The sequence below is a fragment of the Mustela lutreola genome, chromosome 7, assembly GCF_030435805.1.
Source record: "Mustela lutreola isolate mMusLut2 chromosome 7, mMusLut2.pri, whole genome shotgun sequence".
In the NCBI taxonomy this organism is placed as follows: Eukaryota; Metazoa; Chordata; class Mammalia; order Carnivora; family Mustelidae; genus Mustela; species Mustela lutreola.
Window position 1 is genome coordinate 113,033,197 of NC_081296.1, and position 110,701 is coordinate 113,143,897.

Below are 110,701 nucleotides of genomic sequence, written 5' to 3' on the forward strand. Positions count from 1 at the left end.
CATGGAGGGGTGTGTGTTTGGGGGTGTGTGGGGGGATTAATTTCCCTAGTGTTGACTCCAGGAGAAGCGGTGAAGTATAGAAGGGATGAATATTACCACAAGGGTTTGACTCTGGTATGGATTAGAATTTAGAAAGATACAGGCAATGCCTACTTTTTAATGTAGATAAGTTAATATGACTTGTGAAATTTGGAGAACAAATAATAGTTCAATTTTCATTTTATTTATTTTAAAATATTTTATTTATTTATTAGAGAGAGAGAGTACACAAGCAGGAGGAGTGCGAGAAGGAGAATCAGACACCACCCCCCCCACCCCGAGCAGGGAGCTCCATGTGGGGGTTCAATCCTAGGACCCTGGGATCATGACCTGAGGCAAAGGCTGACACTTAACTGAGACATCCAGGTTCCCGTCTATTTTCATTTTAAAAGGAAAGTACAACAAATCTCACTGACATGTAGAAAATCTCTTGTGATATTAAGCTAGTGATAGTGTCATTTCTTTTTTAAGATAAGTGATTTCTTCACCATAGAATTTTATAGAGAATGAATGGAAAACATTAATTTTTATATAATAGGGAAATCAAGAACATTAACTATAAAATTATAAAGCTAAAAATCTTTCATTTTGATCTGGTAATTCAATCACACACTTAATAACTGGATGACAAAATCAGTTAATATTAATTACTTCAGTTTCCATATGCTCAGAAAAACAAATATTTCACAGGAATCTGCTGTCTATTGAGAGCAGCACGTATTGAATAACTTTTTAATACCTCATTTTTAGTGACTGAAAAATGATCAAGTTTTACTTTGTTTATTTATTTTCAAAGATTTCACTTATTTCTTTTAGGGAGTGAGAGCGCAAGAGAGAGCAGGGGGCAGTGAAGAGCAGAGCAGGAGAAAGAATCTCAAGCAGACTCCACACTGAGCCTGACTCAGGGCTCGATCTCATGACCCTGAGATCATAACCTGAGCCAAAACCAAAAGTCAGACACTTAACCAACTGAGCCACCCAGGCGCCCTGATCAAATATTATTCTTAACAGATTCACAGACAATTAACTAGCAAGAATTAATAGTTAACATTTCTTTCAGGCCTAAATCTATGGGGCATGTGTTTGGTTGTGTAGGAGACTCACCCTACTCTAGTAATTCATCAATTTCCCGTGTTTATAATGCAGAAACAATCCCTTTTATAAGGGCCATAAAGATGTAGCAGAAATCTGATTATTCATTGGTCTCCTCACATCAGCTAATGGCACCTCATTTACCTTGGAGGAGGAGCTGGGCTTTGCAGCACAGAGAACATCCTGGTAGGAGCCATAACATCTGTCCCCAGAAGCTGGCCCACCCCAGTCCTTCCCAGGCTGTGTAGGCTAAGAGTTTAGTACCTCACAGAAACCCATCTCCCTTACATCCTGCTCAAAGAGAGGACATTATCTTACTCAAAACCTGGAAGACTAAAATACTGAACTTGTAAGAGTCGTCGTGAGGGCTACAAATCAAGTTATAATTCAAAGAGCATCTACAACAAAATATTACAGTAAGTAGCATAGAATAACATTTTAAAAGTTAACAACACTGAGGTATTAATTTTACCTGGTATGTTAATAACTAGACAAATATTTGGAATTTTCAGCATTTTGTAGGTTAGACATAGGTGACATTTATACCAATTACATGTGCAAATATGAGGTATAATGATTATATTTAGTTACAGCATAACACTTCAGAAAGATTGGAAGTCATACAATTGGGTATCATTTTCCACATAATTCAGAGAAAGCCCTGAGGAGTACTGAAGTCACTTGAGAAGGAATCCGTTCTTCAGTGGGTCGTCATCTTCCACTATAAAACTTGCTGTACCTGTGTAATGGGCTTGTCCAGACACTTCCACTATAACAGCTTTAAAATCCCCACATTTTGCTTCCTGAGAAAAGAGGAAAGGAATATAATATCAAAAGACTGCACTTACATTGTGTCTGGCCTAGAGCCATATTCTTGGTTTTTGCCATTTTAAAGAAAACCCAAGGGTTAATCTTGTAGGTAATGGAAGGTTTTTAAGGAGAGTGACATGATCGAATTTGTGTTTTAGATAAGTTTAACTGCAAAATGAGGACAAATCAGAGAGGATAGCAATTAGAAACCTAGAAACTTCTTCAGAGGTAACCTTCATTCATTGATGGGCTCTCGAGTCACTAGGGCAGTTTTTAGGGAGGAGGGAGAAGAACAAAACAGAGATACTTTGCAGGTAGAATTGGCAGGCCTGGGGATGGACGCATGTGGGAGGTGAGGAGTAGGAATAAGTTCAGTGTGAGCATAGTTCCCAGCTGGGGAGTGAAACAGGGACTCCCATTAATCAAGATAGCAAATGAGATAGGAGGAGCACATTTAGGAAGGAAGGAAGAGCTTTTTGACAAGATGACATGTCTCTGAGACCGTTATTTCGAGGTGAGTTTGGTGGACAGCTGGGAATACGAGTGTTAGATTCAGGAAAGAAGCACCTAGTAGGCATGGGAGGGGGCACGGTTCAGGAGTCATCACCAGTGTGTGATTGGGAGCTGAAGTCTCAAAAGAGGGTAAAATTGCCCAGTGGCATCAAGATGCAGAAGAGATGAGAAGGAAACTAAGGATGGAATGCTGGGGACCCATAGGTGGAAGGACAGAGAGAGGAAGCTGGGGCAGAGAGAGAGACCAGGATGGCGCCATTGCCATGGGAGAGCTTGGAACCGTCAGGACAGAAAGGGAAGGCATATGGTGAGAGTGAAGATGTCCTGTCAAGTATGACTATTAGCTACAAAAGAAATAACTCCAAATCTTAACTACAGAGTATCCTTTTTATTTCTTAATTTTTTAAAGATGTATTGATTTGTTAGGGAGAGTGCGCTCACGCATGCAAGCATCAACAGGGGAAGGGGCAGAAGGAGAGGGAGAGAAGCAGACTCCCTGCTGAGCATGGGGGGGGGGGCTTGATCTCAGAACCCCAAGATTCTGACCTGAGCCAAAACCAAGAGTTGGACACTCAACCAACCAACCCACCCAACTGCCCCTTATTTCTTGATTTTTAAACATGAGAATAACTAAATCTTGTGATAAAATACCAATTATTAGATTAGGATACAGTAATTTCATTATCTTTTTATAAATCTGCTGTAATAAAAGCCTCATTGAAAACTTGCTTTGTCCAATAACAATATAGTAGTGTTAACAGTGTAGGGTCTACACAGAGGGGTCCACGTTCAGAGTTTGGGTCCTATATTCACTAACTGTTTGACCTCTGGCAAATTACCTAAACTCTCTAATTCTCCATTTTATCACCTGTTTAAAAAGGATAATAACAGTACTGACTTGCCAAGTTTCTTGTGAGAATTAAGATGGAATATATATATATATATATATATATATATATATATATATTTTTTTTTTTTTTTTTTTTACTTTATTTATTTTAGAGACACTCACAGAGGGAGAGTGAGAGAGAGAATCTTAAGCAGGTTCCATGCCCAACTCAGAGTCCAATGTGGGGCTCAATCTCACAACCCTGACTTCACAACCTGAGCTGAAATCAAGAATTGAACACTTAAGTGACTTAGCCACTCAGGTGCCTTGAAAAGGTATGCATAAAGTACTTAGCTTGGAACTTTACAGTGATGCACCCAATAAATGTTGTAGATTATTTTATCTTCAATCTCAGACTTGAAGACAATTCCAAATTTTTACATAAAATCACTATATTTAATAAGAATCCCTAACCTAAAAGAAAACTCAATATTCAGAAAAATCAAACTTCAAAAACACCAAATTAGGATATAAAAGTCTGTATTACAATATTTTGTTTTGTTAAAGGACTTTTTATGAATAGATTCATTTACTAAATGTATCTACTAAATTCTTTCCTAAATTTACTTAGTTTAGATTTCATTTACTACTATTTATTAGTGAACAGAATTTATTTGTTAGCACATTTGAAATTTGATTCTATTACAAAAGTTTTATTTTTCACAACTTTTCGGGATTTTCACAACCTATTATAAAAAATGAAACACTCCTATAGAATAAAAACAAAAAGGATAAAAAAAAATCCAAACCCTAAGTTAGTGGTTCTCAAACTTTTTGGTTCCAGGACTCCTTAATGCCTTAAGATTTGAGCATCTAAGGGCCCCTTGGTTGCTCAGTTGGTTAAGCATCTGCTTTCTGCTCAGGTCATGATCCCAGGGTCCTGGGATCAAGTTCTCCATCAGGCTCCTTTCTTAGCATGGAGACTGCTTCTCCCTCTGCCTGCGGCTCCTCTTACTTATGTGCGTGTACTGTCTCTCTCTCTCTCTCTGACAAATAAATAGAATAAAATAAGATTTTCTAAGAATTTTTGTTTACATAGATTATATCTATTTTTTAAAAGATTTTATTTATTTGACAGACAGAGATCACAAATAGGCAGAGAGGCAGGCAGAGGGAGAGAGAGGGAGAGGGAAGCAGGCTCCCTGCTGAGCAGAGAGCCCGATGCGGGGCTTGATCCCAGGACCCTGGAATCATGACCTGAGCCAAAGGCAGAGGCTTTAACCCACTGAGCCACCCAGGTGCTCCAGGTAGGTTATATCTATTAATATTAACTATATTGAGAGAATTAAAGGTATTTATTCATTAATTCATTAAAAATAATAAACCCATTGCATATTATTGCAAACAACATATTTTTGGGAAAATAACTGTATTTGCCAAAGCAAAAAAATTTTAGTGAGGAAAATGGCTTGTGTTGTTTTACATTTTTGCAAACCTCCTTAATGTATGGTTTTATAGTAGACTGCTAGATTCTTGTACCTGCTTCTGCATTCAGTCAGTTGGCTTGTCACCTGTGGTGTAGACTCTGCAGAGTCTACCATACACTCGTGAGACAATAAAAGTGAAAAGCAAATAATGTCTTAATGTTAATGCATACTAAGTTTTGACCTTGTGGGACCCATGGAAAGGAACTTGGTGACTGCCAGGGCTTCCAAGCCACATTTTGAGAACCAATATCCTAGCTGAACAGAAGTTCTTACAGGCCTGCTTTAAAATTCTCTTTTGAGAGCTGGGACCCAACACCCAGATCAGGCCTCTTCAGTGTCCAAAGTAGCACACTCGCACAGAAGCAGCTACAGGAGTCACTCACCCTCACAGCCTTGCCCGTGAATACTGAGCCGGTGGTACTGCTTTTAAAGGCTCTGCTCTGGTTCAGTTCTAGAAGCCCTTTGTGGTACTGTAAGGCAATTCGGGCCGTCACTCCTGAGCCAGTAGGACTTCGGTCAACCTGTTTCAGAATAAATGAAGGTGAGAGCATGCACAGTGTTCCAGTTCCATGCTGTCCAGCTTTTGAGCCAAACGTTACAGTTTTAATACCTGTTCATCTGCAAACACACAGATGTTGGTCGTTGGTTCCTCACTATAAGTGTCTTTTCCATCTGTCACTATGGTTCCATACAGAAAGGAAAGGTCTTCACTCTCAGGATGACTGATTTGAAACTGCAAATGACAAAGAAAATCATCATGTAATATAAATTGTCATGTAGATTACTACAAAATATATATTTTGATTCAAATTTATCCTTGTAAATGATATAGATGGGGTCCTCTGAGGCATAACTTTTCACTCTGTCATTTTTAAAATACTTTTGGGTCAAGGCAGGAAATGATGTCTTTGTCTAGATGAATAAACATAGTTTCACTGGATTAGTTAGGATTCCTGTCATACCTTGAGTCCTGTCTAAGGAATTTGTCCTGCATATAGCCTCTGCTAAAGGAACAGTCCTATTTTATATACACACAGACTCTCCAAACACTCCCACTCTTTGAAGCATTGAGCCCAGGATGGTTACTCCACAGACTGGCCACGGCTGCTCAAACAGGACAGGCTAAGACGGTCCTGTGCTTCCTCTCATGAGCTTGAAGGGGATAAGGCAGAAGAACCGGACGGTGAACATCTAGAGCTGAGGTGAATTCCATGGCAGAGACGAGGACTTGGAAGAGGCTGGGAGGAGACTGGGAGGGTGAGTGACACCCTTAGCTTTTTCTTTGTGTGTTACTTTAGAAACCGAAGAGGCCGGAATTGGGTGTTAGGTAAGCTTCTTCACTCAGCTCTCAGAAGAGAATTTTGAGCAAGCCGAAGTTATAAGAATGCAGAAGCTAGTAGGTAAGAGAATGGTTGGAAGGGGAAAAAAAATCTGTAAAGGATGAAGTCAGCTGGTGTTATAAAAAGCAACAGGTAAACTCAGAGAGAAGCACGCACTGGATGCTAAGTCCCTTCAGTGGTAAAGCAAGGTCAGGCCCAAGTGCACAGTGCTTCCTGCGCTTCTCGGGAGGTCTAGGTTAACTTTTCCTCAGCTTCTGTGACATCTGTTAGCTCTCAAACTATTATCTCACTCCACATGCATCCTTACAATTAGTACATTCTGCTACTACTTACCTGTCATCGGGAATAAGTAGATAGATTTGGGTTCTTAAAATCCATCCAAAGCCAAGTTTAAGAGGTCTCCCTGCTGATCTTTGTTCTCCATCCTCCTCAAGCCCCCATGCCCCACCTGCACCACAGAACCATTACCTCTCACTCTTCACGTCTGCTTCCACCACCAGACTGAGCTTCTGGACGGCAGGTTTGTTTTCTCCTGGAGTCTCTAGCATCTAACATAGCATCATGTGCGTCTCACTAAATTCTAGGTAAATGTTTGCTAAAAGAAGGACTACACCTGAAACTCACATTATACCATTTGTGAACAAACTGGAATTTAAATAAACACTTTTTTAAAAAGAATAAATGAATAAAGATGAATGTGTACTAACTTCAGTCCCTACCAAAATGGCCTTTCCCTAACTCTGCCTCAGTGGTGTGAATGGTCAGCAGTTCACAAAGTCGTTCTGCTGCCTGATTCAGCACCAATAGATAATATTATATATGTTCCTCTCATACAAGATTTTCTCCTGTTTTCTCAGAATGCCTCCTCCCTCAAAGTCTACCCCTTCCTACCTTGGTAAGAAGTTCACACTTTAATGACAAGTCCAAAATTGTTCCTTTTATTAAGAAAACTATGCCTTTTTCTCTTAATCTCATTAAAAATAAAGTGAAGTGGGGCGCCTGGGTGGCTCAGTGAGTTAAAGCCTTTGCCTTCAGCTCAGGTCATGATCCCAGGGTTCTGGGATGGAGCCCCGCATCGGGCCCTCTGCTCAGCAGGGAGCCTGCTTCCTCCTCTCTCTCTGCCTGCTTCTCTGCCTACTTGTGATCTCTGTCTGTCAAATGGATGGATAAAATCTTTAAAAAATAAATAAATAAAGTGAAGTTATTTCATACCAAATTTTAACTCAAACTATTAGCTGTCTGCTTAGTGAACAGAAAACTGATATAAATTCAGAACCTCAGAAATTGCTACAATAAACTAATTCTAGCTATTGGTAGTTACAGTCCTAGATAAATGACAATTTAGAACAGAAATAAAGTATATATTTTCATCTTTTTAAAAACATTTTATTTTTAATATTTTTTCAAGATTTTATTTATTTATTTGACAGAGATCACAAGTAGGCAGCGAGGCAGACAGAGAGGAGGAAGCAGGCTCCCTGCTGGGCAGAGAGCCTGATGCTCCATCCCAGGACTCTGGGATCATGACCTGAACTGAAGGCAGAGGCTTTAACCCACTGAGCCACCCAGGTGCCCCTATTTTCATCTTGTTTAAATTAAAAATTATGTTAAAGTTGCAAGTATGTTAAATAGCCCTATAATAATTATTAATACAAGTATATAGGCACTCTTTCACAAGTTATTTTTTACTTAGAATAGTGATGAAATTCTTATATGCTAAAACATACATAGTTTTATTTACATATCCCAACTTTAAGTGTAAAATGGCAGACTTGTGCTAGAAATGAAAGAATATTCTAGACATATTTATTATCTAAACTTATTTTATCAGAGTAGTTTTCCCAAACCAAAACTTGACTTAATTCGAGTGGTCATTTAGGTAACTTCTTAGCAATATTGGAAAAATTTACTAATTAGGAATTAATGTTCTTTGTGCAGTCAAATGCTCTACCCCTGAGCTATACCCCCTGTTCTTTGTGAAATAAGACAAGGTCTGAACAGATTTAATGAAATCTAGTTGGGAGCTATAATTGACATTCATTATCTGCAAGTCTTGGAGAATGACCACAAAGCATATGCATTTCAAATTAGTGAAATACTATTTGATGCATTTTCTGTATGTGTAAATAACCACAAATTATACTAGTATGTATATAATTAAAATTAACAAGTTACTTATTGAACATTTATTGTAGGTAGGCACTATTCTAAGTCCGTTGTACCTATTGTCTGACTTCATTCTTATAACACCCTATGAAGCAAGTATTTTGCAATTCCCATCTCACGACAGGAAGGTTTTGGAACTCATTCAAGGTTGTGAAAAACTTTAAAGTAGCAACACTGGGACTCCTAGATAGTCTTGCTATAGAGCCCAAGATCCTAACCAATGCCTTATTTTTAGTCCTATTAATAATTTAAATATGTAGATATTTAACTGCATAGATGTGTAATTTACATTCCCTCCATGCCACAGGGGCGGGCACCTTGTGATGAAAGCAGTGTTTGTACTGACCTGAGCTTTGACTGCTTCCATCACTGCACTTGCTGCATCCACAAGGTCCCTTGTCTTTGCAGAACAAATGTCAAGTCCCAACCTTTCAGCGCTAACAAATGCATAAAATGCCCCACCATATGCAATATCTACCGCCATCTTTCCATGACCAGGAACATCCACTAAGAGATCTAAAAAAGATGTGTTTGAAAATAAGTTTGTTATAGTATTTTGGCAGTACAATTCAGAGCATTTTTAATATGTGTATTTTGGTGGAGGGAGAGAGAGCGAGAACACAAGCACAGGGGCAGAAGGCAGAGGAAGAAGCAGGCTACCTGCTGAGCAAGGAGCCTGATGGAGGACTCGATTTCAGGGATCTGGATCATGACCTGAGCTAAAGCCAGATGCTCAACCTACTGAGCCACCCAGGTGTCCCTAATAGGAATAATTTAATATAGGATTTTGGATCCTATTCACAAATTGGCTTTCTTCAGCTATAATGTCAAAACAAAATGAAAAAAAGATTTTTCTATGTAAGTCATATATACTAATTCATCTATGTATTTTCATCTCATGAAGCAGGCAAATACTCAGAATAAAGCCATTATAGAATCACTGATGTTTACCGTATTTTTTGTGTTAGGGTTTGAGATTATTCTAAGTCCCCAGCTTTCCCAGAGTTTCACCAGAATGTCAGTTGTTTGAAGTCCTAAATTTTTATTTCTAAAAGAATGGGGCTGGATAATATTTTGGGATATTCAAACTGTTTTACCCCTTCTTGCATTTTCCTCTTCCTCCTCCCCAATTCCAGCTGTCTTGGTGATCACTACCTCTGGGAGAGTGTATGGTGGGGGAGAAAGAAGGTTTTATGGAAAGATCTTGGATTTCCATGAAACCCAAGTGTCCAAGTTTCCATAGAACTTCAGTGTCCTGAAGGGTCACCATATTTCTCTTGGTCAGTAGAGAAATTTCCTCTGGACCGAGGAAAGAAGTGGCGGGTCTGGAGTGCAGAGGACCTATGCTGACTTCTCCCAGCACTAGGGGAGGCTACAGGGTGTGACAGAGGTAGCAAAGAGGAGGGGAGGCAGGGACAGGAGCCACATGGCCAGGGGAAGATGATGCTTCACTGGTTGACCATGTAGGCTGGTGACCAAAAGGTTCTCTTCTTCAAGACCTTGACTCTTTTTTTTTAAAGATTTTATTTATTTATTTGACAGAGATCACAAGTAGGCAGAGAGGCAGGCAGAGAGAGGAGAAGGGAAGCAGGCTCCCTGCTGAGCAGAGAGCCCGATGCAGGGCTCAATCCCAAGAACCTAGGATCGTGACCTGAGCCAAAGGCAGAGGCTTTAACCCACTGAGCCACCCAGGCGCCCCAAGACCTTGGCTCTTTTAAGAAAGATTTGCTACACATGTATCAGGAAAGGGGACAGCATGTAGACCGACGAGACTAGGCAAATCAACAAGGTAGGATGGGGTCTCAAATTCAGAAACTCTGAAAAATAAAATACAGCTTGCATGCCTGAGTTTGCACACTGAGTCATACAAAGATACCAGTCAGTATGCTCTCAGTCCCAGGCTAGCCCCCAGAGCCCTTCTAACACATGATGTGTCAAAAACAGAGCAAGTTTATAGTGAAAAAAGTGAAATATGCCTGTGGAACTTAAGAGCAACTGTGATTGAAACATGTCTCTATCTTGATGCTAGTGTAACATAAAAATCAGCCTTAACGAAAGGAGAATGAGGAAGTAGCTGGAAAAAAGAGAGGCTGCTGGAAGCTGGAAAGCTAAGTGTGGCTTTGGTGTCCTCATGTATAAAGTGGAACTGCTAAAGGGATGAAGAGATAAAAAAAAAATGTGATATATACAATGGAATATTATCCAGCCATAAAAATGAAGACTGTTCTGTCCTGTGCTACAACATAGACAAACCTTTAGGCTATTATGCTAAGTAAATTAAAGCAGTCATAGAAATAACACTGCAAAATCTCCCATGAATTAGGTGTATAAATTTTTCAGCTCTTAGAAACAGCAGAATAATAGTTGCAAGGCACAAGGTTGGGAGGGGGAACAGGGTGTTACTGCCTGATAGATAGAGAGATTTAGTCATGCAGTTGGAAGAAGTTATAGAGACATGCTGTTCCACATTGTGCTTATAATTAGCGCTATACTGCATACCTAAAAATTTGTTAACAAGGTAGATCTCATGTTATATTTGTTTTTTTCAACTACAAAAAAATGAAAGAGCTAAACAAAAAAGAAAAAAAATGGAACTATTATTCCCGTCTGAAAGGACCGTTGTGTGAATTCCATGTGATAATGTGTGGGGAGTGCTTGGCACAAACGAGCAATACGTTAATGTTAATGGTAAGGCCAAAAATTTAATTTCCAAGGGGAATAGGGTTTCTTAAGAGGATATTTACACTTGTTAATCACCATATTCTTCTCCCAATTTCATTTACTTAGTTACCCATTCAACAAATATTGACTACCTACTGTTCTAGCACTCGAACACAGTAACACAACGAAGTTTTCATTTTAGCAGTGTGGAAGGGAAAACAACTCAGCAATCCTCTGAGGTGGGTACTGTTGTCATCTTCATTTTGCAGATGATGACCTTGAAGCGTGGAATCCCTTTTGCAAGGTCCTCAAGATGGAGAGAGGGTAGAGCAGTAACCTTGAACACTTGTCAGTCCACCCTTTTAGCATTATTCAAAGTAGAGAATTTAGGATCTTTTTTAATGACTCAAAGTGACCATTATGGCCTACCAATTATCGAACAGTCACACAGTGTTGCTCTCAGGAACTATGTGCTTACAGATTGGCTGCCCTGCCCCAGCCAGCCCTGAACTATGATGTCATTGGTGACCCTGCTGCCAGCTGTCATTTCCCTCGAACCTAGAGTGCTTCCAGTCTGCTGCTGGGGTTCCCTAAGGAGAAATTGGGTAGCAAAACTATTTAAACTGCTGAGATTTTTGAGATGCAGTCCTAACCAAACTCCTGTCTATATCAAGTGCCCTCCCTATCCAGATGTGACATCATTCTCTCCTAGAGGTCAAAGTTTCCCCAGGGGAATTCTTCATCAACCTGTGTGTTTCAGCTGTCTGAGGTTGCTCTAAGACTAGCAAATGCCTGGGCTATTACTGCCTCATTCATAATTAGGCTAATCTAGATCCAAATCCTCAAGAAAGATCAAGATCTAATAGCATGCCCCTGATGTTTATAGAAGCATTATCAACAATAGCCAAATTATGGAAAGAACCCAAATGTCCATTAACTGATGAATGTATGCAGATGTGGCATGTATATATGTATGTACCTACCTGTATTTAGTGGAATATTACTCAGCCATCGAAAGAATGAAACCTTGCTATTTGCAACAATGTGGATGGCTTAGCATAATACCCTAGTGTATTATGCTAAGCGAAATTAGAGGAAAATATCGTATGATTTCATTCATTTGGAATTTAAGAACGAAACAGATGAACCTAGGGAGAAGGAAAAAAAAAGAGGGGGGCAAACCATAAGAGGCTCTTAATGATTGAGAACAAACTGAGGGTTGCTGGAGGGGAGGTGGGGGCCTAGACTAAATGGGTGATGGGTATTGAGGCACTTGTTATGATGAGCACTGGGTGTTAAACTACAGTCCTTCTGTCTCTCGAAATGTATTTTTAAAAATTTTTAAGTACTTTGCATACTCTCAGTAAATCCTCACCAAAAACTCAATGAGATAACAAGTGAAAAAATACAGGCACAGAGAAGTTAGTAATTTGATTAAGGTTGCATAGCTTTAAGGGGTTATCAGGATTTGGACTCAGACAACAGCTATTTTTGTTCTTCAAGAATAAAATCAGCAACATCTATATCTTCCCGGTTTATAAACTGCTTAGTTCATTCATTCTTATTTAATTATTTCCCAAAGAAATGGGGAAGGCACTTTCACAGGTGAGGAAAACAAGACAGGGTTTAGTAACTTGTCAGGGGGTAATGTCTAGTAAGTGTCTTCTGAACCAGCCAGTGAACCCTGGCACTTTGGCTGTTCTTTGCTCTTGCCTTGACCCTATCTGACTTACCCAACTGTGCAATCTCTAGGAATGCCTGACCGTGAGGCACGAGGCGCTGAGTAAGGGAGACACGGAATTCTGTAATCCTCAAGCCCCTCTTAAGACCCAGACGAAATCATCTGCGGCATACACGGAACAAATCTGCAAGGCTAACATGCTGACACACATTTGCATTGAGTTATCTTTTTATTAACTGCAAAGGCTTGTGGGTGGGTTAATTGCACTGCGTGAGTTTCAGGCCAGAGAGACAGTGTAGTTAGTTGCGCCCCAGGGCTGGGAGGGTCTCGTCCTTTACCTGTGGCCAGCGCGAAGGCCGGGACGCTGTGGAAGCGCACCCGGCCACAGCTGCGGCCGCCCTCGCATTCCACGAAGGCGGCCACCAGCCCGCACGGGCAGTGGATGTTGACTCGGGCCTCGCGGACGCCGGCCGGGGGTGCGGGTACCAGCCCGAAGTCGAGGGCGAAGCGGCCCAGCGCCAGCACTGCGTGGCCGCACATGGAGCTGTAGCCTTCGTTGTGCAGGAACAGGACGCCCAGGTGCGCCTCCGGCAACTCGCTAGGCACCAGCACAGCTCCGTACATGTCCCGGTGACCCCGGGGCTCGAACATGAGCCGTCGTCGCAGATGGTCAAGGTGCTGCCGCATGTAGCGCCGCTTGGCCAGCAGAGTGGGGCCAGCCACTTCCGGACACCCCGCCAGCACGATGCGCAGGGGCTCGCCGCCCGTGTGCATGTCCACCACCGAGAGCGCCGGAGTCCCCGGGTCGTGCGGGGGCAGCCGCGGCACCGCCAGCGCCTTCTCCATCGCCGGAGTTCCGGGACGCGGCGACTTTCCCGCAGTGCGAACCTGGAGCCCACAGCCCAACTGCCTACTCCGCTGGAGAGCGTCCCTCCGGGGCGGGGCGTCGGAGCAGAGACCGGAAGGGCGAGGGGGCGGGGCTTCGGGGTGGTCGCCCGGGTTACCAGGAGGCGGAGCCGCCGAGGCTGCTGTGGGCCGGATGTCCGGGCGCTGCTACCGTGGCGGCTGATCCCGGAGCTCCTTCGGGGAGACCTGCGAGCGGCCAATGGGTGAGTGGTCCCGGAAGGGTCGGGAAGCGTTTGTCTTAGTCCCCGTCTCTTCCCCACGCCGGCGGCTTTGGGCTCTGCCCCGGCGGGCGGCCTGCGGATAGCGGCGCATCCTTGCCCCTTGCTCGCACAGCCTCGCCCGGTCTCTGGACTCGTCCTGGGGGTCCGGGTCGCCTCGGCCCCTCTCGGGCTGCGGAGGAGGCACGCTGTAGAGGGGAACGGGCTGTGTGTGCCAGGTCAAAAGGCCAGGCCTTGGTCGAGTGCGAGAGGTCGCTTCGGTCCCTTTTAGTCCCTTTGTTTAGCATTCGTGAGGGTCGACTTCAGAATTTAAAGCGCGGGCGTTAGTAAGGCCGACAGCCAGTGAGGGCAGAGGAAGCTCTTCGCTGCTGAAGTCGCCCGCTTGAGCATCAGGCGTTAAGTTATAGGGCGCTTCATAAAGGGACAAGACCGTTGGAAAAAAGAAAAAAAAAGTCATAATATTTTAGCCACCCTCCAGTGAAGGGAAGGGGAAGGGAATATCGAACGGACACCGGGAGCCGTAATTTTGGTTGGTCGATTATGAGCTGTTTTCAGTTTATCATGGTTGTTTTCGGGCCTTGGGTTTTGAGAATTTCAGATTATTCACATTCAGACGTATTTACTAAACACCTACTAGATGCAAAACACATGTGGAAGAAGCCACCAGTTCTTTAACTTCTGTCTTCTCAAAAACTCTGAAACCGTTCATTTTTGTCTTAGTAGTTTAGGGCAGAGTGATTACAATTGATTAAGAATTAAATGCCAAATATGGTAAAGAAGCCCAGGGATTTAAAAAAATCAGGAATTTGGCAAAAAGTAAAAATATTAAACTTGAAACATTTTAGTTTGTGCTCTTTCTATTGTTTCTCAGCAGTACAGGGAGAAAGAAATCAAAAGTCCACTTGAATTTGAAAGGAGAAAGGGCTTTGTGGACCAAGCAGTCTCTATTGTGAATTCATGAAGAATTTGGGAAATTATTCAATAGTGAAAGGAAGGAAAAAGTCTTCTCTACCTTCAGGATCTTCCAGCTGGACTAAAAATTAAGTTTACATGAGACAGATGAACAGAAAAAAAAAAGTTTTATGTGTTCATGGAGGCCTAGTTATGAAACTTGAGACCTAAAGAAATGACCAAGGCAGGCAGTTCTTTATACATTATCAACAAAGAGGCAATAAATTTGTGAGGAATTTACCGGAAAAGGAAAACAGGTGTTTGGGCTAAGGTAGTAGACTGGCAAAAAAGTAACAAGGTTTATTTCTGCAGCTTTTTTGACCTTAAAGTCATTATCAGTGTTAATAAGGATATCTTTATACTGCTTTCAGGGAGACAGAAGAAGTGTGAATGTCCTTCACATGTCCTGTTGTTTCTTAAGTAACTTTTATTTAAAATAATCAGTATTCCAGAATGGCTCATTTTGGGATCCTGCCCTTGGTCCCTACAGTAGTCATAAAATGCACAATTTTCCAGATTAATTCACATTTGACCATAGTTGTTTCAGATTTATTCTTCTCTAAGCTGTAGGTTCTTTGAGGGCAGGGACTCTTGTTATGTTGCTCAGTGGCTCTTTAAGAAGTTCATAGCCAGGGAGTCTGATACTTAATGCACGTTTATTGAATCAATGAATCAGTGAACGAAGGAAATCAGATGTCTCCGATGAAGAAAAAACAAAACATGCTTAATAGCTTTTTATTGGTGAGGCCAAAGACAATCTGTAGGCCCTGAGGTATTTTTTTGTGAAGAAAAGCTGCTTTTTATTTTGTCCAAGCCTTGAAAGCAGGGGGTTGATTCTTGATTCTAAGGTAGATATCAGTATCCCTGATACTGATCAGAGGCCCAGTGACAACCTTGATGAAATTTTCACCTGTCCTCAGCAAACATGACCAAAGTTAGGACAATGTTGTAAGCTTTTTCTTAAGGTGAATTTATTTACTTTAAAGGCCTGACCTTTATTTTGAAATTATGTCTTTTCTGCTTTTCTGGTATTAAAATGTGTTCTATTAAGAACGAAGGTGATATTGTGTGTGTCTTTGTGTATGTGTGTATGTGTGCATGTTCTGACTGGGCAAAAATAAGGGGTGGTGATCCTCTGTTAGCTTTTAATTAAAAAGTAGAACTGCAAAAGTCTAGTCCATCTAATCAAGGGGGACTAGCTGCTGGAGCCACTGGAGACATACCAGGTTAAGCTTTGAATTCTGGGGATAGATCCCACTCTGCTGGTTGATGGCTCTTAACCAGAAGCAATAGCATTAAGAACAAGGTTTCAGTATAACTTTCTGCAGTGACAAGGTGTAAAAGGGGAATTTTAGATTTTAAAAGTAAGTGCATCAAGACTTTTGTTAATCTGTATCATTTTTAACAACTGTGTTGAGATATTTCTGCCAGGTGCTTCAACTGTTATTACATTATTTTATAATCACAAAAGATGTTACTTTACTGGCATTTGTTTTTAAAAAGCTGTCGATATTCAACCAGCATGCCTTGGACTTTACTGTGGAAAGACCCTATTATTTAAAAATGGTTCAACTGAAATATATGGAGAATGTGGGGTAAGTCTTACTTAACATTTTGATGTTTTGTTGCTAAAATCTTTTTGTTTTTGAAATATTTTCACTTGTAGAATATCTTTTTTCTTCATTATACTCAATTTATAAAACTATGGCACATTAATAAAATTCTTATTTGTGTTGTCTTATTAATTGTAATACATCTTTCTTGCAGTCTCAATTAACTTTTTTTAAAACATTTTATAATTTTATAGTAATTTCTAATACATATTAATGCTATAGTACAGTGACTTGGGCAGTAAGTTAACATTAAAACTCCAGAATTTTTCTCTGTAATTATTTTTATGTAGCGTTATTAACTAAGATTGTCATTTAATGTTAGTCGACTGTTTTAGTAACTTAGTAAAAGGAATCTTTTAAAAGAGTGTTATACAGATATATCAAATACAATGTAGATATATTTTACATATGCACTTTCTTTTTTATTTCTAAAAGATGCACATGTATACATGTTTAAACTGAAATGGGATGTCTTTATAGAATGACTTTGGGATATTAAGATAAATCCCTAAAATAGTATCTGTACAAAAAATATTGTTCTTTTGTTATAGGTGTGTCCAAGAGGACAGAGAACAAATGCACAGAAATACTGTCAGCCATGCACAGAGTCTCCAGAACTTTATGATTGGCTGTATCTAGGATTTATGGCTATGCTTCCCCTTGTTTTACATTGGTTCTTCATCGAATGGTACTCAGGGAAAAAGAGGTTAGTACTTTCTATGAATGTATCTGGACGGACTGATGTTGGAATGATGATCATTTAGAAGACCTTATTAAATAATTGTGGTGAACCTGTTTTTGCTTTATATTCTGATGACGTTTGACTGTGGCAAGAAAACTTAAGGATAGGGCATGTCTTAGTAATTATAAAGGGAAATATCCTTTGTTTTACTCTAAATGATAAGGAAGGAATTTTTTTTTTCATTTCTCAATTACAATCTCTATGGGTTCTTTATAAAGAATTGGTTATGATTACAAAACTATTGTTGGAGAACAAATGCTTTGTGATTTAATTTAATACTAGTAATCTAGTATAATATTAAGATAATATAGCTGCAACCTAATTATGAATACTGATGCTAAAACGTTAAAATCAACAAGCATTTATTGAGCCCTATGTTTTACGGTTAGATGATTGGGGAGGAGGTACAGAAAAAACTGATGTGGTTTATAATAATAAACTTCTCTAATTTTGTAGAGAAGACAAATGCATATGCAACTAATTATAAATCAATTTTAAAAGTGTATAAACAAAAAAAAGTATAAACGTGTTATGAGGGATGCCTGGGTGGCCCAGTGGGTTAGATGTCCACCTCTTGGTTTTGGCTCAGGTCATGATCTCAGGTCATGGGATCCAGCCCTGTGTAGGCTCTGTGCTCGGGGTGGGGGGGGGGGTCTGCTTGAGATTCTCTCCCTTAGCACCCCCTCAGCTTGCATGCACTTAGCCTCCCTTTCTCTCTCTTCCGTAAATAGATACATCTTTAAAAAAAAAAAAAAAAGCGTTATGACCAAAATGCTCTGGAATCACAAAGAATGGAAGAGATGAATTGTGCCTGGTGTGATCTGAAAGACTTCAAAAAAAAACATTTTAGGCAGAGGAAATAGCACGGACAGTGGCATGGCGGTGTGAAATGTGTGCTGTGCTGCAGGTGGGACTGGAAGTAGTTGGGGTGGTCAGAGTGTGGATTGCACATCAAAGGTAATAACTAGGAGAGTGGGAAAAACAGGTTGAGGCCAGAATGTGAAGGTATGTTTGTCTGTCTGTGAGAAAGACTGTGTACTCGTGCAAGCAGGGGGAGGAGCAGAGGGACAGGGACAAGCGGACTCTGCACTGAGCATGGAGCTTTGTGTGGGGCTCTGTTCTAGGACCCTGAGCATGACCTGAGCTGACACTGAGTCAGTCGCCTAACCGACTGAGCCTCCCAGGCACCCCCAGAATGGGAAGGTTCTTTGGTGAGGATGTGAAGTTTATACTGGGAATGAGCAGCCAAATTAGTACGTTCAAGCCCTACCGGCCTTTAGTTCCTCCAGCTTCTCAGCATCTTTCCCTTTCGCCAGCTCTTCTCTGCCTCAGATGCTCTCTTGTCCCTCTTGACTGCAGCTTTTTACCTAGCTGCCTTTTCTTTCAGATTTCAGTATAAATTACTCCTAGTTGTAGAGACCCTCCCAGACCCAATTTAAAGTAGGTCTGCCCCCCTTATTTCTTTTTTTTTTAATAGTATTCTTCATTTTATTGTTTTTGTTTTGTATTTAGTAGTCAACACAATGTATAATTATGTTTGTTTCCTCCTGTCTCCCAACTGGAAGTCCATGAGGGCAGTGGCCATCTCTGTTCTCCATGGAATTTCCAGAGACCAGCACAGCTGCTGGCACGTAACAGATGCTCATTTAGTATCTGCTGCGTGGATGATTTATTGGTGAAGATTTTGGTTTACACATCACTGGCTGTATATTTTAGGAAGGTAACTTCTATAGAGAGTAGATGAGAGGCGAGGTATATTAGAAGGCTGTTTGCAAGCAGTAGGGATGACCAGACTCCAGTAGTGTGAATGGGAAGGATGGGCAGACAGAATTAGAATTAGTAGTTTTCTGGATCCCACCTAATAAATCCACACTGATTATTTATATTGGAAAAGTATTGGTTCTTTTTCAGATGGATCCGTAAAAAAGGTTTTTAAAAAAGTACCTCTCATCTTGCTTTTAATTTCTGTCTAGAATGATGAGAGACGAGGGCAAGAAAGGAGACGTGATGAACTGAAAGCTGAAGTGGAGTAATTGCTCAGCTAGTTGGTTGGAACGTCTCAGCCATAAGCAGGGAAGAGATGGGGTTAGAGAGATGCACCTCACCAAATGCATTTGAATTAAAACATCAGTTATGTTTTGAGGGAGAGTCTTGGAGCAGAGTGTGGGGTTGGGTTTGAGGGTAGAACAGAGGAGTGATTAGTTCTCAGGCAGGAAAGCAGGTATGTTTAAAAAGAAGGAGTTTGCATAACTTAGGTATGCTTTGCCTAGGAAATTGACAGCAAAGGACACCAGAGCCATCTCTTGCATTTTCCAGAGATGTTGCCCTTACGATCAAGGAAGTAGAAGCCTAGCTGTCTGAGACTAGCCCAGTGTTTCTCAACCTTTTATTCATTGTCACTTCCTTAAATAAGGAGCCTTTTCAGATACTTTTTTCCTAATTTCACCTACGCCTATGAAATTTTAATATCATCACTGTCTATGTCATGTATACACCTATGTGCTATATATAACAAATGTAAGATTATTTTATCCCCAAGAACCAATTTTTGCCCTCTTACGAGTGAAGTCATCCCTTGGGAATGCATTGGCCAGACTCTCATCAAAACTTTCCTTTCTGGTACTCTTGCTTTCCCCAGAGTGTAGTATTAAATTTGTTTTTCTTTAGGACCAGGGCAAAGATAAGCAGAATTACATATTTTTATGCAGTATGGTCAGAAGCTGTGCTGCTTATGTGACTTGTTTTTATATAATTTATAACTTTTAGAATGTATTGAGCGGTCACTAGGGATGTTTGCAGTGTGCCAAATGCTGTGCTGCATTGCAAGATTCAGAGAGGACTGAAATGTGGCTGCTCTCAGTCCGGTGGATGAGAAAGACAAGCCATCATAGTGTTTGTGAGGTTCTGTAATAGAGGTTTATGGAGAGTTTTAAGGCTGGCATGAAGAAGAAGTTAATTTTTCCTTCTCAGAGTAGGGCAGGGTCACAGAAAAAAACTGACTTTAAGCTGGACTTTGCAAAGTGAGTAGATTTTGATAGAAATTGAGGAAAAAGTCTATCAGTAAGAAGAAGATGTGCCAAAGTATGGAGGCAAAAAAGCACACAGTATAATGAAGAGGTGAGAACTGAGGTCCTATGAGAGATGGGGACTAAATGAGACCAGGGTAGAGAGTTAAGGCTACAGGAATCTTAGGAAGCATTCCTAAGACCTGGGGATAACTTCCAGAGCTGATCTTGAAGGATGCACAGCTTGCCAGATGGGTGAGTGAAGGATGCCCACGTGTGTGGACGTGTGAGGAGAAAAGGAAAGTAGCGTGGCTGGGAGGGGTGGCAAACAATGCTGGTAAGGGGTATTTTTCCTGAAAGACAGATGGAACTCAACGAGTAGCCTACTAAGGGGAGTTTTAGAATCCCAGTTTTGTTCTGTAAAGATCGTGTGGTTGACTGCAGACAGTTTGAAAGGGGCACAATGAGAGCAAGAAATGATGAGGTTGGGATGTTGCTTCTAAAAATATGAATTCTACAATGAAGCAAAATACTAGATTATATTATGTGAAATTATGTTTGTTTATGTATGCACTCTTTCCATCTGTGTAAAATCATGCAGGAGTTCTTCCTACGATATGGGCTCGTTAGGAGCTCCAAGCGACCCTCCTGTGGGAAATAACTGAAGTTTGGAAAAGACACACTGTTTAAGACCTTGCTGGTTTCACTGGAGGCAGGGGAGATCTCCAAGAATCCATTTTTAGAAAACACAAGCCAAGGACCCCTGGGTGGCTCAGTGGGTTAAGCCTCTGCCTCGGCTCGGGTCGTGATCCCAGGGTCCTAGGATCGAGCCCCACATTGGGCTCTCTGCTCTGCGGGGATCTTGCTTCCCCCCCTCTCCCTCTGCCTCTTCCCCCCTTCTCTCTTCTTCCTGCCTCTCTGCCTGCTTGTGATCTCTGTCTGTCAAAAAAGTAAATAAAATCGTAAAAAACAAAAAAAAAAGAAAAGAGAACACAAGCCAACTTTAAGCTGGGGCCAGAGTGACAAAGCACAGTAGGAATGGGAGCATTGCCTGTGGTTTATTGCTGACCACAGCAGGTCCTGAATCTGAGGCAGCCGTTGTGAAGCCTACACTCTCAAGAGGCTGGAGCCCAAGCTAGTGGTGGGCACGACTGCCAGCGAAAGCACAGATCCTCTTTGCTGGAAGGCTTCCCGTATCCTTAGTTTAGGCCCTAAGACTCTTATTCATTAATATCTGTGAATGACCTCATACTCCGTGATAACCAAATAAAATCAGCACTGTGACTGAGAGTGGGTAAACTTAACAGAGAGTATAGGTGTGCTTCTAAAGGACTGCAGATAATGGACTGTAGGCTACCTTGTAGTGCTTAAAGAAATAGACCCAAAGACCTCCAAGAGTCAACAAGAGGTTATTGGGAATGAACAAACAGGTTGGTTTAAAAAACAAAAGGAACTTCTAGAAATGAAATTTTAAAAATGGTAGGTCAATCAGCAGATTGAACAGTTGAAGATAGAATTAGTGAATTAGGAAATACATGTATCTGTGGACATTGGGAGATGGAGAGGAGAAGTGAGTTGGGGGAAATTGGAGAGGGGGATGAACCATGAGAGACTGTGGCCTGAGACAACTGAGGGTTTTGGTGGGGTGGGAGTTGGGTGAGCCTGGTGGTGGGTATTGTGGAGGATACATATTGCATGGAGCACTGGGTGTGGTGCACAAACAATGAATTTTGGAACACTGAAAAAAACCAAAATTTAAAAAATAATGCAATGCTGAGAGAAAAGGAGATAGAAAATTTGAAATATATTAAGGGAAATGGAGCATAGAATGAGAAGCTGTAGTGTGTGTCTATAATCCCTGTGGGAATCCACCTAGGTTCGGTTAAACATTCAGACTACCAGAGGTAGACAACCCTAGGTCATACCAAGAACCAGTCTTGCCCAGAACGAACATAGCTTGCCTACAGGGCAGCGTCAGCTTTTGAAGCAGTTGAGTTCAGCTGGAGGAAGATAAAGTCCACACTGAGTGGGTGTGGGAGTCCAGGTTTAAGGTCTTATGCCCTAAAGGAGCCATTCTTTCTGAAACCTCTCCATAAGTATAGCTTCCAGAGCCCTGCAGGGAACATGCCAATTTAGAAGAATTGCTGAACTCAAGAAGGCCAGACCATGGTGTCCCATCAGATATTTATTGCTTATTTATAGTTCTCCCCAGTCCCAGTACAGTCTACCAATCAAGGAGTTGTTCGTCTCCTAAACAGTGTTACCTGGCAATAAAGTTGACATGTTACCCTTATCAGGCTTCCAGAGGAACTGAGCTAGTTAACTGAAAGTCAGAGTCTCCTGTGCAGAGGAAAAGTTTTATTAACTCTTTGTACATAGTTTTTAATCAGAGTCTTCAGAAAAAAATAGAGAAAATGAAGGAGAGTCAATATTTAAAGACATGTTAGCTTTGGATTTTACAGACATAGTGAAAAACAGATTCACAAAATTGCTCCTGGGGAAGCAAAACACATTCTAAGCAGAAGAAATAAGAAACTCCTACCTGTTCACGTAATTACCCTGCAGACCACCAAAAACGAGACACCACATGGTGCTCTGGTCAGCAGCCCTTTTTGTGCTGACAGCTGGCATCTACTCCAGCCATACAACCTGTTTTGAACACTCCAGCCAAGTCAAGCCTCTAGATGAGTACATCCCAGATTGGTATCATGTGGAACAGATAGGACTGCCCAGGTGAGCCCAGTCAGATCACAGATTAGTGAGAAATAATGAATGGTGGTTGTCAAACCACTAAGTTTTGGTTTGCTATGCAGTGATAGATAAACATTGTTCAGATAGAAAACTCAAAAACATCTGTAGACTAGATAATAGAAATGGTAAGAAAGCTTAGTAAAGAGGCTGGCTGTAAGATAAATATACAGGATCTTTTATCTTCCTATATTTCATTTATAGTACCATGGTATTGTGAGAAAGCTAAGACCGAGGTAGCTAAGCTACATTGGATTCATATTATGGAACATGACAAGCTAACTCTAAAATCTATATGGAAGTCCAAAGGCCCAAGAATGGCCAAGACCACTGAAGAAGTAGAAGAATGTATGTAATATCAAGAATGATTGTCATATTCTTTTGTCTGAGGGATAAAATTGGACCCCAGGAACAAAATACAGAACCTAAAAACAGACCAGTAATCTCTGAAACTTGTATGGTAGAAGTGGCATGGTGGTTTGGGGGCATGGGGGGGTTAGGAGGGACAGTAAACTCCTCGGTAATGTGCTGCTGCTGGGACAGTTGGGATACCCAAGTGGGAAAATCTAGTCACACCCTACCTTAGATTATACACAGGAATCTATTCTATGTGAGTGAAAGACTTAAATGTGAAAAGCAAAACCTTTAAACCTAGAAGAAAATGTAGGTTAATATTTTTCTTGGAATAAGGATTTTTCAGAATATTAAAATGCTAACCAGAAATTTAAAAATTGATAAAATAAATTCTATTAAAATTGAGAACATCTGTTTATAAATATCACAAGAGAGTGAAAATTCAACTTATAAACAGAGGAAGGCATTGACAACATACTTAAAAAAGTAAATGTGGATAAATGATGGAATGGGCATGCAGTAGAATATTATTATAGCAGTGAAAATGAACTTTAGCTAAAGCAATGCCATGGATGAATCTTGGAAATGTAATTTCGAATGAAAAAAAAAATCTCAAGACAAATATCACTTTAATAGTGCTTAAAAATAGCCAAAACTTGGGGTGCCTGGGGAGCTCAGTTTGTTAAGCATCCAATTCTTGGTTTCGGCTCAGGCCATGATCTCAGGGTCATGAGGTTGAGCCCTGTGTCAGGCTCGACCTGTGTCCGTGCTTAGCAGGGAGTCTGCTTGAGATTCTTTTTGCCTCCCCCATCCTCTCTTTCAAATAAATTAATCTTTTAAAAAATAAGCAAAACTAGACAGATTATGAAACATAATCTAATTGGAATAAAAACTTCAGAAAAAGCGATAAAGACAATTTAGTATAATGGTTACCTCTTTGGGGAGAGCCAGGAGTGGAGAATGAGGAAAGAACAGAGGTAAATGTAGGTTAATGTTCTAGTTACTAGGTTAGATGATGAGCTTATAGTGTTTACTATATTACTACACTTTATAACTAATATATATTACATTTAATCTTTTATGTGCTTTTGATATTTAAGATCATTTAAAATGCATAGATACTAAGACATTCTTAACAGTTTGGCAGGGCACTAAAGATACTTTATGCTCTTCTGTACATTTAGATAGTATTGGCACCGTGTATCTGGGATGCGTATCCCTTTTTAATATAGACGGTTAAACTCTTCTCAAGTGGTTTTTATGTTTGGCGTTTCTTAACCTATTTAGAAGATATTTTAGCTTCAGGATTTATCAGTTAAAAGATCCTTTTAGAACCTGTATTTTGAAACATACAGGTTTTCTTAAAATCCATTGAAATCCTGAAAAATTTCTGGTAATTGTGCTGCTTTTGCTTTCCTAGTTCCAGCGCACTTTTCCAGCATGTCACTGCGCTATTCGAATGCACCATGGCAGCTCTTACCACCTTACTTGTGAGCGACCCGGTCGGTGTCCTTTACATCCGCTCCTGCCGAGTCTTGATGCTCTCCGATTGGTACACTATGCTCTACAACCCAAGTCCCGACTACATCACCACGGTGCACTGCACACATGAAGCCGTTTACCCACTGTAAGTATTTTCACAGACCGAAGATCACTTAGAAAATGACAACTATAGATTTTATTCATTTCAATAGGTTGAGTATTGAAGAATGGCTTCCAGGAACTGGGAGATATGCAGAGATGATTTTCTGCTCTTGAAGGATACACAGTCTAATCGATGGGAATAGAAATACATTTTGGTATAATGCATGTTTTTATGAACATGTTTTTATGTTGGTATTGAAGGGTATATAAGCATTTCTAAAATAAGCGGCATTTGTTTCTTTAAAAGGGGTTTATAAGGCAATATCTGACACAGAGGAAAGAGTATGAGTTTTAGGACTAAAAATAAGCTTGAGTTTGAATCCTGAGCTGCTGTGGTAACATAATTGTGTTAAGAGCCTCTCATAACCTCCATTTTTCCCATTGGTAAAAATGGGAATAATGGTACCTTATAACATGATTGTGAGTATTAAGTCTGCACATATCAGATACTATGTGCAGTGCTTACATACAGGAAGCACTTAATAAAGTAGTAGCTGGCATTGTAATTAGGGTGCTTAGGTTAGTGGTTTTTTTGGTTTTGTTTCTGTTTTTTTCCACAACTAATGTTTATAATTTCCATGAGAATGTTTTGTCTTAAAAATACCAAATTTGGGGCACCGGGTGGCTTTGTCAATCAAGCAGCTGCCTTCAGCTCAGAGTCCTGGGATCAAGCTCTGCATCGGGACTCCCTGCTCAGCAGGGGGTCTGCTTCTCCAAATCCCTCTGCCTGCCGCTCTGCCTACTTGTGCTATCTATCTGCCAAATAAATAAATCTTTAAAAAAAAATACCAAATTCATAAGATTCTGTATAATACTGTCCTAGACTACTTCGTTTTTAGAATTTCTCCTCGTGTTCATTTTGATGTTTTTCTTGTAATAAAGAGTCTGGTATTGACATTTTATATAGCAAGTTACCATTACATAATATGCTCAAGAAAATAGTCCTCTTTGTGCAGTTTCTTAAGCATACGAAGTGTGAAAAACACATTCACATATGTAAAAGGGTAATTTTAAAAAAAAGTTCCAGGGACGCCTGGGTGGCTCAGCTGGTTAAGCGGCTGCCTTCGGCTCAGGTCATGATCCCAGCGTCCTGGGATCTAGTCCCGCATCGGGCTCCTTGCTCAGCCAGGAGCCTGCTTCTCCCTCTGCCTACCACTCTGTCTGCTTGTGCTCACTCTCGCTCCTCTCTCTCTCTCTGACAAATAAATAAATAAAATCTTAAAAAAAAAAAAAAAGTTCCAGATACAGAGGTATGAACATCTTTCCACCTGCCTACCATTAAGCCCTGTAAATTATTTATTTCCTGTATATATGCCATCTGTCCCTGTATATACATATAATTTACATGTAAGACTATATATCAATGACTGATAATGTGTTCTTGGTTGGTGTCAGAGCTATAACTCTCAGCTTTGATTATTCTCTTCTCATATACTATCCAGGGGACTGCAGGACTTAACCTGGTCCTATTTAGAGAGCTTAAAAAGGGAATCAGATATCGTATATAACCATTTTATTTAAAAAAAAATCAGACTCACTTGCTGGTCACATATATAAATGTTTTTATACTATCTATAAAGCATATAGTAGGGAAGTCAACAAATACTTAGAACAGAGATGGCAAATAGGTGCTCTCCGTCCTCATTCTGCGACCACATCCTTACACAACTTCATTGATCAGGATATGTTTCACCATCTTTGAATTAAGTAGGTTTTTTTTTTCTCAGCAACTTTTCCAGTAGTCACAGTGCAGTGGCCTGTCTGCCTTTTTTTATTAATTATACACAACAGTGGTTTTTGAAAATTAAGAGAAGATTTTATGGTATCAACACTGGGTTTATTCATATTTACTTTACATATTGTTTACTGGGGCTAAACTTTTCAAAAAGCAGCAGAACTACCCAGGGTACCTGGCTGGCTCAGTCAGAAGAGCATGCAACTCTTGATTACAGGGTTGTGAGTTCAAGTCCCAGGTTGGGCATAGAGATTATTAAAAAAAAAAAAAAAACAAACTTAAAAAAAAAAGGCTATAGGACTACCAAAAGTTATAGAAATTTTTTTCTTTCGTGAGTCAACAAAAAGTGATGGCATAAAATTATCATTGGAACACTATTACATTGACTAATGGAGGTTATTTTCTCCATTGGCATATATATAGCCTAGTTCCTTACAAATTGAGAAATGCCAGGATACTTTACCCTAATTGTAGTTTTGAGGGGAACTTGATTAGATGAAACATGGAAAAGCATGTAAATTGCTATTATTAGAAACTTACTATAAAAATGTTTACAATACTGAAACCTTATGAATTAATAGGTTGACTTAATATACTTTTAAAATCTTTTTTAGCATCTTTGATTTTAAATTGATCAGTAGGTATTTTAAAACTTATTCTCCGTGTTATGATTCCTTGTTCTATTTTACAGATACACCATTGTATTTATCTATTATGCATTCTGCTTGGTATTGATGATGCTGCTCCGACCACTTCTGGTAAAGAAGATTGCCTGTGGGTTAGGAAAGTCTGATCGATTTAAAAGTATTTATGCTGCACTGTACTTCTTCCCAATTTTAACTGTGCTTCAGGCAGTTGGCGGAGGCCTTTTATGTAAGTTTGATGAAAGTCAATGAAATATATTTTATTTTTATGTGTGATAAACTATTTTCCCTAAGTATAATTTTGGATCTTTTTCTTGAAAATACATATTTTTGCTAAAACATAATCAGTCTTATAAAAAACGTAAAAAATGGGCTTCTTGGAATGGAATGTTCTCAGACTAATCAAAGCTGATTTCTATTTAAAGAATACTTTGAATCTGAAGCTTTGAACCTAAGTAGGAATATTTTTAAAACCTGAGTATAAATTAAAAAATAAGAACTTGTTTTTACATATAATATATAGAAACTACTATTTGATACTATATACTAACATATAAGTTATGTCTTCAGGTTTGTTGTTTGTTTTATGTCTTCAGTTTTTGAATTCCTTTATTAAAGCTTTTTAGGTACAATAAAAGAATCCTATTTTAATATAGCTATTCATTTATTCAGTAACTATGTAGGCTGAATTGTGACTCAAAAGAAGAATAAGAAAAAGTTGGTGTTAAAGGACTGACATACTAGTAGGAAAGCTATAAGTAGCGGAGAGAATGTAGTATAGTACTTACTTGAATATGTGACATTGAATATTGCAGGGCTGTTAGATGCCATCTTTTATATGAACCCTACCAGTTACAGAGGACAAGGCTTCTGGCCTAAAGGAACTAGGCAAGATTGGCATCATAATATAACATGGTAATGAATTTGGTTCTGGAGGAGGATGGCACTGTGAAGGTGAGGCCAAGGGAAGAGGAAACTGGAGACTAGTCAGAGGTCTATTATCCCTCATATTCTAGTTTACTGATACATTGTTTCAGTTGACCTACATAATATTTGAAAATGTATAGGTTCCTTCTAGCTCCTACCATTCCCTTTTTTCTTAGATTTGGCCCACTTCCCTTATTCACCTGCTTGGCTGGCCTCTGGAGGTGTTTGAGGTTGCTGTTCTTGCTCTTGGGAATAGAGACCTACTCTTTAAGGATTTTAGACAGCAGAGTGATATACGTAGGTTTGCATTTTGGATAGAGAACTTGGTAGCAGTGTGGAGTATGGATTGGCGGGGGAGGAGGACCTGGAGGATCAGGTAAGACGTTATTGCAACTAGCCAGGCCGGACTGGCCTAAAGTAGAGAAACACTGGAAATGGAGAGTATTTTGAAGATAGAGTTAACTAAACTAGGTAACTGATTAAATACACAGGTGAGGGAATAGGGGAATATGATAGAGTAGCTTTCTGACTTTTTCTGACTTAGTAACTGGTGAATAGAGCAATAGAAGCAGTTATTAGAAGAAGCAAATAAAATAGGTTGATGAGAAGTGAATCTGGTTTTAGCTGTTCATGGAATATTCACTAAAGTACAGGTAATTATTTATACCAGTCTGGCACTTAGGAGAGCTGTCTAGGGGGGAAGGATTTAGGAATTGTCAGCCTCCACCCTGGGTCCTAGACTACAACTGGTGCTGTTGTGCAGAACCTCTTGAGGGGAAAAGCTGTGGAAAGTGGGTCAGGATTTGGGAAGTTAACCCAGGAGACTGCCAGACCCCACTGCTTCATTTACTCTGGCTGCCGATATTGCAGAATGCTTTGTCCCACATAGAACGTCAGATCATTTTGTTAACAAGCCTCTGCTCAAAACACATTCATTGTGAGGATCAAGGAGTTAGTGTTCATTTGCACTAAATCTAAATGTATGCAGTCTGCTGAGAGTAGTCAGAGGATGTCATACCAACTTGTAATTTTATGATATTGGGAAAAAAAGTAGATAATTTTGGTTTGTTGGGGTATCTTAGTCACTTCAGACTGCTATAAAAGTACCATAGATGAGGTGGCTTGCAAAACAGAAATTTTTTTTTCACAGTCCTGCAGAATGAGAAGTCCAAGAGCAAGGCACCAGCAGATTTGGTGTCTGGATAAGAGCCCCCACAGTGTCCTCATGTGGCAGAAGTCGGGGGTGGAGGGCTCTCTTATGTAAACACACTATTTTCATTCACAAGGGCTCTGCCCTCATGTCCTGATCACTTCCCAAAGGCTCCACCTCCAAATCCCAACACATCGCAAGTTTAGGATTTCAGCAGGAGAATTTTGGGGCACACAAACATTCTGTTCATAACAAGGAAATAGAGATGTCTGAGCAAAGTAGAGCAGCAAGCAGCTTCTGGTAGCTTAAGATACCTGGGTCTAGGGAGAGGGACCCTGGAGGTATTAGGAAGAGGTCTGTGACAAATTTTACCTCCTTGGAATTATTATTGAAGCCAATTTTTAAGTGTGATCTGCATCAGAACCACAAGGGGAACTAAAATGCAGATTCTCAGGCCTTACCCTTGGGCCTAGTTGCTCAAAATCTCAAATTATTTTACACCCTAGAGTAAGAACCATGCCTGAGCCCAAGACCACCCTCCACTACCCGAAGTTTAGGCCTTGTTAGAAACTCCCTTTCCCTCTTTTTAAACATAGATGGCTTTTTACTACTCAGTCTTAAATTTGTAGCATTAGCAATATTGTTTATAAATTAAATGAGGTGTTTTTGAATGGTTGGTTGAGGACCTAATTGCTGTCTGTGAAATAAAAGATGGTAAATGTCAAATAAGGCATTCATTTATTTAGTAAGTTGGAATTGGGCCTGTATAGATAAGTCAGAATTTCTGGCTTCTGCTTTCTGAATTAACATTTGAAATTTTTCCAAATGGGTTCCACTGCGATGTAGAATGATTAGTGGTTTCATAAATTGAACTTGTTTTAAAATAATTATATGAAAAATAATTCATGATTTTATTCTCAATTTGTTCATTTGTTTTAGTGTGCTATAAATTGAAAACATTTTAAGAGAAAAATAGTGTTTTATAAGGAAAAGTTTTGCTTGAAGTAGAAATATCTAGAATTTTGACATAAAGAATACTGAATGATCCGTTTGTCCTTTGAGGTTTATTGACACTGAACTTTTCTAAAGAGTTATTAAAACTGTGTAGCTCTTCTCAACCAGTGTCCCCCATCTGGACCACAAAACAAAATTATTTGAGTAATTACTTTCTCAGTCCTCCCAAGTTCAGTACATACTAGTGTTCTAGAAGCACAGACAGAAGTTAATTCTTTACATTCAATGATGCCTCAAGGTAGGGTCTTCAAAGCTGGACCAAGGAGTTTTACATTTTTAAAATTACAATTTACAACTTAAAATACAATTTACAATTTTAAAATTAAAAGAAAAATAATTCTTAACGTGAAAATTATGTGAAATTTGGATTTTATTACCCCTAAAGTTTTATTGGAACATTGCCACACCCATTCATTTCTGGATTGTCTGGCTGTACCCACTGCAGCAGGGATTTGGGTGATAGAGACAGTCACTGTGTGGCCCACAAGGCCAAAAATATTTACATCTGGCCTTTTACAGAAAGATTGCTGACCCCTGCCTTAGGGCATTAGGACTTAAGTCTCTCATAGGACTGGTTGAGAAAGTTTTCACTATGAGGAGAATTATGCTGTTTGAATTTTTTTGATGGTTTATTCAGAAAATTTGTTTAATTTTCAATATAATACCAATGTTTGTTTTTTTCAGATTATGCCTTCCCATACATTATATTAGTATTATCTTTGGTTACTCTGGCTGTGTACATGTCAGCTTCTGAAATAGAGGTAGGAAATCTTTTTTTCCTTTGTTAAAGGTTTTTTTGATTGATTGTTTTTTAATTTAACAACTGAATAGAATAGTACATATGATATGGTACAGCTGATTGATTTAGGAATGGCTATTTGATGGCACTCAGTAGCTGTTAGCATTTTAAGTTTATGCGAGGTTGTATATTGGACTGTATTTGCTTGGGAAATTCATGCAGTGGTAGACTCAACTATCCAGCATATTGGAGAAAAAACAATCATATCACATAACTTACACACATAGAAAATGTTTAATTATTGAAATGTTGAAAGTTATTAATACTGTTTTGAAGGAAACATGAAATGCTTTATTGTGTGTAGAACTAATTTTACACTTTATTTTACATTGGCAACACTGACAGTCATCAGTAATTATATACATTTTGTACTCAACTTTCTTCCCAACTTTATTGATTATGGATGTTTTTTACTTTTGCACTCTAATATTTTGGTGATTTGGAAATAATGTCATAGTCACATTAGTTTTGACCCTGTTCCTGTTTTGTGATCTCCGTCTTCTGCCTCTTTTTAGTATTTCAGTGGAAGGCCACTGTTAGAACTCTTTGATTTATTCCTTTAACTTGAAAGGAATAAAAGTGTTGCTTGCTAATCTAGTGCCTTGGCACAATCTTCAGGTGCTGTACTACTGTTGGTAAGGTGTGTGATTTCTCAAAATTCTTTTGTAAATAAGTTCAACCCAGGGGAAGTAAGTTGTTATCTACTTTGGAGTCATTGCTGTTACTCTTTTTTCTTTTACATTAGTGAAAGAATGAGAGGGAATGACTTTCAGCCAGAATAATAGTAGACTAGACAGAATATTTTTATGGTGATTTACATCTTTTCTTTTGTATTCTGTCTCCAATTCTGCTTTGTAATCCTTAATCAACAACACAACATTTTTAAAGAAGATAAGCAGATTCATTTTTGAGGGAGACATGATTGGATATTTCAATAAAATGAAGTTTTTGAATTTTTGTTTATCTATAACTACTATGGATAGCTAAACTAGCTTGAAACTGATCTCTCTGCTCTAGGAATCTCCTATATAAAATGTTCATGTACTTCAAGTAGCACTTTGTAATGAATCAGAAATAGGGAAAAGAAAAGTCTAGTTCTAGGTGAGTTAATGAGTCATTTAATAAGAGAGAGTTGGTAACCTTCCGCAAATTACATTTTAGTGTGTTTATTAGCTCCTTTAGATATTACTTTTATAATCACTTATTCCCTCCAATTTCTACATATTAGGAAGCTGTTCAAAGATTAAAGGAAATCAGGCTGTTCACATGTCATTTGTGCTCCTTTTTAATTATCCAGGCAGCAGACTCCAAGAATACTAAGAGTAAGGAAGTTGGGTGTATATACCTCCTCCTTCCTGCCTATAAGACTCAGTTACAGTGGATCAGGGCAGGAAAAAGGCACATCATGTGGAGTTCCCTTCTGGTTCATATCTCTCAGAAGAAACTGTAGTGTTTCCAGGGTTAAATGGTGGTGTGGACTAGAATTGAGAGACATGGGCTCCTGTTTTGGTGCTGTCCCTGATTGTTTATTATGACTGTTGGAAGCCTCAGTTTCCTCATCTGTAAAGTGTAGTGATTAGACTGAATAATTTCTTGGGTCCTTTTTAGGTCAAACATTGTGTGATTCTGAGATTATTGTGTGGACACAGTACATTTTATTTTTATTGAAGTATTAACATCCGTGTTATGTTAGTTTCAAGTGTACAGTATAATCAGCAATTCTGTACATTACTCTATGCTCATGATTTGTGTACTCAACCCCCTTCTTTCACCTACCTCCCCTCTCGTAATCACCAGTTTGTTCTCTGTATTTGAGTCTTTCTTATTTAATTTTGTTTTTTTCCCCTTTTTATCCTTTGTTTCTTAAATTCTACATTATGAGTAAAATCATATGGTATTTGTCTTTCTCTGATTGAAAGACTTCACTTAGCAATATACCTTCTAGGTCTCTCCATATTGTTGCAAATGGCAAGATCTCATCCTTTCTTATGGCTAAGTAATATCCCATTGTTTATGTGTACCACACCTTTATCCATTCATCTGTCTATGGACACTTGGGTTGCTTCCATCATCTTGGCTATGTAAATAATGAAGTGCACATATCTTTTCAGATTAGTGTTTTCATTTTCTTTGGGTAAATACCCAGTAGTGGATTTGGGTAATCTATTTTTAATTTTTTGAGGACCCTCCATACTATTTTCCACAATGACTGCACCAATTGGCATTCCCGGTGCACAAGGGTCCTTTTTCTCCACATCTTGGCCAACATGTGTATCTTGTGTTCTTGATTTTAGCTACTCTGACAAGTCTAAGGTGATATCTCATTGTAGTTTTGATTTTGAATTTCCCTGGTGATTAGTGATGTTGACCATCTTTTCCTATGTCTTTGGCCATCTCTAAGTCTTTCTTGGGAAAACTGTCCAAGTCCTCTGCCCATTTTTTTAAATCAGATCAAATTAAGTTGAGTTGTAGAAGGTACAGGATATACAGATGTTGAGTGTTGGGTGTTGAGTTGTAGAAGTTATAGGATATACAGATATATGCATATCTGTATTAATTTATATATATATATATATATACACATACACACACACACATATATATATAAAATATACATCCATATTAACCCCTTATCAAATATATAACTTGCAAATACCTTCTCCCCTTCATTAGATTGCCTTTTTGTTTTGTTGATGGTTTCTTTCACTATGTAACAGCTTTTTATTTTGGTGTAGTCCCAATGCTTTGCTTTTGCTTCTTTTTCCCTTGCCTGAGGAGACCTAGGTAGCCATTGTCAAATTACTGCCTATTTTGTTCTAGGAATTTTGTGGTTTCAGTTCTCATATTTAGGCCTTTAATCTATTTTGAGTTTATTTTTGTGTATGGGTAAGAAAGTGGTCCGGCTTCATTCCTTTGCATGTAGGTACACAGTTTTCATAGCGCCATTTATTGAAGAGACTGTCTTTTTCCCTTTGTATACTCTTGCCTCCCTTGTCCTAGATTATTACTATATGCATGCGTTTATCTCAGGGCTTTCTATTCTGTTCCGTTGATCTGTGTGTCTCTTTCTGTGCCAGTACCTTCCTGCTTTGATTACTGCAGCTTTGTAGTGTGTCTTGAAATCTGGGATTGTCATAACTCCAGCTTTTTCTTTCTCAAGATTGCTTTGGCCATTTAGGATTTTTTTGTGGTTCCAAACAAATTTTACGATTATTCTACTTCTGTAGAAAATGTTGTTGCTATTTTGATAGGGATTGCATTATATCTGTAGATTTCTTTGGGTGGTATAAACATTTTAACATGGGTCTTCCAGTTCATGAGCATGGAGTTTCCATTTGTTTGTGTCACCTTCCGTTTCTCTCATCAGTGTTTTATAATTTTCAGAGTACAGGTCTTCCGTTTCCTTGGTGTATTTTTGTTTGTTTTGTTGTTGTTGTTTTTTAAAGATTTTATTCATTTATTTGACAGAGAGACAGTGAGAGGGAACTTAAGTAGGGGGAGTGAGAGAGGGAGAAGCAGGCTCCCTGCCGAGCAGAGAGCCCAATGCAGGGTTTGGTCCTGGTACCCTGGGATCATGACCTGAGCCAAGGGCAGACACTTAAAGACTGAACTACCCAGGTGCCTCTCGCTTCCTTGGTTTAGTTTATTCCTAGATGTTTTATTATTCTCATACAATGTAAATAAGATTGTTTAATTTCTCATTCTGCTACTTTGTTATTAGTGTATAGAAATTCAACAGATTTCTGTTCATTAATTTTGTATCCTGTGACTTCATTGAATTCATTTATCAGTTCTGGTAGTTTTTTGGTGGAGTCTTTAGAGTTTTCTATATATAGTATCATGTAATCTGCAAATTGTGGAAGTTTTACTTCTTCCTTACTAATTTGAATGTCTTTTGTTTTGTTGTTTTTTCTTGTTTCTGTGGCTAAAACTTCTAGTATTCTGTTGAAGTGGTGAGAGTGAACGTCCTTTCCTTGTTCCTGATCTTAGAGGAAGAGCCCTTGGTTTTTCACCATTTAGTAAGATATTAGCTGTGAGGTTTTTATATACAGCCTTTACTATGTTGAGGTTCCTTTCCTCTAGACCTACTTTGTTGAGAGGTTTTTAATCACAAACAGATGGTTGCGCTTTGTCAGAAGCTTTTTCTGCATCTGTTTAAATGATGCTATGATTTTTATCCTTTCTCTCATTAACGTGATTATCATATTGATTTTGCCAATACTGAACCACCCTTGCAACCTGGAATAAAACCCACTTGATTGTGGAGAATAATTTTTTTAGTGTATTGTTCCATTTGGTTTACCAATATTTTGTTTAGGCTTTTTGCATCTATGTTCATCAGAGGTACTGGCCTGTAGTTTCCCCCTTTTTTTGTGGTGTCCTTATCTGATTTTGTTACCAGGGTAATGCTGGCCTTGTAGAATAAATTTGGAAGCTTTCCTTCCTTTTCTATTTTTTGGAATAGATTGAGAAGAATGGGTATTAATTCTTTTTTAAATGTCTGATAAAATTCACCTGTCATGCCATCTGGTCTTGGACTTTATTTTCTTGGGAGCGTTTCGATTACTGATTCCATTCCATTAATAATAATTGGTCTGTTCAAGTTTTCTATTTCCTCCTGATTCACTTTTGAGAGATTATATGCTTCTAGGAATGTATCCATTTCTTTAAAGTTGTCCAATTTATTGGCATGTAATTTTTCATAATAATATTCCTTTAACATCCTTTTTATTTCTGTGGTGTCAGTCATTTCTTCTCCTTTTCTGGTTTTATTTGAGACCTTTTTTCTTGCTGAGTCTGGCTAAAGGTTTATCAATTTTGTTGATCATCAAAGAGCCAGCTCATGTTTCACTGATCTGTTCAATTTTCTCTTTCTTTCCTTTTCTTTTCCTTCCTTCCTTCCTTCCTTCCTTCCTTCCTTCCTTCCTTTTGCCTCTATTTCATTTACGTCTGCTCTAATCTTTATTATTTTCTTCCTTCTCGCTTTGGGATTTGTTCTTTCTCTAGGTCCTTTAGCGGTAAGGTTACTTTGTTTGAGATGTTTATTTCTTGAGGTAGGCCTCTGTTGCTATAATCTTTCCTCTTAGAACAGTTTTTTCTGCATCTGAAAGATACTGAACCATTGTAGTTTTCATTTGTCTCATGTACTTATTTATTTCCTCTTTGGTATCTTGGTTGACCCATTAATCGTTTAGTAACATGTTAGTTAGCCTCCATGTATTTGTGTTCTTTCTAGACTTTTTCTTATGATTCCTAGTTTCATCCCTTTGTGATTGGAAAAGATGCATGATATGATTTTGATCTTTTTAAGTTTGTTGAGACTTTTTTTGTGGCCTAACACGTGATTTATTTTGGAAAAGATCCCATGCACACTTGAAAAGAATGTGTAATCCACTGTTTTTGGATGGAATGTTTGAATATATCATTTAGGTCCATCTGGTCTCATGTCATTCATAGCCATTGTGTCCTTTTTGATTTGTCTGAATAATGTATCCATTGATGAAAGTGGAATATTGAAGTCCCCAACAATTATTCTATTACTGTTAGTTTCTTCCTATCTGTTAATAGTTGCTTTATGTATTAGGTGCTCCCTTTTTGGGTGCATAGATATTTATAATTGTTCTATCCTCTTGTAGAATCGTTCCCTTTATAATTATATAGTTATCTCTTGGTACACTCCTTGTTTTAAATTCTATTTTGTCCCATATAAGTATTGCTAACCCAACTATCTTCTAACTTCTGTTTGCGTGATGTGTTTTTCTGTCCCTTCACTTTCAATCTTACATGTGTGTTTAGGTCTGAAGAAAAGTCTGTTAAAGGCAGCACTTAGATGGATTTTGCTTTTGTTTTTTTATCCATTCTGTACCCTATGTCTTTGGATTGTAGCATTCAGTCCATTTATACTCAAAGTAATTATTGATAGGTATGTACTTATTGCCATTGTTACTTGTTTCACTGTTATTTTTGTAGTTCTCTGCTCCTCTTTTTTCTCTTTCCTGTGGTTTGATGCTTTCAGTGTCATGCTTGGATTCCTTTCTTTTTGTGTGCATTTTATAGGTTTTTGATTTATGGTTACCATTACATTCATTTATAACTTCTTACATGTATAGCAGTCTAAATTAAGTTGTGGGTCACTTTCGTTTGAACCCATTCTAAAAGCACTAAATTTTTACCCTCCATTCCTGCCATGTTTTACATATATGTCATCATACTCTACATCCTTTTGTCAGTCCCTTGACTGCTTTTTATAGATATAATTGATTTTACTGTTTTTACATTTTACTCTCCATAATGGTTTTATATGTGGTTAATCTTTTATTACATGTTTGCATTTACCAGTGACATTTTTTCCTTTTATAGCTTTCTTACTCCTTATTATGAGTTTTTTTGTTTGTTTGTTTGTTTGTTTGTTTTTTCACTCAGAATTCCCTTTAACATCTCCTGTAAGGCTGGTTTAGTGGTTGGGAAAACTCCTGTCTCCTTCAGCGCTGCAATAACAGTCTTGCTGAATAGAGTATTCTTGGTTACAGGTTTTTTTCTTTAACCATTTTGAAAATATTGTGCCATTCCCTTCAGGCCTGCAGAATTTTTGCTGAAAAATCACCTGATATGGTCTTAAGGAGTTTCCTTTATGTGTAATTGCTTTCTCTTCTCTTGCTGCTTATACAATCTCTATCACTACTTTTGCCATTTTAATTATTGTGTCTTGGGTTTTGTTAGGTGCTGTCTGTGCTCCCTGCATCTGGATGTCTGTTTTCTTCCCCAGATTAGGGAAGTTTCAGCTTTTATTTCTTCAAATAAATTTTCTGCACCTTTTCTTTCTTTTCCTTCTGGGATCCCTATTATGTGACTATTGTTATGCTTGATGGTGTCACTTAACCTGTTCTCCTTTTTTAGTACATTTTTTTTTGTTTGCTGTTCAGGTTGGCTGCTTTCCATTACACCAGTCTTCCAGATACTGATCTGTTCTTCTCCCTTCTCTATTGATTTCCTCGAGTGTAATTTTCATTTCAGTTATTAGTTCTTCATTTCCAACTGGTTGTGTTTTATATTTTGTATATCTTTATTGAAGGTCTCACTGAGATCCTCTGCTCAATTATGACCATTACTTTATCAGGCATGTTGCTTATCTTTCCTTTGGGGATTATTCCTTGGTCTCCTCATTTTGTCTAACTCTGTTTTTTTCCTTTGTATTAGAAAAGTCAGCTACATCTCCTGATCTGGAAAGTAGTGGCCTTATGAAGAAGGGGTCCTGTGGCACAGTGCTGCCATTCACCAGAACCAGGCACTGCAAGGGTACCTCCTCTGTGGGGTATATGGGCCTTGCTGTTGGGGCTGTGTCAGTCCAGTCAGCTGCAGTGGCTTCCTTCATCTGCTCAGGGCATACCAGGCAGGGTTTGGGGCCTGAGCTGTTAAAGTGTCAGTCTGGGGCCCCCGAGGCCTGTAGTTGGGCAGGATTGGCAGTCAGACCAGATGCCTGTCCCCCTTCTGTGTGTTGGGGCTGCAGCTAAATCACTCTCCAGGGTTAACCTCTCCCTTCCCTGTCCCCGAGAGATTTTCGTAGGTCGGTGGGCCTAGCAATCACACCAGATGCTTGTTCCCATTTGTCTCTTGCAGCTACCATGGCACTGATCAGCAGGGTACTTCCTCTGCACTTTTGGTTATAAGGGCAGGAGCCACTTTGGAATGCTGCCATCTCTCCTGGGGTTGCGTGCAGAGTGTGTGGGGGCAGGAGGGACACCTGCTGAGTGAATCTGCAAGAGAACATGGGCTGGGTGTGGTGGTAGCAAGCTAGGTGAAGAGTGTTCTGCTGGTTCCTGCAAGTGTCTGGGTATTGAGGTCGGGGAATGTGCTAGCTCTTTTGTTCTTGGATAAGTTTCCTAAAGATCCCTGCCCCTACATTCTGAAATTAGTAAATCTCCTTCTCATACACCCCTGGTGCTTTTCAAACTGCTGCTTCTAGCTGTATTTCTGTTAGGTTGTTATGCTGGCTCTTTTTTTTTTTTTTTTTTTTTTTTTTTAAATTCTAGTTAGTTAACCTCTAGTGTTTCAGGAGTAGAATTTAGTGATTCATCACTTACCTATTATGATGGCTCTTTAATGGCTGGGAGTACTCAGTTTCTCTGTTATTTTCTGGCTCTCCTGGAGCTAAAGGCCCCTGATTGTAAAACAACAAAAACAAAAACCTCTTAATAAGGCCCACTGGGGGACTCCTCGCAGTGCTGGACCCCCATGCCTAGGGCTGCTGGTGTAGGGTCTGATCCTTGGGCTTCTTGTGGTTAGTCTCTCTCAGCACATGGTTCCTAACCGTCACTCCACCCTTCTTACCCTTTTTGATGTGGCTTCCTCTCTACAACTAACTGTGAAAGGTCTTCTGCTGCCAGTCTTTGGGTCATTTTCAGAGTGAGTTGCATTGATGTGTGTTATCTCCTTGTATCCGTGGGATGAGGAGAGCTTAGAATCTTCCTATTCTGCCATCTTCCCAATAAGTAATACATGTTAAATTATAACGTAATAAATTATCTAGCTTATTCAGTCCAATAACTTGTATTTGTCTTTTCTTTTACAAAATTATATAGAACTGCTATGATCTTCTGGTGAGAAAGAAAAGACTTATTGTTCTCTTCAGCCACTGGTTACTTCACGCCTATGGAATAATATCCATTTCCAGAGTGGATAAACTCGAGCAGGATTTACCCCTTTTGGCTTTGGTACCCACACCAGCTCTTTTTTACTTGTTCACGGCAAAATTTACGGAGCCTTCACGGATACTCTCCGAAGGAGCCAATGGACACTGAATGTAAAATACCAAAAAACCTAAAAAGTGTTCTTAGTAAAAAAAAAATATATAAAATGCATTAATACTCTTCTGTTGTACCTGGAAGAAAGATTAGGGGTTTTTGGACTTTTTTTTTCTGTTTTTGACTTAACAGACTTTATGGTTAGAGTTGGAAAATACAAAATGCTGTAGTAGCCTGTTACATTAAATATATACTTTAGCATTCTATGACACTAGGAGCATGTTAGGAAGCCCTTGCCTCCTCAACAATTTATTCTTTAGAGCAAAATCATGTTTCTCTATATCTTGGTAAGTATAATCTGAAATCCTAAGCATTGGCCTAATTGTGCATGTCTGTTGTATTTCAATTTGTTTTTCAAATATAATGAATTATAAGGACAAACATACCTTGTGGTCTGATAGCAAATATGAAAATGATGTATGTTGTTTATTGTTATTTATTTTTACCAATACAGTATTTTGATTATAAAAATAGAGGATAATTTATATAACAAGTTTTCTTTTTATGGGTAGTTTGGTTGAAGACATCTTCTGATGATTGTTTCTGTTAAGAAAAACAATAAAATGCTTAACTACAAAAAATCTCAGATGTTGACATTTAATTGTATTTTGCCACACTACTTGTGGAAGTAATTCAGACTTAAGTAGTCCAAATGAATAAATACATGTATTCACATAGTCCCTTCCTCTTTGATCTCATTTTTGAAGGATATATAGACAATGCCATGTTGATCCTGAAACTTTTTTCACATTGTGACATCTCTGAATTAGGATGCATCTTAAAATTGATACCTTCTAAAACTAAATACAGAATATATACAAGATACAGTTTTTCTGTGGTTAGTTATTAATGGGTGTGCTGTGGATTTTATGCTCGGAACCCTTTAAGAGATCCATGTGGGAGCAAAATAAGGTTTTTTTGGCACTTAACCTAATAATCTGGCCATTTTCTCCATTTGTATTGTTTAGAAGGTTATTTACAGATTCTATTTAGTGGGGATTATGCAGGTTTGTTAAACTTAGGACATCCATTGACCATTGCAAAATATGAAAGAAAGTGCACTCACTTGTTTTATAGTTTTGTTTGTGCCTTTTAAATTCACAACAATTGTAGCCTTCAAGTTATTTTGTTAGCTTTTCTTTGTTAATGTTTTTCATAGTACATTCAACCACCGGGGGATGGACTTTTTTGATACGGATTTGTTTCTTCTTTTCTGTAAGAGTAAAAATAAAATGCAAAAATTCTGTGTATGTCACACAAGTTTGGGTGGCTATTAGTGTGCATTAAAATTCTAAATTTCCCAAAGAATCCTCAACTGGACAATTGTGTAATCTGGGACGTGGTGTGGCAGGGGAGGGAGGTGTAGGGAGCCATGTATCTGATTACCAGGACCATATCTGTCCCTCCACATGGAGGGACAATTGTTAAAATGGAGCCATTTTAACAATTATCTTTTCTGATTTCCTATTCTAGCAGAAAAATGTGTGTGCAAGAGGAAAAACCATGCAAGTAATTATAATTCTTCAAATGCAGAGATTCTCAGGAATACTTAAATAGGTATGTGCATTTTTCATTTGCTTTAAGAACAAGACCAGAACAAATCATAGCAACTGTGGTTGCTAATGTTACTAAATGATCTGTTAAAACGTGGTTATTAAACATATAAACAAATCACCTTTGTCCTGGCTCAGCTTTGTTCAGTTTTAACTTATGTCCTTATAGGGCATTACAACTCTCACTGCTATAGTGCATGGTAATTATTTTGCTAACCAGTGCTGGATAGGTAATTTAAAGGTCAAAATATTTTGATTTGGGTCAACTGATAAATTTAACAATTACATGGTTATTTATTTGTCTAAAACTGTTCGTTTGCAAGATTTGGCGACCCATTGGAGCCCACTGGAGAGAGGTCTAAAACATGCCTGGGTCCCACTCCGAGAGATTTAGAATTGGCCTAGGGTACAGGCTGAGCAGAAGGATTTTTTTAAACCTCTTACAGGTGATTCTAATGCTTGAGAGTATGGTAAACTCTTCTTAGAGTTTAGAGAAAACTCTTCTTCTAGAGAAAACTCTTCTTAGTTCAGATGCTTAATTTTTCCAAGAGACCTTTTGACAATTTTTCAGCAAACTTTTAAAATTACCTTACTGAAATTTTGATTCTGCCTTAATGTTTCTTTTCCAGAATTAAATGATCAAAATACAACTCTCAGGTCCTCATCACCATAGTAAAAAGGTGATGACAATGTAGACAAATTTGTTATTTCTTTTAAAATATCCCTTGACCTTAAAAAAAGTTTTCTGTACTGCACATATCAAGTGAAAATATTTGGTTAATACACAAGTTATTTATCTGTAACTTGTTATATAAGACTTGGGGACTTCTAGAATTTTAAAACAATTATTTTTAATACTTCTTAAAAAATAATCTATACTCAGTTACTATTTGATTTAGGAATACACACTGAGAGTTAGCTTGTTTACCTTTTATTTGCAAGAAGGAATGTTAAGGCAAAAAGTTAACGATCTTCATTTTCAAGATAAATCTGGCATTTTAAGTTCTGATAAGCCTGTCCTCCACATGTGTCAGTCGGAATCCCCAGCACATACCCACTCAGCCATGCTATCGCAGTCCTCGGCCAGAGCACATCTATTGCCCTCTCAGGAAGACATCCCTATGTATTCCCAACACCTAAAAAAAAGCTTGGAGGTTCCTCTCATTATCCTCTCACAGCCACTCACTAGAAGGAATCCCTTATATATGCTCTTTCCTTGTTTGTTCTCTCAGTGTATGCACATCGAGGTTCAGGGACCGGGTCTTATTCAGCTTAGTGACTGCAGCATTTACTCTCTTGCCAGGCTCAAAGGTGCTCCATCTGCTTCTGGAGCTTGGTGCAGCATTCCGGAAGGAGAGGGCCAGGATCTGCACAGCTGCAGTGACAGATGGTGTCCAGAAGAGGACAAGCAAGAGCTGTTGAGCTGGAAGAGATCAGGCCTTCTCTAGAAGTTCCATCCTTTAAAAGATTTTTATTTATTTATTTGACAAAGATCACAAGTAGGCAGAGAGGCAGGCAGAGGGAGAGGAGGAAGCAGGCTCTCCTCCTTGAGGAGCAGAGAGCCCGATGCAGGACTCGATCCCAGGACCCTGGGATCATGACCTGAGCCAAAGGCAGAGGCTTTAACCCACTGAGCCACTCAGGCGCCCCTAGAAGTTCCATCCTTGAGCACAGCCATTCAACAGGGAAAATCCAAAAGCACAGCCATTCAACAGGGAAAATCCAAAATCAGAGATGGTCAGGTAATCCAAGGAGCTGCGGTTGACTATCATCTCCCACAGGAGGGTGCTAGATTTCGAGAGATCTGATGAGTGCCTAATTTGGGTCTGATGCTCTATAACTTGCAGTTAACTATCCATATTTTACAACCAGGGAAACTGGGGAGTAGAGATAAGCAGAGCCAATATCTGAGCCTAGGCCCACCTACCTTCAAAGCCCCACAGTGCCAGTGCTCCAGGAACAGAAATAAAAGGAGTTAAGGAAGCCAGAAAACTTCCTTGTGCTTTCAGCTCAATTTCTGGTCCTTCAGAGCCCTCTCCCCATTCCTTAACTAGGGTCAAGTCTCTTCCCCAGTTAGGTTCTCTCATAGTTCTTTTGGACATTTCTCCAACACTGCTGCATTGCCACATTTGACCCCACAAATGAGAAATGTTTAGGTGAATGTGACATAAATGGGGGAAGGATTGTTAGGGATAATGACATTATTTGGTTAGATTTTTAAATGCCTTTTTGATAGTACTGGCTACAGTAAAATAACAAGAGGTTCTTTGTTACCCAAAGCTTTGAGAAGTTACTTACTATGGGGGTCTGTTTCTGATTCCTGTTCCATAAGATCACGCAACTCGTCAAGATTCCCTTCTAGCCAAATGCTGATATGTTCAATGTTTTCATCTCTTTCCTTCAGCTTCGTTGTTAGGTTTTTTATTTCTTGCAAAATCTCATCACCACTGCTTACCAGTTCCTTTAAAAAAATAATATTTTGGGATGTGTGAATATAAATTCCAACCAAATAAATAAAAACATTGAGTGAATCATACCTAAGACAAAAATATGTATGTAAAATTGGTATTACTCATGCAGAATAAATGTCCATATCGCATTTACAAAGTTCTGTAGAAGATCTCAGAAGAAAACAGATTAGCAAATGAGACAATTGAATGGAATGCTCACTACCTCTAACCTTGGCAGGGATGGGGGCTGAATAAGAAGCCCGCTCACCTTCAGAGCTGCATGGAACTTCAGGGCATAATCGGCATGGCTTACAGCTGAAGAGAAAAAACTTTGGAACCAGGCTAGATCTGAGCTTTAAATCCCCATAGGTTCATTAACTGTTTGGTCTTGGGCAAAGTTACTTAAACTGTGAACCTCAGTAGCCTCATCTGGAAAAGGTTAAAGTCTGAGCCAGAATCATATGTAAACTTTAAATACTCAAGAGAGTGGCAAAGCCAGGATTTAAACTTCACCTAGCAGCCTTTGGAGGGGGGAGAGCGGTGAGAGGAGCAGGGCAGGTAAAACATGGAGGACAGATGGACTTCAGACCTGACAAATCTGTCCTAAAATAGTGTGTGTGCGATTTGTGTTTGCAGGTGGAGGTGGGGTGGAGGAAGACAGTGTCCCAAAAGATTAAGATTTTAGTGACATTTGGCCCCGCTAAAAAGACAACAGCTCCAAATGGAGTCACCTAGGCAAAGCCTCACGTCACCAAACAGAATCGATTTAATTACAGTTTTGGCTCTCTCAGAAATGGAATCTTACACCAGTCTATCAGGAACCACCTCATCAACACCAGTTAGATCATCTGCCTAATAATCCCTGCCACCCCCTAAAGGAAACTAATCTTGCAATAATCAACCTGCTTTTTGTGCTTAGTATAACTACCAGGTTCCAGCTCCCTTCAGCCTCTTGTATAGCTCCTCAGAGCACCTTTTAATCTGCTAGCTGGGATGTTGCCTGATTCATGAATCATTGAACAGAGCCAATAAGATGTTTAAAATTTACTCAGGTGAATTTGTTTTTTTTTTTTTTTAAACAATACAGAGCACTCATGTTAAGATATGATGAGTGTACTAACACTGTCAATCCCCCCAATCCTGGCCCCCTACCTTATGGAGGCACACAGGTACACACATACACACAAACATTAGGTAGGTGATTATTATTAGGAATATTATATTTATGGAGGCAAAAAAAAAAGCTCACCTTAACTGTAGCATGAAAGTCATCCCACAAATCCAAATACTCCGCTAAAATAAAAGATTTTTGAAATACAAGGGTTACAGAAATGTGAAAATTTTTATGAAAGTAGTGCTATTTGTTTTTCAAAAATTGCTTATCTAAAAATTTCCACTCCCAAATTACAGAATAACTGAATTAGACTTGCCCACTCACTGTAAACAAGGAGGAAATATGTTAAATTTAGTAGGCTTCATGCCTGGTATGGGACTTGAACTCACATTCTTGAGATCAAGAGTCACATGCTCTATTGACTAAGCCAAAGAGGTACCCTGAATATATCTGTTTTAATATCCAGTTTTCAGGTACTGGAGAATGGGCAGCACAGAAATGGGACACTTGAAGGAGGGGTGACAAATGAGGCAAGCCTTAACGATCACCTGGCTTTCTGCTGGAGGGTACTTTCCAGACCTAAGTGCAAGCAAAACAAAGCAGGTTTGCACACAGACACAAAAATCTGTACAAAGATTAGCAAATTGGACCCAGCAATATATAAATACAATAATAGCTTTTCTTTCTTTCTTTCTTTCTTTTTTAATTTATTTGACAGAGATCACAAGTAGGCAGAGTGGCAGGCAGAGAGAGAGGAAGGAAAGCAGGCTCCCTGCTGAGCAGAGAGCCCGATGCAGGGGCTCCATCCCAGAAACCTGGGTTCAGGACCTGAGCTGAAAGCAGAGGCTTTAACCCACTGAGCCACTCAGGCGCCCCCACAATAATAGCTTTTGAACAAGCAGGTTTTATCTCAGGAGATTGGTTTAACATTCAAAAATGAGTTGGTGCAATTTACCATCCTAATAGCATAAAAGAAACACATGAACACCTTGAGTAGCTGAGTTTTCACAGGCACTGCACATCTTCATGACCAACGGCCTCTAATAAGTACCTTGGATGCCGAAGTCCAGGGGCCCCTTTGTGGCACCACTTTGCAGGTGCTGTCACGTACCATTACTGGGGAAATTAAATGCATCTGTGCAACTACACCAGGTGGCAATTTGCAATTTTGCATCTAGTTTCCTCCACACTTGCCTCATATGCCTTTTCCCTTTGCTAGTTTTACTCCATATCCTTCACTATAATGGACAAGAAGTGTAGCAACTTGAGCCTGGTCAATCCTAGCTGATCATTGAGCCTAAGGACGGTCTTGAGGACCACTAATATAACACCTAAAAGCTGTAAAATCTTGCTGTGAAAAATAAGTTCCAAATAAATGGAGATGTATACTATGTTCTTGGATTGGAAGATTTTATTTTGTTAAGATGTCAGTTCTCCTCAAATTGATTTATGGATTCAATAGAAACCCAATTAAGATCCCAGCAGGCGTGTACTTATAGACAAATAAGCTGTCCTTGAAAGCTTACAAGAAAATCAAAGGACCTATAATAGCCAAAATCATTGTAAAAGATTACCAGAAACATGGAGAACTTACACTACCTGACATCCAGATTGAGCATGAAAGTAATCAGGACAGTGTGGTATTGGTATAAAGTCAGAATAAGAAACAGACTTATAACATTGATTTTTGAAAACGTCATTGGAGTAGTACAATGCTAAGAAGATAAGCTTTTCAAAATGGTGCTAGAACAATTGGATATACATGAGAGAAAACATGAAATTCAACTCTTACCTCACACTGTATAAAAATTTGAACTTGAATTGGAGATCTAGACATAAGAGCTGAAACTAAAAACTTACAAAAGAAAACATAGGAGAAAATCTTGGAGAACCTGGCTTAGGTGAAAATATCTTAGAACACAAAACGTACTACCCTTAAAAGATGAAATAAATAAACTAGACTTTACTCACAGGAAGAACTTTTGCTCTTTCAGGACAATATAAAGAAAATGAGAAGCCTCATACTGAAAAAGGACTCATTTCTAGAATACACAAAGATTTTAACTCAACAACACAACACAAGGTAATGAGCAAAAGATACGGACAAAAATGGGGCAGACTTTTCCAGAGATGGCCCCCCAATATATTCCCTCCCACATGCTCTTCCCACAACATCACATTGACACCTCTCCCATTAGTGGTGGCATCTGTGTCCCCTCCCCTTGTACCTGGGATCTTATCTTTTGAAACGCAGCAGGCCAAGCCACTACATGGAAATTCTGGCTGTGAGTCAGCAGCAACATCAGTCACACTGAGTGAGTAGATGTATCTGAAGATGACTCCAGACCCAGCTGCTGAATTACACCCAGCCATCAAGTCGCCCCAGCTCATGTCATGTAGAGAAGACATGAGTGATTTCTACCACCAAATGACCAATTGAGGAGCAAAGTAAGTGATTTGTAATAATTTGTTATGCTGCAATAGATAATTGATTCAAGACATTTCATAAAGGATGATATACAAGTGGTCAAATAGCACATGAAAAAATACTCAATAGCATCGGTCATCAGAGAAATGCAAATAAAAATCACAACAAAATACCATTATATACCTACTAAAATGGCTTAAATGTTAAGTGTTTTGACAATTTTAAATGTTGGTGAAGAGTGGAGTATCCTGTTGCTAGTGGGATGAGACTCTAGCAATTCCACACCTCAGTATTTACCCAAGAGAAATGAAAACAAATATTCACAAAAATACATGTAACCAAGTAGTAACCAAGTACTGGAAACAATCCAAATGTCCTTCAAATGGTGAATGAATAAACAAAATATAGTACATCTACATAATGGAATACAACTACAGAGCTATAAAAAGGAGCAAGGCAATGATAGATGAATGGATCTAAAAAAAAAATGTTTGCTGAGACAAATAGATAAAGATGTGGTCCATATACACAGTGGAATATTACCCAGCCATCAGAAAGGATGAATACCCAACTTTTCTATCAACATGGACAGAACTGGAGGAGAATATGCTGAGTGAAATAAGTCAAGCAGAGAAAGTCAATTATCATGGTTTCATTTGTGGAACATAAGGACTAGCATGGAGGACATTAGGAGGATGAAGGGAAAAATGAAAGGGGGAAATTGGAGGGGGAGACAAACCATGAGAGACTGTGGACTCAAGAAACAAACTGAGGGTTTTAGAGGGGAGGGGCTTAGGGGGATAGGTTGGCTGGGTGATGGGTATTAAGGAGGGTACTTCTTGCATGAAGCACTGGGTTTTATATGTAAACAATAAATCTTAGAAGATGACATCAAAAACTAATGATATACTGTATGGTGACTAACAACATAATAAATTATTTTTAAAAATTATTTTTAAAAATTTGCTGAGTGCAAGAATCCAGGTACATAAGTGTATTTCATCATTCCATTTGTTTCTAATCCTTATTGACAAAAAGCAGATCAGGCACTGGGTGTGGTGAAAAAATAATGAATACTGTTTTTCTGAAAATAAATAAATTGAAAAAAAAAGAAAAAAAAAAAAGCAGATCGGGGCACCTGGGTAGATTAGATGGTTAAGCTTCAACTCTTGGTTTTGGCTAAGGTCATGATCTCAGGGTGTGAGATTGAGCCCCACATCAGGCTCCATTTTCAGCGTGGAGTCTGCTTGAGGTTCTTCCCCCCTTCCCCTCTGCTCCTCCCCCTATTCTCATGCTATCTTTCACTTTTTATCCCTCAAAATAAAAATAAAATAGGAAAGAAAGAAAGGGAAGAAGATGAAAGAAGGAAGGAAGGGAGGAAGGAAGGAGAGAGAAGGAAAGAGGAGAAAAGGGGACAGAAAGAATAAGGAGGAAGGAAAGGGAAGGGAAGGAAGAAGGAAAGAAAAAAATGAAGGAAAGAGAAAGAGGGAGGGAGGAAAGGAAGGAAGGGGAGAGAAAAGGAAAGGGAAGGGGAGAGGAAATGGGAGAGGGAAGGAATGAGGGAAGGGAAGATGGTTTCCAGGCACTGCAGAGTGGGAAACCAACAACAAAGGGATGTGAGAAGTTTTGCAGGGATAGTATGTTCTCCATCTTGCTTGAAGTAGCAGTGGTTACAGTGGCATGTACATTTATTAAAACTCATGAACTGTAGATGGACTTATTTATTGTATGCAAGTCAGTAAAATTTATTTAAATAAAACAAAAAACTTATTTTTTATATGTTCAGATCACCCATGATATATTACTTACTCTGATGAGCTGTCAATTGACAAGACAGTTCACTTGATGTGGACTTGAGATCATCTTCTCCTTTTCTGTACTGTTCTATCTTGTTCTTCATATATGCAATATACTGGAAATGAAAGACATATGATTGCTTTAAGCAGTTTAGTTACCGTAAATTATCCATGCAGTCATTTGGCACACATCTATTGATTCTTCATGCCATTGACTGCTCTCAGTACAAAGGTAACAGTGGCGAGAAGAGCCCTTGTCCAGGCTATATTCTGGTGAAGGAGAGAAAGGATCTGGCTTCTCAATAAGCATTTAAGCACCTGACAAAACATGGCATTCTGAACATAATTTGCCACAAAAAGATATTAAAAGGTATTCTGCCTAAATGCAATGTGCCCACAAACAAAAAAGTGTTCTGTGTTGTGAAATGTGTGTGCAGGAAAAGTACCAAGACAGCCATGCTTCTAGACTGGAGGGGTTCAGCATAAGACCTCAGAGAGAGGAGTTATCAAGTCTGGAGACCCCACAGAATTGCTCACTCCATTCGGATGTTTCACTGGGGTGAGTGATGGTGGTAGTAGTGGTTTGGGTATTAAATTCATCGTTTTCTGTTCTGACCACCCAGTGCTCAGGAATACTAAACGCTAAAGTCTCTGGGAACTTTGAAAGCATGGACTTTGGATATAAAAATGGCATTGATTCTGTTTCAAGAGGGAAATAGTCAAATACTATAAATTACTGATTAAAACAAAAATCTTAGAAATTGTACCTAGGGGGCGCCTGGGTGGCTCAGTGGGTTAAGCCTCTGCCTTCAGCTCAGGTCATGGTCCCAGGGTCCTGGGATTGAGCCCCTCATCGGGCTCTCTGCTCAGTGCGGAGCCTGGTTCCCCCTTTCTCTCTGCCTGCCTCTCTGCCTACTTGTGATATCTCTCCCTCCTTCTCTCTCTCTCTCTCTGTGTCAAATAAATAAATTCATTTTTTGAAATGCTGTAAAATGGGTTTTTTTTAAAAAAAGAAATTGCATCTACTACCACAGAAGACATAGAATTGTTTATAAGCATGTTATAGGGTCTACTTATGGGCCCTTGATCTTGTGTCAGTCTGTGTGACTTGTTGGCTAGTTTTGTAGTAAACCAGCATGAAAACCTCTGCAGGCCACATCAAAGATGACATTCTTGCCCCCTCTTTGAATGTGAATTACAGTTTGTAGACTTGTCTGGTTTCCCATAACTCTCAAATGTGTAAACATACTGAATTTTAATTTATCCATTTATTTGCTCATTTCCTTAGCTAGATGATGAGCTTCCTAAGGACTTGGGGTGGTGTCTTACCCATCTCTGTATTCACTGAGACTTCCCCAAGGCTAGGGACTCGGTGGGTGCTTAAAATATCTGCTGAGAGAAGGGATGTAACCAGTAGAACAGAGTGGGGAGTGAATAAGATAAACAGCATTATTCAGGACCTAGTAGATGGACAATAAACTAGAAAACAGAACTTATAGAATCAGTCTTTCACAAAGTCATCCATTTGCTTATCCATTACCAAAGTAGCAATAAAAATTCCAAGTATTTTAATAAATTATCTATGTCATCTTGACAGGAAGATAATCTTGTGGAATATTTCCATGGGTAGACAAAATGCCTTATAAGACTGCTGCAAGGGCTAGAAGAAAGAAGATGTATTATACATGTGCAGGTTAGTGATGCTGGTACCCAGACTCTGGAGCACATTTACTTTTTCAAAGTACATTAGTACCACTTATGCCATTTTAATTTTACCAGAAACACATGATATTGGTGTATAACTGTTGCAATTGACCTGATGAAAAAGAGTACCCATAGGTAAAAGGATTTTTCCCTTAGAGTCTTATTGCCAAGGGACTTCTTCTTTTTCTAGCTGTTAAAAGTTATTAAAAATGTAGAACCTTGATTTCCTCATCTATAAAAGTGACATAATATATATTATCCACATTAAAGGTTACTGTGAGGGTAACATGGGCCTGAGTCCCTTTTCCATGTGAGCCATTATGCAAAACACTTGGGATACACTGATACTTTGAGGTCACTGTGGTTTACTTAAAAAAAAAAAGAAAGAAAGAAAGAATGATACAATCAATGCAAAACCGACATACAACTTAAATTTTTAAATGGGCAAAACACTTGAACAGGTACTAAACAAAGATGTATACAAATGGCCACCAACACATGAATAGATGCTTCATTTGATCATCAGGAAAATGCAAACTAAAACCACAATGGGATACCACTACAAACTCTCCAGATGGTCAAGTAGGAAAAAAAAGTAAAAAACCAAAGTTTGGCAATAATGTGGAACCAGTGGTGTTCTCACATACCCTGCTAGGAGTGATCTGAAATTTCTCTGGGAGATGGCACTGTGCACAAGAGTGGATTGTTCACATTTCTATGGCTCTGTGATTCCACTTGAGGGGTATACCCCACAGAATTATGTACATATGTTCCTGAAAACACATGTACTAGAATGTTCATGACAACTCTATTCATAATAGCCCCAGCTAGAAATTCTGTAACCCCCCTCCAAGAGTATGTAAATTGTAGTATAGTTATACACTTGAATACTATGTATGGAACCAAGGCTGAACAAACTATAACTGCATTCAATATAATAAAGATGTACTTTGCAAACACAGTATTGAGCAAGAGTACATACTGTAATATTCCATACATATGATGTTCAGAAACAGACAAAACTAGTCTTTGGTGTTAGAAGCCAGTATACTGTTACTTTACTTTGTGGGGAGGTTAGTGGCAGGAAAGAACATAGATGATATCTGGATACTGTTAATGCTTTGTTTCTAGATCTGGGTGCTGGTTACCTGTGTGTATTCACTTAGTGTTTCACTTATGATTTGTGCACTATTTTATATGTACTTAGTCTTTATTTCAAATGTTTTAAGTCTCCCTTTCTCATGTAACTATATTATAGGTCTAGGCAACTAACCAAAACCATCATGCAAAGTGAAGTGTTCTTGAACTTACTTTTCTCAATTTTTCATTTTCCAGGAGCAAAGCATCTACTTTTAAGTCATGCACATAGATTTCATTTTCTAAGTTCTTTAGAGTTTCAAAATGATTTTTAATCTTATGGCTTTCTTGATCTCGTAAGTATTTGAGTTCTTGCTTCACTTTTTCCTGCTCAAACATAAAACCCACAATTATCTCAGAGTTAAATAAGCAGGGCACCGGTGTTTTAGATTGCCTGAACCACATTCAGAGAGGGGTTATAATTAATTCCTGAATCATCAGCAGAGGCTATGTATACCTTCCCTTAGAAAAACTTGATATTTAAAACTCCAGAGTTGATTCAGTTCTGGGAAGATGGTGGAGTAAGAGGGTCCTGAGCTCATCTCAACCATGGACACACTGAGATAACAGCTATATCTGTGCAACTATCTTTGAAAGTGATCCAAAGACTAGCAGAATGGACTTGCATAGAGAGAGGGCCACGTTGAAATGTGTAGGAGTGGCAGAGACAAGTTTAGGAACCCAAATCCCAGAAAACTAACTACAAAGAGGAAAGATACTACAGGAAGCCAGAAGATCAGGCCTCATGCCAGGTACCCCAGGCATGAGGGACCCACACTGGAAAGAGAAGTCTCTGTAATATTTTAACTTTGAAAACTAGTGGGACTTAAATTCACGAGTCTTTACAATCAGCAAGGCTTAACTCTGGTGCTTCAAAAATCAATAGGTTTTGCTCTGGGAAAGCTGGAGAACTGGAGGACAATAAGAAACTGAGTCTTCACCTTTAAGGAGCCAACAAAACAAATAATCCTGCTGAGACACAGCATAGAAGCAGCTGTTTGAAATTGCCTGGGGTAGTTAGGAAAATTTATTTACTAATCTCAGATTGTATGTTGGAGGGGCAATGATCTTAAGGAGATCATTATAGAACAAATGTGGTGATGGGTGCCATTTCTCTTCCTCCCTGCTTCCCATCAACCTTGCTGGCCAGACACTTGCAGGAAGCAGGATGAATGCTCTCCACCTATCTTGTTAACTAGTACCCTGCCCCTGCATTCCCCTGCAGAGATGCCCAATCCAACTGGCCATACTCCAAAGGCATCCCTCCAAAGTGACTCCTGCCCTGGAGAAAGAAGAAGACATCCACACATGCCAGTGTGCCCACAGTCCCAACAGCTGAACCTTATGGCTGGCAACACAGTGAGAGTGCCCTGCTGATCAGTGAGATGGCAGCCCCAGCAGACTGGGGGCAGGCATCTGATCTAAGTGCAAGCTCCACCAACCAACAAAGCCTCTCAGGGACAAAGAAAGGAGAATGCCCTATGGCTCTGTGCAACTACAGCCCCAGCAGATGGGCTGATGGAAGCTTCTGGTTTGAATGCTGACATCACCTAACTACAAGCCCTCAGCAGACTGTCCCTTTAACAGCACAGGGACCAAACACTGTCTGGTGCACATAACACAGGCAAAGGGGACCATTGCAATGGATCTGACTATAGGGAAACATGTTTCAGCCACAATAGTGGGGTTCACACAACCCAGAAAAGAGATGCCAATTGAAATGCTTGACTCTGATGAACAGGGAGCATTGCATAATTGGGTACTACCAGACCTCCTCTTCAAAAGGCCACTACTTACTTTCAAGATCAAGATATGTAACTAACTTCTATAATACATAGGGGGGAAAAGCAGAGTTAGACAAAATGAGGAGACAGAGGAGTAAGTGCCAAAGGAAAAAACATGATAAAACCACGGCAAAAGAGCTACATGAAATAGAAATAAGCAATATGCTTGTTAGGCAACTCAAATTTATGGTCATAAGGATACTTACTGGACTTGAAAAATGAGTGGAAGATCTCAGTTAGACATTCCATAGAGAGATACAGAACATAAAACCGAGGCAGAGATGAACTCAATAACTGCAATGAAAAATACATTAGAGGAAATCCATAGCAGATTAGAGGAGGCAGAAGAACAGATCAGTGATCTGGAAGACAGATGTAATGGAAAGCAACCAAGCTGAAAAGCAAAGAGAAAAAAATATAATAGAAAATGAGAATAGGGGGCGCCTGGGTGGCTCAGTGGTTTGGGCTGCTGCCTTCGGCTTCGGTCATGATCTCAGGGTCCTGGGATCGAGCCCCGCATCAGGCTCCCTGCTCCGCAGGAAGCCTGCTTCCCTTTCTCTCTCTCTCTCTCTCTCTCTCTCTGCCTGCCTCTCTGCCTACTTGTGTTCTCTTTCAAATAAATAAATAAAATCTTAAAAAAAAAAAGAAAATGAGAATAGGTTAAGGGTACTCAGTGATGTCACCAAGTGTAGTAACATAAGCATTATAAGGATCTCAGAAGAGACAGAGGAGGCAGAAAATTTATTTGAAAAAATAATAGCTGAAAACTGTCCTAATTTGAGAAAAGAAAGAGACGTTCCGGCCCAGGAAGCAGAGAGAGCACCCAACAAAATTTATGCAAGGCAGTCCACACATAATAATTAAAATGACAAAACGTAGTGATAATTTTAAAAACAACAAAAGAAAATAATATATACAAGGAAAACCCTATAAACCTATTAGCTGATTTTTCAGCAGAAACTTTATGGGCCAGAAGAAAGTGGCATAACATATTCAAAGTGCTGAAAGAAAAAAGAACCTACAACTGAGAATATTCTATTCAGCAAATCAGACTTAATAAGAAATGTTAATGGGCATCCTTTAAGTGGGGAAAAAGAAAACTGCCATAATCAGGAGTAAGAAAACTATAAAAGGAAAAAAATTTCACACATAAATGCAAACATTTAGTAAAAGTAGATTAATCACTTATAAAACCAATACAGAGGTAAAGCACAAAAGGAATAAAATCAATTATATCTATAAAAATAAGCCAAAGGATACATTTTTTAAAAAATGTAAAGTATGACATAATATACATAAATGTGGGGGGTTGGTAAAAACTTAGTGCTTTTAGGGGTGTCTGGGTGGCTCTGTCAATTAAACATCTGACTCTTGATTTCAGAGCTCAGGTTATGATCTCAGGGCTGCAGGATCAAGCCCGAAGTTGGGCTCCATGTTGGACATGGAGTCTGCTTGAGATTCTCTCTCTCCCTCTTCTTCTGTCCCTGCACCTCCCTTAAAAAATAAAAATAGTGCTTGGAAAACTTCACATCTACATGCAAAAGAATGAAACTGGACAATTTTATTACCCTATACACAGAGATAAACTCAAAATGGGCTAAAGACCTAAATGTGAGACTGGAAACCATAAAATTCTTAGATGAAAACATAGGCAGTAATTTCTTTGATACCAGCAATAAAAACATTTTCCTAGATATGTTTCCTTAAACAAAGAGGAAAAAAGCAAGAATAAACTATTGGGACTACATCAAAATAAATAGTTTTGCACAGTGGTGGAAATCATTAACAAAACAAAAGGCAACCTACTGAATGGGAGAATATATTTGCAAATGATATATTTGATAAGCACTTAATATCAAAAATATATATGAAGAACTTATACAACTCAACATCAAAAGCCCAAACAATCCAGTTAAAAAATGCACAGAGGACATGAAAAGACATTTTTCCAAAGACGACATACAGATGGCCAACACACATATGAAAAAATCCTCAACATCACTAATGATCAGGGAATGCAAATCAAAACCACAATGAGAGATGGCAGAATAGGAGACTCCTAAGCACACTTTGTCCCACAGAAATACACAGAAATCACCCACATCAGGGCAAATAGCCCAGTAAGCAATCTGAAAACTGGCAGAATGGACTCTCCACAGCTAACTGTTGAGAAGAGGCCACATTGAAAAGGATAGGAGGTGCAGAGACATGGCCAGGAGCCAAACTTATCCTTAGGAGAGAGAGACACCACAGGCACAGAGAGGGAAAGAAAAGACCCCTCATCAGCCATCCCAGGCAAGGGGGAGCCGCACTGGGAAGATGAATCCCCACAACACTGGCTTTGAAAACCAGATGGGCCTAACTTTGAGTTCTTGCAGTTAAATGGGGCTCAACACCTGGAATAGTGGTTTCGACTTTGCAATGGATGGAGAGCAACAGAAAATGTAGTTCCCACCCTTAAAGATAAATCACAATGAAGAGCCCCACCAATATACAGTATGGAAGCAGCAGTTTGAAAAATGGCTGGTGTACACAGGAAGGAGGTTTTATTTACCAATCTCAGAGCATGTACTGTAGGGGCAGGGATCTTTGGATGACTTCCAGGAGAAAACAGCTGGCAGGCACCATTTCTCTTCCCAGACCCCCAGACTAAATACATAGACACCTTCAGGAACCAGTGCAGCCTGGACACTCCTGCCTAGCTTACTAACAGCACACCCTGCCCTTACACTGTTCCTCAAACCTCCCCCCTCCATTCTGGTGAGGCAGTTTTCTAAAGTGGCTCCAGCTCCCCTCCCACAGCAGAGCAGCCATGACCTTGCTGGCACCTCGTGCCCCACCCCTGTATTCTTCCACAGACCTGCCCTTGGCAGTTCTCCAGGCCATAGGTCCCCTCTTGCAGCAGACCAGCACACAATTTTATAACAATGTTTACCCACCCACATTCTCTTGTAGACCCACCCTTAGCAGGAGTCCCTCCAATGCAGTGCCACTAGCCTCACACTGTGCAATCATCCCTGATCGAGGCCAGCACCATTCCAAAGTGACGCCTGTCCCAGGGAGAGGGGAAGATAACCATACACATTTGTCTGATTCAGACCCCTGCAGTGGGCTGGGGGCAGACATCTGGTCTGACTTCAGGTCCCACTCACCAATGAAAGCTTCTTAGAGGACAAACACAGTGAGAGCACCTTACAGTTCAGTGCTACCACAGCTCTGGCAAATGCCTAGCCTGACTCAGCTCAAGCCCAACATGACCCCAAACATAGCTAACAGCACAGGGATGAAGTCCTGAGATATTCAGAGAGAGCCACTGCAGACAGCTGGACTGAAGGCAAACATGGCTCTACCACAGAAATAGGGAGCACGCAATACACACACGAGATCCTCCTGAGGCACCAATTTCTGGTGCACAAGAGACACTGCACTGCAGAGCATTACAGGATCCCTTCTTCCTAAGTCCATTGCTTTCAAGAGCAGGAGACCCAACTGATATTCCTGCCACATGGGAACAGACACAGAGCTAGTCAAAATGAGGAGACAGAAGAATATGTCCCAAATGAAAGTACAGGACAAAATCACAGCAAGAGATCTAAATGAAATGGAAATCAGTAATAGGCTGGGCAATATTATTTATTTATTTATTTAAAAGATTTTTATTTATTTATTTGACAGACAGATCACAAGTAGGCAGAGAGGCAGGCAGAGAGAGAGGAGAAAGTAGGCTCCCCACTGAGCAGAGAGCCCGATGCAGGGCTTGATTCCAGGACCACGGGATCATGACCTGAGCAGAAGGCAGAGGCTTTAACCCACTGAGCCACTCAGGTGCCCCCGGTAATATAATTTAAAGTAATAATCATAAAGATACTCACTGGAGTTAAGAGTAGAGGACCTCAGTGAGACTCTCAACAAAGAGATAGAAACATAAAAGAGAATCAATCAGACATGAAGGAGTCAATAACTGAAATTAAAAATACACTAGAGGGAATAAATAGTAAACTGGAGGAAGCAGGAAAATGTATCAGTGACCCAGAGGATAAAGTAATAGAAAGCAATCAAGCTGAGTAGGAAAAATGACTAATAAAAATGAAAACAGATTAAGAGAACTCAATGATACCATCAAGTGTTATAACATTCACATTATAGGGATCCCAGGAGAAGGGAGAGATAAGGGGGAAGAAAATTTATTTGAAGATAAAATAGCTGAAAACATCCCTAATCTGGGGAAGCTGAAAACATCCCTAATCCAAGATGCACAGAGAACCCCCAACAAAACAACCCACAGAGATCCACACCAAGACATGTGGTAATTAAAATGGCAAAATGTAGCAAAAAAGAGAATGTTTAAAGCAGCAAGAGAAAAGAAATTTACATACTAGGAAAACCCCATTAGCCTATCAGCTGATTTTTTTCAGCAGAAATATCACAGAGAGACAGGAGTGGCATGATATATTCAAAGTCTAAAAGGAAAATTCCTGCATCCAACAATACTTTACTCAGCAAGTCTACAATTCAGAATAGAAGGAGAAAAAGAGTTTCCCAGACAACCAAAAATTAAAGGTATGACCATTCAGCCAGCCTTACAAGAGATGTTAAGGGGGATTCTTTGAGTGGACAGGAAAGACCATAATCAGGACTAAGAAAGTAGGAAGCACAAAAGTATATCTATAAAAATCATTCAATGGAGGGCGCCTGGGTGGCTCAGTGGGTTAAGCTGCTGCCTTCGGCTCAGGTCATGATCCCAGGGTCCTGGGATCAAGCCCCGCATCAGGCTCTCTGCTCAGTGGGGAGCCTGCTTCCTTCTCCCTCTCTCTGCCTACCTCTCTGATGACTTGTAATCTCTGTCAAATAATAAATAAAAATCTTTTTAAAAAATCATGCATGGGTTCACAAAATAAAAAGGTATGAAGTATAATATCACATACCTAAAATGTTGGGGGTGAGAGGAAGAATAAAATTTTAGTGCTTTTATCATAGGTTCAAACTTAAGTGACTATCAACCTAATATAATCTGCTGTGTATATAAGAAGTTAGGTAAATCTAATGGAAACTACAAATAAAAAAACATTAATAGATATGCAAAAAATAAAGAGAAACGAATCTGAGTATGTCACTAAAAATTCCAGCAAACTGTGAGAGAAGCAAGCAAGAGAAAAAAACAAAAAACAAAAAAAGAGAGAAGTACTACAAAAACAACCATAAAACAAGTTAAAAATGGCACGAAGTACATACACCTACTAATAATGGACTAAACACTCCAAACAAAAGACATGGTAATGGAATGGACAAGAAAACAAGACCCATCTTGCTACCTACAAGATACTCTTTTCAGTCAAAGGGATGGAAAAACATTTATCATGCAAAGGGAAGTGAAAAGAAAGGGTAGTATTATTTATATCAGACAAAATACACTTTAAAACAAACACTGTAACAAAAGACATAGAATCATAAAGGGAATCATAATCATAACAATCCACCATGAAGATATGTGTAAGTATTTATGCCCCCAACATGGAAGCACCCAAATACACAGCAAACAATGACAAAAACGAAAGTAAACAATAGTAATACAATAGTAGTAGGAGACTTTAACATGCCACTTACATCGATGGATAGATCATCCAAACATAAAATCAACAAGGAAACAGTGATTTTTGAAGGACACATTGGACCAACAGATTTAACAAATATATTCAGAATATTCCATCCTGAAACACTGGATACATATTCTTTTCAAGTGCACATGAACCTTCTCCAGAACATATCACATATTAGGCCACAAAACAAATTTCAGAAAATGCAAAACCCTGAAATTTTACCATGCATCCTTTCCAACCACAATGCTGTAAAACTAGAAATCAGCCACAAGGAAAATCTGGAAAGAGCACATTCATGGAACTTAAGTAATATACTACTAAACAATGAAGGGTCATATAAAAAAATCAAAGAGGAAATTAAAAAAATACACAGAGATAAATAAAAATGAAAACATAATAGTCTAAAATCTTTGGGGTACGGGACGCCTGGGTGGCTCAGTTGGTTGAGCAGCTGCCTTCGGCTCAGGTCATGATCCCAGCGTCCTGGGATCGAGTCCCGTATCGGGCTCCTTGCTCCGTGGGGAGCCTGCTTCTCCCTCTGACTCTGCCTTCCACTCTGTCTGCCTGTGCTCACTCTCGCTCGCTCTCTCTCTGACAAATAAATAAATAAATAAAAATCTTTGGGGTACAACAAAAGCTGTTCTGAAAGGGAAGTTTATAACAATACAGGCCTACCCCAAGAAGATAGAAAAATCTCAAACAAACAACCTAACTTTCTACCTAAAGGAGATAGAAAAAGAAGAACAAAGCCCAAAGTCAGTAGAATGAAGGAAATAATAAAGATTAGAGCAAAAATAAATGAAATAGAAACTAAAAACAAACAAAAAAACAATAGAACAGATGGATGAAGTTGGGAACTGTTCTTTGAAAAGTTTAACAAAACTGATCAACTGTTAGCCAGACTCATCATAAAAGAGAGAGAACTGAAAATCAGAAATGAAAGAGTAGAAATCACACCCAACACCACAGAAATATAAAGGATAGAGAATATCATGAAAAATTATATGCCAACAAATTAGACAACATAGAAGAAATGGAAATATTCTTAGAAACATAGAAGCCCCCAAAACTATATCAAGAAATAGAAAATTTAAACAGACTGATTACCAGCAAAAACTATATCAAGAAATAGAAAATTTAAACAGACTGATTACCAGCAAAGAAATTGAATAAGCAACCAAAAAAACTCCTAACAAACAAAAGTCCAGGTAAATTTACAGGTAAGTTCTACCAAACATTTAAAGAAGAGTTAATACCTATCCTTTTCAAACTATTCCAAAAAACAGAAGATGAAGGAAAGCTTCCCAATTCATTCTTTGAAGTCAGCATTACCCTGTAACCATGTAAAGACACTACAAAAAAAGGGAATTTAGGTCAATATCTCTGATGAACATAGATGCAAAAATTCTCACCAAAATATTAGCAATTCAACAATACATTAAAAAATTATTCACCAGGATTCAAGTGGAATTTATTCCTGGGATACAAGTGTGGTTAAATATTTGCAAATCAATCAGCATAATACATCATGTCAACAAAAGAATAGAGACAAACCATATGATTATTTCAATAGATGCAGAAAAACCATTTGACAAAATATGACATCAAAAAAAAGCCCTCAACAAAGTAGTTTTAGAGGAAACATACTTCAACATAATGAAAATTCCACAGCAAACATCATACTCAGTGTTGAAATCTGATAGCTTTCTCCCTAAGATCAGAAAAAAGACAAGGATCTCCACTCTCACAAGTTTTTTTGTTTGTTTGTTTTTGTTTTTTTTTTTTTGTCCAACATAGTACTGGAAGTTGGAGCCACTGCAATTAGACAAGCAAAAGAAATAAAAGGTATCCAAATTGGTAAGTCAAAATTTTACTGTTTGCAGATGACATGATACTCTATATAAAAAACCCTGGAGACTCTACCAGAAAACTACTAAAACTTATAAATGGAATCATTAGGTTAGCAGGAGAGAAAATCAATATACAGAAACCTGTCACATATCTATACACCAATAATGAGGTAGCAGAAAGAGAAATTAAGGAAATAGTCCCATTTACAATTACACCAAAAATAATAAAATACCTAGGAATAAACTTAATCAAGGAGGTGAAAGACTTGTACTATGACTATAAAACACTGATTAAAGAAATAGAATATGACACAAACAAATGGAAAGATAGCCCATACTCATAGAATGGGAGAATAATTATTGTTAAAATATTTGTACTACCCAAAGTAATCTATAGATTTAATGTGATCCTTATCAAAATACCAACAGTATTTCTCATAGAACTAGAAAAAATAATACTAAAATTTGTATGGAACATCAAAAGACCCTGAATAGCCAAAGCAAGCTTAAAAGGAACAAAACTGGAGGTATTAAACCCCCAGATTTCAAGATGTTCTACAAAGCAGTAGTAATGAAAGCAGTATGGTACTGGCACAAAAATAGACATATAGACCAATGGAACAGAATAGAGAGCCTAGAAAAAAAAACCCACAAATATATGGTCAATTAATCTTCAACAAGGGAGGCAAGAATATGCAGTAAAGACAGTCTCTTCAACAGACAGTGGTGGGGAAACCAGACATCTACATGCAAAGAATGAAACTAAACCATCTTCTTACAACATACACAGAAATAAATTCAAAATGGACTCAAGACCTAAATGGAAGACCTGATACTATAAAAATTCTAGAAGAGATCACAGACAATAATTTCTCCAACATCAGCCACAGCAAACGTTTTCTAGATACATCTCCTGAGACAAGGGAAACAAAAGCAAAGTAAACCATTTGGACTATGTCAAAACAAAAACTTCTGCACAGCAAAGGAAACAATCAACAAAACTAAAAGACAACCATAGGTGTCTTTTGGTGGGTAGAAGATCAAAGAAGATGATGGGTAGAAGATGAGTAGATCTTGGGTAGATGACGGGGAGAAGATATTTGCAAATTACATATCTGACATACACATATTAGTATCCAAAAATACAAAAAACGTACACAACTCAACACTAAAAAACGAACTAATCCAATTTAAGGATGGGCAAAATACATGAACAGACATTTATCTAAAGAAGACATTCAGATAGATGGCCCATAGACACATGAAAATATGCTCAGCATCACCCATCAGCAGGAAAATGCAAAGCAAAATCACAATGAGATATCACATCACACTGCCAGAATGGCTAAAATGAAAAACTAAAAAAACAACAGAATGTGGAGAAAAAGGAACCCCCGGGCTCTTTTGGTGAGAATGCAAATTGGTATAACCATTGCAGAAAACACTACAGAGCTTCCTCAAAAAATTAAAAATAGGAATATCCTACAATCCGGGAATCATACTACCTGGGTATTTACTCAAAGAATATGAAAAAGCTAATTTGAAAGGATATATCCTCCCTTTGGTTTATTGTAGCATTATTTACAATAGCCAAGATATGGAAGCAACCTAAGTGTCCATGGATAAATGAATAGAAAAAGTACATACGGTACATATATACAATGGAATATTCCTCTGCCATAAAAATAAAATGAGATTTTGCCATTTGGAATAACATGGGCGGACCTAGAATATATAATGCTGAGTAAAATAAGTCAGCCAAGGAAGGACAACAACCATACTGATTTCACTCTGACATGGCATTTAAGAAACAAAACAAACAGAAAAAAGGACACAACCAAACAGACAAAAAGACTCTTAAATACAGAGAACAAAGTTGTGGTTGCCAGAGGATAGGTGGGTGCCAGGATGGGTAATGAAGAGAATTAAAATACACACTTATCGTGATGAGCACTGAGTAATGTATAGTACTGTTGAATGATTCAACACCTGAAACTAATATAACACTACATATTAATTATACAATTAATATATATTGAATAAACAATAAATAAAACTCCAAAGCTGATTTGTGGAAATTTTTCATAAACTTTGAGAAGCAAGTTAAAACAAGTTGATGAAACAACTTCATAAAAATATGAATATACTTTGATATATAAACAATTATATGACAAAAATAGGGGAGAAGGAAGTAGAATTTATTGAGGCTTTTGTAGATTTTTTTTTTTTTTTTTTTTGTCAGAGAGAGAGCGAGCAAGAGCGAGCACAGGCAGACAGAGTGGAAGGCAGAGTCAGAGGGAGAAGCAGGCTCCCCACGGAGCAAGGAGCCCGATAGGGGACTCGATCCCAGGACGCTGGGATCATGACCTGAGCCGAAGGCAGCTGCTCAACCAACTGAGCCACCCAGGCGTCCTTATTGAGGCTTTTTAAGGGAGGATTTAATATTTCTTGAGAAAAGAATAATACTTTATGGATTTTTCAGAATTTTCTACTGAATTTTGTATTTGGTTCGTAGTCATTATACTGTTATAAATCACATAGTCTTTAGTCATTGTATGATCACCACTTAGCAGAATTGTACTAAGAAAATACAATTGCTTATATAATATACTTACTATAGTACTCTTCCCTTTTATCTTTTTCTATACCCACGTGATAAAAGTTACTTTTGATATCAGTGCATCCCAAAAAATAGAATGTTTCTATTTTAAATTGGCCAACTCTATACACACATTTATCACTGACAACTGATTATACATTTTAAGAAGGTAGTAAATGTCTCTTCACCTGCTCTCATTTTATCCACTCCCTCCCACCTCTGCAACCTCTGTGCACTAATCCTAATCTTCACAGGACATTAATAGAATAATATATCTGAAAAGAACATTAGAACGCATCTTCCAATTTCTACTTTAAATAAGAAAACGGGGGCCGCCCAGTGAGTTTCCTGTGATTACATATTAGTTGCATCAGAGTCTCTGTGTATACATATGTATACCCACACAAGTACAGTTTGTATATATCAGTATTCTAATAAAAGAAAGAATGAATGCATTGACTCTTTACCGTGTTGTTAAAATATCTTGAAAAATCTTTTGACATTTGAGAAATGTAATCATTTAGTAAATTCTGCTCCTGCTTTTGTGCTATAAGAGAAAAAATAAATACCCACATTTGGTTTTTAAAAACGAAAATAAGGCATGTGCTTAATTTTAAAAGTCATATACTATTATAAGGCTCATAACAAAAAACAAGTCAGTTCCTTTCCAACACAGTACCCACCCTTATGTTTAACTCCACAGAATTAACTATTTTTAAACTCATTTAGACTTTCTATTTTCTTAATAAATGCTTCTATGGCTATTTCTTGATTTGCTATTTTAAGACATTTTCTACTTTCTTCCCAACATAGAAATGCTTACTCCTGGGGCGCCTGGCTCAGTGGGTTAAGCCACTGCCTTCGGCTCAGGTCATGATCTCTGCACAGCAGGGAGCCTGCTTCCCTCTCTCTCTGGCTGCCTCTCTGTCTACTTGTGATTTCTCTCTGTCAAATTAATAAATAAAATCTTAAAAAAAAAAAAAAGAAATGCTTACTCCCAACCCCATGTCTCCCCCCACACTTACAACCTCTTTGTTTCCCCCCTTCCAACATCGCCATAAAGCCATATTTTTTTTTTTAATTATTTGACAGAGAAAGATCACAAGTAGGCAGAGAGGCAGGCAGAGAGAGAGAGGAGGAAGCAGGCTTTCTGCAGAGCAGAGAGCCCGATGTGGGACTCAATCCCAGGACCCTGAGATCATGACCCGAGCTGAAGGCAGTGGCTTAACCCACTGAGCCACCCAGGTGCCCCTAAAGCCATATTTTTAAAATGAATTTTAACTCTTTAGATTATGACGACGTAAATACTATTCACAGAGGAGTGTGGTAAAATTATACCTCCTCACCTGTATACTTTTTTGTTTTTCTAGGAGATAAAAATAGCCTCACTTTTTTTTACTTGCTTAGTTTTCCATGTATACATTAATTCATCAAAATCTAAAATAGAATTAAAATCTTCCAAATATTACTTCCCACCATGGTCAAACACCTTAGGTGATCTACCAGCTCCCTTCGTCTTCCCTCCCCCACTGCCTTCTGTTTCCGCTTTTCTTTAGGTCTCCTGGAGAGCTGAACACCTGGGACTTTTGCAGCCCCCTTGGGTTGGACTCCTGTTCCCTGCAGTTCACATCCTCCTCTTTTTCTTGATTTGTTCCTTCTTTGTTGAAGCAAGTTTCGTACTAACTTCCCGAGAGAGTAAATGAGATATTTTGACATCTTTCATATCTGAATGAATCTCTATTTTATATTTGTAGTTGACTAATAGTTTCAACGGGCAGCTAATGTTGGAAACTATTTTCTCTTAGATTTTTGAAGGCAATGTCTTCTAATGTTTAGTAGAATACTACAGTTAAGAAGTCTAAAACCATTTGGATTACTAATCTTTTGTGTAAGGTCTGCTTTTTCTCTCTAGAAGCCTTTGGGATATTTTTTTTCTCCTGCAATCCCAAAGTGATGTTACTTAGTATCTTTTCTTTCAGAAATTGCACTGGAGATTGATGGGCTTTTTCAAGTAGGAAACTCATATTCTCCAATTCTAAGAAATATTTTTGTATTATTTCTTGGATAACTTGATCTTTGCATTTTTCCCATTTTCTCTTCTCTGACCTTCTTGTTAATTAGATATCCAACCTCTCAGAATAGTCTTCTAATTTTCTTACTCAAATTTTATCCTGTTCCTCAGCTTTTTTTTTTTTTCCTTCTTCTTCTGTTTTTGGAGAGATTTCCTCAACTTTTCATAGAATCCTCCTACTGAATTTTAAAATTTTGGTTGTTATTTTTTTCATTTCTCAGAGCTCTTTCTTGTTTTCTATTTTTTCTTTAAGCATCTTTTTTCATAAATGCAGTATTTTTTGTACAAATATAAGTTAAAGATATATCTTCTGTAATATATAGAATGTATATTTTCTATAATATGTAGAGACTATGAATACACATTATGTATAATACAGAGAGACTATATATTCTCCAAGAATCTATCTTTAAAAGTATTCTTACATTCTTTGGGTCATCTATGTTTCCATCAACTTCTGTTATTCTGTCTGCTTTAGTTTCTACATTTCATTTTGGAATTTTTCCTGAGGTGTCTGGTGATCTTTGATTGTCCACTCCTATTTAAGCATGAGGCACTAAAATTTCAGTTTCCTGGGTGGGCTTCATTGTACAGTGATAAGGAAGGGACCAGCCATTTTGTTGGGGGATCCTGAAATGCTAGATTATGTCGGGCTTTTCTCTGAGATGGTTTGGTTTCCTTCAAGAAGAATCCAACCACCTCCTTCTTCAGAGTGGGGTGGGGGAGGGATTAGAGAATAGTTACACACAGCTGGCAGCCTTCATCAAGCCGACCCATGGCAGGGGGGGTCTCTCTACAGCATCTGTCTTCTACTCTCAGTCATATTTGATATCCTGCAGTTTAGAATCTGTTGGGGCAACAACTTCTCTGCTAGCATTCGGAGGAATATCACTCAGCTGCACAGAAGACAGCATCTGACCTGCCAGTCTCACTGCTTTTTATAAAGATATTCAACCAATCTTCAGCTCCATGACTCATCTCAGCTTCACGGTATCAGGGTCCTCCAATGCCCAAGACTTGCTGGGTCTTGTGGATAAAACGTCTTGCTTTCATGGTGTGCTTTTTTGCAGGCACTTGCTTTTCATATTCCCCTTCCTGTTAATACCTCTATCCAATCACACCTTCCAAAAATGTGTTGATGTTTATTACCTGTGGATATCTTCTCCGCCAGTCTCTATGAGTTTATAACATTTTTCCCTAAAAAAAAATCTTTTACACATATTTGTTATGAAGTTTCATTAGGGAGCAAAGATAGATGCATGTTTTACCCATCAGATTTAGCCAAAAGTCATTACATTGTTTTCTATATGTACTGAGCCTATTCTATCCTCTGTAAGTCTTACCGCTTACAGGTAAAGCATATTTTTCTACTCTCTGGAACACATTGCTCTTATGTTCCCTTTTCTACATGTCTCTTGCCTTCCTATATTTCCTCTACTTTCTTTAGTAGTTCTCTCTTTTCTTTGCCTCAAGAGAATCAGAACTTGTATTACATGATAATACATTGCTTATTTTCATACTCATCCTGTTTCTTACATCCTCCATCTTAGCACAAGAAGGGATGGGAGGAAAGGTTGGGAGAACAGAAAATTGGGGATGGAGTACATGTGTATCATGACTCTTGGTAGAAGTAGCAAAATCCCCCCAAAACCTACCTGAGTTAACTAAATGAAAATCTGGCAAGAAGTGGAAAATCAATGGAGGAATGGCAACCAGACCAATTATCCAAAGTACTTATTCTTATAATCTTACATTCTTTTTAATAAAATTTTATTTAAATTCAATTTAATTAACATATACCATATCATTCATTTCAGAGATAGAATTTAGTGATTCATCAGTTGCAGACCACAGCCAGTGCTCATTACTTCAAGTGCCCTCCTTAATGCCCATCACCCAGTTACCCCTTCCACCTCCTCTCCTGTAACTCTGTTTGTTTCCTATAATTAAGAATCTCTTACGGCTTGTCTCCCTCACTGCTTTGTCTTATTTTATTTTTCCTTCCCTTGTCCTATGTTCAACTGTTTTATTTCTTAAATTCCAAATATGAGTGAAAACATACGGTATATGTCTTTCTCTGACTTACTTTCACTTAGCACAATAACCTCTAGTTCCATCCACATCACTGCAAATGGCAAGATTTCATCTCTTTTGATGACTGAATATTCCATTGTGTGTCTGACACACACACACACACACACACACACATCATATCACATCTTCTTTATTCATTCATCTATTGATGGACATCTATGCTCTTTCCATAATTTGACTATTGTGAATATTGCTGTTATAAATATTGGGGTGCAGGTGCCCCTTCAGATCACTAAGTTTGTATTCTTTGGATAGATAATAGTGCAATTGCTAGGTCATAGGGTAGTTCTATTTTTAACTTTTTGAGGAACCTCCATACTGTTTTCTAGAGAGGCTTTCCCACCAACAGTGTAAGAGTTCCTCTTCTTCTGCATCCTCACCACCATCCATTGTTTCCTTAGTTGTTAATTTTAGCCATTCTGACTGGTGTGAGGTGGTCTCTCATTGTGGTTTTAATTCCCTGATGCTGAGTGATAGTGAACATTTTTTCATGAGTCTCTTGGCGATCTGTATGTCTTCTTTGGAGAAATGTCTGTTCATGTCTTCTGCCCATTTCCTGACTGGATTTTTTGTTTTTTTGGACTGTTGAGTTTGATACATTATAGATTTTGGATACTAGCCCTTTATCTGATAAGACATTCGCAAATATCTTGTCCCATTACATAAGTTGCCTTTTAGTTTTTTTGACTGTTTCCTTTGCTGTGCAGAATCTTTTTATCTTGATAAAGTCCCAATAGTTCATTTTTGCTTTTGTTTCTTGCCTTTGAAGACAAATCTAGCAAGAAGGTGCTGTGGCTGAGGTCACAGAGTTTGCCACCTGTGTTGTTCTCTAGGATTTTGAAGGATTCCTGTCTCACATTTAGGTCTTTAATGCATTCTAAGTCTGTTTTTTTATATGGTGTAAGAAAGTGGTCCACTTTTATTCTCCTGCTTGTGGCTGTCCACTTTTCCTAATACCATTTGTTGAAGAGACTGTCTTTTTCCATTGGATATTCTTTCCTGCTTTGACCCTAGTTAATTGACCCTAGAGTTGTGGGTACATTTCTGGGTTTTCTATTCTGTTCCATTGATCTATGTGTCTGTTTTTGTGCCAATACCATTATGTTGTGGTGATTATAGATTTGTAATACAGCTTGATGTCCAGAATTGTGATGCCTCCAACCTTGGTTTTCTTTTTCAACATTACTTTGGCGATTTGGGGCTTATCATTTTACATTCTTAAAATTCACTTTGCTTGGCAATTACCACTATTCACTTCAAAATATTTGTTTTACATTTCAACATACTGTGTTTCCATATGATTGTATCTTTTTGACATAGACTGTTTTGATTTCTATCTCCACATTCAGCGGGTAGTCTATTTAAGATTCTCTCTCTCTCCCTATGCCCTTCTCCCTCCTTGTGTTCTTTCTAAAATAAATAAATCTTAAAAAAAATAAAAACCCACTCCATATGGTAAAGGTTAAAGGAGTTCTTTCTACCTTTACAAAGTACAGAGAGAAACCACATAATACAGTTGCTACTAATTCTTAATTTTAAAGTCTTTAAAAGAGAAAAGGAAAATTTTAACAAGAGCAACAATAAGACTGTGATGTAAAGGAGAAGAAATTAGTAGATGAGGCAAAAATTAGAGAAGAGGAAATTAAAGGTGATAGCAAAAGTTTAGACAATTTCACCACTGGCTTGTGACTGATGACCCTCCCTTGTGTTAGAAGAGAACAGTGAAATCCTTACCTGGGCTTAAGGTCAATTACTAAGAGCTTCATACCTACCTGTAATAATATTACTGAGCTCTTCAAATTTTCCACTTTTGCTTTTGTACTCTTCTTCTGCCACTTGAAGTTGTGGAAGACACTCGACTAGTTCCTCTGCCTTTTCTTTATTACTTTGTGTTGCCTTAACATATTTTTTCTTTAAAGAAAATAAAGCTAATTGTGAGCCTAATTTACACAATTTACACTCCAAAGCAGAATGTAAGTTCTTCAAGAGGGAGAGTTTTCTCTTAGTGTCCTCTTATCCTGAGATACACAGAAAGGCATTTGGCACATACTAGGTATTTAAACAATATATTTTGGCTGATTGACTCACTCTCTGACAATCTACAAAGTAAAGAGATTAGGTTCAATGGGCTTTCTAAAGATCCATTGGTTTCTCTGGCTCTACTGCTAAGATCCTATTAATGTTACCCTAAACATCTATTTAAGAAAATCTCCCTTAGTTGATCATATTTTGTGTGTGTGGGAGAATAGGGAATAAAACAGAATACACAAAAGTCCTAAGAAGTGTGGGTATAAGTAAGAAATGGGGAAAAGGCAGAAATAATTATATATATTTCTACACTACATGGGCAAAAAGTGTCCCAAACAAAATATGAAAATGCCTGCTTAATTGTTCAGGTCTTATTTAGTTTCAAAGGAAATAACAGTTGGACCTTAGAAAGGTCCAGATGGGACCTTGGAAAGTCAGAGTGGGTTTGTCATGGGGACTAGAGTGGAGACAGCCAGCTGACATTTACTAACCAATCTGTCCTTCAATATCAGGACTTCTGCGTTCTAGCTCAGTGCACGGCTGCCAACTACAATGATTTCTCAGCTTTCCTTGCAAGTAGGTGTGATTAATGAGTCTGTGAGCAGAAGTGATATGTGCCACTTCTGGGTCCCCACACCCCCCTCCACAGAGAGCAGCATATACCCCCTTGGTCCTTCCCTCCTTCACCTGGCTGGAAAAGAATGAGAAGGGAAACTGCCACTTGGATCTGCCTATGTCAGCCTCATGCTGAGGGTGGCAGAGCTGCCCTACCAAGCTTGGACCCCTTCCCTTTGGCCTGTTATGGGAAAGAGACATAAACATTCCTCTTCTGGAATGATCACATCAGGGGATCTTCTCAACTAGATACTCAGATCCTTAAGATTTGAATAGGCCATACTTGACCCAGTTTATTTTTTTTTTTCTTTTACTTTTTATTTTTATCCAAGTTGCACACACACATAATCCAAGGGAACCCCTGGGTGCCACAGGGCAATGCTTGGCATGCTTCCCCAAGGAGGTACCCTCACAACACAGCTGACCAGAGGCTAGTAGTGTCCTTTGACCCCACCAAAGTGATAACTCAGATGGAAGAGGAAGACACCACATGAGCGGATGTGATAGCCCCTCTGGTTTTGAAGTCTCATGCTCCAATAGGAGTCAGCATAGTTTGGGTATAACTTCTAGGTCCCAGAAAGGGACACATCCACTCAGAAGAGGCACCAAAAGCCCAAGGAAATCCAATGTTCTAGTTTCTCACCAGTCCAGTTACTCTTCCCATCTAGATGCAGCATACCAATCACGGGTCATTCCATACAAGCAATGTTGCCTGATAATACAACTTTGGTTGTCTAACTTTACCAGGCTCTACAGGAATGACCCAGAAAGTTAAGCCAAGATCAATTTCCCAATAAAGGAGAGAGGGTTGCTAACACTTAACTACACATGTCTTATTTATGTTCACTGTATTTGGCAACTCTTTGATAAAGCAGCTTATCTGTGCCCTAATTAATACAGTGACATGCCAGCCTTACGTCCCCTCCTGAACTGCCATTAGATCCTTAGGAATAAATATAGAAAGACAAAAACATAGATAAAAACACTGTAATTTGGGCGCCTGGTGGCTCAGTGGGTTAAGGCCTCTGCTTTTGGCTCAGGTCATGGTCCCAGAGTCCTGGGATCAAGCCCTGCGTCGGGCTCTCTGCTCAGCAGGGATCCTGCTTCCTCCTCTCTTTCTGCCTACCCCTCTGCCTACTTATGATTTCTGTCAAATAAATTTAAAAAAAAAAAAAAAAAGCACTGTAATTTAATGGGCTCCCTGGGTGGCTCAATCAGTTAGGGGGCTGACTTGGTTTCGGCTCAGGTCATGATCTCAGGGTTGTGGGACTGAGCCCCTTGCAGGCTCCACACAGTGTGGCATCTGCTTGTCCCTCTCTTTCCCCCTTCTGTCCTTCTTCCTGCTTGCATGCTCTCTCTCTCTCTAAAATAAATGAGTAAGATCTTTAAACAAAACACCACCTTAGGGGCGCCTGGATGGTTCAGTTGGTTAAGTGTCTGCCTTCAGCTCAGGTCATGATCCCAGGCTTCTGGGCTCGAGCCCTGCATCAGGCTCTCTGCTCGGCAGGAAGCCTGTTTCTCCCTCACTATTTGCCTGCCTCTCTGCCTATGTGAGATTTCTCTGTGTCAAATAAATAAAATCTTTACAAAAAAGCACACCACCACAATTTAAATCTATTACAATGAAGAATCAGGAGTGCATTTTTCCCCACTGCAGTGTTATGAAACTCGATTGTGTCTTATCTAGACTATGTTCTCTAAGGAGAGCTTGGGGGTCTCAGGAGGTATGTGAATGCATGACTTCCTCCCCATTATCTATACCGACTTAGCTGCCAGCACTTCCCTGACAAGAAACCACACTCTTGTTTCATGCTCTCGGGGAGGGTTTTGGTACCACATGCTGCTGCCTCTCAGGCAAGCTAGCATTTGTCTCCTGACTCAGTCAGACCTGCAGCTTCTTCAGTTCCTTCAAGGTTCCCTGATTCCTGAGCCACGTGCACGGTTACTTCAGTGATGGTGGGCTCTGGACTTTGCAGCAACCCCTTGGAATTGGAGCCTTGGAAAGAGAGAGACTGATGCGGGTCCCAGTCCCTGCTCATCGGGATGCGTTCCAGCTTGTCCTGTGACTTCCTGTCCACCTTCCCTTGCCACCTGCCTGCCCTGCAGCCTTCAGGCCCCCGCTCCAGACGGGATGCTGACAGCCTCACTGGACTGTGTAAGCAGCTCCCACCACCGCAGAAGGACACATCCTCTAACAGACCCTTGTCCTGGGGACTCTGCTTTTCTGACCGAACCCTGCCAGACACAAGGCTGTAGGATCCAGCGATCCCACTCATGATCAATGTGTCAGCACTAGATCAGAATAGTGTAGAAACCTGTGGCTCCTCACGTCCCGAACCAAAGGCAGAAATAAGACTCCAATTTCCAGTTTGCTCTGGGTTACTAACGAGGATTATCTATCAAGGTTGTTGCTTTTTTTAAGATTTTATTTATTTATTTGACAGAGAGAGATCACAAGTAGGCAGAGAGGCAGGCAGAGAGAGAGAGGGGAGGAAGCAGGCTCCCTGCTGAGCAGAGAGCCCGATGCCAGGACTCGATCCCAGGACCCCGAGATCATGACCTGAGCCGAAGGCAGTGGCCCAACCCCCTGAGCCACCCAGGCGCCCCAAGGTTGTTGCTTTTTAATAGTGGCATGTGAGCTGCCTTTGTGTGAATTAGACACAGGTGGACACAGCCCTGCGGCGGGCGCACAGCCCGGCAAGTGAGATGGACGCTGGAAGACGGCCTACTGACCTCATCTAATCGCACTGTTTAAGCCTCAATGCCATGTTACCTAGTGTCCTTACCTCACTGCTGGCTTGATGGGGACTGCCTCCGCTGGTTCACCATTAAGCATGATGGTAAACTCTGCCAGCTCTGTCTCAGGAAATACCCGACATGCTGACTGCCTGCTTTTAATCACTTCCTTAGTCACCATTCTGGTTCGAGCTACTTGAACCACTTGGAATATTGTTCTGGCTTCCTCACTGGTCTTCCTGCTTCCACCACTACCTTCCTAAATTTTACCCAACATAGCAGCTAGAGAGCTCCTATTTAAATGAAAATCAGATTGTTTCAGCCCTTCCCTCGGAACCCTCTACTGGCTTTCCAGCCCACGCAGAGAAAAGACAAAGTCCTCACAATGGCCTATAAAGTGGCAGACCTGGGAATGACCCTCCCTCTTGGATTGCCCCTCAAGGAAGGACTCACTGCCTTGTGGCAAGGGGTGTGGTCGACTGCTAGCCTCCAGTGGTCGGCTCCTTCAGAGTCTCCATGGTCATCTAGTGAAGATCATGCTCTTTTTTTTTTTTTTTTTTTTTAAAGATTTTATTTATTTATTTGACAGAGAGAAATCACAAGTAGTCGGAGAGGCAGGCAGAGAGAGAGAGACGGAAGCAGGCTCCCTGCTGAGCAGAGAGCCCGATGCGGGACTCGATCCCAGGACCCTGAGATCATGACCTGAGCCGAAGGCAGCGGCTTAACCCACTGAGCCACCCAGGCGCCCGAAGATCATGCTCTTTGAGGGGTGGCCCCCAATCGACCAACTGAGCAAGGAGGTGGTGCATGGGTGGGGTCATTCCTGCCCCAGGCAGGGCTCTGCTAACGGACAAGGTGCTCCTTGCTCAGGAGCACCCCACAGAGAGTTTGCGGGTTCCATAATGTCCGATGGCTTCCCCTGCCCAGTCCTTTCACAGGTGTTCCTCCCTAATAAACCTCTGCACTCCTCGTTCCAGCTCAACATCTCCTTCTGGAAGATGGCTCCCTCTCCTTCCTATCTGCTCCAGCCACACCACCTTCATGCTATTCCCCAGAGCGGACAGTCCTGCCTCAATCTTTTGTGTTGGGCATGCCCTCTGCCTGGAGCCCGCTTCTGCACGTAGCTACACAGCCCACGTCCTCACGGCCTCCAGGACTTCCCCTTCCTTCTCTGATGGTCCTTCTTCCCTCCGCACATGGGCTGCATCACACACTCACCCTACCCCCGCTCCCTGCTTTATTTTCCTCTATAGCATTTCTCACCACTGAATATACTAAATGTTCCACTTGTTTATCTTGTTTATTTTCAATCTCCCTCCACTGGGATGTGAGCACCATAAGTGTAGAGTTTTGTGCATCGAGAATACTAGGCACCCAGACAGATGGCAACTGATGGAGAAATACTTCCCACCCTGATTCCCTTCCATTTTTTCTAATTTATCTGAATGCGTGCAATGCTTTCTCTCCTTTCTTTGTTCCCTAAGTTGTGCCAGTTTCCATCTCACTCGTCTTATTTCCAACCATCCCCTTCAGATCCCTCTTCCCTGAGTTCCTAGGTTTCTACGTTGCTGACTTTCCTTGGCACTTCTATGAAATTACAGTGTTTTTTTTTTTTTTTTTAATTTATGTAGGAGCATTTGATCACAGATGTTATGCATTCCAACCCCATCTTTCTGAGTGTTCTTCTCCTGTTGGAAACTATTGTTCCCTCTTTCACTTGTTTTTCTCCTATTTTTGTGTGGAGGACATAGCTGCTCCTTCTCTGTCATTCCTGTTAGAAGGAGCTGGCTTTTCTTGCGCTGGTTATCTGCAGACAATTTCTGCAGGATTTGGTGGGGGTTGTGCAGGGAGGTGTAGCCTTGGCAAGAACTATACTTTGAAATGTCAGGACCCCCTGCTCCCCCGCTCTGGCAAGGGACAGTGGTCTTCAAAGAAAGCCCTTCTTTCATGCAGCCAGACCTCTGTTCCTCTTCAAAACGAATCAAGTTCAGAAGGGTTTCTCCCACCATCTCTTCTCTCCTCCTTCCAGTGTACCAAGGTAGGTCTCTCAGAAACACCTCCTCACTTTTCAAGGTAACCCTATCACCTTGAAAAGCTGTGTCTTCCATGGTCTTTCCAGAGATCTGCCATCTCTGGGCCCCCTGGGTACACTCCGTGCCTTTTTTCTCTACCTTGCTCAGCATCCATGCTCACCCCAGACTGGCTCCTCGCAGCCCCAACTCAGTGGGATGCCCTCTCTTTAATGAGGATTTCTGCCTTTGGCCTGACTGGCCTCCCCAGCCCTTTGCTGCTTTCCCTAGCCAACCCCGGGCCGGATCACCGTGGCTTCTTGGTGTCCTCCACCTGTCCCCATGGACTTTGCCAGCACTTCTACCCAACCTGAAGTGTCTAATTTTCTGTTCTAACTGAAAAAAAAAAAAAAGAAAAAAAAATGCTTTTTTGCTCTTTTTTTCTGGAAAAAAAAAAAAAAAGGATCATACTGAAATTGTAGCCTTGCTCACACTGGAAGATTTTATGTCGACCTCATTAGAATAGCATGAAATATACACCTCCCACCAGAGCCATCTAAAATCATTCTTAGATGTAAAACAAAACTTACCTCATACTTGCTCAACTCTTGAATTAACTTTTTTTCTTTGACAATAAATTTCTTCTCTGCTTGTTTTAATTCTAATGTAACTTTTTCCATCTCTGCCAAAAATTCAGTGATCTCTTTTTCGCGTACAGTGGTCTAACAAGGGGGAAAAAAAAAATAACCTAAACCTTAAGATTTGCCATTTGCCTGTGTAGCCCTCAGCCTCACATTTTCAAACAGCCAAGAGTGAATATCTCTTTGCATGAGACGTGGCTCCAGTGTTAGCTTATATTATTTCACAGTTACCACTGAGAGGAACACTTCATTTTCCCTACAGAGGTTAATTTATTCACCAGACAATATCTATAAGCTACAGGAGGAAATACGGAGTGGGGACGGCGGTCAGAGGGCCAATACTAGAGCTAAAGTTATGTTTAGTATCTTTTTTTTTTTTTTTTTTTTTAGAGAGAGCTTCCCTAAAAGTTAACATCAAATAAGTTTCTGGTGGCCTGTTTCAAAAGCATCTTCTAGAGAGAAGTGCTGCTTTGTTTGCTAAATTCCTACACTTAATACACCACAAATAGATGCACTCCTTAAGAAAGTTAAACAATGCACTCTAAACATTGCCAGAAAGGAAAACATCTTTTAACAAGTTAAGGTTGAATCAGGTGATGAAGGAGAATCACTGATAACGAGGTAGTAATTCTAAGGCTGTACTAACTCGGAGTAATCCTATTAAGTTCTTAGACTTCCTTTACCTCTTGCAATAATTCAGCGCGTCTGAGCTCCAAACTCTGAGTTTTATCTAAAATTTCTCCTATTTCAATTTTTATCTGCTTTCTCCAACGGGCGTGTTTTTTCCTCAAACAAGCTACTCTCCACTGAGTTATAACACTAGAAATTCGAATACAAAGAATCAATGTTAAATTGACATAATGGTGTACTGAAAAGATGAAAGAATTCAATGCTTAGAATGAAAGAATTGGATAAAAGAATTCAATCTTAATATGATTATACATCCAATAGGACAGTGGACAGACCACATGTGGCAGCTCCCTTCTTTTAGGTAAAGGATAGAAATGGGAAAGGTTCAGGAGCAGATGGCTAAGAGAAGAGACCCAGGCAGGAATAGTAGTGAAATTCCCTAAATTACCCAGAGTGCTAATAAGGGATTTCATCTTCTGGGTTCTCCAAACTTTTCCCTCCATGGCCGCATAAAAAAGCTACACTGGAGGAGCGTAAAACTCTGCAATTGAAGTCTTGTACATGATATGAATAGCAATGACAACAACAATAAAATACAGTTAATTTTTTGCAAATACTTCCTAGGTGCCAGGGAGTCATCTCAATATTTGATACAGATCATCTACCATTCATGGTGACCTCACAGGGTGAGTGCTACCATCATTGGCCACTTTGTAGGAACGGGAGACGAGAGATTGCTAAATAATGTGGCCTTGGGCACAGAGCTGGTAGGAGACAGAGCAGCAAAGCAGCCCATCTTCAGAGCCCGTACATTTATCAGCGGTCCTCTACTGGTCCACACCAAAGCCTGGTAAGCAAGAGGTACTGCACCAGTGTCGGCAATTTCACTCTTTGGTGAGTTCACTTGATTGAAATGGGAAACTCTGGTTCTGTTCAATGTCCCAACATCAAAATAACAAACACATCTAGACCTGAGAGAACCCAAAATTTAATTTAGGAAACTAATTTCCTTGGACTCCAGGCAGCAACAAGTACTCTGACTTCCTCCCTAAGCTGGGGCACTATTCATTAAGATAAACATATACTACTCATAACACAAATGAATTTTTTTTTTTTTACCATCTCTGACTTTCTCTTTCCAGGTTATCACTCAGGATTTCTATTTGTTTCCGATAAACTGACTTTGTTGCTCTAAAAACAAGAAAACATACGTTGGGTTTTGCATTTGTGGAAGCCAGCAGAATTTATAAAAGACTTGACATATCATTCTTGTGCACAAGAAGATTACCATCTAATTGGGAGACAAACCAAACATAGTGAAACAACTAAAGGTAGTGGTAGACTCAGAGAAAATTGTGATTTCATACAAGTGCAAGTATTGTGGTGGACACCCAAGGGAGGGAAGAAAGAGTCTAGGGAGACAATCGAGGAAAGCTTATTGGAGTTTAATATTTAACAGAGGGAGGAAGACAGATTCGCAGAATGGAGGTGAAATCTCATGATGGAAAGGACATCATCTTTTGCAAAGACACGGAAAAGGAGAAGCAAGTCAGGACTCTTCTGACCAACATGGACTTGCTGCAGACAGAGGACATTGAGGGAAGTAATAATGGTGACATGGGACAGGTGAAGGTCAACAAACTGGTGAGGAACTTTGGATTCTAGACTGAGTCCTAATTTTTTTTTTTAATTTTTTATTTTTTATAAACATATATTTTTTATAAACATATATTTTTATCCCCAGGTCTGTGAATCACCAGGTTTACACACTTCACAGCACTCACCAAATCACATACCCTCCCCAATGTCCATAATCCCACCCCCTTCTCCCCAACCCCCTCCCCCCGGCAACCCTCAGTTTGTTTTGTGAGATTAAGAGTCACTTATGGTTTGTCTCCCTCCCAATCCCATCTTGTTTCATTTATTCTTCTACCCATTTAAGCCTCCATGTTGCATCACCACTTCCTCATATCAGGGAGATCATATGATAGTTGTCTTTCTCTGCTTGACTTATTTCGCTAAGCATGATACGCTCTAGTTCCATCCACGTTGTTGCAAATGGCAAGATTTCATTTCTTTTGATGGCTGCATAGTATTCCATTGTGTATATATACCACATCTTCTTGATCCATTCATCTGTTGATGGACATCTAGGTTCTTTCCATATGACCCAGCAATTGCACTATTGGGTATTTACCCTAAAGATACAAATGTAGTGATCCAAAGGGACACATGCACCCGAATGTTTATAGCAGCAATGTCCACAATAGACTGAGTCCTAATTTGATGCAACATATAATTGAGAAAGCCTATATTGATTTTTGTACTAGGGGTAAGTAGCAATTGAGGATGGAAGATTTTCTTGTGAATCTGAGATGATAGAAGATGAATGAAGAGTCTAACACAAGTTTTAGAAGACTCGATTATTTTTATTCCCTTTTTTCCTATTGAGTGCTTCAGACATAGAAAAATAAAATATGACTTTGTCTTTTGAAAAATAGAAATATTCATAACTGAAACAGAATAGGTAATGCTGTGAAACTAGAAACAACTGTGTTCCGTCCTTTTTCTCCATTTGAATCATAGTCTGGGCTCTTGATTTCCTACCTCAATAAATTTATTATCCTCCCTGGAACTGCAAGTTTCTTCACAATGTGCCCCAACCTCAGTGATTTTATTTACTTATATATTTGGTTTAATTCACTGAGAAGTTGAACTAGTTTAAAATAACACAATAGTAATACACAAAGTCCTAAGTGGAAGAAGTTATTGGGTCACAAATTTGGCTCTGAGCTTCTTGGTGCCCAGAGCAATGATGGCACAACAACCAGTTATGGAATCTCTATTAATCATGTGGAAAATAGGAGCCCTACTCTATCTAATTCTGTTTTCCTGCTCTTTCACAGTGAAGAGTTCATAGTTTCCCGTCTGAAACCAACACATGAAACAGATGTTTAAGTATGTTGTTTAACAGCATAAGGACAAGCAATCCACACATCCTGCATGTTCTAGATTTCTGTTGGTACAGGTCAAATTCAATCACCGCTATCTTAGTACTATAAGCTAGTTGCTCCACTGCCCTGTATTCAAATAACAAAATGTATTCAAATTATAAAAATGAAAAAATATATAACCCCTTTGATCCAGTAATTCAACTTTAAAGGACTTTATTATAAAGAAATAGTTGTACAGGTGGGAAGAGATATACATGTTAAAGTATATCTTTATGTGATATGAACTTTGAATAGTGCTTGTAATATAGAAAACACACACACACACACATATACACAAAGAAAACACAAAAACAAAGTCCATCAGGAGGGGACTGGTTAAATAACACAACATAATCTGTAAAAGAATGATTATATAGTTGAAGAAAGAATGAGGAATGAGGTCACACATAGAGAATTTTGTATTCTTCTGAAATAGTTTTAAAATCAGAAAAGTGTAAAAACTAATACAAACATTCCCCTATACCCTTTACCAAGTTCTCCAAATGTTATCATTTACCATATTTATCGTTTCTCCCAGATAAATTTTTTCCAGATTTTTATTGGGCTACAACTGAAGCATAACATTGTGTAAGTTACCCAAATGTAAGTGGAAAAATTCTAGTTTCAGAAAAGGACAATCCCATTTCTAGATGTACAAACATACTCCTATATGGAAAGCATATATAGCAAACTGTTAACAGTGAGATCTTGGGGGAAGGGTAGGGAGATTAGGGTAACTTTTACTCCTCTAAGCTAAACATTTCTATATTTGAATTTTAAAATCAGGTGCAAGCATTATTTTTTCAACCAGAAAAATTAAAGGGATTTAGAGTGGCAGAAATGAATACCATAGGGGGGCCAGTGTTGTGACAATGTTCAGGCACATTCTTGTTACTGGAGTGTTAATGGGTCCATTTCTCATGTCCTTGTATGGACATGTAGCTTTTATGGAACTTAGGACCTGCCTAACCTTTCAATGATAGGTTCGATGATAATGACACTTCTAGAGTGTAAAACAGAGACAGTGAATTATAAGTCTCCTTTTCTATAAGATATCAGAGGTTGTCAGCTCTGTTGTTATCGTATGTTAAAAAATAAATGCAGAGAAGACGAAGACGAAAAGTTTCAAAGGCCTACCGATGAAGATCATGGAGCGTGACAAGTCCTTCTTCCATATTTTTGATGTCTACTTTTCTTTGTGATAGGAAGTTTTCTTTCTGAGAAATGAATACCAGTTGTTTCTGATTCCTACCATGAAAAAAAAACCCAGAGTTATCCTATGTGGAAGGGTGAAATCATCATCTTCACTCCTCAGCAAGGGAGGATACAGAGTCACAAATAAGAATGTAAGAAAATAAGCTGGGAAGTTCAGCTCATAAACTATTAACTGAACAAATGAGTAAAAATAGAAACAGAATCTTTTTGCTAGTCGTGGCTAAATCTAAACTTCTAAAAATCCCCAAGCCATGGGAAGAGCGTTAATTAATTATTAATTAATAAACCACAAGAAGGATACTATAGACTCCATCCCTCTGAGTGGGGATGTCCTTTGTAATGCATTTATCAATTCTACCATGTTCTTTTGTGAAGAGTGAAGGAACCAGTCATAACAACTTTAAATTTTGGGTTTACCTTTTTCTAGCAGTGTGACCTCAGGAAGAAACTCTGCCTGTGGATGAGCCTCAGTTTCCCCCTTCATAAAATAGGGCCTACAAATGCTCACCATGTGTCAGGATTAAATGCGATGAAAAGGGTGCAAGCCAGTGTGTAGCATGGCACCCACGAGGCATTCTATACAGAGTGGTTATATTTTGTCTCCCATTTGCAGAGAGAATAATGGGAAGCATACAGTTTTGTTCAATGTCAGTTTTTTCCAGACATTGATAGGGGCATTTCTGTAACAGAAATTGTTCTGTTTCTGTGTCTCATCTTCAAAACTGCTATGGATGCAACTATGTCCCCCACAGATTCATATGGTGAAGCCCTAACACCCAGGGTGATGGTATTTGAAGATGGGGCTTTTGCGAAGAGATCAGGTCACCTGATTAGATGAGGTCATGATGGGGCGGAGGCCCTCATAGGAAGAGACGCCAGAGAGCTTGTCCTCATCCTCTCTCTACTGTGTAAAAACGCAGTGAGAAGGCAGCCATGTGCAAGCCAGGAAAAAGGGCTCTTATCAGAACCTGACCATGCAGGCACCCTGATCTTGGACACCCAGCCTCTGGAATGGAGAAATCGATTTCTGTTGTTGAAACCGCCCAGAGTGTGGGGTTCAGTTAGGGCAGCCCCAGTTGAAGACAAAAACCAGGAATGACAGTAAATGTTTAAGTGTTACAATTGTTTCTCACCAGCACAATTTATGAATAAAACTGATAACAGTATTGCTCTGGGGGAAATTTTTGCCTAAAGAACTCCTAACAACAGATTCTCAGTACCCGTTCAAATTGGAGCAGATATAATGATCGCAAAACTGCCTGCAGCTCCAATACCCCACGGTTTTCACGTCAGTGCTCCCGGACACTGTAATTACGCGCCCCAGTAATCTCACATCACCTGTGGTGATGGATTATTGCTTAAAGAATTCATGCTTGCAAGATGTTGTTCTGTATTCATTAAGAAACTATTGGTGAATGCCCACTATCTACTGAGCCATGTTTAAGGGGATATAGGTTTCAGAAGGATCATTCTGGTGGAAGGGAGGACAACGAGAGAAGGGGGAAAAGCTGCAAGTAGGGAGAGCTTTGGAGGGACAAACTAGAGAATGGACTTGGAGAAGAAAATGGGGTATATCTGAGACACTTCGGGGACGTGGCATTGACTAACCTTGGTGCTTGAATGGAGTCCAACAGGTAGTAAAAGATAGGAATTTCCTTGAATAATTTCCCAGTCTCAGTGACCAAAGCTTTCTCTGAGATAGGGAATAGAGGTACAGAGCCAGTTTCTGATGAAGGTGGATCTCACAGTTTCTCTAGACAGTCTCATAGGATCAGCAGGATTTTTTTTGGGGGGGGGGCTGATTTAGAAGTAAATATAATGCACACGGTACTTATGGATCTGATCTGACCCAAAGGAGGAAAGCATTACACAGTGCATAGAGAGGCAGATTAGGAGTGTGCTTATGTGTTTGAAAACTAGGAGAAGCTGAAGTGGAGAGTCACCATTCTGTGGCCAGGGAGGGCACCCCATAACTATGGCATGCTGATTCATTTACGGATCATGGATAGAAACATACTCTTCGTAAATTTTCTGTTTCTGCATATAAAGTTTATCCTCCTCGCTTAAGACAATCTTATATTGTCTGATAAGAGTCTGAAATTTCTCCCGTAGATCCTTGTTCTGTAAACGATTTTTGTGTAGTTGCTCAGCGATCTAGGAAAAAAAAACAACAACAACAAAGCAATTGAAGTAGAGGACGTGCTTCACATTTCCTTGGAGGGGCATCAGTCATGCAGGCAACTCCACAGCACTAGGCAAATTACCTTGCACACAGTAAGTATGCCATAAATTTACTGAGTGATGTAATTCCATAACCAATATGCAATTACACACCTTGGGGCCTCTCCTATAAATTATGACAAAAATGTAGAAAGGTAGTAAACACGATGGAAAAACCATGGAATAATAATTCATATTGAAATAAGAACCAGGATTAATAAACTGAGATCATCTGGCAGGATCTGTACATCCTACACTTGGGAAAAGAAAATATAACATCAACACTAGCTCTGCCTCAAAACCTCTTGGATGAGAAACTATGGCTGCCTCTTGTTAAATACTTCTATTCAAGGACAAAAATAGTGCTCATTAGTGAACTTTGTACTTAACTTTGTACTTAAGATGTTTCTATTGAATTACTTCAAATGAGGTAAGAAAGTCAGGTTTAGTAAGAGTCCTGGGCTGAGTAGTTCAAAATAACCTTCTGGCTGAGGACTACTAAAATAGCTGCATGAAAAAAAATATATATATTAGAAGTGCTGGAGAACAAACAAGATAATGAGGAATTCTACAAGAAACTGAGAATCCAGAGTAGTCAATCTAGCACTGAAAACTCCTTTCACTCTGAGGACATTTACTGACATGGAAGAAGACACTTGGGGGAATTTCACTTTCTTACTTGACAAGAGGGGCAAAAATCAACACGTACAGCTCCCCCAGGTGTTGAGTCTGAGAAACCTTCTACCACTTCAGTCTGGGATCCCAAAAAGCTTCACATCCTGAAGAAGGGGAAGTTGGAAGCTAGTAAGACATGGTCCAGCCTGATTTTGTTCACCAGGACATGTCAAGTTGCATTAAAGTGGCTGGAGATGAGTCATGCCCCAGCCATCTGATGGGAATAAATGGAAGTCTGTTTCTGAGGAAGATACGATCATCCTAAACTTCAGATTGTTTCTACATTTCTTTTATTCGAATACAATGTTTGGTGTACAGTTTTCCACCAGGAACAGAAGGAAGTAAGATGGCATGAACAAAGATTGGCAGAAACAACAGACTGCAGAAAACAAATCTACAAAAACATCCGCTACTGAATGGAATTAGACACTGAACTATATAAGTACTGTGCTTACTATAATCAAAGAAATATTAGAAATACTTGAAAGTTACAGCAAGGAATTAGACATGGTGAAGAATGACAAAGCAGATTTGAAAATTACCAATGAAAAAATGCAATAGCCAAAAATAAGAGCCAAAATAAGGCCATTCTGCCCAGAATACAGCAGGGGGAGACAAAAGGCAGAAAATACAGGAAAGGGTAAAATACAGAGAGAAAAACGTGTATTAGTAGAAATAACTGTACACACACAATGTACATACCTACATATGATCAGAGTCTCAGAAGAAGTGGAAAAAGAATGAAATATGTGAACAGATAATGACTAAGAATTTTGCAGAACTTATAAAATACAGTAATTCATGACTTTAAGAAGCCCAATGAATCCCACACAGGAGAAATAAAAAAAGAATACGTGGACATCTCATAGTGAAACCAAATATGTCAAAGGAAACAAAGAAGACCTCAGGTAAATGAGGCACACCAAGTTCATGGGTCAGAAGACTCGATATTGTAAAAATGTAACGTTATGTCACATTACATTAATATTGGTTTAAAATATTAACAAACATGGGATGCTTGGGTGGCTCAGTTGGTTAAATGGCTGCCTTCAGCTCGGGTCATGATCCCAGCATCCTGGGATCGAGTCCCACATGGGGATCCTTGCTTGGCGGGGAGCCTGCTTCTCCCTCTGCCTCTGCCTGCCACTCTGTCTGCCTGTGCTCGCTCTCGCTTCTCTCTCTATGACAAATAAGTAAAATCTTAAAAAAATATATTAACAAATATGACCCAACCTGATCTATAGATATAATGCAACTCCAGTCAAAATGTAAACAGGTTCTTTGGCAGAACTTGACAGACTGATAGAAATTCAAAGGGCCAAGAATAGATGCAATCTTGAAAAACAAAGTTGGATTTATACTAGTAACTATAAAGGCTTATGTTAAAGCTGCTAATTAAGAAAGTCTGGTTTTAATGTGAGGAGAGACAAATCCAAAGGAACATAATAGAGAGTCTACAGATCTACATACATATTTACGATCTACATATAATTTATGACAAACATGCCATTACAATATAGTAACAGGCAAAGACTTATTTTCATTAAATGGTGCTAATTAACTGGACAACCTTATGGAAAAACATAAATCTTGACCATCCTCTCACAGTGTACACATGCACACACACAGACTCCAGATGCCTTGTAGTCAGTCCTAAATGTGAAAAGTCAAACAAGAAAGCTTCTAGAAGATCATGGGAGAAGAATTTCTTCATGACATAGGACTTAAAAAACAAAAAGGAGTAGGTTGATAAACTGGACTTCATTATAACTAATAAATTACATCCATCAAAAGATAGATCTGTACATAAAGTCTGTACATTTACAGTATATATACTTTTCGGTATCTGTGTGAAATTTTATAATAAGAAAATTAAAAATAAAGTTAGCATAGAATTTCAGGTCTTCACTGAGCTTGCTTATTACACCTCATGAGAATTAAGACTGTCTGCCACCAAGAGTCCAGTGGAAATAATGAATGGGTCAGAGCCCCGATTCCTTTGAAGCAGTCACTAACTTGTACTCACGGAGTTTGGCTGAAGGCTATGGATTAAGGGGAAACCCTTCTGCATTTGCCCCTACGAGCAAGTAAGCCATGCCGGTACAGGGATCCCAGGTTTCCAGACAGCTGGGGGGCTACAAACTATGGAGCTATTATCTGAACCTGCCTTGTAGCTCCTCCAATAGGAAATAAATAGAAAGGAAAAAGAAATCCTTTGCCCAGAGAATGAAAGACAACTTTAAAAACCAACCAACCAACCAACCAACCAACCTTGTCTAGTTTCTGTCTTTCAGCATCTTCACAACTAAAAGAATCAGAGTAGGTCTAACCTGGAGAAAAGCCATCCCTAATGCTACTAACTCATAACCAAAAGTGGAAAGAATTTAATTAGCTCAAATCATTCTGGAAGAGATCTGCCTACAATGTTTTATGTTCTATTTGTCATGTAGTAACATATTATGAGATATTACTTAATTAGCCAAGACCCTTTTGTTGGACTTTAACTGTATCTTCCCCCTAATTTTTCAACTATCACAATGAATGCTCTACTAAGAACCTTGTGGATAAAATTTGGTTTACACCCATGATTATGTACTTAGGATATTTCTTTTAACCTAAGATTTAAAGTGTCCAGAGATTTCTCTCAGGGCCTAATCTGACTCAAACACTTCATGACATTATTAAGTGTAGTATAGGTTGCTAGACTTTATAGGTACCACACAACAGTAAGGAGGTTCCTTTTTTTTTTTTTTTTTTAAATAATTCACATGAAAATATCCATTGGTCTGGATATTTCTAATGTAAAATAACCACAACCACATGACAAGTTACCAAATGATTCATTTTCGCACAGATAGCATTTGCTCTTTCATATATTTAAAATACTTTGGGATAAAGTAGTTTTGGGAGGGGATAGAAATATTTAAATCAATTACTGTCAATGACCAGGACTATTATTAATTCATGAAAAATCTACTTTGAGAAAATTACACATTTTTCAAATATGTTTAAAATATTAAACAAAAATGAATTACAACCTAAAAGTCCTAATTTCCATCTTCCTATCTGGAACATTCATGGAACATTCTCCAGAACTCAATCACAAGAGGAAAGTTGGAAAGAACTCAAATATATGGAGACTAAATACATGGAGATTAAAGAGCATTCTTCTAAAGAATGAATGGGTCAACCAGGAAATTAAAGAAGAATTGAAAAAAATCCATGGAAACAATTGATAATGAAAACACAGTGGTTCAAAATCTGTAGGACAGAGCAAAGGCAGTCCTGAGAGGAAAATATATAAGTGATACAAGCCTTTCTCAAGAAACAAGAAAGGTCTCAAATACACAACCTAGCTCTACACCTAAAGGAGCTGGAGAAAGAACAACAAAAAAAGCCTAAACCCAGCAGGAGAAGAGAAATAATAAAGATCAGAGCAGAAATCAATGAAATAGAAACCAAAAAAACAAATAGAACAAATCAATGAAACTAGGAGCTGGTTCTTTGAAAGAACCAATTAATAAGATTGGTTAATTAATAAGGTTGATTACCCCCTGGCCAAACTTATCAAAAAGAAAAGAGAAAGGACCCAAATAAATAAAATCATGAATGAAAGAGGAGAGATCACAACCAACACCAAAGAAATGCAAACAATTATAAGAACATTAAGAACTATACGCCAGAAAATTTGACAATCTGGAAAAAATGGATGCATTCCTAGAGACATATAAACTACCACAACTGAACCAGGAAGAAATAGAAAACCTGAACAGACCCATAACCAGTAAGGAGATTGAAGCAGTCATCAAAAATCTCCCAAGAAACAAGAGCCCAGGGCCAGACAGCTTCCCAGGGGAATTCTACCAAACAATTAAAGAAGAATTAATTCCTATTCTCCTGAAACTGTTCCAAAAAATAGAAATGGAAGGAAAACTTCCAAACTCATTTTATGAGGCCAGCATTACCTTGATCCCAAAACCAGACAAGGATCCCATCAAAAAAGAGAATTATAGACCAATATCCTTGATGAACACAGATGTGAAAATTATCACCAAAATACTAGCCAATAGGATCCAACAGTACATTAAAAGGATTATTCACCACGACCAAGTGGGATTTATTCCAGGGCTGCAAGGTTGGTTCAACATCCACAAATCAATGTGATACAATACATCAATAAAAGAACAAGAACCATATTATACTCTCAATAGATGCTGGAAAAGCATTTGACAAAGTATAGCATCCCTTCCTGATCAAAATTCTTCACAGTGTAGGGATAGAGGGTACATACCTCAATATCATTTAAAAAAAAAAAAAAGAATTACAACCTAAAAGTCCTAATTTCCATCTTCCTACCTGTTTTATCTTCTGCAAGAATTCCTCTTTTTCAATACCAGATGAACCTTCCAGTGTTTCTTTTGTATTCACAAAAAATTGTCTATGATCAAAGGAAGCCAAACAGATTCATATTAGGGCATTTTTTCCAGCAAAGCCACAATTATTTATGATACCAGAAACTTACAGCCCCCATCTTCCTATACAACACATTTATTGATATGTTCATTAAAATAAGCAAAATATTTTACTTTTGATGAAGTAATATGTTCTGTCTTTATTAAGAAACAATTATCAGACACTTGTACTCTGCAGGTGTTATAAGTATTATAGTTCAAAGTTGTTACCCTCATGGAAATTACACTCTAGTGAAGTATTGAGAATATAAGCAACTTATCAAAGCAATAATAATAATAAATTTCAGATAGTGTTAAGTGCTTTAAAGAATACAAAGTAGAGTGAAGGACAGAGAAATCCTGAGAATCAGAATGCTTTCAGACAGGTGGTAAGGGAGGGCCTCTTGAGATGACTTGTGAAGGACCTGAATGATGAGAAGGGGCCAGATAGGTGAAATCTGAAGAGAGTTTTTCACGTAGAAGGTACAGCCAGAGATAATATTCTGAGGCAGGAGCAAGTTTTGCATATTTGACGAGGAGAGGATTATGAGAAGGATAGAGAGGTAGACAGAGACTAGATCACGTAGGGGCTTGAGGACAAAGTACAAGTTCAGAGAAAACCGGGGGAGGATTATTTTCTTTTTAAGCAGAGGAGAGACTTGAACTGATTTCCATCTTGTAAAGATGACTATGGCTACTTTAGTGGAGAAAGACAACAGTACAGGAAGACAGACAATGCAGAAGGCTATAACAATGGTCCACAAGGGAGAATCGTAGCTCAGACTAACATTGTAGTGGTGGAGGCAGTAAGAAACTGTTGGATTCAGGATATATTCTGAAGATAAAGGCAACAACACACCTTGGGATTTGGCTGGCATCTGAGTTGGGTTAGGTTAGCTGGTTAGTTGGGTTAGGGTTAGGTAGTGAGGAAAACAGGAATGGTGGATGATTCCTAGGTTTTCCCTGGAGTAACTAGGTAAATGGATGGAAGGCTGAAGGAAGAGCTGTTTCAGTGAGGTGGGAAATTAAGAGTTCTGCTTAGGGCATGTTATGTTTGTGATATCTAACAAATATCCTCCTACTGGAGAGGTCAATTAAGCTGTAGAGTCTATGCATTTGCTCCTCAGTGCTGGATATATAAATTTGGGAGTTACTGGGATACAGAGGGTATATAAAGCCATAAGACTGGATGTATGGAGGGTGAGAGTAGAAAAGGGCCAAGAACTCCAAAATTCAGAGCCAGAAAGAAGAATTAGAACCGTTAAGGATCCTGAGAAGGAGCAGTGTAGTGAGTGACATAAAGGACTATAATGTTTGGGAGGCCACAAGAAGGAAATATTTCAAGAAGGTGTTAGTGTGGGGGGTGTGGGGGGCTCAGTCAGTTAAGCCTCTGCCTTCGGCTCAGGTTATGGTCCTGGGGTCCTGGGATCGAGCCCCAAATTGGGCTCCCTGCTCAGCAGGAAATCTGCTTCTCCCTCTCTCGCTGTACTCGCTTGCTGTCTCTCAAGTAAATAAATAACACCTTAAAAAAGAAGAAGAAGAAGAAGAAGAAGGTAGAAGTGTGTCAAATTCCATTAAGAATTCAAGAGCTTTAAGGAAGAGTCTAGATCATTACAGTTTGGCAGGATGGAAGTCACTGGCAATCACGACATCTGAAATAATTCCAACACTTTAAAGAGAGTATCTCTATTTTTCACAGCCTCTTGCACTGCAAAGGCAAGTATGTACTCTGGGTCACAGATGACGTGTCACTTATAGACAAGATTTAGCTTCCAATCCCCCACTTCCTAAGTGCTGAAAACCAGCTGAATGGCAAAGAAAGACCATACCCATTTAGAAAGGTAGGCACTGGATTTGCCTTTATGCTGCCAACACATCATGTTGGACATCAATAATAATGAACAACATTTAGACTATCGATGTCTCCTGTGGACTTGTGGTTAACTTGGGTTACTCTTAACTGTCCCCATACAGACGGCTGAGTGACTTTTGTTTTTCCTTCAATATTTGGACCTCAGAATATGTAACAAGCTTGCAAATTAAAGATTTCATGGAGGAAAAATTAAAGCTTGTAGATTAATAGGAAGACGAATTTGTGCAAATTATTTTAGTTTCTTGTATAATTTTCTCTTAAAAGAATATTATAGACTATTACAAAACAATACTGGTTTGACTCTTCGAATCTACCAAGCAAGATTTATGTGCCTTTTCCCACCTCCATAGACAGAGAAAATGAACTAAAGGAGAAAAACAAAATGAATGCAAGAATTTTCTTTTAATTTGCTTGGTAGTAAAGAGGGAAAAGTAGTTTTATTAATAACCTAAAACTTCAGTCACCAAATTAATCAAGTGTACTTTTCTTTAGGGAGATTCCATATGAATGAAAACTCTTGGAATTGAAAAAAAATATATGATGTGCCATTAAAAATAGATCAGTGAGGGGCAGCTGGGTGGCTCAGTCAGTTGAGTGTCTGCCTTTGGCTCAGGACATGACCAGGTCATGAGTCCTGGGATCAAGCCACATCAGGCACCCTGCTCAGCAGGAAGTCTGCTTCTCCTTCTCCCGCTGCTGCTCCCCTGCCTATGCTTTCTCTCTCAAATAAATAAAATCTTAAAAAACATGGATCAACGAATCCTCATTTCTTTATTAAATATATTTAAAACAAATTAGCTAACATGAAGACTGCTTATAAATAAAACTTCATCAGTGTAACAAGGTTTTTAATCATAACTCTTAGAAGTAAGAGCTAGTCTGTATCTTCCTCCATGATTATTTGCTAGTTTTTCTTTAAAATACGTATGAACTAAAACGATTGAATCACTTTCAGAGAAAGAGATTTTTTTTATTCTGAGTTTAATTGTAGTATTACTTGAGCTTTTATACTTATTAATCTGGTACTGAGTATAAGGATTATTGCTTATTTTATGGCTAGATGTTGGTAAAACAGCATTTTTTGTGCCATTGCTGTTTTAGAAGATATAATTTTAATTACAATACATGTGATCCTAGTGGGAATAAGCCATACTATAATCAGATTCCACATGGGATCCATGTACTTGCCTTCTGGGGAATCTACCCAAGTCCAAAATCTGTCTTTTAAACCATCAGGAGAACCCAGGGGTAGGCCTGGAAGGCACATTTATACTATAAGACCCCACCTTCCTCATCAGAGCTGGGCCAAACACCTTCTGAGGAGAAATCTGAGCATTCTCCTGGGAGAAGTCTGCAGGTCCATCTCCAAAGACAGGTGGACCTGTGACAGGTAAACTCAGAGGGTTTCGAATGGCCATGCTGAGCCGTAGGCTCACCAATGACAGGACACTGCATGTAGGTAAAGACAGAATAAAACACGGAAGCAGGGACTATGCACATTGGGGTGAACAGATTTCCTCAAGTTCATGGTCCCAGTAGCATGGGTCAAAGTTTTTGCCCTGAAACTTCCTTGTATTTTCTCAGTAAGCTCTGTAAGTCCCCCCTGACTAAGAACAACTGTCATAGCCAGGGTAGGTGAGTCTTACAGGAGGTCCCGCCAATGCCTTCCCCTGGGAGCATATTTGTATGTAGGGAGTCAGGAACTGAAGTGAGAATAATTCATTCCAAAGAGTCCCTGCCTTTTCCCTAATGACTGCCTCATCCCCCAACTTTTTTTTTCCTCTTGTTCATCTGAAAGACTGGTTAATTTCCAAATGAAGAGGTGGTTTTATAAAGTGATCACAAAATTCAGTAAATTAAGAGAATATAGTTTTCATCTAATACAAAAGAATTTTTTTTAAAAAAATGAAAGAAATGCTTCGTTAAAAAATAAAGTATCAAACTTACATTTTAGCCTCCAGTATCTTACAGGATTTCTTCATTTCTTCGACCTCGTGTTCCCAATGTCTTATTGATTCTTGTAGTCGTGCTATCTCTAAATTGTGATCACTAAGAACCTATTGAAAATTCAATAAAATGATGGCACTCAATTTTTACCAAATGATTCAGGACAGTGTTTGATTCACTAAATACTCATGTAACACCCATTCAACTTTTACACTGGGGGTATCCTTTAGCTAAAATAAAAAACAATTATTAAAATAGTTTCTTCATAAAACAAACCTGGGCAGAAATAATCCTGAAATCATCAGGAAAAAACCAACATTTTGGAGAGAGCCCAACCAATACAGCAGTGAGAATGTGAAAATTATAAAAACAACTTTCAAAATAATGAATTCATTTTGACTACCTTTAAAAAAATCCAAACAAATCTCCATTTTCATAACCATCGTCAAAATATTCTATGATATTAGAATGAGGATTACAAAAAAAGTAAAAACAAATTACTTTGAGAAATATGCTTATACTGAAGAGAATTTTTCCTAATATTTAATCAGTATTTCAGAAATGCTACAGTTGGGTACTGTGATAAAATGTCAGCATGATTTAAAAGGATGAAGTTTGAACAGAGAAAATTCATAATGAAACATTTTTACAATGCAGTTTTGGAATAAAGAAAAGGGAAGGCAGGGGCACATGCGTAGCTCAGTCAGTTAAGCATCTAACTCTTAATTTCATCTCAAGCATTGATCTCAGGGTGAGGAGTTCAAGCCCTATGTTGGGCTCCAAGGCCAGTGTGGAGCCTACTCAAAAAAAAAAAAAAAAAAAAAGGAAAATGAAAAAGGGGAGGCAAACATCTATAGAGCCTTGGTCTGCATTTCAGCTGTAGAGGAGAATGGAGGGGAGAGAGAGCTGATCAGACAAGTTCCCCTCCTCCCCAGTGTGCAGTGTCCACAGGCCAATTGGGTAATGCCATCTCACCCTGACCATCAGTGTGGACTCAGAAACACCTGTGGGGGAGCACAGAGGGGCTCCCATTCTTAGCAGGTGAGACAGGTGGCCGAAAGCTCCCCACCAGCTGTTTCTGATGAGGGAGCAGGAGGCTGGCTGAGGACAAAGCAAGAGCTGGCGCCTTGCACCCCCCCTCATCCGCTCCCCTCCATATGTGTAGCATTCCTCAGGCACCCCTGACTGCCATAAAATGATAAATAGTTAACTTGCTGAGATCGCAATCCTGCAAGACAGGAGTCTCCCTTGGTTTGCAAATGTCCTTGAGATTACAACAAAGAAGTTACCTTATCAATAGCCCAATTTCCAAAGACACAGAACTCAGTTCCTCAAGCCTAATGTCACCCTCCCCTCCATAAAAAAAACTGAAGGAGGTGGAAGTAGAAGGAAAAGTAAATAAAGTTAAATTTCTTCTAAACCTAAATCTCATTAACAAGGATGCTTGATAGCAGGAATGTAACCTTCCACCAGACTTCCAATTGTCTTTACTTGATAGCAACTAAGCCTTCAATATCCTGATAGTATTCTTTGCCCCAATAGCCCTTCTGGACACCCCTTTGTCCTCACCTACCCAACTCCTGTGTATATAACCAACCACTCCTCACAACCCGGGGCAGCAGCTCTTCCTGCCCACGGGCTCTGTCCCCGTGCTTTAATAAATCGCCATTTTGCACCAACGACGTCTTAAGAATTCTTTCTTTAGTCGTCGGCTCCGAACCTCCTCACCCCACCGAACCTGACTTAGGTTCTGGGACTTCATCATTTCTTCCTCTAACGTATCCACATGCCTCCACTACTGGGTCATAACTAGTTTCAGAGTCGACAAGGGTCTGTCATCCTATAACCGCTCTCAACATGAGCACAATGTTTAAAGGATCAGGGGCTGTATGCTGAGGACCCGTGAAGTCCCACATCAGGCCCACCTTGCCCTCTGTCCTCCCTGCCCTGGACGTGGGAGCCATCTTGAGAATCACACACGATTGGCCTTTTCTGGCAACATCACCTCAGCGTGACTGAGCTACAGAGTTGTTGAAACCACGGGCAGCCCATGAAGGTTAACCTGAGAGTCCTTGCTGTCTCAATCCAGAGCCAAAATGGGTTTTCTGATCTCAGTGGGTAACAACCCGAACACCCACCCTGACCAAATATAAAACACTCAGCTAACAGCCTTATTGGCAGGACCTCATTTGAGCTCCAGCCCTTTGAAGTAGGCAATGTTATTACCCCATTTTACATGTGAGGAAACTTCAGGTTGGTAAAATTACAGATTTAAACCCCAGGTCTCTGTGATAGTCAAGTTTGTGTTTGAAATGCTGTTCTCCATTGGTAAGGTCGGTCGGGGTGGGCAGGTTAGCTTGGGGGAGGTGGAGAGGACACTGGAGCTGAGTTCATCCTTGTCACCTTCCAGCCTTACAGAATGGTCCTAGAGATCTTTGGAGTACAGGTTAAGGAATATATACTGTGTCTTCCCAAGCTGGGTGGGTGGAGTTCCTTAAGATTTATGAAGCCCAAACCAGAGACAGGAGCTTGGGCCTGCAGATGAAGTCTATGTGGTGTAACCTCTGCGTTCTTTGAGCCTCGCCTCGCTCATGCTTCTCTATCTACTATTAAAAAACAAATAAAAATATTTTCAAAGGCAGATATTGGGGAGAAATTTTTATTCTATTTATGTTCTATAAATTGGATATCATAATAGACACACTGTAACTATGACAATCAGAACCACCCTATAAAAAGTATAATGGAATTAATTGAGTATTCTGATAAGAAGTATGGTGTTTCTGGTAAGAAATGTGATGGCTGTGGCCCCATATAGTTTTACCAGTAGCTCTCAGTACAGACAGAATACGCCAAAGACTCATTAATTCAACTCATTGTGATAGAGGATTGGTAGGCGGTTCTGTTTTAATTAACACAGAAGGGATATTATCACTTACTTCCCCCATTAAATCACCTTCATAAGCTTCCATTTTCTTTAAAATAATGATAATGGCCATGAAATATTTAGGAGTGCTGGCTTTCAATGACTGCTATCAATTTGAAAAAATAGAAGAGCAAAACACCAAAGAATGTTCTAACTCAGACAAATAGTCTCCTTTTCATATCAATGCTTCTGTGGCCAATGTATATGAAGAGACTAAACTGTTTTATTATCGTACATGCAGAAGTGAGGAATTTGCCTGTGGTTATTCATTTGGGGATGTACAATAAAGCAATTTCACAGAGATGTGACATATGGTTCTGTATGTATTTGGTCAGTTCTGAGTGCATTTTAAAAAATTCATTTTTAGGATGCCTGGGTGGCTCAGTCAGTTAAGTGTCTGCCCTCAGCTCAGGTCATGATCCCAGGGTCCTGGGATTGAGTCCCACATCAGGCTTCCTGCTCAGTGGGGAGTCTACTTCTGCCTCTGTCTTTGTCCCTCACCCCCACTTGTCCTCTCTCTCTCCTCTCTCTCAAATAAATAAATAAAATCTTTTTAAAAATTCATTTTTAAAATATTTTGGTCTGTCAAATGCAATTTGAACCTAAGGCATTCCAAACTTCCTTCCTCGGACCATAATCCCGAAGAAGAAAGCACAGTTGCATTACAACACTTTAAAGAAAATGTCAGAAAATGTTAACATGTCAAAAACATCCTCTTGGAATGGCGTGAAGATGACTTAAAATTAACTCCCTTTAAAAAAGTACCTGCTATTGGTTATATTTAACACAGTGTATATCTAGGTGCCCTGGACAGGCTTGAAAAAAACATAGCTTATTATTTCTTACCACTGTGCTGGTCGTAACTCTTTCTTTCATTTTTGACTCTTGAAGTTTTAATGTATCCAATTCTTTCCTCTTTTTATAAGTCTCCACTCTCTTAAATTCACAGGATTTTCTGCATCTCTCGATCTGTAGTGATAAAAATGATAAACCATTCAAAACACTTGAGAACAAAGTTTAGGGAATGTTTTCATTTTGTTAATCTAATTCAGACTCAGTCTAAGTATACCATTGCTCATCCGTCAACAACAACAGAAACACACCCCATCTCCCCAAAAAGGGTTTGTTTTGCAACATCACAGGAAAAATAGTGAACTATAAGGAATAAACTATAATTATAAATGTTGAAATAGTAAATTCATAAGAGCAATAAAACAATGATCTTTAATAGCAAATTCTAAAAGCAAACGGCCATGGTAGCAATCTACTAGTAAAACATCATAGCAATGGCCACCAGATTTACAGTGTGCTAATAAGATCAGGAAAATCAAAGAAAAAAAATGATAAATGATCTGGAAATCTAAATCCCCCCCCCCCTTATTTAATGGGAAAGAAAAGCAGACTAAAAACAGAGTAAAAATCACTGAAGACTGGGCAGCTCACAGTCTTGGACAACTTCTTACCATTCTACCAAGATCGAACATATTATGATTACTTGTCAGACCCAAATCAAACACATCAATGCATTTGTCTGGTAAAATGATCAAGAACAACGTAACTAAATGAGTAATAAAGCCTGAGAAAGCATATTCAGCTCTGTACCCAAGAATTATGAAAGCATACATTTGGGTGGCTTGCTGTCAAAGCTGTTGCACCCAAAGTGTCTTAAGAATGAACATGATCATGGCCAATTAGCTCAGCACCAGGGCACTGTTGCATAGGAATGGAATTTGGGGATTAATACATTTTGTTGAAAATCAGAATTCTGTGTTCATTCTTCAGCCAAAGACTTCTCCCAAGGTCTTGCGGTCATAGACATCGTATTGGCAAATTATTTTGTATTAGGGGAGAGCTTACAAATTTGAAGACTCAGATAGCTGTAATAGATTTTTCCTTTCTCATAGGAAGTAAAGGAAATTAACAGGCTGTTACCCTAGCCTATCACGTGCTTTCAGGGAACATTGGTGGGCGCTACCCAGGTTGTGAGCCCTAGCCAATTTTCCTGCATGATGGTCATGCCCATCTCAGAGTGGACAGCAGCAGGGACCCAGCTGCAGTTCTCATCATGAGCTAGACTGCCACACATGGGGAAGAAGGAAGTCGGCTGGGAACACCTCCCATGCAGACAGCCCTGCCTCTCCTGGGGTAACAGAAGCACAGCAAAGAGGAACCATCACAAGCCACTCTGACGGTGAATTTTGATTAACATATCCTAGCAGACACCAAGATGTGGTAGTCATTCTCATCCACTTTCCCCAAATTGCTAGTCTCGAAATAGTCTTTTATGTTGCAGCCCTTGGCTCTGCCTATGCCTTCTGCAGGTTGCTCTGTTCCAGTGCATTTAGTTGGAGCTGAAGGCTTGGCAGGGCAGAACTCCCTGGTCTTGTCCATAGAGACATGGTCTCAGAATAGTCAGAGGCAACGAGATACCACAAACACAAGGTCCTTGTCACTGTAAGGCTGCCTATGAGCAAAGGGCTACCCCAATATTACAAATCCCATCACTCATATTCTTTCCCATGACCTGAGATGCTAAGACATGACCAGTGTGTACTCTAAGAGGCTCCAGGGTGCTTGTGTCTCTGACCTATTCCCATCCCACTGGTCATAGGAAGTACTGCATTGAACGCTTGTTAGCCTTGAGAATTTCCTGCCTGAGATTCTATACAATTCTGTTTTGTTTTTTTTTTTTTAATGAATCATGCCACTTACCTCTTCATTCAATTTTTGTTTTCTTTTCAAAAATTCCTCCTTCTCTTTTTCCAATTGTTCCTCTATTTGTTTGAGATGTTGTTTTTGCAATTCAATTTCTTTTCTCTTCAAGTGTATTTGGGTGTAGGTCTCATTGATGTAAACAGTCGTAGAGGCTTTTTCTTCCATCGTGTGGTTGAGCGTCATCACTAGCTCTTCATGCTTCTTCGCCAGCAACACTTGCTCTTTACTAGGAGAAAAGGATGGCTCATGGAATGTAAAGTTTGGTTTTTAGGAAAGGAATTTAAAGTCTGTTTGTGGAGATGAACACCATAAAGAGGGAAACTGTAAGAAATACTTACTTCAGAGGTTTCTGTGATCTCTTAAACTCGGTTGAGAAGGAAACACAAGATGAATGTCACTCTTGCAACTGTTCATTGCTACAAAAGTTTTATGTGGTCCTGCCTTACCCCACCCAGCCCATTCTTGATAGTAACTATGGGATGTATTGGTCTAAAGTATGCAAGGATTCAAAAACAGTTTCAAGAAGTTGAGTGGAATGTGACCAAACAAATGGACTGATAGGTTGCATTGATCTAACTACCTTATCCTGAAACATGCAATCGATCCATCCCTGCCAGTGCTCTAGCCCTCCTCTGGTGGACAGGAGTCAAGGGAGGAGTGTGTAGAATCTGTCTTCACTGTTCAGAAGATGCTTGAAACCTAACCTGAACTCTCTTATCCTCTCCCAGCTGCAGCCAAATCTGAGTTCAAGACAAGACATTAACTTCACCTCTCTGTTGCTAGCCACATCCATCTAAGGAAGACCTTACGATGGAGAGAAACATCTACCCAGGGCTAACAATGCAAGATGGGAAGGACAGACAACTGGCACCATTTCTAGATTTTTCCTTTTTTAAAAACTTCTACAACATTAAGACCTTTTTTCCTTTCTCTAAAGACTTCAGTTGTTCAGGGGGATTGTGTGTGAAGCCTCAGGAAAATGGAAACAGGTTGTTGTTTAAGTTTATTTTCTAGAAGTCAGCTGTACCATGGAAATGCAGTTAAAAGCCCAGTCTAGGGGTGCCTGGGTGGCTCAGTGGGTTAAGCCGCTGCCTTCGGCTCAGGTCATGATCCCAGGGTCCTGGGATCGAGTCCCGCATAGGGCTCTCTGCTGAGCAGAGAGCCTGCTTTCCTCTCTCTCTCTCTCTCTCTCTCTCTCTCTCTGCCTGCCTCTCTGCCTACTTGTGATCTCTCTCTGTCAAATAAATAAATAAAATATTAAAAAAAAAAAAGTCGAGGCTGGGTAATGGGTGCCTTGTGGGTCTAGTAGAGGAAGCCTTCAAAGAATGAGTCAACCTAAGGATTGAGCAGCCTCAGTGCAACTAAGCAAAACTAGTTTAAAAAAAAAAAAAACCCACAAAACAAAAAAACCTGACTAGGTGTATTGAGATGGGTTGAGAAGAGAGAACTCAGACATTGAACACAGGACCTAAGGAAAACCTATGCAAAGAACTTGCCTTTTCGGGGGGACTGTCCAGGAGAGGACAACCTGTCAGAGAGTGTTTGCATCTTGGCGGAAAGTTTTCTTTGAAAAATGGATGCAATGACATTGTAGCTGGGTGACAGTAGCTCATCAAACAGCCCACCTTATGCCTGGCATTCACCTTTCCATAAAGATTTCTCTAGAACAGGGACTCTCCAAGTGTGGTCAGGACAAGCGGTGTTAGTATCACCTGGCCACTCATCAGAAATGCACATTCTTACTCCCAAATCCTACACCTACTCAATTGGAAATTTGGGGTGCCAGGGAAAGTTCTAGTAGTTTGGGTTTTAAGAAGCACTCCAAGTGATTCTGATGTATCCTCAAGTTTGAGAACCGCTGGTCTGTACAGGGGTGCTGGTGCTGGCCAGCCTGGATATTATCTTCCTTTTATCAGTTTAGGAATCAAAAGCTAGTTCACCCAGCTGTCTCTGACAATTGTGGCTAGTGAATCCACATTGTGAATCCCTATGAGGGGTTAGAGTTCTCAAGCTTAGGTGATCAAGAACTTTCTTTTTTAAGGAGCATCCCCCAGAACGGGGATTCTGAGGCCCTAACTGGGGAAAGGTATCCCTGGGCCTCAAGGTCTCCACCTAATACCTGACCCGTTGATTGCACGGGCACCCAGCAACCTCCTGATCACTTCAGCTTCCCAAGAAGATTTCTTTCTTTCATGGGGGCTCTTTCAACATTTCTTCCTCTGACAAACTGACATTCTGATATCTATGTGTTAGCCTTACAGATTTGCACACAATGCAAGTCCTTCTTCAGGTTTTGTTGGTTTTCCTTTCAGAATATGTCTCTTCCTCCGGGAGCTGCATAAATTCAAGCTTGCAATCCTCATTTTACAGATGGAGGAAAGGAGGCGCATGGGGTAAAGTCCTGGTGACACAGCTCAGGAATAAAGGAAAGAAACTAACAGGTCTCAGAATCTGAGCTACAAGCGGTTATATATCATCTCGTTCAATTACGGATCAAGTCTGTAATTAATTCTCTGCTGGGAACCAAACCCATCCTCAGATCTCCAGCAGTTTATGGCTAAATATCTTTAAGAAACTAAACTAGCTACAATGTGTCTGGTTTGATACTGTATTTACTACACCCAGCCAGATCTCTTGCTTTAGTGGCAGAGGTTTGTAAACTTAACTTTAGTAAAGTGGAAACCGAAACCACTGTGTGCCTCTCCCTTTGGAGGGGGCATGTGATTCACACACAGTAGGAGCTGCTGAGAAGCTGGTTGGCCTCTGAAACTTTACAGGTCTTCGGACTGCAGGGCTTGAAGAGTTTATGCTCTCCTCCCAGCTCTGTGTGGCCATCACGCCCCCCTCATCAGCCAGAGTCATCTGCTCTAGGTGATATCTACCTCCTACTTGGCTCAGACCAGAGGACAGGCCCCTTAAGACAATGTTCAGACTCCAGCCACAGATCCCAACTCCCGCCAGTACTGAATTAAAAAAACAAAGCAAAACAAACAAACAAAAAAACATACCCTAAAGCATCATTAATTCTTTTCAGATCAAGTATTCTCATCTTCAGAGACTGTATGTCATCACCCATCCTGTTAATGTCCGTCTTTATTTGATTTATCTCAAAAAGATTTAATCTGCGTGCGTCTCTGACACATTCTTAAAAGGAAGCAGAGAATTACTTGAGAAATGGCACACTTGATACTGAATTTCCAAATCATGAAAAAAGACAGGTCTTTCTTTGAAATACTCTTTTAACTATGTCCTTGCAGCAGGGGCCTCTTACCCCTTTGGACCGCTTCAATCTCACTGATCAGTTCTTTCTCCTACTCCCGCTGCTGCTGTGGGGACCAGGTTTTGATGGGCTCTCAATGACATCACATTGGTGTGGCCTGGCAGCACGTCATTCCTGCTTATTCTTCGCACTTCTCACCTGCTGTCCAGGACCTCCTTGTCCCCTCTGCCATGGGACTTCTTTAAACACACACACCGGTATACGTGTAACCCAAAGTGTGGGAGGTGGGCAAACAGTGGGCCCATGAGGGACAGGAGAAGACGGAACAGTGTGTCTTGGAGCGTGTTCCCGTGCTTAGGGACTTGCTTTCAGCGTCATTCAGTACCTGGTTACACCCCATATCCGCTCTCCCTCCTCCTGCTTTGGTCTCCTTATGCTGCCCGCCTCCCCCTTGGGTTCTGCTCCCAAATAACAGTGCAAAAGTCCCCCGCTCTGTTTTCTGGGGAACTTGGCATGTTAAAGAACTAACTATTCGTCAACAAATAACACATCAGTGTAATCACGTAAGCCTGCAAAGGTCTACCACAGTGCGCGATAGATGGAGAAATGTATTTTTTCACACCAATGTTTAGAGGGTACTGACTACCCATTTCTACACCAAAAATTCTCTAGAAACAAGCTGGTAGTGCCACCTGACAGAGCTAAGTGATTTCTCCAAGGCTACTTGTTAAGTTCACTTGTTGTAGCTGTACTTTCCAAACTTTGATGTCTCAAATATGCATAAATATCACCTGGGGATATTACTGAAATACAGATCCTTTTCAATAATTCATTTATCTATTTTAGAGAGAGCGTACAAGAGTGTGCATGAGCAAGGGGAGAAGCGGAGGGGTAGGGAGCAGCAGACTCCACATGGAGCCCGACATGGGGCTCGAACCCATGACCCCAAGATCATGACCTGAACTGAAACCAAGAGTTAGATGCTTAACTGACTGAGCCACCCAGGTGCCCCAAAATACAAAATACAAATTCTGATATAGTAGTTCTGATATAGTAGAATCTAGAGATTCTGCATTTTATAAAAAGCCTTTAGGTGCTGCTAAGGCTTCTGACCCAAGAATCACACTTTGAGTAGCAAAGTTTTTTAATGCAAGACCAGTTTAATTTATGTGGTTAGGTATTCAGTAGGTATCAAGAACCGCTTTAGCTAGTATGCTAGTATGCGCTTTTCCTTCTAAATATTTTTCCTGATGATAAAACTAAGACAAAGAGTTTTAATTCTGCCTTCAGCACAGATTCTTCTAAGTCTTTTTTTTTTTTTTCCTGTATATAGAGTTTATGTATTTTCCCTGGCACACCACACTAACACCATGCATCTTGTTTTATAACTGACTATCATTCCATGTCTAATTGGGAGATAGAAATCTTATAAATTGAACAGGAAAATTTTAATATAGAGAATTAGTAAGCCTAAGAGACGACTAGAGTAATGAGGGATTGGACAGTAAGAGAGAAAAGAGAACTCTAAGGGATTCAGGGCTGAGAAGAGTTTGAGGAAACAGCCCCTCCAGCCCTGAGATCCAGGCCTCATTGGAGAGGGCTGTGGCTCACAGGATGGCAAATAAATTCATGAGATGCTGAGCTAGCAGAACTTATGGAAATCTGCCTTCCAGGGGAATCAAGGGGTCCTGTCCACAGGGAGTTGCCACACTTCAGATCTCACTGCAAGGCCATCTGAAGAGTGCTAGGAAAGCTGCTTACAGTGGTGCCTCACTGGTAGCAATCCACCATGAAGCTGCCACAGGGGGCCTGGAGGAAGTTGCAGGTTAAGGTGTGGGGGGAGGTGGGAAGTCCTGGAGGAAGCTGCCCTGGGGTGGGGAATGGCGGAACCTGCTTTGGTGGGGGTTGGGGGATGGAGGAAAGCTGCCAGGCTTTATGGGAGCCTGACAATTAGCGCAAGCACTGGCCAAGCTGAGCACTCTGGGGCCAGAAGGAGACCTCCTTTTCCCTCCAGTACCCTGCCAGTGCCCTCTCTTGACAAAGCTCAACATGGTGCTGGCTGGTAAAGGGGGTAAGGACAGGCCCAGCTTTCCTAACAGTAAAGGAAGGTAGATTTGGAGCTGCAAGGCAATAAATGGACAAGTGAAACATTGACTTAAAAGGTGATTTGTTGTTGTTGCTTTTGTTTGTTTTTAATTTAGACCCCTGGGTGAGGGAGGAGGAGGTTAAATGGCAGTAAGCTTTGGAGCTGTGTGGACACTTGGGAGTTGTTCTCCATTGAGCAAGGGAGGCAACCCTTTCTATTCTTCACCGTGACTGTTCCCTGAACGTGGGATGCACCTGAGGAGACAAGGGACCAAGGGCAGTGTCAAGCTTTTGTAGGCTTTCCTGTAGAGGACCTGAGCTGTGAGCCTCAGCCAACACTCCGGACAGCAGGGGAAATGAAACTGAACTCTTACCCTACACCAAATACCAAATGTAATCAGAAAGAAATCAAAAACCTAAATGCCAGAGCTAAAACTATAAAACTCTTAGAAGAAAACATAGGAGGAAATCTTAAAGACACTGGATTTAGCAATGATTTCTTGGAGAGGACACCAAAAGCACAGGCAATAAAAGAAAATATAGATAAAATGGACTACATCAATTTAAATTTAAAACTTAAAGACTTCATAAATTTAAAACTTTTGGGAGTGCAGGGGTGGCTCAATGGATTGAGTGTCTGCTTTCAGCTCAGGTCATGTTCTCGGGGTCCTGGGATTGAGCCTCACTTTGGGCTCTCTGTTCAGCAGGGAGGTCTGTTTCTCCCTCTCCCTCTTAAATGAATAAACAACATATTTTTAAAAATTTAAAACTTTTGTACATTGATAGTCAATATCAGGTGAAAAGGCAAACCATGGAATGGGTCAAAATATTTGCAAATCATCTGATACAGGATTAACATTAGAGTCCATGAGGAAGAATCCCCACAACTCAATAACAACCAAATAACCTACTTAAAAGATGAACAAAGGACCTGAATAGGTATTTCTCCAAAGAAGATAAGCCGATTTCAAAATAAGCACATGAAAAAATGCTTAATATCACTAGTCATTAGGGAAATGCAAATCAAAACCATGATACCAATTCATACCCATTGGAATGGCTGTATCTAAAAAAAACAAAAGGAACAGAAAAGAACAAAGGTTGACAAGAATGTGAAGAAACTGGGATCCCTGGGCACTGCAGTGGGAATGTAAATTACTGCAGCCACCAGGGAAAGCAGTATGGCAGTTTCTCAACACTTAAAGTAAAAGTACGATATGACCATATGATCCAGCAATTTCCTTCTGTATATATGCCCAAAAGGATGGGGAGCTGGGGCTCAAGCATATATTTGCATCACCATGTTTATAACAGCTTTGTTCACAATAGTTGAAAGGTGAAAACAACCCAGGGGTCTGTCAGTGGATGAAGAGATACACCAAAACCCATATACACATACAATGGAATATGGTTCAGCCTTAAAATGAAGGAAAATTCTGACACATGCTATAACATGGATGAATCTTGAAGACCTGCCAAGTGGAATTAGCCAGTCACAAAAGGATAAGTATCATATGACACCTCACTTATATGAGGCACTTATAGTTCTGAAATTTATAAAGAGAAAGTAGAATAATGGTTTAGGTGAGTCAAGCTGCCTAATTTAATTGAATAAATACCAATTTGGAATGGGCTGATCTATATATTGTTAGTCTATCTAGATACTAAATTACATAAATTCAAGTATTATATATATCATTTCCATTTAAAATGTAAGGGGAAATTAATATGGATCTCTGTGTTGTGCATGCACTCTTTCTAGCTATATTTTGACATGACCTAACTATTAAATGTGTCTTCCTACAAATAGTAGGCTCTATTTTCTTGTAAGATAAACTAAATTTCTATGGTTGATAACCTTAAAAGTACCTTCCAATTCTCGGCCAATGCTAGTAGGAAGAGTTTCCAGTAGAAAGTATAGTCTGCTGAGTTCCATGCTTTCAATTTCCAGGAGATCGATTGTGGCTTTTCTCATTTCTTCCTGAAAATTTGAATTATATATTTAAAAAGTTAAGGCAGTAAACTAATAAAATTGATTTCCTAAGCAATGCCTTATTATAAATATTTTTAGAGATCAAGCTTTGATTTCTGTTCAACACTTTCTGCTCGTATTTTTATTTGGAATAGAAAGTGTGAAAAATCACTCTTCTATAATCAATTGTTAAAATAAGACATCTTTTAATCTCTGCTGATTTCCTCTAAGAAATTATCTTTTCTTCTGTTTCTTGTATGCAATTTCAACTTAAAAGGAGAGACTCCAAAAACAAGGGTAATGCTGAGGAAAAAAGATGATTAATTAAAAGATGGAAAATGCCTATAAAAATGTTTAGGTATAAAAAGAACAATATTTTTTTATACATACCCATAAATCCAAACTAATAGTCTGGTGGGGATTTTTATGCTTTGATTTTTGGTGAGGCTTATTTTAAAAAAGGAAATCCATCCAAAAAATCTGTTAGTGAAAAAAAAATAGGTACATGGGGCACCTGGGTGGCTCAGTGGGTTAAAGCCTCTGCCTTCAGCTCGGGTCATGATCCTAGGGTCCTGGGATCGAGCCCCCGCAGCAGGCTTTCTGCTCAGTGGGGAGCCTTCTTCCCCGCTCCCCACCCCCCTGCCCCCTGCCTGCCTCTCTACCTACTTGTAATCTCTGCCTATCAAATAAATAAATAAATAAATCTTAAAAAAAAAAAAAAGGTAATCTTCTCTTAAATAATTGGTTGTGATGGCTATAGTTCTTTTTTGACCTGCGAAAATGCCATTATATTTTATGAGTCATAAAAAGCAGATTACTTCATTGTATACATAACATGATCACTTTTCTATTAAAAAGATTTCAATACAGGGCGCCTGGGTGGCTCAGTGGGTTAAGCCGCTGCCTTCGGCTCAGGTCATGATCTCAGGGTCCTGGGATCAAGTCCCGCATCGGGCTCTCTGCTCGGCGGGGAGCCTGCTTCCTCCTCTTTCTCTCTGCCTGCCTCTCTGCCTACTTGTAATCTCTCTCTGTCAAGTAAATAAATAAATCTTTAAAAAAAAAAAAAAGATTTCAATACAGGCATTGCCTATTTCCTGGAAGTAGAAAAGACATTCATTAAAGAGTTAATTATGATTATTTTAGGGTGCTGAGAGTATGGTGGTTTTTACTTTCCACCTTTGACTTGTCTATTTAAAAAACTTTTTTCCCCCAGGGTAAATATGTTGTGCTTTCAGAATGGTGAAAATTAATTGCTTTATAAGATGGAGGGATTTATCGCTAAGAGATTTCACAGCTCATATATTACATGGAGACATACTAGATACTTCAGTAAGCCACACTAAATATCTTGACCCCTTCAAACCCAGGAGGAAAATAAAACTCAAAGAACAAAGCAGAGGCAGGTTTCCACGGGGCCACAGTGGCATCACACACAGCAGCTCCCAGGCTTTACCTGGACTATAGAGCGTAACGCTGTAGTCTGCATACTCATGTACATATAATCACAGGAAAAATATCAAGGAGATGAACTTTTCTCAGCAGCCTTTAGACTCAAACTCCTTTAGAGGCACGTGTCTACATTTTTAGATACTTGATATGCAGTTGATTCTTCAATATTTTTAAATCAGATGAAGAGACGTCACCCTCCTGACCCCGCTGGGGAAGCATTGTAAATATCACCCAGGACCATATAGACACACCTGATGCTTCAAAAAGAAATTCTTTAACTATTTCTTTGATGGGGCCCAGTGAGCATAACAAAGAGTTGGTTTGTTTTCACTGACCAGTACTGTACCTCAGTGGAACAGGTACCAAGTCATCTCTCAGCAGTTATGTAAGAAATTGCTTATGGAGAACTGAGTGAATAGGGACCATACATGGCTTCTATATTGGGGTCAAGCATTTGCCCATGTGGCCCGCCCCTTCATGGAGCAATGCCATCACCAGTATTGCTCTCCTAAGCAGGTTGCAATGCAAACACCTCCCCGCCCATCCACAGCACAGGTCCTTAACTCGGGGTTCTTCATGGAAAATCAGGCAGCACTCCCCAGCTGATCAACACCTGTGCAAATGCTTATGAATTGAGATAAACATTTTCTTCACTTGGGATATTTTCCCTATTCAGCTACTCAAGTATCTTGAATAGACTTGGTGCTAAATTAAAAGTTGATGAAGAAATAAGTGAAAGATTGAAAAAAAAATAGTTCTTATAGATAATACCATACCAATTTCTTAACGGCGATAGCAATGTCCTTAAGAAAGGTCCTAGCTTCTTCGTTGCATTTAAAATAGTCACTTTGCAATGATTGTTCTAAAAAAGAAAAAAGATTAGAAAATGAAGATCTCTTATTTTTTGGTCCAGCCTGCACAAATGCCCGCACAGCTAAAAATGATACCTGAATTCCTATAGTACTTATATGAATCTCTTCTGAATGTATTTCCTAATTGATAGTATTCTCACTTAGGTATACATTTATTGCTTCTTGAGGACAAACTCCTCTTGATATTCCATCTTTGCCTCTCTCATGAGAGAAAGAAGGAATTTATATAGAACAGGACAAAAAATTCAATAAATTTTTATGAAAGGAATAAATATAACAGGCCTATAATGTAGGTTTGAGAATGTTTTCATAGAACATACACTTGTACATATATAAATATTTTGCAAAAAATCCACTCATTTAATTAACGGTTTCAAAGTCCTTTATGTCATTTTTACTTCTGTGCCAATATTTAAATCCTGGGATGAGAGTAAAGATTTGTAAAACTGGTAGGCGTGAGGTAGACAGACATACGAAAGGTGTCTCTCTTCCTTCACACACTCTAGGTAGGAAGCACATAAGAAGAGAGGTTTATGAAATGTTAGTAATGGTAATGAAGACCAGATATGTACCAAATGGAAAGGAGGAAGGGGAAAAATGAATATAAGGCAGAGAACAGAGGGAGCTATACTTACCTTGGCTCTAGTGCCAGGAAGTTACCCAGACTTTGTCCAATGACTTCCAGGCCTGCATCTTTATGTGTGGGATAAGTTTGATGAGATTAATGCTTTACATTCATTATCTAAGTTGATTACTGTAATCTTATGATGACTTCCATTTCACAGTGGAGAAATCTGACTTTTGAGAGTGTATCATATGTTCAATGTCACAGAGCCCATCACTGAGAGTCTAGATGCAAACTCAAGTTTGACTCCAAAGCCCTTAGCCTTAATGGCCATACTCTCCCCTCAGAAGAGTAAAGGAAAAAAAATTTTTTTTAAAGATTTTATTTATTTATTTGACAGAGAAAGAGGGATCTCAAGTAGGCAAAGAGGCAGGCAGAGAGAGAGGAAGAAGCAGGCTCCCCGCCAGCAGAGAGCTGATGTGGAGCTTGATCCCAGGACCCTGAGATCATGGCCAGAGCCACCCAGGCGCCCCTAAAGAACAACTTCTGGCCTCAGTTCCAGGAAACTCAGATCCTCTTAATGAACTAAGCTCTCAAACCAGGAGAAAGTCAGTTACTGAGTTTGCAAGCAAGCAGGTGTTAGGAAGAGACAGGTCTCGTCTGTTTTCGCCTTCCCCTACTTCTAATGGAATGAATGAGCACAAATTGTTCCCACTTGCAAACTGGCTGGAGAGCTGCATATCCTCTAATCCCCACCAGAGGCTTAATGAAGTTTCTTCCTACAAAAAACTTTCTGAGAGTTCAGAAATTTTAGCAGAAAAATATTTGCACAGAAGTACTGGGATGAAATGCACCTGCTGATCAAGTACGAAGAAGAGTTCAAGACCCTAGCTCTTGTTGTTGGGCCGAAATGGTTTATGAGCTCAACAAGAAATGCCCTTTCTTGGACCCTGTCTTACCTTAAACTTAGGTGCCTTGATTACAGGTTCGGCTTTCTAACTAAAGAAGCATTTTAACCTGTCCCCAGGCAGAGTTACTATGTTTGCATCTCCCAAACATCCTTGTTTAATTTTCCTTGTCTAATACAACAGGAGCTTCTTAAACACTCCCTTTCTTGTTTGCCTATTAAACTCTCCACTTTATCATGACAAACTCTTGGAGGAAGTTAACTTACCAAGAAAAGAAGGGAGAAGCGGAAATTAAGATGTATAATCTAAATGCAGGTGGGCATCCCAGTCGCAAGCAAACGGCAGTGGCCGCCACGACCAGGCTTTGCCTGGAGTTTGCCACCAGTTGCTAGAGTGAACTGAGCCAAGTCGCTCCCGTGGCGTTAAAACAAGAGAGCTGAGCCCTGGGTCCCACCGCGCTGCTTCTCTCTCTCCCCCAAGGAGTCTGAGAGGGCTCTGCCTTAGCCTGGGACACCCCGAGTTCCCGCGGGGAGGTCCCCGCTGAGGACACCACCCCCCCACTCCCCCCAGGTGCCGGCTAGGGGCCACCTCCGAGGTGCCCGCTGGCTTCTCACCCACGACAAAGAGCTGCTCCAGCGCCGCGGTCGCGACCGAGGAGCCCAGGGTGGAGGGGAAGGTGCATAACTCCAGAGAGGGGCCGGTGGAGACGGCCGCCGCCCGCAGCGTCTTCTCGCTGAACCCCAGCTCTGGGGACCAGGAGCTCAGGGCCATCTTGCTGCTTTGCGCCGAGCCTCTCAGGCCTGAAGCCAGGACGGCCGGTTGCCACGGGCGACAGGGACGCCGAGGCCCTGCGCGACTCCCGGGGTGGGGGCCTCCCAGGTTCTTTTAACTTCAGCCGCAGTAATTAACCGATGCCGGAGGGCGGGGCCGCTCTCCAGCCGTCCTTACCTCCTTGCGTTTGCAGATCTTGGTTCGGGTCCTGGACGTTTGTCTGGAGCCCTGGAATCATAATAAGGATCACTTGGGAACGCATCTCTGTGCCAGGTCCTCCAGGAGGAGCTGTGATTTCACAGCGGCTTTGTGAGGCCGGTTCTGCCAGCTCCGCTTTCCCAGACTGGGAAACTGGGAGGGATGATTAAGTGATCGGCCCACGGTCCCAGGGCATAATTTTGGATTTAAAGTGGAGTCCGTATCGATCTTTCCACTCTGCTGCCAAACCCATCTCAGTACTCTTCTAGAACTTTCCTTGTATCTAGTCTATCATTTGCACGTTTTACCTGGAATCAGTGGTTTTCCTCCTTCTTAACCAACCGTGAGCTCTTGGAGGCAGGGATATTCTTTATTTTTCTCTGCATCTCCAAAATTCGGCCCAGTGCCAGGCTCAGACTGAGGCCAACGATCAGTTCCTCTTTCCTCTGGCAGGCAAGAAATCAGCAAAGATGACTTAACCCTCTTCTTTTAAGTTTGCAGATGGCAAAGCTAAAATCAGATCGTGACAGCGACACTAGCTATCATTTCTTGAATGCTTACTACACTGCAGGCACCTTTTTAGTCCTTACAACAACCCTTTTAACTTTTACAAAATCTTCTGAGGTAGTTACATTTTCTGCTTTCCAGGGAGGACCCTGAGCCTCTGCCCCGAATCACTCCGCTGGACTGCCTGGGAGAAGACCTAGCACGTCGGTAACAAAACTAGTTCTAGAATCCGGGAAGAGCCATATCCCGGCCGGGGACACTCTCCTGGGTCCCCGCTTTTGCGAGACTGGGTCTATGGCGTTCAGATCTCTCCCTGCTTTTCTGGGCGCTCCCGGGTGTGGCAGAGGCAGGAAGCCTGGAAAAGAGATGTCGCAAATAACTCTTGCCAGATGGTTTCCTAGTTCCGCCAACCCGGAACACGGGCGGGACATGAG

At 39.7% G+C, this 110,701-nt stretch overlaps 3 protein-coding genes across 4 annotated transcripts; 1 reads left to right on the forward strand and 2 right to left on the reverse strand.

Moving 5' to 3' along the window:
* Nucleotides 1-212: 212 nt before the first annotated feature.
* On the reverse strand, nucleotides 213-13,577 carry L3HYPDH (trans-L-3-hydroxyproline dehydratase). Its single transcript, XM_059182229.1, has 5 exons — nucleotides 12,957-13,577; nucleotides 8,623-8,792; nucleotides 5,381-5,503; nucleotides 5,154-5,291; nucleotides 213-1,934 (listed from the first exon to the last, which is right to left on the reverse strand). Exons 1-5 carry the CDS (start codon nucleotides 13,462-13,464, stop codon nucleotides 1,809-1,811), a joined length of 1,065 nt encoding a protein of 354 aa, XP_059038212.1. The 5' UTR covers nucleotides 13,465-13,577; the 3' UTR covers nucleotides 213-1,808.
* A 33-nt stretch (nucleotides 13,578-13,610) lies between these two features.
* Nucleotides 13,611-40,546, forward strand: JKAMP (JNK1/MAPK8 associated membrane protein). Of its 2 annotated transcripts, none has more exons than XM_059182230.1 (7): nucleotides 13,611-13,727; nucleotides 16,197-16,288; nucleotides 16,858-17,012; nucleotides 24,576-24,782; nucleotides 27,226-27,407; nucleotides 30,954-31,030; nucleotides 39,648-40,546. In XM_059182230.1, the coding sequence occupies exons 1-7, from the start codon at nucleotides 13,724-13,726 to the stop codon at nucleotides 39,864-39,866; spliced, it is 936 nt and encodes a 311-aa protein (XP_059038213.1). In that variant the 5' UTR covers nucleotides 13,611-13,723; the 3' UTR covers nucleotides 39,867-40,546. The 2 variants fall into 2 exon arrangements, with proteins under 2 accessions (XP_059038213.1, XP_059038214.1); XM_059182231.1 differs by having other exon boundaries at nucleotides 13,635-13,727; nucleotides 16,215-16,288.
* Nucleotides 40,547-40,954: 408 nt separating this feature from the next.
* Nucleotides 40,955-109,603, reverse strand: CCDC175 (coiled-coil domain containing 175). Its single transcript, XM_059182228.1, has 20 exons — nucleotides 109,406-109,603; nucleotides 107,223-107,308; nucleotides 104,895-105,006; nucleotides 100,729-100,864; nucleotides 97,718-97,946; nucleotides 95,852-95,974; nucleotides 92,080-92,189; nucleotides 88,165-88,246; nucleotides 82,931-83,067; nucleotides 80,836-80,946; nucleotides 77,825-77,896; nucleotides 76,759-76,894; nucleotides 76,025-76,156; nucleotides 69,819-69,957; nucleotides 64,349-64,428; nucleotides 52,226-52,378; nucleotides 49,224-49,326; nucleotides 45,122-45,165; nucleotides 43,721-43,883; nucleotides 40,955-41,082 (listed from the first exon to the last, which is right to left on the reverse strand). The coding sequence occupies exons 1-20, from the start codon at nucleotides 109,560-109,562 to the stop codon at nucleotides 40,991-40,993; spliced, it is 2,397 nt and encodes a 798-aa protein (XP_059038211.1). The 5' UTR covers nucleotides 109,563-109,603; the 3' UTR covers nucleotides 40,955-40,990.
* Nucleotides 109,604-110,701: the final 1,098 nt, after the last annotated feature.

What these genes read in the sequence shown, in the direction of transcription:
- CCDC175 (XM_059182228.1), bottom strand. Translation starts at nt 109,562, where the DNA reads ATGGCCCTGAGCTCCTGGTCCCCAGAGCTGGGGTTCAGCGAGAAGACG. An exon ending in AGAATTAATGATGCTTTAGG is followed by an intron (nt 97,947 to 100,728) that starts GTATGTTTTTTT and finishes CTTTTCTCCTAG; the next exon opens with TAAAGAGCAAGTGTTGCTGG. An exon ending in GCTCAGTAATATTATTACAG is followed by an intron (nt 64,429 to 69,818) that starts GTAGGTATGAAG and finishes TTTCTCTTATAG; the next exon opens with CACAAAAGCAGGAGCAGAAT.
- L3HYPDH (XM_059182229.1), bottom strand. Translation starts at nt 13,464, where the DNA reads ATGGAGAAGGCGCTGGCGGTGCCGCGGCTGCCCCCGCACGACCCGGGG. An exon ending in TGGAAGCAGTCAAAGCTCAG is followed by an intron (nt 5,504 to 8,622) that starts GTCAGTACAAAC and finishes TGTCATTTGCAG; the next exon opens with TTTCAAATCAGTCATCCTGA. An exon ending in TCACGGGCAAGGCTGTGAGG is followed by an intron (nt 1,935 to 5,153) that starts GTGAGTGACTCC and finishes CTCTTTTCTCAG; the next exon opens with GAAGCAAAATGTGGGGATTT.
- JKAMP (XM_059182230.1), top strand. An exon ending in AAATATATGGAGAATGTGGG is followed by an intron (nt 16,289 to 16,857) that starts GTAAGTCTTACT and finishes CTTTTGTTATAG; the next exon opens with GTGTGTCCAAGAGGACAGAG. An exon ending in AGTTGGCGGAGGCCTTTTAT is followed by an intron (nt 27,408 to 30,953) that starts GTAAGTTTGATG and finishes TGTTTTTTTCAG; the next exon opens with ATTATGCCTTCCCATACATT.